General features: G+C 46.4%; 1 protein-coding gene across 2 annotated transcripts; it reads right to left on the bottom strand.

Moving 5' to 3' along the window:
• Positions 1 to 1,337: 1,337 nt before the first annotated feature.
• On the bottom strand, positions 1,338 to 84,348 carry LOC119174516 (protein Wnt-5b). 2 transcript variants are annotated; one of them, XM_075895505.1, is made up of 6 exons: positions 83,456 to 84,348; positions 70,839 to 71,058; positions 30,469 to 30,728; positions 16,857 to 17,149; positions 6,225 to 6,486; positions 1,338 to 5,154 (listed from the first exon to the last, which is right to left on the bottom strand). In XM_075895505.1, the coding sequence occupies exons 1-6, from the start codon at positions 83,463 to 83,465 to the stop codon at positions 4,958 to 4,960; spliced, it is 1,242 nt and encodes a 413-aa protein (XP_075751620.1). In that variant the 5' UTR covers positions 83,466 to 84,348; the 3' UTR covers positions 1,338 to 4,957. The 2 variants fall into 2 exon arrangements, with proteins under 2 accessions (XP_075751620.1, XP_037281352.2); XM_037425455.2 differs by having other exon boundaries at positions 70,839 to 71,040.
• Between the last annotated feature and the right edge of the window lie 37,548 nt (positions 84,349 to 121,896).

Here is a 121,896-nt window from a genome sequence, read left to right as displayed (position 1 = left end):
TCGTATGGCTATTGCCATCGACATCGCGTAGTTTTTGAGACAAGCAAATCGTGGCGAGGTTAAAGAGAGTCCGGGATAAGACTGAACCTTGTGGTGTCCCTCGCAAGCCAAGCTTTACCAGATCCAAAGCAATGTTGCCTATCTTGAAAATAGCCTCTCTGACAGTCGGGAATGATTTTGTGTAGTCGCGGAAGTGCTTGCCAAGCCCAAGGCTCGAGATCTGACTCAGCACGAAGTAATAGAGAACCTTATCGAATGCCCTCTCCAAGTCCAGTGCAGTGTGGATGTTATGTCCCTTGTGTTGGTATCGATAACGGGTACTTTGATGAGCTTCATGGCATCCTGCGTTAAGAGGCTCGCCCTGAAGCCTATCATGTTGGGGGGGGGGGGGGGGGGTAAATGTCGCGTTCCTCCAGGTATCGGGTCACCCTCTTCAGGATCGCGTATTTGGCCACTTTACCTACGCACGAGCTCAACGAAATGGGCCGGAGGTTATCGACGCTGGGAACATGCTCCAAAATAATTTATTCTTGCCGCCAGAAAAACGGCACATAATAGTAAGGTCCCCTATAGAACTGGTTACAATTATAACGCATTTCAGCCCTCTCGATCATCTTGTGCATGCACCTATTTCAAATAAGTTTTTTTTTATTTTCTCGGAACCTATACTTTTCCGGTATCTTTCCACACGCGAACAGTTGTAACTATATACTTTCCCGATAACATTTTTAATAAAACTTGACACACCTCTTTTTAATATTTGTAGGCGTGCAATAAACCTCAATTATAAATATCGTGCTACAAGATTTATTATGGTGGCCAGTTATACTAAAGTGCTCCTTGTGCTAAAGAATACTTTTCTGGCTCTTATATTTTTGTTCTTAAAATTCATTATATCTCATTTGTTTTGGCTCATTGCACAGGTCACAGCATTTTTAAGTGCTTGCAAAAAAATATTTTTAACGGGCGGTACTTGAGTTAGTTTTCACGCAAGGCATACTCTTAATAATTTTTAATTACAAAACTTTAAAAAAACAGACTTCAAATATAATCCTCGAATTGGCTCGAAAAGATGTGCTTTATACTGCGTACTAATAATCTCTCGTGATCATTGCTTTAAAAAGTTCCTTCACTTGGCCCAATATCTTAATATACATTGTTTTATCCAGTTCACATTTTCCCAAATCTAAAGTGTTGTCCTGAACGACCAGTAGAACGAAATCGAAATACTCGACTCTGTAAAGAACTAAAAGAACAATAAATTTCACAGCAGATGCATGCGATCAACAGTGCAGTCTTGTCTGCCTGTTATTGCGAAATGACAAGGATGAGAGGTATACATATCCACGTGAACTTTATTTACAAGATACAATGTAGTGCCACGCGTCGCGTCAGCAATGTACGTAAAATTTTAAAGCAAGAGTATGAGTAAGAACGAGTGTTAAAAGCTTACAATGAGAAGAAACACGCTGAGCTGCTTTTCGGGTGTTAAGCAATTAGCTCTGCAATTATAACTATTGCCTTTCTGCGAAAGGGTCCCGCATTATTTACGAAGCTTCATACATTGTGCTGATCAAGCTCCGTCACGAACACCTTGCATCCGAAGTGTGTACAGCATTCGTAAGAGAGAAAATCAAGAACGCCATGTGTTATGACCAGAGCTATCTTTTCTTAAATATCCGGCGTGTGCTGTGGTAGTGGTTAAAGTCCTGACCATGCTTTCTAGTTCTAGGTCCCTTGCTAAAAAAAGAGGGGGAGAGGGGGGGGTTCGCTTTGAATACGAAGAGCTTGAGCCGTATGCAACCACGATATTATTCTGTACTTTATAATTTTTATGTTTTGCAAATAACATGAACATGAAGTGTTTCTACAAGGGTCCAGTGGCTAAGGTACTTGGCTGCTGACCCGTAGGCCGCGGGCTCAAATCCCGGCTGCGGCGGCTGCATTTCCGATGGAGGCGGAAATGTTGTAGGCCCGTGTGCTATGATTTGGGTGCACGTTAAAGAACCCCTGGTGGTCGAAATTTCCGGATCCCTCCACTACGGCGTCTCTCATAATCATATGTTGATTTTGGGATGTTAGACCCCACATATCAATCATTTCTGCAAGAGTTTTATTAGCTACATTGTAGGTGATCGTGAATGTTAAATACTGGCTTTTCGAAATTTTAGATAAGATATTTATTCGATTATTATATTAGGAAATGAAAGTCTGTTATTTCGGTAGGTTTGTTTTTGTTTACGTGTATTCAAAAATTGTTTCGTCTATTAATGGCGTTGAACATTGTGACCTGATTGTTACTGTGAGCATTGTGACTATTCAAGCTGTCCATCGTTCTGACTTGATGTTATTCAGGTACGATACGAATCACATGGTAGGATGTTCTTTGTATTTTTGACGTTCGCTGTAGTTGAACAATGGTACCTACAGGTGATTTGTGCCACCTTACGCTTACAGACAGAAAAACAAGATAAATTTATTTACAGTGGTTTTTAAATGCCACGTCAGCTACGATTGTGAGCAGTGGATCCCTAGTCTACGGTGAAAGGTCACCGAAATAAATTCTTGGACCAAAAATTTGTGAACGAATAGTCTAGAGGTGTTTTCTCGAAAAATTACTGCTTCCAATTGCGAATATATAATGGAGTTTCAGATCCATCGTTTGCATTAAGAACTTGATTACTCGAGGTCCACCTGTATAGCGGTCGACGCCCGCTGTGTACCGATTCCCCACCCCCTTTTCCAAGGAAATTTCGCCATGGACACTCAGGTCAACCAGAAACAGACCCTTCATTGTCAGAATGACAAGCAGTCTAGAAATGGCTTAGCGACTTTGTCCTGCAAGGTCGCCGGCTGCTGCTGATATCGATGAGCGGCTATGAATGATTGCTGTTTTTGTTTATTATTTTTATTTGTGTTTTTTTACTCACGCTCGTTGAAGTCTTCGTCATTTTTTTGTTCATTCCTCGTTTTCATTTCCTTTTCTTCACTCTAATCTTTGTTTCCTCTGTTCCTTCCCTCTTCCCGAAAGAGTGAGCATGGCGTTGTGCCCCTCCAGGTGGCAGTTTCCACCTTGCTCTCTCCCTCTTTCCTCTGTGTCCTTGTGTATCTGTGTATGCGAATCAAATAACAATAATAATAATCTACACGAGGAAACTGATATGCGAATAGGTCCAGCGTAGTGGTACAGCATGTTGTTAAATTATGGTTGGCTGTTTCCGCTTTGAGGCCAATCAGGTACTCTGATTATCCTTTTTAGTCGCGGTCAAAAAGCTTTCACAGTTTTTCCCAATGTGGCACTGCAATTTGGGAGACGACAAAGAATGGGCTTGTTACACTTGCTGTTACAAATGACGACGTTTTACATGTTCGTGCAGGGCGCTCCCCCTTCAGAATGGCATTTCAGCACTTCGTTAAAGAGTCAGAGACGCACGTATTATGACTGATAGGACTGATACTTATCCGTGTATGGCCCAGTGTTTCTGGATACCGTGAACCGCTGTGTATACAGTGACTGTGTATACAGTTTTTGTGACAGGAGTGCGAGCAAATACGACAATGCATCACCGGTGCCTTCACAAACGCAAGTGATCTCATCAATGAAGAAAGATGATGGCGAAAAACTTGCACCAAGCTCGTCTATCAATACGTCTTCATAGTGGCTGTAAAGAATACCTTGACATCATCCGATGCACATGTGGAACAAAGAACAGTACAGCGTGGCACTTTATAACTACGGAACACTAACGGCGGCACAAACGTGACAAAATAGTATGGTGCATGCTGGAAACACAATAAATAATCTACGTGAATATAGTGAATGAATCGGGGCATATTTTTTTTTCTCATCATTGGTAAACGCAAGTACATTGTCACGAAAAAAGCACATGGACACAACAAAACGAAAACGAAACAATGCACGCAGCTCCTTGATAGACGAATCTTTTACAAGGCAACATTTATGACATGCTGATAGCGATCTGTAGGACACTGGTGAAGAATGAAAATGGGACACAGCAACGTCAGGAAAAGTGCGAGTCTCTGAGAACAATCGATGGTTTTGCTTCATTCGTGAGTCCTACCACGGAAGTTTCACTGGTTGCAATAGCAGCCGTACAAAAGATGCGACTTTCACAGGGACAATTTCATTACCTCAATGTATAAATCTCAAGCCTTCTTCGGTGTCTTTGCAGCACTATTTCCAGCATTCGAGCCAACAGTACGTGATTAGGTCACTGCATCGTTGAAAAGACGTTGTTAGTCGTCGGTGCATGATGCAGGGCCAGAACAGCTAAAAATCTCACCGACACTGTTCATCTCCCCTGCGAAACTATGCGGAGCTTACGACTACTTGGTCATTTTTTCCTCACGCTTCCATAACGTCTCTTCACAGAAGCAGAAGCTTGCAATGGCGGCTTGCCGGCGAACGTTGTGATGGTGATGGCGTCCCTTTTGGTTTGGTTTATCGCCGTGATCTTGACCATGGTCCGCCTGAGCGACGAAAACACCAAGATCAAGTCAATTCGCCAGAATGCATGTCCAGCCATTGGTCCAGCAATCCAACGTTGCGAGAAAAGGTATTTCAGGACACGTCCAGCTGTTCCACTCATAGCTGTTAAAGCAGGCAGCCTTCCGCGAAAAAAAAAAAGTCTTCAGGAAATTTCTCTTCCGTAAAAAGGAGCCCACTACATAGGCTAGAAAATGTCTTTCACACGTAAACCCGCTTTCGTCCGACGTGCACCAGACATATACTGATGTCAGCTACGAACTAAGATACAAGACGTAAGTAGTTTGTGCTGGACTTCCTGGTCTCCGAACCGCGTAAAAATGCATACGTCGACTGACGACTGTTCACTTTTTTTTCACTCAAGGCCGGGGTTGTGCCTCGACGACAATTGTTTGCCGTACTTGATAGGGAACTCCCGAAATTCGTGACAAGATGTCCACAGGTTGTGGCCTATTTGCAGGTCTGCGCATCGATGACGCTTACGCAAGTCTTGCACTCCACGTAGCAGCACCAGTGGAACTTGCACTTGCAACGCTCGCGCAGCTTCAGCTTGTGGCTGTTGTAACCCCGGCCGCAGCACATGAGACCACAGCCATCGGTGGATGATGAGGTCTTGTTGCACCGACGTCCCGTGGTGCCCAGGGAGCCTGCGTGAACATTTTTTTTGTTGTTGTTGAGAATGACAATGCTGCGTTTGGAAAGATTAGATTTCACACTGCTCGCGACAAAGTCATGGCACACAAAGAGATTACTTCGCCGCCACGATAAGATGTCCGATTGGAATGTTCACGCAGCTAGTCAGTCTCAGAACATTACAACAGTAACCAGCACAAAGTTTGCACACACATAAATAAACACAGCAGACAATTGCAAGCGTTCTTACTTGTCGGTCACATGTATTTCTTATATATTTGTAAATATTTGCACTAGTTACAGCAGAAATAAGATAGTCAAAGAACGTAACGGTGGGGCAAAACTGTAACGTTGTAAGCAGCAAATTCCAGGGTTTAGCTACTTATGTGCACAATTACTTGTTGCAGTTATGGATCGGGGACAGTGTACAAACTGAATTTGGAGCAAGAATTTCTACTTGTGGTTACTTATATGAAGGCAAGTCTTCCAGTTCAATCATAGACAGGGTCTTGGTCAGCACTGTTCTTAAACTGGAATAGTTGACACTTACGGTTTTGAGCGGATTAATTATTATTATACATTAAGTGAGGCACACAATACGCACACTTTGTGTCAATCCACTATGTCCACTACAGTATCGAGCATTATGATGGAAAACATTCTATCGTAAGGGTGACTTGTGGCTACGGATAATGGACAGATTTATTAGGGATCAGTGGCGTAGGCAGAAATTTATTTCCATAGGGGGGGGGGGGCAGGTTATTGTTCTTAACTGTTGTGCAGGCAGGCAAATGTGCTCGAGCATAATTTTGTGCTCTCTGAACAGAAAGAAATTTCGTGAAGGGCACGTACTCGATGTGGCACCCCCTGGTACAAGTAGTGGTCTCTCTATTACACCGAAGAAAGGGGGGAGTGATATGAGGACCGGCTGCGGTGGCCTAAAGGAGGTCTAAGCCACCCCTTGGCTACGCCAGTGCTGGGCGTGCATTATATACACAAACCAAAGTCTGAGTAAAGTAATATGACATGGAAAGTTTAGGGTTTCCTCTTCTAGCTGCGTCGTGTGCACCACGACTGAACTCACCGAGCGTCTCGTTGTAGACGCAGTAGTCCGGCGACTCGTGCAGGTACACGAGGTCTTCGAGCGTGGGCACGTTGAACTTGCGGTGGCGCACCTGCAGCTTTCCGCGCCTGTTCAGCTTGACCTCGGTGGCGCTGTCGTACTTGTCCTTCAGGTGGTCGCCCACCTCGCGGAAGGGTGCCAGCTGCTTCCAGCAGGTCACCAGCGAGCACGAGCCGGACACGCCGTGACACTTGCACGTCAGGCGCATCTTCCGGATCACCGCCTGCGTATTTTTCGGGAGTAAGCGGAATGACGATAGGAGGCATAATGTTCCGATAAGCATTTGAGAGTTTACTTAACCCATGACGTGAATGCCATTAAAAAAAAGCTTTCGAGAGAACCAATTTGTCAAAGGGATACTGATCGTTATCAGTAAAAGGACATCTATGGCGGCTGCAAATATGTTTACTCTAATAATGTTAAAGAAAAATATGTGAAGCAAAACAAATTAGCAAAAAAATTCACTCTAATGAATATTTTTCGGACATTTTTTTTTTACTAAACGCGTCTTAGGAGCACAAAAATATGGAGCCCGTTAAAGCATGCGCACTGCTATGCGTTGTGAAAAGAGGAGTGCTCTGGCTTTTTTTTTTCTTTAGAAATGAATGCAACGTTGTTACACTAGTTGGGTTACAATCAAGCTTATAGCAAATAGATGCATATTTAAAACATATGGTAGAACAACCGCAATTATTTCTTTTTGATTATATTCAACAATGCGAAGTGAGTGGACGGCTTTTGAGGTTTATCATGACTTTGGTTGACAAACGCTGTAGATAAGTGTGATTATTGCACCGCTATCTTGGGAACATGATGGCGCAAAAATACATTCACATAGACCGAGAGGCACAGGACGGGTGAAGAAGTGCAAAAGTCTCTTAACTCGTGAGGATGTAGTTCCATCGCCACGCATATATGACGGTGGATTCATTTATGTCACAATTCATATTTGACGAGGCGTATATAATCAAGGGCGATGGAGGCTTGGAGTCGTGAGATGTCACAGAACAAGGAATGTTGCTTGAAAGAACGTTCCTTCGTCAAGGCCCTCAATGAAACAAGTGTCCTTATTGACACGTTGACTCCTGAGACATTAATTTTTCAACGATATCATACTACAATATTGAATGTTTCATTTCTCACTTCAGCTAAGTTCTCAGAGAGCACAATGTGCCTAAAAGCGTTGTGTTTCTTCACGTAATAAGGCTTTTTAGTAACAACTTTTCTGCAAACTCATATTTCAGCCACAGTAGCCTCGATAGGCAGCAGCTCGCGAGTTACGTACTCATTCTGCAGGTCTCGCAGTATTAACGTATGGGATTCACGCAGCCAGCAACAGTCGCGCAAGAACCTTTCATGTAGGAACATTTTATTTAGTCAGAACGGCTTTTTATTTCGCAATGCGAGGGCCCTGCAAAGGAACAAAACGCTGTTACCGTGTTTTCTTTTATTGAGGCGCGTGTTACGTATATTTGTCACGTGCCAGTACTCTAAAGCTTGAAGGGATTGGGCGGTGCCTTCTCTACTTCGAACCCGCAAGGAATGTTAGGCATACCTTAGATGCATAGAAAGTAGCCCAGCGTGCACGGAGCAAATGTTAACGATAGGGTTCCCCGCAAAAGGAGCACCCAGTGCGCATAAACATAACAAAATACATCATAATACATGGCAGTGTGCACGTTGAGTATCTCTTAGACTTCGCACCTCAGTTTCACTAGTCGTGCTTTCCTATGTATCCTGTCTAACGTAAGACACCCCCAATGCTGATGTCTGTCAAGTGTAGGTGCGCAAAAGAGAGGGGTAGATTGATTGATTGATTGATTGATTGATTGATTGATTGATAAATGCAACGTGCTAAGACACCTGTCCCCGTGACGAATCAACAACAAACCCAACAAAACACGCTGTTAGTTTGCCCTGTTGGACCACGCTGTGAACATTAGAGAGCATCGGCAGCGAGCGCCCTCTGGGGCAGGTAGAAGCATGTAATGGCGTGCTCTCGATGCGTCCATTTAAGGCGGTTCGGTCGCCGTTTCTCACGGCTCCCGACGTGGCCGCGGCAGCTTTCCGCGCTCTCTGCCAGCCTCCGCTTGGCGGCGGCACGTGTGATGGATGGCGTAGGAACGCAGACGGGGCAGCCGATTATCAGTCACGAGCATCACAAGCCGCATTCGTTAGCCGCGTGCGCCCAGCGAGTTCCTCCGAAAGGAGCAAACGCGCACGGCATGCAGGTCTAGTTCGTCATACCCGAACGAAGGCTTTGAGAGTAATGTTTCCAAGGGGAGCTCGGAAGTTGTTTGGGGAGACCTTGAGCACTCGGAAATATTGAAGGACCGAGGAGGAAAATTGTGGCATGATTACTGGTTGATAATTGCAGCACAAGAAAAACAAATGAGTGCACCTTGCAGACAAACTTCGTATTTTTGTACGTTGCTGCTACTTTTTGTTTCGGTAGTGCTTGATAAGGAGAATAAGCAGTTTTCTTTTTGTACTTCGCACGCATCAAGTGCGCGTGTGGGCGTGATAAACAAACATAGCCTTTTTGGTTTACCTGGTAATAATATTTCACTGTACTGAGCATGAAATACTGAAGCTAGTGCAGTAAAACAGCACCAGTGAACAACAGGGACCACACAAAGATGAACGATGCATACGCAAGGCATGCTGAAGACTGAAAATTCATATGAATTTTCTGTTCAAGAATGCGTCTAGATTTTGATCAATTCAAAGAATAACAATAAGTGAGCACTGCAGGTGGGCGTATTGATGACAGATCATAAAACTTATTCGCTATGCGCAGAACTTGCCGGACATGCCTACGAAATCAGTATCAAGCTCGAGGGAGACAGTCGCCAATGATCATAGGGAAGATCGCTGAAGGCGGTTCTTCTGGATCTGGTTGTGCTTGCGGACTCAGACATTTGTTGGATGAGACGAGTCATTGCACCGCAAGTTAATAAATCATCAGCATGTTGAGGAAAACATCCAAATCTGATTCTGATACGCCTGTACTAGTATCACAAATATTTAGGACGTTCTGATACTCGTCAGCGTTTTCTTTTACTCTTCAGGCCATCGTACATTGCGAGTAAGCAACCACTCCAGGTTTACTTCGGAGACCATCCTAATGGCGCCCGCACGTAGTCGCGGGCTTGTGTTGATAACATAGCTCGGTTCATAAGTGCATGATGTTCCGTATTGGGGCTTGCTTGCTGGTCTTTCCACTGGCTGGCCGCTTGGTGCTTTGTTTAGAGTCATCTGTTCTATTCTAGCTGTGTGGTGCTGGACATTGGCTCCTGTTCTATAATGTCAGTATGTATAGTATAATATTGATCTATTACTACTGTACCCCTTCGTCGGAATGCGGTGGTAGACTAATCTTGGTGAGATTGCAAACTCCTTGAATAGAAGCATGCATAAGTGTACCTCTGTGTACCGGGACCCAGACGTTGTACGATCCAGGGATATCTTGGTTATTCTTCATTTTGATCGCACAAAGAAAAACATAAAAAATAGCATAGTTTTCTCTGCAAGTGCTATTCTAAAGAAACAGTAACACTAAAGAGGTTGTCTCTTTAGTATAGTGCTTCCAGTGGAGCTGACGGGCACCTCAGTAGTCCTGGCTTTTCCTGTTTTGCTAAAGTTCACTAGTTTTATCTTTTTACCCTTTACTTTCTTTCTTCTCCTGTCTGCTGTCTCTATTTCTTGTTATATATATGTTTCTCCCTCTTTCATTCCCCTCTCTCTATTTCTTGCTTGCTTCCACCTTCTTTTGATCCCTTCCTTTATCTCTCTCGCTTTGTTTCTCTTTGTTTAATTCTCTCTTCCTTTCCCATTCCACATTTCTCTCTTTCTCACGCTTTCTGTAATATGCTCTACTCTCTCCTTTCCACCTCGCCCTCATCTCCATGCCCCCCTCCCCCCCCCCCCTCTTGCTACGCTATATACCATACAACTTACAAGGAGCGTGCCAGTATAACCGAGTGGTTAGGCATATAGAGTGTGCGTGTTGGGATCCCACTTCGTAACAATTTTTTGTGTGTAAATTCGATACTCTCTTCTTTCTCTCTCTCTCTCATGTACTCATTCTCTCACCTATCATCATTATTGAATCTCGTGCCGGACAAATAGGTGCACGTGTTCCGGGGACTAGGCAGAAATGAAGAAGCTGATGCAGGGAGAATGTGCCGGTGTATCATGATGATCATTCCTGTTTCCAACTGACAAATTACGGCAAGCCTAAACAGCCTCGCTGTTAAACAACTAAGCGACTACAATCTGAAGACTGACACGTCGAAGACTTGTTTTTTTTTTTTGTGATGGCTTGGCGGGCTGGTTGCTATTACATCCTAGAGAGGTTACAACACTTACAGACTACAGGGATTATGCGAAGAAACAGTGCTGTACGACGCTGCGTCTTGTTTCAGCCCCTTGTCCCCGCCAGCGTGCGTCGTAACCTTGCCAAGATTGTGGTCCTCCTTTAGCGGTGCCCCATGTCGCCCATACCAACCAACTTGTTCTTAACGCATGCATGCACGAGGCAGCCCTCTCCAGCTCTACCGACGGGTGCTTCGAAGTGACGAGTGATCCCTCTGTTGCATCACGTGGTCTAGGCGCGGCGCGCCCAGACCGACGACATTGCATGCAAGGCCCTCATTTCGCGAAAGAGGGTTAACGCGGTGGAAGCCCCCCCTTTTCCACCTGTGCCACAACGTCCGCCGTCACCGTTCGACCCCGGCGCACTCCTGCAGCCAGCCGTTGCTCCCCGTACGAACCCTGATGCGATGGCCGGCTGACAACGGTTCATTAGCGTGCCAAGCACGGATCGAGGGCCCCGCCCTTTTTTTTTTTTTTCGAACGTGCGCTTGACGCTGCCGCGGCCTCCGACAGGCTGTTTGCCCCCTTTGTTGTTTTGTTTTCTTTTTGAAATCGTCTTCTTCAATTTTTATAAATAAAAAAAACACGAAGGCAGCACAAGAAATAAAGATGCAACGAGTGGCGAGATCCGCATAATGGTAGCCTTGTCGAGTGCCACCTATGCCCCCGCGTTGTTCCAGAGTTCTCGAAACGTTGGACGCGCGCGAGCTACTATATGCAAATGACTCGCCCCTCCCCGGCGAACACGGATGGGAGATCACAGATCGCGTCGGAAGGGGGCCCAGGCGCAGTTGTCATAGTTGGTGGGGCGCTCAAGTATCCCCGGAGGAGGGAAACAAGAGCGCGCGTTTTGTGAGCACGAGGATTCGAGTGGTGGCTTGTCGGAGATTTCCGTGCTCGAGTGGGCGCTGACTGCCGACAAGGACCGCTGAACGGAAGGCTCAAGTGCGAGCCTGCAGCGACTCGCGAATATCTCCGTGAACTTGAAGCCGCTGAAGTGATTTTCCAACCGATGGGAAAGGGGCGTTCTTTCTCAGTCGTGGCACGAACCAGCTGGAGCTACTGATAATCATGATTAGTTCAACGAGAAAAGCTAGTTTCTTTAAATATTTTATAGCTGATTATGCCGAGTGTATAACAAAACTGGGAGGCATCAGGGACGGGGTAATTTATCGACTCGTTGATCAACTGACATTCATTCATTCATTCGTTCGTTCCTTCTGTTGTACGCGCCAAAACAATATGGTCATTGTCTCCCTCGGTAGTACATTGGCTACGGCGATCGGTCACGTGCGATCCCTGTTACGACGGTCGCATTTCGATGATTGGGACATGCTAGAGGCCCGTGTAATGCGCGATATCAGAACCCATCAAAGAGCACCAGATGGTCGAAATTTCCCGGGCTCTGCGCTGCGGCGCGCCTCAATTAATCACATTGTCATTTTAGCCCGTGAGACTCCCAAACACTATTATTGTTATTATTAATGACGTTAAGTTTGGCTGTCTCTAGTTATTCAAATTGCTCCTGAATGTAAGAACGCGAAAATTGTATCTCTAGTCGTACTCAAACTACAACTGTTGGTAGTAGTCGAAAATTAATACCGCAACCTTTTCATCAGCGGCGCAAGGCTTGATTAACCCTTTCAGCCCTGAATTTTTTTTAACAGGCAAATATCTTTGTTTCTCGTTGATTTGGAGTTACTACAACCTCAAGAACACGAAAATATCCAAGTGATGTGGGCAGATTTCTGGACTAGAATAACAAGAAAGCGAGAGCTTTTGCAGGAGCTACACATCTGGTCTAGTCGGCAGGCATTCTGAGGTCTGACAACCACTGAGCCCTGGTGTCCTATATTTAGGACATGAAGATTGTTCACTGCTGTGGGCGAAAGGTCAACTTTTTATCTGGTTGATTGCACGCGCTATGAAAATGGTTTTATTACATTACTTTTTCAGTTAACTTCGACTATCACTTCTGTTTCTTCTTTTTTCGTTCCACTGCATAGGTATATATGCGCGGTTTGGAGAATAAAATTCCTGTTATAAGTCAGCACTCTGTATGTGTCCTCCTTTGTCTGGTTTCTCGTTTTTCGCGCTGTTTATTTCTCACTGAGTCTTGTTCTTGTTCAGACTTTACGTCAGTTGCAAGCAGAAGCCCACAAGAGTGGCAACGATGGTCAGTCATGGTATGATCGCGGTACACCATGGTCATGATATATTTCAATTTGACGTTTCCATTGTCCGGGGGGGGGGGGGGGCACTGTTCATCACTTTTAAGAGTACAACTGTGGCCGTCCTCGTCGCTGGTTTCATGTTGATGTACATAGATCACTGATGTACATAGATCTAGAGTATTTCGTTTCAATAGCGTACTTAAGGGAATCATTGGGCCAACAGAAAATGTTTAGAGATGCTTAGAGGACAGGGGCACCATTTCCGGTTCCGGGTTTTCTTATGGCTCCGACGATCAGATGCGGTCGGCGAGGAAGTGTTAACGAAATTCGTTGTCCCTTTTTCTCTTCCGACACGCGGTGTCCCGTTTGTTAGACGTGCCGTCCCGGGGGGCTAGACGACAAGTTGGAGCCCTTCACAACTCATATCCCCGAATTATGTTTGTTGCGCGTCAGCGCATGCGGCGAGGAAACAAAAAATAACCCCGCAAGCGAGAAGAAAAATGATAACGGAGAGTTCGTACGGGTCGACCCATTACCACAATCGGCGCGTATTCATGAGGCGCGTCCGTATTATACCCACAACAAGGCAGGTCGTCGTATTTCAGTTTTACACACTGTCGTCGACGACGGTGTGAGAGTGCTTACGAAGTGGCAGCGAGATACTCAGAAAAGAGCTGGAAACAAGTCAAGAAAGTACGAAGTGAAAAAAGCCTCTTCGGGGCAGACCTGTGCCTCTCAGGCGGTGTTGTTATGCAGATATGCGGGCCACAAAGTTGTGTATAGACGCGGCGCACTGGCAGTTTGGAAACAGATAAGAAACTAAACTAAAAAAAAGGGAAAGAGCCTGTTCCCAGTAGTGGCGCACTGCCGGCAGTGTTTATATATATCCCCAAAGCAGCAGCATGCCAGTAGCACAGGGCGAGATGCTGGCAGGCAGGCAACTAACGCCGTGCCCTCCCGAACCGTCATTTTTGTCCCACTATGAATCACACCCGCCGCCGTGTGTCCCTTCTCGCAACGCCCCCCCCCCCCTTCTCGCCCTTGTATAACTCGCTCTAGCTTATATAAAGGCTGGCGTGCGGCTAGACGGGGGCCGCTGCTGCAACCAACGCACACAGCGCGCTGCGCGAGTCGTTGAACTCACGGGAGGCATTTGCAGTAAAGAAGAAACGACGCGGCTGTACTACTACTACCTTGCCTGGCCGTGGGGCTGCGCGAAGCCGAAGCCACTGAGCGCTCCTGGACGACCGTGTAAGCCTCGTATACCCTTCGGTGTGTCACCTGCTTCGTGGAGCCGAGAGCGGAAGGCTAGAGACCGCAAGACGTTTCACGCCGGGCTTCTGCAGCGGGCAGCCTGCACGAGCGAATAAAACACACCGTGCCGCGCGCAGAAGGAGCTCGCCGACACGTACATCGCTTCTTTTCTTTCTCTCTCTCTCTCCCCTTCGAAACTCGCGAAGATTCGCGCGCGTCCCGTCTGACCGTGAAACGTTTTAAACGCACCTCTTTGTCGCCTCTAGGTCGACGTTGATTGGCCCATCCGACCGGCTAAGATAGATGGGTCTCCCCGTCTGTTTGCATACGGAACGGCGGCCGAACGTCGTCGTCTGCGGTAGAGGTGTGAATGTTAGCGTGACCGGGTGTGTGAACGGGCCCGTATGTTGAAGTAATATTTGTATGGAGACAGTAGCTCTGGGATCCCTCCTACACCTGCCTAATCCTAATAAACTTTTGTCTTGGCTGACTACGCAGCCAGGTGAAGACAGCAAAGAAGCGCCAAAACGCCGATTCCATCAGCCAATCCGCTAGACAATTATTTCTTATAACTGTTTTGCCGACACCATTCGCGCAGCAGCGTGTGATGTAACATAGCCTACAGTTAGTGGGCAGGTGTGTTCCTATCCCATGCATGAAAGTGTCAATGAGGGCCTATACTTCTGCGACAAGAACAAACGCGCAGATGGAGGAACGCAGTGATGTAATCGGTGATGGAACAGATACACCCTCACCACCGCATTTATGGCACTCGACCGAAAATTGAGCCAATACACCATTTAGGCAGGCGTCAGATAAGCCGTAAACTAAATTTGTAGTTAACTTCAATATATATAAAATTACGACTATTCAGGAGAAATTATATATAGAGTTTTAGTGTTGCCTAGTTTGTCCCTCCTCACCTAGTCGCGCTTCAATCGTCAGTGGGCATTGATGACTGCGGCAAAAGGTTTTCGACGCTTTTCTTTCAAAGTTTCGCGACCTATGAACTGGGGATATGAAAACCGTGCGTGTGAACACGGTCAATTGTGCCTGAAACGACAGTAGTGCAGTGTAACCACAATATCTAAACAGGTGTTGGGAAGAGTTGAGTGGGTGACGTCTGACAGGACGCGAGATCCAAGTTCAGCAGCGAGAAACGTGACACGCCACTGGTTCTCACGTCGAAGTACATCGACGTTGAAGTCTCCAGTGACTAGTCACCGGCACATCCTGTAGGCACACCACATGGAAGTTGCGCAGCAAGAAGTTGATGACATCAGTCCGCGAGGTTCTTTAGAGATGTACACTGTTGCGACAATGAAGTCGTGCGAAGTCTTTACGGCGCAAGCGTCACCACAACTCATCTGGGACAGTGAGTTGAGTTCCGTCTAAAGTGTTAGTGGCGGTGCGCATTTCAATGGGAACCAAATTCACAGGCATGACAGGACCAGCAACGTCCCGAATAGTCCTGGACTTCATGCGTGCAATTTTTCCTGTTCCCTCAGAGTGAAAGTGAAGCCAGAGACATTTCAGAATGCCCCTTTATACCAACGGTATGTGATTCCGTGAACCGACCCCTAAATTGATAAAGCCATCAGACACGTCAATGTTTAGGGAAAACATGTAGGGCTTGTCCAAACAAACCTCATGCTCTGTTCAAGAATATGTGTTTTAAGTCTATTGGCAGTGCGCCAGTAGTAAATGGTGTACATACATAACTCACGTTATTAATGTGGACAGCATGGGCGGTGTCGCCTAGTTGGTTAATGCAACGCGCTGAGAAGCAAGGGGTCACTGGTTTCAATTACTGACGGGTTTCTTGAACTTTTTTTCTTCTCAATTATTTTTCTTTGTGCCCTTTATAAATATATACATATCCGGCACATGGCGGCGATGGCAAAAATTAGCCGAGAGTGTCCATATAATTGCTATCGCAATAAAACCCCGCAGAGTTCCTTATGCATTCACGAAAAATTACTCCAAGGCGAATGCCATCATTTTTTTCCCTCTAAGCTGATGTGTTGATGCTGTCCCGTCATAGAGTTTTCTAAATTCAACTAAAGGGGACCCTGGAGCTGTGATCATTCAGCCACAATGGGAATGATGGGAAATTCGCCAATTTTTCGTGCCTGCGGTTTCGAACACTTTTATGGCTTTATTTCTGTGTTTTTGTTTTGTTTCAAATAGGACAACGGACGGTTGTGGAATTCGTGACTATATTTGAATGGTTGAGCCTAATAAGCTCAAGGTGGTGACGGGTAAGTGCTAAACATTTGCTGAACTTAATCTTGCAGCAACGCGGATTCAGGTCACACAGGGCCAAACCGAGACGAAAGAAAGAAAATTAGACAAATTTCTGTAATACCCATCATGCCCATGCTGGCTGAAGTGGAGTGCGTCGCAGCTCCCATAGACACCAGCGCCAAAGTTCCCTCTCGTGTGCTTCTAGGAAACTCTGTGTGCCCCGCCACCTTTCGAAAGTGTTCTGCACCTGACATAATTTTGCAGTGCCTCAAAGATCAAAGGTACCTCACCTGGTATGTTTTTCCTCTGTGATCGAACCGCCTTCGACCAAGCTACAATATAATGTGATGACGTCATCACTTATGCTACGCTATTTGACGGCACTGTAACGTCATCATGGCGTGATGGTGAACCGACGGCACAGTCACGTCATCATGACGTCACAATGCTGTCCCTTGGCGTCATTTTAAAGTGTTCAGCAGCGCACGTACACAAGCACAAAAGGGAACGAACTCGCCCGACTTTCAGCTATGGTACGTACCCTTCGGCCGGCTTCGTTATTGTGCAGGTTCATGAGCTTCCGTCCCTGGGACAGCGACCCTCGCGGGTGGTTCTGCTCCCGCTCCCTGACGTCGACGAAACCCTCGGTGAAGCGGTAGCCGTAGGCCACGTTGTCGCCGCACCCGCCCCAGATCCAGTCTCGGTGCAGGTTGTCGGGTCGCAGCTCGCTCGAGCAGCCGCAGCTGCCCAGCTGCCCGTCGCGGCAGGCGCGTGACACGGCGTGCACCACGCCGGCAGCCGCCACAGCGTGTGCAAATGCCGCCTCCCGGCTCGCTGCGAAAGCACAGTTAAAGAAAAAGAACGTAACGAAAGTGTGGCAAAATGAGGAACAGGACACCTAATATAGAGTTGATTAGTTGAAAAAACAAGCGCTGCATACGAGAAATGCAAGGATGAATCAACAAAATGATACAACTTTCCAAAAGTTATGTATATAGGACTATGAATACAAGAACAGCACTGCAAAGACAGGATGGTAAACAGGACACAGACTACAGCGCTGTGGTGTCTTTTTTTTTTTTCGTCCTTTCTTTTTATCGCTACTTCTATACTCGTAATCATGGACCTACCTGCCCAAATGCGTACCCTATACTGCCGTATGGACGACATAGTGACAGCACTAGCACAAGCGTGAAAAGTTTGCATACAATGGCAGCTGATCTTATACGGGAGAGAGAGAGAGAGAAAGAAACTAAAGATATTAAGGTTAAGAAGGATGGTTAACGACTTAACTTGGGGCTCAATGATCAGGGAGAATCAGTGAAACAGGGTCCAACTGCCAAAATTTATTGCCGCACTTATACCACCCAAACCTTTTTTTTTTATTTTTGCAATTTCCTTTGATATCTCTGCGGAATACACGCTCATTAAATACCGGTATGCCTCATTCAGCTGAAAGGCAGCGCATTATGGTCGTAATATGTTCACCGAAGCGTATATCACCGCACCTATAGTACCGAATCCACCCTACGTAAATATTATTAAGTCCGCTTTCCTGCGATGCTGTTTCCTAAGCCAAAGGCAACACAATCATGTCTCGCAATCAGCGCCAGCGAGTCCAGTTTATTCATTTCATAACGCGGAAATCGTACAGGTACTCTTTCTCTGATGAAGACACGCACGAGACAAGCCCTACACCATGTGCAAAGAACAATCGGTCTTTCCTCGAACTAATTGGCCGACGTTGCGGTTGTTACATTCCAGGAGACGTGCAATACAGAGAAGTACCACTTCTCTGTATGGATCACCGCAGAATCCAGACCCTTTCTAAAGCCCAGGAATGGATCAGGTTTAGCGTAACTTGCTGCAGTTCCGGCTGGCGCTGTCATGACGTACGCACACGACCGTCGATGTCTAAGCACCCAAGAAGGGGCCCCACCTCCCGGTCGATGTGTGCGCATCTCTTCCCGCCAATTGAGAGAGACAGCGCGTCGTGATGCGTTCGCCGCACGCCGTCCAGGTTCCCAAAAGGCCGCCAGGCGGCGACGGCGGTCGTGCCCTTGGAAGCAAACCGGCGTGGCCAACCGTACGTGACGTCGGATTATGCGCGCCGAATCTCGCGGCGGGCGTGCGGGAAGTCAACCGTGCATGCAGCAGCGTATACGCATACATTGTTTTCTTCCTGTTTTTTTTTTTATTTGCCGGCGAGCGAGTGGCATCGCGAAAGGTGAATGCGTGGCGCTTCGTCTCACGCCGGACGTATATATACCGTCTAATCCCTTTGGCGAGCTCGAAGAAGAATCCGCTCTTTTGTTTAGGTAGCGCCCATCGCAGCAGCACCTGCTGTGTTCATTCGTGGCTGCGGCGTGAGCAGCGTACGTAGTTGCATACGTAGCAAGTAAAGCTGGCCCTAAGCGCTTGAGTTGCAAAAACGTACACGGGCACGCAAGGCTTGACCAGCGCTAGTGTCGTGAACGTATGCGATTTTATGCACGCAGTACATAATCCTCGATAACATGAGCGAGCGCGTAAGGTGTGTTGTGACACGTGAATGTAGTCTGCGACGTTTGCTCGCATGCAAGGTTTGCGTGAAGATCACAGCCTCATTCGAGGTGGGACTGGCTCAACGGTTCTTGCGCAAGAGAAGGGTTGGTTTATTTTAAAGCGAAAGCTCTACTGCGCCACGTGTCTCAAGGTCATTCATAGCACCGCAATGACCATGAGCTGCCGGAGCGCGAGTGTGGCAGGCATGACGTCACGCCACGTGATTCGATGCAGCGCCAGAAGCTGCGCGTGGCTTCAAGCCCCGCCTAAGCTGGGCCACGTGGCCAGTAATCGAACAGCGTGCCCAGCTTTCGCGAAACCGAGCGAAACCTACCTTTCCCTCGTGGTAACTAGGTTCGGATTAGTTATATCTCAACGAACTTGATCTCAGCGCCGAGCCTGTCATAAATTTCTGATCAATGCGTGAGAGAAGTTGGATCAATGTGTGCCGAACGATATATAATCGTTCTCATGCCAAAATTGTGACGGCATTATGTCGTCACAGTGACGTCACATGATGACATCGTAGCTTGGTCGGCATCATGGAGGCAGTGTGAAACCAGTTGGGGTGCCCCTAATCGTAGAGGCAATGCCAAACCCCATTAACTGCAGAATCATTTGGAGGTTTTTGTAGAACAGTGCATCAATTGAGAAGAAAAAAAAAGATGGCTTTCGCCTTCCTGTCATTTCAGGCGAGTGCATAAATGACACTCTGCGTTTTCTTTTTATCCTTGCTTGCTGGTATATAATATTAGTTTCTACGATAGTGGCGTCAATGATCGGCTAAAGACTGCTATAGCACCCGATGAGTTCACTATCTGGATAGCACTCCGGCTAATAAGGCCAGTGGTAGGATGACTATGAGAGTCCTTGAATTTATGAGCCGCGCCAGGCCGCACTGTCTTATCACTTCCTTTTCGAAATCGACTTGCTTCAATATGATTGATTCTGCGGCGGCTGCATTTCCGATGGAGGCGGAAATGTTGTAGGCCCGTGTGCTCAGATTTGGGTGCACGTTAAAGAACCCCAGGTGGTCTAAATTTCCGGAGCCCTCCACTACGGCGTCTCTCATAATCATATGGTGGTCTTGGGACGTTAAACCCCACAAATCAATCAATATGATTGATTGATATGTGAGGTTTAACGTCCCAAAATCACCATATATGATTATGAGCGACGCCGCAGTGGAGGGCTCCGGAAATTTAGACCACCTGGGGTTCTTTAACGTGCACCCAAATCTGAGCACACGGGCCTACAACATTTCCACCTTCATCGGAAATGCAGCTGCCGCAGCCAGGATTCGATCTCGTGGCCTGCGGGTCAGCAGCTGAGTACGTTAGCTATTTGACCACCACGGCAGGGCACTTGCTTTAACAGATTAATAGCGAACACGATATGGAGTCTTACAGTCACGATTGCGCATTTATCTCTAATCAACGCCTTCTTTTAGGCGAGTCGCTTGCATAGAGATTTCCTTGTTATTTTTTTCTGACTCTACAAGTGGTTTCGGGCAGCGAAATGGACAGATCGTTCTCTTTTGGCTGAAGCTGTAACTTTACGTTCCATCTTCGCTATAGATACCGCTTTTCAGGCCACATCGATTCATAATTGAGCCTCTGTTTGCCCGCGAAGCTTTGACACCTAGAGCTAGCAAGACATGATGATATATATTGTGATATCTCATTTCTTCGGTGGTTATTCTTTTAAACACTAACAGTTAGACACCACGGAGAAAATAGCTAGGATCATGAATAGCTTACCGCGCCCTCTATAGTGTGTGTGGGTGAGTGGGGGGGAGGGGTCTTAATATGTTTATGTTAAGCTAAAAATCATATCAAGCATGATCAACGAGCTCACCCTAAATTACCATGCTTATCGGCGAATAACGCCAACCGGGCTTGTCCCGACCCAACGCGACCTCTTTCTTTCTTACTTTCTTTCTTTTTTGTCTCTTGGATTCCTCGACCGATATTTAATAGAGGGCGTAGAGCAGGCGATGCGCTTACAATGGCTTGCCAATGATTAACGTGGGCATTAAGGGTCGAGCATTGCTACGCAGGCGAGGTGGTGTAAATGCTAGAATAGGAGGTGGGCTTGCAGGGTGGACGGGGGGGGGGGGGGGGATGCACATGTGGCGGGCGGCTGCACCGTGATTAAGCGTCGTGTCCGTCGCGCCCTCCGTGGTGGCCAGGCGCCTCCGAAGGCGTGAGTGGTCCAGCCTCGTTGTGGGGGGCATCGATCACGAAGCCTTCAACGAAGAATGGGGAGGAACGGCAGGAGGCGGCGACGGAGGCTTTGACGGTCAACGCGACGCTGCAAAGCGATAGACACGCGTTGCTATTGCCTGATCGAGTCGCCACTATCGCGCCCGACACGACAACCCACGTCTACATTCCGAAACAACAGCTGCAGCAGTATCTACGCGTAGTCGTGAAGATACGTGTATCCCACGCCGGGACGCATGTTAGGAGGAGACACGCGGGCATTCCGAGATGGACAGGCTTGCAGCTATAGTTCGTCGGAGATCGGGTAGGCCGTCGTGGCGTGCACGCTAGCATGGCAACATTCTCTTCGCTTCGTACCGTCCCTTCCTTACCTTCTGCTGTCTTCTTACTTCATAATCTAGTATTGTGAAATCTTCATTCTGAAAGTGGCTCGCGACTCAATTCACTTTTTCTTCATTTTCTTGTATGCCCTCGGTCCTTCTGGTCGGGGCATTTTACGAAAAATGTCCTAATCTATTTCGATTAAAAGCAATGAAGGACTACAGTTGTGAAGGAAGCATTACTTTTACTCTTCTTACCACTCTGTTGATACGTGCCACTTATTCGGTCAAAATGAATATTTAACTTTGGGCCCTTGCGTGCCAAACCAACACTGCGGTTATTGATGACGCCGTATAGTAGACGATTCAGGACCGGTATATCGAGCCCATCATCATATCTAGCTTATCAGCACCACCATCGTGCATACACCTAGGCCACAACCCGCTGCAGTGGTCTGGTGGTTATAGTGTTTACTGTGGTTATAGTGTTTGACCATAGGTCACGGGTTCGAATCCCAGCCGAGACGGCTGCATTTCGAGGGGGGGGGGGGGCAAAATAGTAGAGGACCATTTGCTTAGAATTGGATGTGCGCTAAAGAACACAAGATTGTTGAAACTTCTAGAGTGCTCCATATCCTGCGTGTCTCATAATCATGTCTTGTTGCGAGCACATAAGACCGCAAGTTTTATTAATATTGATTTGCAATGTTATGTAATTCAGTATTACCTAAAGTAAGTAAATTATGTAATTGAATGTTAATCCAATTAGCGAATTACGACCGTTCTTTTTTAAGGCACTCTGTAACGCCGCTTGGACACAATGTTGAGAAGAAACCTCAAAAGTTCGAGCAACCCACCAATCCTTAATCAGGCGACCCTGTCCCGCAGTAGCAGCGCGCAAGTAAGAAATTCTGCCGTAACGAAACGTGTGGCTGCCGTAAAACGAGTCGAGAGAAAACTCCGGGAGTCTCTGGTTCCGCCTAATCAATTTGGAGGAAGCTCGGCAGCCAGCCAAGCCGAGCCAGTCGGAATGTTCTTCCAGCGCCCCGCCACCGGCATGCCGTGTGATGAATTCGTTCCGAGAAGAATTTTGATGGGATTGTTTCAAATAAGAGTGGCTCTCGGCTCAGGCGCGAGATGCGGGCGTGGCAGCGCCTCCGCTTCGCCGCAGCCACGCACAACGCAAAAGAGAGGCGGCTAGCACGGAAACCGGTTTTATTTTTCGGTGCTCTGGCCGGTAATTAGTCAAATCGTCACGAAGCTAAAACGCCGTTGGTATTCCCGCATACCAGGCACCAAGTTCAGGCGTACCTCGCGAAAAGCGTGCAGTGGGTACGCATACCCGCAGCGACCACTGAGCGGGATAGAACGCGTGAACGTGGTCTTTCAATGATGATGTGTATCGGTCGCCAATGTCCGTCACCACCGGAGAATCGTCGGACCCCGATATGGACGAGGTGTGCGACGGCCAATATGACACGTTAACATGTCGTTGCCGATTGACATCCTGATAAGCGAGGGTTCGTGACGTGTTAACATCTCCTCTTAGTACACGGATCACAACGAATGCTGATATCGGGCAGAAAGTGAAAGTACATGAAAGGGGAGAGATGTAGAGCTCGTTTAGTGCCTAATTAAGGGTCTAGGTATGCAGACTTTCAGGTATGCATGCGGTGGTGCAAGCATATCACTGATGAAGGTTCGTATGTCTTGTTTTATTTCAAAAGTGTTACGGTATTTTTTTTTTGTTTGATGACGTGGTGCCGAAAGTCAACGCTGCCCCCTCACCCCTTCGTCACCACCCTGGCCGTCTTTTCGAACCACGTGAGGATGACGTCACGATATAGGGGCTGCAGCACTTCGTCATTTAGCGTATAAGCAAAGAACGGAAACAACTAGCTTTAATGAAGCGATTTTCCTCTTTTTTGTTTTGTTTTGCAGGCAAGAATAATACGCATAAGTTAAGATATAACGAGCCACATGACGATGCTTACGGTTCAGAACAACTATGGGTGAGAAGGCTAAAAGCCCAGACGCAGTTCTTTCTTTTTGCTGCAAAGCACACTCACTGCAATAAGTCTTAAAAAAAAATTGTGAAGCATGTCTCAAGCTGACCTGCAGTGCGGTTGAGGTCGAGTGATCACACCTGCAATGTTGTCACCGGTGATTCGAAGAGGGAAATAAAACTGACCTCTCTCGTAGGACATATTTCTTAAGCTCAATCCTATTTTCAGCCTGCGATGCCCGTTACATTCGCCACCGAAGCGTATGAGCAGCCTTTAAACCTGAGCCCACGAATGGCTTTATTTCGTTTCTAAAGCTGGTTCTTCCTTCGCATCGTATATCGGAGATTTGTCCTTCGTACACGAACTCCAACAACACTGCACGCTTTTGCCGTGTCATGCAGGAACGTATTTAACAGCCAACGCGCACGCGGGCATAGGGCAGTTCGTTTAGGAGGGTTGCCCCCCTTCTCTGTCCTGTTCTGTATAATTTTTTTTTTCTCTCTTGATGCTCGCTTCTGGGTTCGCGTAGAAGCAATCAAATCGGCTTTAGAGGGGAGGCGTTCATGTGTAGGCTTCGTTCGTTGCAAACTGCGGGGAATGCAGCAGCTCACTATTAAGCATGCCAGTAGAAGAGGAGGAGGAGAAGATGTGTTTGTTGCGACATGGCAACGTCGCCAGCCCAGACGTGTTACGTGTCTGCGCTGTTTTTGTTTGCCGCAGTTTCGCGGCGCCGGCGTTAATCGCCCCTAATTTGCGCGAGATTCCTTCTCTCTCGTTCGTTCTTAAGAGTAGTCGTGGTCGTCCCCCTCGAGAAGCCCACTTTAAGCTCTGTGGGGTTCGAAAACTTTGACTCGGTAATAGTATGTGTATAGGTGGTTTGGATGATAATGCTCGCCCAGCTCACGAAAAGTATTTTTGAACAGAAGGTGGCGCTGGAGCCTACTTTTCGACAAAAATCTTGTCGAAACTCAGGCACCAGTGACGCCCCCTGCTTCAAGAGAGAGAGAGAGAGGCGCAAGGATGGGCAGAGAGGTTAACCAGACGCACGTCGTATTTGCTACCCTGCCCTGGGGGAAGGAATAAAGGCGGTGTGGGTGGGGAGATAGAAGAAGGTAGGAGATAAAGATAAACCTAATCACGAGCACATGTGGGGAAGCACATCCAGTCTGCAAGCAGTCACTCAGATCTGTCTAGTTCAGGTCCTTCAGTAGCGCTTTGGTTGCTTTGTGCGCCCATTCCCCCAGCGTAGGGTAGCAAACCGGGCATGTGCCTGGTTAACCTCCCTGCCTTCCCTCTTGTTGTTTATCCCTCCTCCCCCCCCCCCTCCTTTTGAAGCACACGTCCAAGGTCCTAGAATTTTCTGTACAGAAAATGGTGTGGAGCCCAGTTCCAAAATTTCTCAATTACATTGTTTCCTGAACTGCACTGTTTGGATTTTGCATGGTTTATGCCCTCCTGCGAGTCACTTAAGAGAACGTCAAGAAAAAAAATTGCATATCACAAGCTATTGTCAAGGCGTTCCGAGATTTTCACTGAATTTTTTATCACCGTTACAGGTGATATGCCACTACGCTATTCCTTCCTACCTTGCTTGCTCATTGTTCTACCAATCGAACCCGTTCGACGCATTATTTCATCCGGTCAACCGTGAACCCTACTATTCTGCAGCCTAGTGACGCCATGGAAAAGACATATGCATAAAATATAGGACGCATAAATTGTAGTGTAGAATGATTACAGCAGTATTGCTCGATGAACTGCGCATCAGTCGCATATAAGAGTGGCAAAACTATCTAACCAAAATAACCATTCACACCTTTGCAAACACATGAGGTGAATTGAATGGTGCCTATAAGTCAAGTATTAATTAATTTAAGTCGTTTCATTCAATTCATTCTAGCGAAAGTAATCTTCTTTCTCATTTCCTAAGTTGCTCATTGCCTTCCCCCTTTTTTGTTGGATTGTATTTATCACGTACCATCCCCCCCCCCCCCCACTATATAGGCCTTTATATAACCTTCCGGAACCTAACGTGAACTGCGTCCATGCTCGGACACTTTGACGAAACGACGTCGTCATGTGATGACGCAACGTGACGCAACATAGGGACGTCACAATGACATGATGTCCAAGAGAGAGATGAAGATGCAAGGAAAGGCAGGGAGGTTAAGCAGACGCACGTCCGGTTTGCTACCCTGAACTAGGAAAGGGATGAAGGGGAGTAAAGACGTTGGAGAGTGAGAGAAGAAATGTACTCACAATCACGAGCACACTTGGGGGAGCACGCGCAGTCAACAGGTGGTCGCTCAGGTTTGTTGTTTTCAAGTAATGTATCGGAGCGCTTTAGTCGCTTTCTGCGCAATTGAGGCCCACACCCAAGGTCCCAGACTCTTCTGCACAGAGAATGGTCTAAAGTCCAGTTGGTTCAAAACCATCCGGAGCTGGCATCGCTGCGTGTCGTAGCAAGCGCAGCTGCACAGGACGTGTTCGGTGGCTTCTTCAACTTCGCAGGAGCCGCATGTAGAGGTGTCTGCCATACTGATGCGAAAGGAGGACGCCTTTGTGAATGCAACACCCAACCAAAGGCGGCATAACAGTGTCGCATCGAAGTGAGAAAGTTGCGATGGTAGCTGTATCTTGAGCGGAAGGTCCAGATCATATAAGTGACACCTTTGGAAGCTAGTAGACGACCAGAACTTGCATGTAAGATCTCGAGCCAGCAAGTAGAGTTGTTTTGCTGCATCAGTCCTTGATAGAGGAATCGGGACCACACGTGTTCCTTCATGGGCTGAGCGGGTTGCATGCATCATCGGCTAATTGATTTCCAGTAATACCAATATGTAAAGGCGACCATCGATATGTAATATCATGCCCTCGGGCTAGACCTCGATGGTGGCAATGTCTTACTTTATGAACGAATTGCTCATGATTCCTCTTACGCATGGCAAACTACAAACTCCGAAGCGCTGCCTTCGAATCGCATATGACCCATTTTCCTGGACGCTCTTGAACGAGTCATTGTCAAGCGTCTCTTATAGCAGCAAGCTCTGATGCCGTAGACGTAGTCGTATGCGGCAACTTAAATTTGACTGTCAGTGCTGCAGCCGGAATTACAGGGGCACTTGATAAGCTGCTGGACGAGACCGACCCATCAGTGTATATCTGCGTTTGGTCCAAGTACAACTCATATAATAACAACAGTGTTGCTTGCTTCAATGCTACTCTAGAGTGATTGCTTTTCTTTTTCATACCCGGAATTTCTAGGCGTACTTGCGGCTGGTCGGGGCACCACAAGGGACATGCAATTCTCGTAGCTGGCGTATATCCTGACGAAAGGCTGTTTAGGTGCTTGGCTATGACGTCTGAAAACGTAGCACGTGGTTTTTCGGAGGGTAGAAGGGCCAAGTGGAGGTCGGGGACATGGCTGGCATGTCGAATGTGCGCTCTGAGGCAATCCACAACTGTATATGTCCTGACCGAATGGTCCTTGGCAAGCATGACTGTGGCTTAGGTATAAGCGCATCGGTGCAGTCCTAGACACACACGCAGGGCCTGACCCTGCAAACTCTCCAATGAATGAATATTGGATTTGCTAGTGTTCGTCAGTACCGGCAAGCTCTAGCACAATAGACATAGAAATAGGGCCCTGTACAACTGTAGCATGGAGGCCACAGAAGTTCTCCGTGCTTTCCTGCACATGAATTTCATTATATGCACAATACATAACAGTCTCTTCTTCAAGTACGCACAATGCGGGCTCCACGAAAGACTTCTGTCGATTAATATGCCCAGGAAACGATGCGTTCATGCATATTTGACACTCTGCCCACTTATGTAAACAGGGTATGGCGTCATTGTTTTTCGCGCGAACGCAATTAACGTGCACTTCACAGTTGATGTAGTCAGGCCTTGTTTCTGAAGGTAGGCTGTGGTGAGAGTTGCTGCCCGCCGTATTCGCGCACACATCTGAGGGCGAGTAACTGCAGCACTCCAGAGGCAAATATTATCGGCGTATATGAATAGGCACATCTACTTTGGCAGAACCTCTACCAGACCAATGAGGACAACATTGAACAACATTGAAAACATCTCCCTGAGGTACACCGCAGTAGGTGTAATGTTCAGTCGTTTTGACCTTATCTGTTAGCACAAAAAAAGCACTGGCCAGATAGTCTTTCATTCATTGAAACATTCGTCCACCAATGCCCATTGCTTCGAGAGAAGTGAGGATGACATCGTGAGCTACATTATCATATACACCCTCCACGTCAAGAAATAGTGCCGCTGACATGCGCTCGCGATTTTTTTTCTTGCTGAACAAATGTCGATAAGTCAAGAACACAGTCGATAGAGGAGCGGCCCCGACGAAAGCCTGCCATGCAGGAAGGGTAGTTGGGGTATCGTTCCAAGTACCACTCGAGGCGAAATAGAACCATTCTTTACATCACTTTTCTGGGGCAGCTTGCGAGGGCAATAGGGCGATACGCTGTCAAGTCCAATGGGGATTTTCCGGTTTCAGAAGTGGTATTAATCTACTTCTTTTCCATTCTCGGGAAACACTGCCGCTGACCCAGGAGTTATTTAAGCATGTTAAAAATTCTCTTCTGGCTTTTTGTCTACGATGTCCCAACACACTATAAGTACTACCACCAGCAACTGGTGATGACGTGCGCATAGAAGCGACTAACGAACGTTTGTAATTTTTTTAACACTCGTGTTGACGTGAACGGAGACGATTACCATTTGATGAAGCATTTAAAACTTTCGCCCTAACACGTTGGTCTTGCCTAAGTATTTTTTTTTCTATGAGGTGGCCCTGACGAGATAAACTGTGCTATTTCTTCTGCCTTATAAACCATCACAGCTTCTTTAATTGTTAGATTCAGCGCTCGCAGTCACTCTAGCTGGCATCGATCGCAGACCGACGACGGCGGAAACCACTCTGGAATGTCGTCCGGAGAGGTCATCGCGAGTGAAGGCGACGAAGGCGATACTCAACTTCTTGAAGTAATCAGACTTGCACTACCGACGGGGCTATAATGACTGTGAGTTGTGTGACTTTGTTTGTGCATGCTCTCCTCACTCTCTTTCTTTATCTTTAAAACTCCTCTCTCTCCCTAGCCTTTGTTTAGTGTAGCGTGCCAGTCCTTCTAGGCTGCTTAGCTTCCACGCCTTTCCTTTTTTCTTCTCAGTCTCCAGTTATCTTAATCGTTATTTCCTTCCTCATTGTTCGACCATGCAAGATAGTTCGACACGTTCGTTCATGAGTGCAACCACCATCCCCACCGTTTCACAACCCATGGACAGCTCAAGAAAGGAAAGAATCGGGGGGAGTTGTCGGTATTAACGTTCGCCCCTCGTTAGCGGCCGCATAATTAACGCTCCCCCGATGCGAACCGTCAGCGTGCCAACGTGCAGGCTCGGCGAACCGCGAGGGAGCTCATCCTTCCGTGAGCGCATGCGCGCGTGCATGCTCGCGTCAGTAGCGTGAATCGCATAAACCGCGCATTTCGTTCGCCGCCCCATCTGTCGGCCGCAACGAGCTGCGCACGACACGCAACTTATAGTGTGCATATACTGCATAGTAACTCAGCTCCACCCTCGTGGTTCGTCGCACTGCCGGGGAGCTTCGGTGCACCCTGAAGGTTGTGGGCGCGAACAGGAAGAAGAAACAAATGAAAAGGTGCCTCATAGAACGGGCGGGGGTGTCCGCTTAATGCGCGTGATCCACTGTAATGGCCGATGCGGCCGCCTTCCGGTCCGGCAGGCAGGTAATAGCTCTGACCACGTCAGCGGCTCGACCTGTGGGTTTCCCGGCCACCCCGTGGACGGCATACCATTCTCTTATTTTTTCTTTTCTATTCGTTCAGCGACGAGCACGCTATTGCAAATCGCTGAATCGGCAGATTACATTATACTGCGCACCTCGAGGTCTCTCCAGTTCGTTGGCGGTCGCGCGTTTCGCGGTAATCACGAGTGGCGTGGAGTGTGCGAACGACTGCACGCCACGGACGACGTGTTGCACTGCGTGCGGCCTTTAGCCCTCTGCAGGCGCCTTGGGGAGAGTGAACGCAAGGTAGCATTAGCTTAATTTGCTGCGTCTTTTATAGTGTGCTGTTGTTTTGTCTTTTGCAAAGCTACATGCGAAACACGAGACGGTAAGGAAGGAGTGCGAGAGAATGAGAAATAAGATGGAGTCAGCCATAAAAGTTGACCAGAGGATATTTCTAGCAGGCTTCTCTGTAATAGAGTGGTGAGAAATGGTGATAGATATGACTAAAAACTAAAAAAAGAGAACAAATTGAACGCCCAGAAAGCTACTTAACATCTTAGCAGACATTCAGTGAATAATCTACAGGGTCATGATCGATCGTCGCAAGAAGCATAGCGTCACAATATCGCAATATTCCGCACGCTCCGGCTAAGACAGTGGTGTTTTCAAATTTTTTAGAAGCTTGGGAATCAGTGAAATACTGAAGAGCAAGCAATGCGTTTCTGTATGTTTGCACACAGAACTATAAAAGCTAATGAAAGTGGTTTTGTCAGCACCTCACGACTCAATGGGGTCCTCCTTTGTGAGTTCACCTTATTATATATTTCATGGAGAATGTTCACAGGAGGTTGGCCGCCAGGTGTTTCTGTCGACTGCGTCAGCTGAGGAGCCCGCTGCGCTTCGGATAGAAAAACTATGAAAAACCCGAATTTATTGTCACGTGGTTTCACCATTGAGTTTTATTTAACGTTCCCGTTACATTAAATTAATATACGAGTGTACTGGATCTCACCCCGATCAAAATATACACCAACAGTTGCCAGAAATTGAACCCACGCCCTTTTGTATATCGGCACCACACAACCGCCAGGCTACCACGGCGGGTCCACATGCATGCAACGGAATGATATTACTTTCTGATCTTTTCCTTCCAACATTTTTTTTTTCTCGGGAAGGTAATGGATGGAGTGGTCAATTAGCGGGTTTGCTTGCGAACATGCTCCTTGGTCTAATGAATGAATGAATGAATGAATGAATGAATGAATGAATGAATGAATGAGCTTACGTATGTTGAGCACGGGTCCGAACACGCTCGTGTCAGCCACTGTGGAGCAGTTCCAACGGCGGTGCCGGAACTGGTGCTGGCACTCGCCGATGCCCATGCGCGCCCCTCGGCCCACGTGGGGCATGTGGTCCTCGTACAGATGGCACAGCTTGGTCTGGCCTCGGGACAGACCCAGCTGCAGCTGGCCACACAGCAGATGCGCTCCGAGCACGTACATCTGCGGGTTCTGCAGCACGTCGATGCCCTGAAGGCCCATGTTGCTGCACAGGGACAGAGAAGAACTCATATTAGAAGACTAACATGTATACTCTTTCATAGAAAGTAAGGTCTCCTGGACCAGCTCATAGCGTGTTACTTGGACATGACAATGATTATATGTGGAATCACAATTCATACATGCTGCGTGGTTAATCAGTTTTCGGAAACATTTATAGCATACAGAATGTTTATGAAACTGGGGGAAAATGGTACCGAGACGTTTGTACAGGCTGATGAAACAAGGGAAATTAATACTTATTTCTAGAAAAAAAGTGTCAGGCAATGAACTTCAGAAAAGTCCCGGGAGATGACCAAGTGACCGTCAACTAGAAATTTATTTTCGAATTAATCTTTGTTTTTATCTTTTCATTTCTTTAGCTGTGTACTACAAACAGGGCTGAACATTTTCCCCTAACATGTGTAATACATGGGCTAACCGTACACGAGTGCCGTCTGTGGAAGGCTTTTGAAACATTTTATGGGGAGCCTATTCATCACAAATTGTGTACGTATTGCATGAATCTGTTACGAATCATGAAATGCCTGCAGCATGCTAATAAACCTACTTTGAGTCATCACACAAATTGCACGTAGCTGGCATTGGGGATCACGTCTATTGCTGTTTGAAAGCAAGTAGTGGATCTTCCATACGGAGAAGTCTAGTAGAAGATAAGAAAAATACAAAGAGCTGGATCACGCAGGGTCATGGAGATCTATTGAGGGCGTGGTGAACGATCTTCCTGCTACGACTCACGAAGGCTTACATAGCTATCGTATAAGAGTACAGAAGCAGTTCCATGACTTTGTTAAAGCAGCAGAATCAGTATGAAAGTTGCCTACTGAACAGCAGATGATTCGGCAGCATAGCTCTGTTCATGTGGGGTGCTGATCTATCGAACAATCGGGCATTTAGCGCGTCATGACGCCAGGTTAGTGAATAATACATGACAGATCGAAGGGCTCCCTGAGAGTCATTAAAACGAACTGTGAAACCCAGACCTCACTTGAACTGTTTGAAGGCGTGAACAAAATCGCAAGATTTATGTGCCTTGTGAGGTTCTTCGAAGTAATGTATTAGGCCTTGATTCTGACATACGATACCTTGACGGCACCTTAAACTTCTGTGGTATGTGCTGGGTGGACAAAGTTCACCAGTGTACTCTAGGGTCTGCGTGGCAGGGCTGGCGGTGCCAACGAAGCTGAGGTGAAGTGTCGCATCAGCACTTCTCAAGCTTTTCGTCAGTTTTTCTCTATGCATGATAACTGTCTCAAATTGCCCAAAGTCTGTGGGCTTTATGTCCAAATTCATCAACAAACATGAAAACACAGAGTTTTTGCAACACTCGTGCTTCGTGCTAAATAAATAAATAAATAAACATATTACTAAAAGGTAGTATTCAAGCGTTCTAGCTACATGAGCGTGGTATTCATCATAATACATGCATGTAGAAGGTTTTTCTTCAGAATGCAACACTCTTGTCTATAACATTGAGCGGCGCGTTCGGGACAGTTCTGGCGGCTTGCATCGAAAGCATGTCAACTCAGATATAGACCACATTTGAACACGCGCAGTCACCGCTGATGCATGACCAGATGTGTAATATTTCAAACAACGTGTAATTTTTAAACGTCCCCCATGTATAGTCCAGAACTCTGCTATCTATAGCGTTCTAGGCAGGCGCGTTGATTATAGTTGACTGGTGCAGTTCACCGATAGTACCGGAAATAAACAACGTGAAAAAAAGAAACACCCAGGCTAAAAGGCGACACAAAGATACCTGAACGAGAGGTTAAGGAAACATGCCAATATTGTCGGTAATGCCAAGAGAGGCTTTCTGGCACTGCATGTGTACGTGTGTAGAAGTATCCCGCCGTACCAACATACCACAGCGGTAAATACGACAAAGGATGAGCAAGAGCATATAATCATGCAGTGCGTCAGGTCAGATGATTTAGGAGAGTGTAAATGCGTTGGTAAACCGTCAGTCAATCTACTTGGCAGAAGTGTTCCTTGGAATAAGCAGCCGTGAGCCGCAGGCTACTGGAGTACTCAAATTTCTTGCTTTGGTGTTCTTTTGCTGCTTCATTGTCAGTGCAATTGTTTTTTTTTTGCAACTGTTTACACGCATGCATAAGATGCATTCATGTGAAATAAATCATCAGTTGTAAGCAGCACTTGTATACAGTGCCAGTGTAGTCAGAACTGCGTACCACTGTTTTTTAGTGCGTTTTATGTTTAGTGTATTGAGCTCTGTATCTCATATGCGCATAAGTTTCGCAGAACCGGAACCAGTCTGTCGCACGGTATGTCCACTTCCAGCACATACACGCCGAGTGACCCGAGTATATAGCTTCGCATTCTCCGTGCACAGAGTTCAGCGGCGGCTCGCATATCACGCGCGCATAGATACGCGCACTCACACGATCGGAAACAAGGAGACTGCGGAATTCCGCGCGGGACCACGCTTGCGCCTGTGCCGAGGAACTATAAGTAAGCGGGGTCCACCTATACGGCGATGGCTGGCACCTTAGACAAGGTGAGCTAATTAATGAGGCTAGTTGCTCGATCCATTAAGAGCGGGCAATTACGTGCCTCGTACGCCGCTCCCGTGAATATGGGCTTGGCGATAGGAGCTTGACTGTGGCGGCCATGGGCGCTCAGCTCCAGCATCCCACGTATGCGTCCGTCGCGGCGATGTTACGTCCAGCGGGGCTCCTTATCGGAACCAGTCATCGAAATCACTACCTAGGAGAAAGTAACATCAAATCCCGGTCTTTCGCTCACCAGTGCGAACCGTGGGTCAGAGCCCAATTCAAGGCGACGAAGTGTACAATTTTAAACCGTGTTAAAGCGATGATTGGGGCACTTCGCGCGCAATCATCGAGTTCCAACATATCATCTCACGAGCGAAGTAGCTGTTAAAAGCAGGTATTCTTTTAAAAAACTTACCTCATACACGTAGTAATTACGTATGGTACAGACACTTGCGATTGGGCCTATGGCTATTTATTCTACTATTCACACACATAATCACAGTAGGTATTTACGTAGTAAGGACACTTTCGTTTACTTGGCTTTACAAATGTCTTGTGTAATGTGAATTTGTGTATTATTATGACATTCTCGACGGGCCATGCATCGGCAATTCGAACAACATGAACAAAACTGTAACTACATGTGGCACACCTAAAGGGAAAGAAGAAATTGTAAAGAAAAGAGGCTCAAAGAAAACAATGACCAGCTATGCTATACATCGTTCTGCTGATGAGGGAAGGGCAATGTTGGAAGATAAAATAGCAAATGATAAAGATAGAGATAAGACTACTACAAAGCCAATGGAACGTAAACAATGCTTAAGGATAGCAACAACTAAAGTCTACAATGAACATAGGGAGTTTCAGAGGGTGCGATAAACTGAGACTGTGGCAATAGTAGGTTCGTCAGCCAGATAATACAAGCTGCCAGAGCATTCTGTAACTGCAAGGGAAATAATACCTGTTAAAAAGTACAGTAAACTTTTGAACGTGAAATGAATCCAATCATATTCTAAAATCTCCTTTTTTAAGGGAATTTAAAGGTATACTTTCACCATTACGTTATCTAATTAACTCTCTACTGCATTAATTTGTTTTGTTCTCATCATATACATACTTTAACTCGCTTTTGTATGGTTTTCCGACCCCTAGGTGTCAGTAAACCAATTCAAGCGAAAGACGCTTTCTTGGGATACTCGCACCAAGCAACAATGTTGTAGACCACACCAGATTCAGCGCGTAGTATACGGTTGTCGATAATTTCTATAGCACCCAGAACAAAAATTAAATGCAAACAAAGAAAAGTTGAGGATTGTATATGACAGGTATGATATAGAAACATAGGTTTACTTTAGGAAATGATCATTAAACTGCCCGGATAGTTAGTTAATAATCACTGAATGGGCAATAAACGTGCAATGAAACTGCAGAAATGAAGATATTCGTTTGCCCTGAGTTAACATAGGAAATAAGCGTTTACTGGGTGCGTAGAACATAAGCGTATGGGTGCGCAAGACATTCCTAGTAATGAGTTAACACTAGTTGATGACCTAATTATACTATAGAACTTAGGCTGTAGATGGGTGAGCAATAAAGTTGGGAGGAAGGCGTCTGTGGGTCTTGACACATGAACTATTCGCTCATAAGTTAAGTGATAGTTGACTTGTCTGCCGCGGTGGTGTAGCGGTTAGGGTGTCGGCTGCTGCTCCAAAGGTAGCCGGTTAGATCCCGCATGCACCGGTCACATTTCGACGGAGGCGAAATGGATAGAGGCCCGGGTACCGTGCGGTGTCAGCGTATGTTAAAGAACGCCAGATTGTCCGAAATCCACATTTCGGGAGCCCTCCGCTACGGCGTCTCTCATAAACATATCGTGGTTGAGGGACGGGAAACCCCAGATATTATTATTATTATTATTATTATTATTATTATTATTATTATTATTATTATTATTATTATTATTATTATTATTATTATTATTACTATTATTATTATTACAAACATTTTCAATGCACTACCTGACGAATTTTTTTCAGTGAGTTCAAAAAGGCAATTAAAGAAATTACTCGCTTCGCTGTAAAATCACATGCATGGTCTATTTGTTTGCCACGTATACGCTCTGTGTACCTCCTTTGTTCCTCTTTTTTATTTACTGCCTGTAAAAAAGTAATGGTGTTAATCGTTTGTCTGTTCGTTGGTAAGGAAACAATAGTTTTGTTACCTTGTATCCACATCACTGTAACCGGCTCTGCCGGGCCTAGTCGCACAAGTCCTGGCGACTTATACTGGCCCGTTTCTTTGTATATCTTATGGATGTGTACAATAAATTATTATTATTATTATTATTATTATTATTATTATTATTATTATTATTATTATTATTATTATTATTATTATTATTATTATTATTATTATTATTATTATTATTATTGTACGACTTAGTACTAAAGGTTAGGGATAGGTCAACGTGGCTCGCCTAGTGAGCGAATCGTTTCTCGCTCCGTGGCGCTTGCGTCGGGAAGCGACGCAATCTCATTTTTGTGATTCATGTTTTTTTTATTTTTTGTACGACGTGTTGGTTTTTCGGCGCGTGACACTCATATTGAGGCATATGTGGCCTTCGCCTTTGTAAATGGAATGAAGTTAATGTTATGGAAAGCATGAGACGTCTACCACCTGCAACAGTGTTAATTAAACCGGGCAGTAACTAGCCAAACAATGTTCAAAAACAGCGTCAGCAACCAACGACGAGCAAAGTGTAAAGGAGGCACGGGGACATCACCCGTTGGCGCGTCAATCAGCAAAAAAAAAGGAAAAAAAGAAAAGCAGGCAGCCAGCTGGGGCGTGTATGTCACGTTCCCGCGATCGCACCGGTGCAAGTTTTGGGTCGTGTGGCCACTCGTTATTCCGGCAACGAGCGCGGAGCCTCTTGTAAAGCCATTCTCTCGCGAATGCTCGCAGGATGACAACGATGACGGCACACTCTATAAATGAGGAGAGGGGACCCCGGCACTCTCAAGTCAAGCACTTCCCAACCTGAGTGCCTTGTTAGTTTGGGAAGAGCCCTCCGCGTCGAGGGTCGTTCACTGCTCCCGTATAGCTGCATTGTGCTATAAGTAGCGCACTGTTATGCCGAGCAAGCTAATCGTTAACAAAAGAGCGTCTCTTTCGGTATTTTCATCGTTGTTCAAGAACTTCAGCGGGAAACCTAAGGTTAAACTGAAAGACAAAGAAACTGGAGTTTTTAAATGACTGGAAGTGAGCAAGCAAGTTTGTGCTACGTCGAAATGATGCAGTGGAAACGTCTAAATTGATTCGAAGATAAACGCTGGTGCAAAACAAGCTTCGAATATTGAATGTTATCTAACGAATTCGAAATAAAAGATTTCAGGTCGCAGCTGACGTTTAAGCACTATAGCAACAGCCGGTCACGGTGTACAAAATTAGAGGAATACTGTAATCATATTCGATATTGTGTTGGGCAAAACCGAATATGTGCGCATATATGAGAAGAGAGTTATGATTTTTAATATTTTTCTTTTTGTTTTATGGCTACCGCATCGCTAATGAATGCTGAGGAAAGAAACCTAATGAACATGCCGTGAAATAGTTATCCCCGTCAATACGCGTTGAATAGGACACGACTTTCGACGCCATTACCATACGAAAATAAGCGTAAATCTCATCGCAGTAGGAACATAAACGATCACAGACAGCGAGTGTTTGCACAATCCGCCTATTAAACCCGGAAGTGTAGGACGTATGTTGTCTTATCTCGGTGTCTACGGCGCGTATACGCTCCATTGAGCTATTCATGACGACAGTGTCAACACACCACTAAGGCAAGCAAGCCCCCTTTAATCGCCCGATGCCACGCAAGAATAACTCGTCGCTCTCGCAAACACCGTGCCGTGGCCGGACAGGACATCGCTCATAACGCAAAACCGCAGCGACCCCGTCGCAATGTTTGTATTCACTCACCGTCGGAACGCGAAGCTGGCCGCTGCCTGCTGGACAGCGGCCTGCGGTCCATATCTCTTGCAGTGCCTCATTCGCAAGTACACATGCATACGCACGCACGCATGTCTTCAACCAGCCGCCGCTGTAGCCGGTACGACGTTCGCGAGTGTCACGACGAACGACGCGTGCATGCGAGAATCGGTCTCGCATAGAAGGTATACATAGGCAAAGACTATGAGAACAGTTGGTCGCCGTCGCCGCTGCCATAAAGAAAGCCGATGGCGCGCGCCTGTGCAAACAACTTTGACGGCTTCTCATCCATCGTTTGTCGAGGCTTGCGTGCATTGCGCGCTGGATGGGGGTGACGTCCCCTCCCTCCCTCACGAGACACTCCACTTGCGCTGTTCTACCGTAGAGAATGTGCGCTCGACGTCGGCGTACCGGGGCTGTTTGAGATGGCATGTCGCATCGGCATGCCGCGAGTACGTTTGGTCGCCGGTGCAGGAGAAAGAACAAACGATCGGTTCTCCCTTTTTTACTCCGTCGTTCGGGTGCCTCGGCCGAACCTCCCTGACCTCGCCCCGTCTGCAAACACCACGACGGCGAGGACTCACCGTCGTAAGATGTGCGTGAGCGTAGTAAACACACACTCTATATAGCTTGAGCAAAACGTGCATATTACATAATATCGAGAGGAGAAACTGGTACCCACGCAATTAAGGCTTTCGAGGGACACTGTGCGCAACGGTGGTAATCCCCGTCAAATGCGAATACTAAAGGAAAACCTAAATTAAGATACGCGAACGTTCAGGGTTGAATAACTTTACGGGTGCTGCGATAACTACAATATGAGTGCTTGTTCTTTCTGTAGCGGCCACTTAATTATTTCGGTACCACTTACCAGCCATCGATAGCTGGTTCTAATTTTAACACCGGTTGTCTGCGTCATGTTAAAACTGGTATCCAGCGAAGGTTACATAGTTCCAAATTGTCCGAATCAATTATGTGTTACCTTTGCGTTGATAATTAAGGGTTGTGAACCACGCGGAGTAGCTATAGACATTACGAGCCCATGGACCGGTGATGCACAAAATGACAGAAGGAGAAATGAAATGAGCTTTCGCGGCCATGAGTATCCTACAGATGTTTGGTACGTCTGGCATCTAGAGCGAGTCCTGCAGTTCCTTACTAAAACATTTCTTTAGTGTCTCCGGATCTTCGAGCTCTGTTCCCCTGGTAGTAATGTACCCCTTCCTGAGAAACGTGTCAACGCTGTATAGCCAAGCACGTCCTTTGAACAGCTGTCTTCCCATAGAACATGCCCTAAATGCCTAGCCTCATAAAAGAAAATAGGCAAAAAAATCGTTTAAATCATAGACCTTTCGTAGCGATATTATTCGGTACATACAACCAACCGGTTCCCTTTAGAAGATCCTGCTATTTCCAGAGTAAGTCATCCGAATCTCATGTCCCTAACTCATGCGGCACTGTATTGCACCACTTCGTGCATACTGCAGTCGCTATACCCCACGGTTTATAGGTTTTCAACGTGTATTGTGAAGGTGTATACCATCCCCAAGCTTTCCTAGAGGTTCGAATTTACGACGTGTTCGTGTTCGCGCAACAACACCGACAGAAGCTGTCCAACCTCCCTGCCTCCCCATAACATGAGTCAGGAAGAGGGAGGCCTCAAACTCGAGGCGATGACAAGACGGACGACCGGACACAAAAGAAGTTGTTCACGAAGCCCCGTGAATGTCCCACCAAAGGAAGCGCCGCGTGCAACCGATAAATTTGGTTCTTTCTCTCTCTCTCTCTCTATTGCTCTCCCTTCCTCAACCACCACACACAGATCGCGAGAGCTGTGCAGCGTTGTCCGAGCTGGAAGTAGCGTAAGCCAACTGGCAGACGAGATTTCACGAGACCATTCGCACGTGACGGCGGCGCCAAAGAATGGCTCACTTCAATATAAAAAAAAAAAACGTGGGGGCAGACAAAAACTTATTAAACATGTACACCTAACAAAAGATTTCAGGACGCCAAATGTTTGAGAAAACATGTTTCCGCTTTGTCTGCACAGCCTCCAAGTAAATGTTCGGGCCTGTAGTGGGTTTTGTAACCCATACAGTCACCCATACATACAGTCATATACAGTCTGTATGTATATATGACTGTATGTAACCCATACAGTCATATTGGAATCATTACACATTATTATAGCCTCAATAAGCAATCGTTATGGAGTCAACGCCTCGTAAACTTGCTCTTGGGTGTAAATATTTTTTTTCTCTTTGTCTACCAAAAGTCTTCAGAGAGCTTGTGGCCATGGGACGTCGCTCTTTCCCATAATTGTTTCGTCACGGCCTTTGGTGATACCGGAGAAGTAAAGTACAGCGCAAAATAATACGCAAAGCGGATACATACATGCGGGACTTAACGAGGCTTACGTATATAAATGCAAAGATGTAATATATGGGCCTGTTCAAGAGCTTACAGAACAAAGCACACAAAGGAAAATAAGCTCATTGAGTACTGTTTTCTCAACAGTATAGTTTGTGAAGTTTGGATAGGCCAAAAGAACGAGTCTAGAGCATGGCATGGCAGTCTAAGTTAGAAAGAACGGAAGGGAAGAAGATGCTCGTGGTCGTTCGCCAGAAAAAGCGTCTGGTAGGCCAACGTGTACACCAAGGGTGGGGCTGAGTATAAACATTAAATAAGTCTCTCAGACAACCCATAAGCTGCCCAGACCCATTCTTGCCATCTTTGCATGTCTGTCGATAACTACACCAGTCGTGCTTAAACGTGCTCCTGACTCACCATTCATCATAGTTGTAATCTAATCACTACTCCTGAAGCACCACGTTTACTAACAAACCACTCTATCGTCACCCATCTTATTACTCCTTTTGTTAATTTGACTGTCTGGCTGAAACACTGCACAAACTAAACTTGGAATCTTTACAATGCACCCGTCTAAGGTGTGGTAAGTAATTTTAAGGCATCCCTTCACTCTCGGTTTTGAGAGCTAGGCCCCTAAGACTGGTTTAAACCGAAGCCATAGGTGAAAGAGAGCACAAAGGCTTGAAATGGCGAGTATGTCATAGAATGAACAGTGTCATACATAAAGTAACGGTAGGTTGTCTTGAAGCATCCGACGAATAGACATTCCTCGCTCGATGAGCTTCGCAAACACTCGCTGACTCTAGAAGCTTTAACCACTGCAAGGCTTTGGTGAGACAGTGTTAGGCACACTAATATGTCCAAGCTTGTCACCAATCTTAATATACACCTTCACAAATAGATTATTTCTTTCTTTCCTTCCCGCACGTCTTCAACTACGCGTATTCAGAGTTCCCGCGGAGGAACATCGAGAAGAGAAAGGGCCGGTCTGGCCAATATAGAGACGTCCCATGCTTTGTCCGTCCAGAAGAAGAGCAACAGCAGCAGCATCCAAGCGAGAAGCAACAGCCGCAGCGAAGGACAAAAGCCACAAGCGAACCATAGAAGTGGGAGACACGACGCTCTCTAACAACCTTCCCACCCCAGGCTCAAAAAGCGAGCTCTCCAGCAGCGCACGAGAGAAAGAGGAGATTCTCCGTTTATGGGGGCGACCACAGAAGTAGAGACGGCAACGCACAAAAGGGGGCGCCTTGGTGGAACGACGACAACGAAGACGAAGACGGGCCCATTGTGGCAACAAGTTTCTGAAAATCATGACTCCCCTCAATGGAATTGCCGACCAAGGGGGGGTCGGATCCCGCGGTTACGGCCCGTCTCCCTGGGATGTCCCCCTTCGACCCTTGCTCTCTTTTCCGCACTTCCTCCGAGCCGCACTGTTGATGCCGATGCTGCTGCTGCTGTCGTGGTCTCCAGGAGACAAGCGGGGCAAGGATCCAGAACTGATCATTCTTTCCTTCAAAAGAACTGCTGCATTCTACCGCCAGCGTCTATATCGTAGAAAGAGACAGCTATGCTAAGCGAAGCGAGGCAACGAAGAAGAGGAGGTGTTGAAGTTCGCTGCAGCAGACATGACAAATAAACGGGGAGCCGGCCAAAATAGGCTAAGCGTTACGATCTCCAAGTTGGAATTGAAGTCGGGCTCTCTCAAGACATTTGTTAATGAAGGCCATAATGCATGTGTAAAAACGACCGTTTCCATCGTTTGAGATGAACAAAACCTGTTGATAGAGTGGGCTCGTGGCAATGTGGTTGTCAGTTAGAGCGAAAAGAACGGGACTGTGTTTAGCAATTGGAGCCTCTGTCCCAAAACGTACATAGATCACAATGAAACCTAGATTTTTAATAAATTCAGTCTTTTTACAAATTCCGTGTCTCACAAACATGGGTGTCTGGCTGTACACGACCCTCTTCTATACGCGTCTGGTGCACCCCTATAATCGAGAATCGTTTTTGCCGTTGGTTCACTGAGTCGATTTAATAAATACAGCTCCATCGGGAGCACACACAATGTCATTACGCGAAAATGCAATTCCTTTCACAAAGAGAGCACTTACCTTTCCTCGGTGAACAATAGCCGCCGTGCAGATATTTGCATTTCGCATAGCTGCAAAGTTCGCAACAAACACCGTCCAAAGATGACTACGTTTGAGGGGCGTTTCATAAGCAGGATTGAAGTTGTCAGAAGAGTGGCGATACCAAAGCAGTAGTGCACGTAATACGAAGCGAATGCTTTTGTCAAAGGTTTTCCCCATGCAAGAGAGCCAGGAATAAATACTTCAACGTGATCCAAGCGATAAACAAGTGATCCCCTCTTCATAGTGTCGTATTTTCAAAGTGCATGGGATCAATGCCATACCGCATCGATCTGGAAGACTGGCGTTCTGCTATTCAGCGTATATCGTCTGTTAATGTCTTAAAACATCACACAGTCACAGACGATTTACAGTGATACTGTTTATCAGATATTGATGATTCTGTGTGATTGCTTACAGCGTGTAGTCGTTTGAGACAGTGGTGCTTCTGAAAGAATAACTTTTGCTCGTCTGGGGATTTAGTTAAAGACAAGGCCACACAAATCATCTGACCTGCGCACTTTACCAGCCCATACCGGGACTTGGTAGAGTACTAGTGCCAATTCACTTCAGCACGCGTGATGAGCGATTATTGTTCACTTTTATTAACAACGACTGTTGACAATGCTTTCCCTGCAGTGAAATAATTACAGTTGCTAATTGTTGTATTCGAATGGATGTTTTCCAGGAATGGCGGGGATCCAAGAGCAGTCAGCAACGCATTGGTAGTGCATAATTCAGAACAGTAGCTGTTCTGAGTTGTGCACTACCAGCTATCCCATCAGTCTGTACCTTTTGAAGGCATAGTTTATCATAACCTCGTGATTATTTTGGGTCGTAATTGTTGTTCGAATAGCGGGAGCGAGTAGGGACAAATGACGTGGACCTTTCAGGGTTTGTGCCACCTGAGGGCAGCACATGCACTTCCACACCCACTGCCACCAATCCCGTTAGTCACGATGTATTTAAACCCCAAGATCATCAACAGGTCGCTCGCACCTCGCTACTGCACGCAACTAAGTGACGATGATTAGGAGTATTAAAGGCATCGGCCGCGGCCTGCTGCGTGGTTCGCAGGACTCCTCACGCCGTCTCCTGTGGTGCTATAGTAAACCAGAGGGCTTCTTCGCACGCACTGTGACGGTCCATTGTCGCTCGTGATCACAGCCGCTGGATGGAAAGCGGGCGGTAAGGGAGGTAGGGGGGATGTCTGCATTCTGGTGGGTGTTCACGGTTCAGAGGTCACCATCTGCGGTTAGCCCGAGAACATGCCGAAGAATGGAAGAAGACAGCGGCGGGAAAGGGGACCTAATTCGACGGGCCGATCGTCGGCGCGCTTCTTTTATGCCTACTCAGTCGAGGGTGACCAGGGCCGCAGCTCGAACGCGATGCACGACGCCCCCGTCTCCTTACACCCCAACAACGCCCCCTCCCCCGTCTCCTCTGTCCTGAGGGCCGCTTTCCGCCAGGAGGAATACCGGTGCCTGTGAATATCGGGTCCTACGCCGAACGTCGTGTCTTCTTTCACGTAAGCAGAGCCAGCTTATTCGGCAGGGAGAAAAGAAAAAAAAAGAAAAACTGCAGCGATGTTGCTACCTCGTAACGCAGTACGAGAAACAAAGGAACAAGCTCCACGAACTCACGGAAGAAACAAGCGCCGTGTTGTACTGTAGATGTTGGTAGCCGGCCGGCATATGAGGTCGGCGCCTTGAGAGAAGAGTCGATGGCCGCATTTACATGCCTAGCTGCATGCCCTGGACGAGAAATAAAAGCAAGAATAAAGGTGGACCTGGTGCGACGGCCTGTTGTTACCTTTCGTGTTGAGCAGATGTTCGCCTCACGGCTGGACCACGTGACTGCGCCTATTCACGGCAGCGAATTGATGGGCCGAGGATTGAGTGGTATAGGAATAACGTTGGAAAAGCGAGGTTTCTCGTTTTTTTTTCTCTTTCGAGTTTTTTTTTATTGCCGATAAAAGATCCGGTTGCGTGCAAGTTTTGAAAACTTCTATAACGAGAATTTCTGAGGGGCGCCTCAGTATAACGGCAAGCATTTATACTGTCGGTCCTTCGTTTTCTAGAAGGGTGCGTCGTCGTGATTTATTTAATACAGGATGATTCTTTTAGAAATGACCTATTTCATTTGGCTGTACTTTCATTACAAAGTATCCCATTTTAATGCGTTGTGTGGCAAAAAACTCATAAAACAGAAAATTTTAATAGGCTTTCTCGTCTTATGATGAGCAGCGCAAAGAAACGGGAATACTACATAACCAAAAACACAAATCGCTACACAAGGAGGGATGGCTTGCGCCTACAAAGCAATAAAAAGTGAGATCGGCATACGGCATGCTAAACGGGACTAGCTAGGGTTTGCAGAGGTTATGAAAGTCTCTAATTATTATACCTATTACAACACATGATGAAATAGTCACCCGAAACGTCATGCTCTTCTGACTGAAGCCGTATGAGATCCCTCACAAGGAATTCCACGAAGTATAGCGGTTTTTTGTTATTTCTCATGTATGCTTCTTATCCGGCGTATCACTTAAAAAAATTAATAGGACTAGCAAACAAAATCTCGTCTTTTCTGAATCTTCTCATGCAAACTGCATGAAAATCGAGTAACTTTTAAACAAACCCCAGCCCGAAGAAACAGCGGTAAGTTCTAAATGAATCACGCTGTGCTGTAGAATAATGTTGAATATTGCGAAGTTGCAATTTCAACGATGGCCTTCTAGTTGAAACATGGACAAACAGATCCATTATGGTGGTACGACAGTTGCGGTGCTCGACTGCTGATCTGATGGTCACGAGTTAATGATGAAGCGTTAGGAACACTTGTACCGTCTTATGCCAGTGCACGTGGAAGAATACTATTTCATTAGTATATCAGGGTTGACTATGAAGTGGCGTACCCCATAATAATATTGTAGTTTTGACACGTAAAACCCATTATTATTATTATTATTATTATTATTATTATTATTATTATTATTGTTGTTGTTGTTGTTGTTGTTGTTGTTGTTGTTGTTGTTGTTGTTGTTGTTGTTGTTGTTGTTGTTGTTGTTGTTGTTGTTGTTGTTGTTGTACATAGTGGGGCCCTGTCCTGGTGGTCTATTTGCTAAGGTACTGGGCTGCTGACGCGCAGGTCACGGAATCAAATCCCTGCTGCGGCGGCTGAATTTTCGATGGAGGCGAAAATGCTGTAGGCCCGTGTGCTCAGATGTGGGTGCACGTTAAAGAACCCCAGGTGGCCTAAGTTTCCGGAACCCTCCGTTACGGCGTCTTTCATAATCATAGAATGGTTTTGGGACGTTTAACCCCACATATCAATTAGTTATGCATAAAGAGAGACGTGAAGATGCACGAACACGGCCACCTAAGAGAGAGAGAGAGAGAGAGAGAGAATAGTTTAAAGAATGGAGTAGACTGCAAGAAATGTTTCTGCCAATATCGGGCACGCTGAAAACACCAAATGCTCACAAAATGTCTCCCTTTGGTGCTACAGCAGAGCGTGCGTGTTACAACTGAAGTAGCATGACGCCCCATGGGTTATCGGTACAACTTCATGCCGTAACGGTAAAGTAGACAAAATATCGGTCAATAAAAAAGAGCTATGCAGAGGTCACTGTTTTTCGAGGTTGTTCTCACTGAAGTACACATTAGGAATCCCTTCTGAGCCAAAAGTGACAAAAAAAGTTTACAGATGTCTGAAGGGAATGTAAATATGATACACACTTTCGTTTCAGAGCGATCCAGCTCTCACCCGTTTGATCCATTACTGCTGGTGATAAACTCGCTGTACAGGACGCTCAGGGACATGCACATCATACATCATATATTTTTACAAACGAGTATATCTCGCCTATGAACCACGTAATTTGGATCGCGTGTGTTTGCTATTCTTGACACCATCGTCACTCATCTGACTTCTAACAACGCCACTCTTTCCAGCATAGATTGGTTCAATGATCAGGCTGATCTTCCTTATCTTTCTTATGATTAAACTTCCACGTGTGTTTATTAAGCGCTTGATTGTCTCCACATAAGGAAAAAATTATCGGCTCACTTAATCTTCAGCGGCTTCCAGCGTGCGATCGATTCAACAACACAAGACAACTTCCATCGTAATGCGCATTTCATCGCCTTGACAACCCCTTTTGATTTACAGTACCACTACGCACGGACAATTATTGGCTCGAAACCCACAAACTGGACAGAACACGCCAATGCAACGAAGTTCGCCTCACCGCGAACGTCGCAGCCTTAATGCGGCATGTTCGCCTTCGAGTTGAAGCCTAAGTTCACCAGCTGTGCCAGTGTACACAGCTGGCTAACGTTTTTTCTACAAACGGGACCTAATGAGCTGGATTGCTCGGCCATGTCGTTGAAAACGGCAGCATATGACGGCGCTCATCCGGTTTAAGAGTGTCGGGTTTCTATTCTCCGGAGCCATCGCAAACGACCGTAATGACTCTGTAAGGACGCCGCACGGCACTGCGCCCGCCGTGAGCGACGGTCCCAACGAGCAGAACACACAGCGGGAGCGCGAACAACCGTGGACGCGAGCAGGCCAGCCCTTCTGACAATGGCTGGAGCGGTTCTTGCACTCGAGTCCTCCTTAGCGCGCGGTCGGCAGCAGCAGAAGCCGCGGGCTCCGATTGTCCCGCCGGCACCGTCCGCTCTGTGCCGTATAAGTGGCACCCTCGGTAGGAAGCGGCACCAAGGAGATGATCAACGGACCCCGTTACTGCTGCACATGGAGCTGCCACGCCTCCGAAACTCGTACGCCCGGCAGTTCTCACTTGTTTTGTTCGTTTGTTTGTTTGTTTGTTTGTTTGTTTGTTTGTTTGTTCATCAGTTTGCTGCTAACGCGCTATAGTCCTCGCTTGTCCTTGTGGGCGTCGCCGTCTCCTTTCATTGTGTTCCGAGAAAAAGAACATTTATTTCTTTTTTACCAGTTCTGGAACTGCAGAGAGCTCCGATGCAGACGTGGCATCATGAGGGCGGTCCGCACGCCCTGTGCCTTTTTGCCAAGGTCCCGGACAAGGTCGGCCTTGCACGCCAAGTGAGAAGAAAAGGAAGCTGCAAATTTTAGTTATTAAAGTGTGGCTGGGTGAAGCGAGCCTTAGAAGTGTGGCAGCTTGGGCTAGTTGGTATGGCATGACGATAGCGCTCGTGTCTTTCGTGTCCTTCTTGTCTCTGTGTCGTCGTTTTGTTCTCGCGCTTTAACTATCATCGTGAAGCGAGCCACTGCGTTCATTGAGCAGTTGTTTGGACGAACGAAGTTGGGCTTCGACTGATGAATTCCGTAATTGGACGCTGTCGACGCTTTCAAGTTTCCATCTGCGAACGTCCCCTTGATGAAGTGGCTAGAACATTTACAGATGTGGGAGTCCTTTTGCACAGTTTAGCCTAGCCTAGTAAAGAGGTTTTTCTTTTAGGATGGGTACTTCGAATCCGAAAATAGACAGGGTCTACACGTTCACTCGGAATGATTTGCATGGAGCATTCTAAATGTTGTCACTGAATTAACTGCGATTTGCCCACAAAATGAATTCATGGTGGTTACCCATGCTGACTTTTTCAGTCTCCGAAATTGTAACTGTTCACTGTGAAGAAATGCGTGCCAGCGGTGCAGCTTATTTTGATTTCGACACATTATTCAATTCATCTAATCAAATTGGGTTATTAGCAGAACCATGGACCTTTGTAGCCCTTCGATCATGACTAGGACCACAAAAACGCAAGATATATAGCTGTAACAACGAAGCTACGAAGAAAATAAATATTTCTCAAAGCATACGATGACTTCAAGCTGCCAGGAAATTAAACTAAAGGTGTATATGAGGCAATAAATAGTTGTCTTTAATTTGTATTTGTGATGACTCCAATTTAAATAACCGGGATTAAAATGTAGTGTACGATAAAAGCATTCGAAATTCTGAGTTCGGTCCCCAAAAACGGATAAGGTTTTTTGTCCTTTTCACTTCAGTTTATTCTATAAATACAACAACATGATCAAAAACAAGAGGATAAGGTTTCTTATGCATTACTTCATTTAATTGTTTGTTTGCGTTGTCTAACAAAGAAACTAGCACCTCGAATGATCCTCTTTCCAGTCATGCCATGACATAACACATGAAATTAATTTCTGTTTGGATAGTTTGAAGTGTAGCAGTAATTTATATTATGCGACACTGTTTTTACTCGTAAGACCTATTTCACCACAATTTCTCAGCCTCAAACTGCAAAGCCGCGAACATGTGACCATAGTTTCAAAACTTTTACGACGATCAACTAAACGCTATAAAACTCGACCAAGGCACTCACCGTTATAATAAAGAATTGTTCAGGCTGGCGCGGTTCCGACAGCGCGCGTCATTGTCTACGCGTGCGATGAAGTAGCTTTTCGTCGCGAAGGCGTTATCTTTCATCGGTGGACAATCGAAGCGATGAGTGGAGCAACTAACGATGGCGTTTGGAGGTCGTCTTAGCCAGTGCCCCAGGTGAAGTTGGCCCCCATAAAAAAATTTTTTTGCGTAGTATGACAGCTTCATCAATCACTAGAGGCAATTGTTCAGGGTGCACCGGTATAAAAGGACACGCTTGACAGTGAGTTATATTATTCCTGTCATTTCATTTTTATCTATTCATTTTATGGCAAAAAAAAGAGGCAAGGTTCTAGTGCGGTTGCATAGTTATATACGTCAACGCGATGGTGAAAAAGGTAACTTTTACGCGAGCTGTGCGCAACACTGCGAAGTAGTTAAGCCGAAGCATAACGACACGTCTCTACTCATACCAGTTTTTAGTGAGGCAGTATGTCCTAAATCTACATATTCTTTTTTTTTCTCATTGATAAAGCCTTAGACGCATTATGCATAGCGAAAAGGGACCGTCGACTCGAACACGAGGATTCAAAAAAAAAAAACGATCATCATGGATCATCATAAATAAAGTTTTTTCATTCCAAATAAAGTTTTTTCATTCCAAATAAAGTTTTTTCATTCCATTCCATCATGGAGTCACATACCATTCGAATTTGTGACGTATTCCTTACGTCGCAATGACGTCATAATAATGCAATCAAATGAGAAAGGCAAGGCTTTCGCCTTGGAGTCTTCATATTATAATTCGTAAGAGACTTTGTGCTTTTATTACAAGAATTAATTCGGAGGTGGGTGAGAGGAGGTGGCAAAAATCATATACTCCTCCTTGCACAAAAGTTGACGTCTTTAAGTAGCAGACAATTAGTAGAGGTTGTTGCTTATCTTGCAAATTTCTAGCTTATCTTTCTGGCATTTCTGTTACAGTATATGAAGTGGCATCTGCAAGACATATGGTACGAAGAACTTTATTTGAGGACCCGGAGAAGTGCCACCACTTAGAGCTAGCTACACCACTGCCGCTCCCACGTTTGTACTGTTAGACCTATGTAGCTTAACCGCCAGGTCGCAGGCTCTCTAGACAGCCCAAAGTTTATGCTGATATTCCGGGCACTTGAAGGCCGAGCTCCATTTCTGCTCTGGGAAGTCTTTATCCCCATATAACGAGAAGGTTGCATAAAAAAAACCTTATGCAGATCAGAGTTTTATAAAAGACGGTGCTAGCAGTGCCTCTTTAGGCTTACTGCTGCTTGTTGACTGTATAAACCTGACACTGTCGCGCAGATAAGGCAGCTGCACATCTTCCTTGTATACGTGTGTTCACTAGGCTATATCCGTCGTGGTTTCTACAAGCTCGTGATGCTATGCACGCATTGCATACGTTTTGCATCGCTTACATTCACTTGAGGAACTATGTGTCTCAGCAATCCAAGCCAGATGTCATGTGAACATAATTGATTGTGGGGTTGGAAGCCCCGAAACCTGCATGCATGGTTGGTTTGATACTAAAGTGCGGAAGTGTTCTGCTAGACTGTAACTTTCACCGCCTAGTTTTCTATAACGTGCAGCATCTTCTCACGGTACGTCAGTGGCTCTGACATTCCACTTATTCAAATGTGGCAACTCAAGGGCAGGAATTCGTTATCATGAGCGCATGCAGAGGCGCAGAACTTTGCATGTCTCGGCAACCGTTGCTGTGAGTTATATCGAATGTCTGTGTAAAAACTCAAGGCCTCAGTGATCGAAGCTCAACTCGTAAGGGATGCACGATCAGAAGCAGTGGGGAACTTCTGCTGTTCGCTACGGGTAGCGAAACAGCTGCACCCAGTTTTGATGGAGAACTCCGTGGCTCTGGGCTGGCAAAATGTCAGCAGCGTGGCGAAGGTTGTATATGCGTGTTTTGACCTCTTTCTTCGTATAGAGCACTTTATTTTTCTAATACATGGGCTCTTGTATCCTGAATGTGGATAACGGGAACAATTACTGAGCACAATTTTCCGGGGCGTCCTCTTTTTCGTCATAATTTCTGCAACAACAAATAGTAATGAGAGAACAGGCATGCGATTCCTTGAGAGTAGTCTGAGAATGTTGGGTGCTTTTCGCTTCGTACTTTTACGCCTTGCCATTTGTGAAATATCAGCCATCAGATGCAAGGTGTGATGGAAGATTATGCTTTTCTTTGTTTAACGATTACGCCCCGCCGCGGTGGTCTAGTGGCTAAGGTACTCGGCTGCTGACCCGCAGGTCGCGGGATCGAATCCCGGCTGCGGCGGCTGCATTTCCGATGGAGGCGGAAATGTTGTAGGCCCGTGTGCTCAGATTTGGGTGCACGTTAAAGAACCCCAGGTGGTCGAAATCTCCGGAGCCCTCCACTACGGCGTCTCTCATAATCATATGGTGGTTTTGGGACGTTAAACACCACAAATCAATCAATTGTTTAATGATTACCGTTACTTAGAAGTTCGCGCAACTACTGTGGAACTTTCGCATGCTTCACCTGTGTAGCTTAACCGAATTGTTCTGTTTTGCTCTCATGCTTCAAAGCGAGGCACATAAAACAGAACGCTTTGTTTAATTAGTTCTGTGTAGCGGCGACATGGATGCGTTTTTAAAACTCATCCCCATCTTGCTAATTTTCTCAGTCAAAGCACACATGACTCCAGAGAGGAATAGACATGGCCTCACGTAGAATATTCAGAAAAACTGAGGTTATGCAATGCTAATAGGGGTAGCAGCCATTCTTCTTACACAATGTGGATGCAAGTGGAGTTGTCAACATGCTCGACAACATTAACACGTGAAACTGGATTTCCGAAGAATGCGTTGAACTTTCGAAAAGAATGCTAACTATAGGAATGCAAGTATATATAAACTACGACACGGTCATGGTAGCAGAAGCAGAAGAGTGCACTCAACACTCTCCCATTCTACACGGAGGAACACTCAGAAGCCGCTGCATCCACGCACACCCGATCTTCAGACCTCTTAGCCGTCTTAGTGGCCTCTGCCCCACATCTGTCTCCATTCTCCACATAGTCTCGTAGCTTAAAGGAAATGACGAATAACATTTTGAAATAAGAAAAAAAAATACAGCTGTAAGCCCCCAGGTTCGCACCCAGCGTGACACGCCTCCTTCCAGATAGAGGCGTCATAACGTCGTCTGATGGGTCTTGAAGCCGCGGCATGTGCGCCCGAGACAAAAGACGACGTGGGGAGATTCCCGCGAGCCTCTTGTGTGTTTGAAGACGAAAGGTTAAGAGGTCTTCCTGCGTGTGCGCGCTCTGCGGCTCCGTTTGAGGCACGATGTGAGAAGGACGCAGATATAGAGGTCTTCAGGCGCTACACGAGTGTTACACGAGATTGGCTTTTCGCGGAGCGTCCGTTAGGTCAAGTGGGCGGATGTGCGCTTTTCTAAGCGACTCGCGCGGGAACCGTATACGGGCACGTCTAGCGCGTGGTCCGCGCGGTGGGCCTCTCGTTAAGGGGGACAGCGCGGCGCACGTCATTCTGTAATGTGGCCAAGAATGCCGCTGCTTCTCTCGCTGTGGCTTTCTCTTTCTCTCTCTCGTTCTTATCTCCTTTCCGGAGGCTCTCGGACGACTTGATGAGCCTGTCCTCTTAATCATTCACAAGGGTCACATGCGGCGACGTGCGAAGTGAGCAGGCAGTGGCGTAAGCCAATTACGGAGTCCAGAGGAGTTTAGTCACTTGTCGTGACGCTTGCGTTGCGCGTGTGTCAACAGCTTGCTCGCTCGAAGCGAGCTACAGCGCGATATGGCGAAGTTCCGGTGCTCTAAATGCTTCGAAGTATGTCTGTGAAACTTGCCGGAGGCGGACGTGTCGAAGAAACATAGAATCTGTGTGCGCTGCAGTCGGAGCAAGTCGAAGCGATCACTGGCGTTCACTGAAGCCTATACATTGGTACTACACTATTGAACTCATCAATTCACTTGCTTGCTGTCTGGCCCCCACCATGCAGCGTACCCAAGCATGTAAATGAGCCCATTTCATATGTGTGTAATGTACACTGTACGTCTTTGTGCTTATTGCCTATTCAAAAGAATATGCTCTCACTCGTCGCACTGGCTCAAACAGTCAAGGCTGTACTCGTCGTCTAAAAGGCGCTTAGCTATGTCACCGATGTGTGTCACAAACGAGTCCTTTCTGGTTGCCTTTGCTCTTTCGTCCCTCCCCACCTCTTCTTCGCCATTTCTCGGTGGACTGAACATCACGCCAGTACAGTCACAAAAAGAAACGGTGGAGCCGACGGTGTATAACAATACACATTACCCAATATTAAAGCAGAACTATGAACAGGCACCGTTGAAGAGAATCTCCGTTTTGGGCTCGGAAGTCATGTGTTTCTTCGTATTTTCACCCAAGACAGCAATCGATTGGACCCGCGACGACAGTCGTATAATGGCCATCGAAAAAAAAATGTTTTCATACATGATTTCCTGCTGTGAGTGCAAGTATTTAGTTCGTTGCAAGTACTCCTGTTGTGTTCCTCCTCTTTGTATTACAATATTGGCAGCCGACAACGCGTTACGCCAAGTACATACATGGGCTGCAGTTCTCATTCCCAACTGCAATTCACAACTTAGTACACACGGATGATGTATACATAACATCTATGCTATAGTTCTCTCGTTAACGCTAAATTACCGCTTCTACGTCCACCGCCACCACCGCAAAAACATCCGTTAGCAATGAATCCTGAACACACACCGTCGGCAATGTGCGAGAAGCATTCATAATCGTAGAATCGTAGAACGACCTCATTCCCAGAGAACTTTAGTAGATCCTTCCGCTCTATTTCTTTTTCACGTTGTCTTCATATGCGTGGTGTTGCACCGCGTGGTGGCTCGAGCATGCTCGCTCCTGTTACACGATACCGCCTGCGAAAAACGCTGACATATTTGGCCGACTCATAAACATTCCCGTCTACTGTATACACGTACACGGCCCCGCTTCGCAGGATTAATGATTCTTGTCTGGTCACAGTTTACACGACCGCCGAAAACGAAGGGGTGAGACGGGGGAAACAAAACACTGGAGTCTTGGTAGGACTGCAGGCCCGGAGTTCCGAGTGACAGCGTACACGCTCGCGTGTATACCCAGCGTGTAACGCTGCGCCACAACACTGACGACGACGTGGTATACTTTCACTTCCGTGGCGTCGGAGACACTCACAAAGATAGCAATAGGCCGCTTGCATGCGGACGCGATGTCATCGACCCCGTGCTCCTCCGTACCGCATGCAAGCACGACTTTTAGGCGGGCAGGCATCCTATAGCTGAGTGTATAGGAATGTCGCTGGCGTAGGCGCGTGCGACTTGTTGCAGCTATGGTCATGCGCCGTTACGCCCACGCTCTCAGTGTGTGCGTGGATTAATCCCGTGGCTCCGTCCATCAGGACTGTCACGCGGGTTGTGTTGTGTGGCCGCCGCGGGACGGCAACGAGGCGTCGCCGTCGTTTGCGAGCGTTCGTGCTTTTGTTCCGTCTTTCTGCGCCGCCTGCAGACGCTTCCGATGCGGCGAGCGTGTTGTGACGGCCGACGCGAGGAGCAGGACATCTGCGCTGCCGGCAACCGTGCCGCGCTGTCACTCTCTTGCGCGGGCTGCCGCTATAGTCTGCGAACAGATGCTGCACTGTGTTCCACGTAGTAAAACGTCATCGTCTCCTCCCCTCCCCCCTCCCCCCCTGTAGGATGGTGTAAGAGTACAGACATGAAGGGAAATGGGAGAACGTCAGAGTTGGTGAACTACGGAGTGAGAGGTGGTCTATTCTGAGTATGACTTCTCCTCCAAACTGCGTCCATTCCGTGGTCCGTTTTATCGCCTTGGTTTTCTTTCCTGTGTGCGTGGCCCTCACTACTACGCCCGTGAGTTGAAAGAGAGAGAAAATAAGGAGAAAGCGGGGAGGTTAATCAGGCCTGAGCCTCATAGGTTAGCCGACAGAAGAAAAGGGGGGGGGGGAAAGATATAGACGAGGAGGGAAAGGTCACACTCACAAATCAGTCTATCGTAAAAAATAAAGATCCCTTTGGCTACCGTGAAAATGAAAGCCGTTGAAGCCATGCCTGTGGTCGCGGTCTGGTATAACGAATATTGCTATAGTGAGCTTTTAGATTATCATTATAGACATTATTGAGCAAGCAAAGAGAAGTACACTAAGAGCTCATGCTGTTTCTCTTGCTCATGGTTTAAATGGAAATTTATTCAACCAATGTACGCAAACACTAGAAACTTCAAAATCGTGTCAGTATAGTTTATGCAAAGGCTAGACATAATTTAACACAGACTTCAATAATACAATGTGTGCTGCTACGAAACTATCAAAAAAGAAAGCTCATTTTTACGGTTCATAGAACTGAAAAGAAAAAGAAAAAAGAAAAGGAGGGGGAGGGCCGAGCAGCATAGTCAGATGGAGGATGACTTGTTTGTTTTCTTTAACTTCTGGTTTTCTCTGTGTAATACTAAAGAACCGAAGGTGTCAGCGTCTTAAAAAGGCTTCAACACCACTCACACCTATAGCTCGTCAAAAAGGCAACCAAGAACAACTTCATAAATTCGGTGTAAAACCGGAAATGCTGCTTCCTGTGGTTGTCGGCTAGCTTCTGCCTGGCACCGACGTCTCCAGATCAAGTACATTGGGATCACGGACATTTTACTTGGTATACCAACCATCATGCCGTTCTTCCCTTGCGATGGTGATGCAACCTTCACTCCGAAGGTGCACCAAACAAGGTGTCATATACCCATAGTAGCAACACATTCAAATAACGCATACTTATTGGCCTCGGACTGTGCCAAGAAAAAAAATCACAGCCTATCCACGGAGTGAATGATGATGAGTGGGGCCAAGCATCCGTCCGTCCGTGATTTTGTCCGAGATTCCATCCGTCCGCCTGTCTTTCCGTCCATATAGTGAGCACGCCAAGTACCGCCATCTCGCATCTTTTCATCATATATTCATCATACACAAGTACCGTCATCCAGCGGACATTCCAAGGAATAAACAAGAGAGGGCTACCTACTACTACTACGACATCGAGGAGCTTCGCCCCTAAAAGTTTTTAGTGATGCAGAGTACATCGTATTTTACTATGAGAGAGAGGAAAGCCGTCGCACTCACTTGTGTCACGTTTAAAAAAAAATTGCTGGAGTGCAAATTCTTGCCCTCGAGTGAAGCTGTGCCAACCGTAATACGGCTGCTGGGGCAGCCATCTTACTAGGGGCACGATGAGCTGTTGGCGTTCGGTGATTGAGAGGGAGCGTTTTCCTTGCACGCCCAACGAGTTTACCGTGGCCACCTTGTGGGTCCAGATAGTGCTCAAAGCGCGATATTGTGTTACTAGTTTTCTTTAGTAAGCCTCGAATTCAAGGCAAGTTTTTTGAAGATTAAGTCACCGATACTAGTCTCTGTGGAATATTTCTTCGGAAACAACTATCTTTTAATTTAGAGTTAACTTAGCCTTCATATTAAAAAATCAAAGCCACTTGCTATCCAGGTGGGCACCACCAGAAAATATAATGTTTCTGAGATATCTGGAGGGCAAGACCTGGTTTCACTACTGCTAGCAAAACGGTGCGGGAGCTTCCACTCCAGCAATTCTTGGTTGGTTTAGAAAAAATGTTTAACGATTTAGAGTACATCGTACTCTACTGTGGGAGAGCATAATGCCGTCCCGATTACCTAGCGCTGTTGTAGAGCGGAGGTCGTAATAACTCTACCATCTGAACCTAACCTCCTTGGTCTTGACCAGCAAAATGTTATCAACATAAGCCCACGGCAATGAAATACTGTATTGCGCGAAAGACCCCGTTGCTTCGCAAGCGCATTGGTAGGATGACATTTATTTTTTATGCAAGTGGTGTTGTATTGGAAGCAAAGCTGTTCGGGCCAGTTTAACACGTAGGGTGAATCATACCCCTTTATACTTATTTTTACAAAATGTTAGTTTTCTTAGAAGCAAAAGCGCTGGACTGGTTTAGTTAATCGCTTTGCCGAAAATGCTTGTTCCACGTGTCTTTCCCTCGCGGACACGATCCGCCAGAATCTCCAAATTCAGCTTCAGTGTGGTAAAGGTTCGAGAACTATACCCGGCGACAACTTTCTGTGGCAGCACGGCCAAGGCTACGTGGGCGGAGCCTATGCACATGTGCTACTGCGCCAAGTAGTCCGACCGCTTCGATGGCTGTTTCGGTTTCGATTTCACCAGCGCAGTCCGCAGTCCGCGGCTCGCGTTTGCTCGCGTTTCGCTGCAGGAAACGCGAGTCGCATCTTTGGGAACTCGAGAGCAATTTTTAATAATATTGTGACGTGATTTACTGACGCGTGGACCCAGGTTGCTGGGTGAATGATACATTCAATTATGCATGTAATGGTTACACAACTCATCATGCACGTACCGTTTTTGAGCGCGAAGTTGTCGGATGGTACGCAGGTACCGCCGTCGCCACGTGATGATGTCGTCTCTTTCCAAAAGCTCACAGTTTCTCTTCCGTTTGCGAAAGGAAAAGCCGATATCGTTAAGCAGCCTTTGCATCGTTCGCACGCTCATTTTAGGCATGTTCATGTCACTGTCACTGGTTACATCTTGAGCCAGTTTTGCAGCTGTTGGGAGTTCATTCCTCAGAAAGTATTGATGCACTTTTCTTCGTAGAGCTGCGAGGGAGAAGCTGTCGTGAAGCTCCAGTCTTGTCTTCCCGGTTTTCGCACGGTCATCCATGGCGGGGAGGCGCAGGCGCTTGCGCTTCGGTGACTTCAGGGTTCCACTATTAACGTCGAGCTTAATCCGGAAGACACTGCGCTCGCTAACACCAGTGAGCTCGCTGACTTTCCGACATGCGGCTCTCACAGACAGCTGCGGGTCGCTTTTCCTTACTTGCGCGTAAACGTTGTACGCCACCTTCTTGGCCTGTACGGACAGCTTTTGATTTGACAACGCCTGGTACGGCTGCGCAGCTGGTGGACTCGCGGCACGCGGCGGTGTTTCCTCCGTAAGCGACGTTGACGAGCTGTAACCGGCGGACGCCATCTTTGACAGTGAGGAATGCGGTGAGGTAAAAAGGCGACGGAGGCCGAAAAAACCCCAAAAAACCTGAGAGAGCGTGAAACGAAATTTTTTCTACTGCGCAACGTTTTTATTCACTAATTAAAAAATAAATCCGCGAAAAATGTAAGTGACGAATGGTAAAATCTTAGTTACCCAGAACAGTATACAAACGTTTTCGTTGAGGGACTACATGCTGTGGCGCAGTAAGACAAGCGTGCTTCAGCTCCGTAGCCTTGGCTGTGCTGCCACAGAAAGTTGTCGCGGGGTATAGACACTTCAATCAGTGCTACGAAGTCTGACCCTTGTTGCTCAATGTTCTCTATTATTATATATGTTTCTCTGATAATTTCCCACTATATCTGCTCATGTCCAAATATTTTTGTCAAATGAAAGTGGAAACACATGAGCGCATTTAATGTTTCTTCTGGACATATCATATAGACTCGCTCTCTGTGGATTTCGTGCCGACCGGTTGTGCCCCCGCGAACTCTGACGACAGCGCAGCTCTGGCAGACTGGGCTCCCCCTACGCCATCTCCTGACGCTGACGAGAGCTTTTGCCGAGTGGTGCCCCGTCATCGGACTCTTGCGACCGTGTTCATCTTTCCTATCGCCTCCTTACTTCCGTCGTTTTCTGTCGTTAGCTGTCCCTGCGCCTCGCTCCTTCCTTTCTCTCTCTCTCTCTATCTTTACCTTTTAATCCTATCTTTTTAATCCCTCCTTTACCCCCACCCCTAGTGAGCTACTGTTGAGGTGTCCTGCCACTGTGAGACAGTTACGGGGCTCACTTTTCTATTCTTTTCATTTAAAAATCACTCACGCGTAATATGCCGAGTCGGTTGAAACAAGCTGCCCGTTGAAAATAGCACGGGCAGGCAAAACAAAAAGGCCAAACGAAGCATTGGGTTTTTGTTGCAGTTCTTGGCTTGGGCTTGAAAGAATCCGTGATTAATTTTATGACGCTTAAAACAAGTGAAACGTCATCGCACTGCATTAAGTCTCTTCAAGTTCTTTTTTTTTTCAGCTGCGGCAGACACAGCAATCCCCGTGATCGTGGGGTGAGATGTAATTCCGGCAGTGACGTATGACAGTTATCGCTATGGCCATATACGTGTCAAAAGGTTGAACAGTTCGTACTGTATGTCTATCAATTGTTTCTTTTCTCTCCGTCGAAGCTCACGTAATTGTGGCATCGCCATTCAGAAAGAATAAAAAAGGGAAAATAAACAGAAAAAAGTTTATATAACGCACGTGTTTTGGTGAATCTAATTGTTGTTGGAGTCTCAGTTTAACCTCTTCAAACGCGTTTATTGCACGTTGGCGGAAGTGTGACCGGCCAAGTAGCTCAACCACCGGCCGCACACTCGGACTCAGAGAACGGGCGGCGTCTTCACGAGCAATAATAGCTGCGACCGGATCCACAAGATACCGTTTGAAAAAGTGCCCCACTGTATTGTTACTCTACGCCAAAATAGCCTCGAGGACGAAAAGGGGGCCGTGGGGCTACCTATGGCAGCTCGTATTATAAGTGGGTCATAGTACGGCTTGAAACGCTCAATTTTGGAAATGTATAATGTCCATGAGGGTGAATGTCCGAGGATGGTTCAACGGAGTCCATCATATCAACGGAGTCCATCATACCGAGGGATGAAAATTCCACAACAGGATAGGGACCTTCATACTTGGGCATCAACATTGAGTAGAGACCAGACACAGTGGTAAGAAGCGAGAACCACAGAAGCTCTCCTGTCACTTGGCTCAATTAACTGACTCTATCTATAGCACGAGCACCGCCCACGAGTATTTCACGTTGACGACAGAACTACTAGATAGCTCTTGACAGGATGCTCTCGTTGGGCCCCGCCGTGGTGGTCTAATGGTCATTGCACTCGACTGTTAACCCAGAGGTCGCGGGATCGAATCCCGGCAGCGGCGGCTGCACTTTCGATGGAGGGGAAAATACTTGAGTCCCTTGTGTCTAGATTTAAGCTCACGTTAAAGGACCTCAGGTGGTAGAAATTTCAGGAGCCCTCCTTTCCGGTGTGTTTCGAAATCATATCAGGCGGTGGCTGAATTTACGATGGAGGCGGAAATGTTGTAGGCCCGTGTGCTCAGATTTGGGTGCACGTTAAAGAACCCCAGGTGGTAGATATTTCCTGAGCCCTCCACTACGGCGTCTCTCATAATCATATGGTGGTTTTGGGACGTTCGACCCCACATGCCAATCAATATCAATCGAAATCATATCGAGGTTCCGGGATGGTAAATCCCCGATAATATATTAGTATTATTATATCAGTGTTTCCCACTGTAGCGTTACTCTTCGATACACCTATTTCTTGCATGTGCGCCTTTCTTTCGCGTCAAAGCACATGAAATGTCCTGCATCACCAATATCGCCACCAAAAGGCGCAACATGGAGGAGTACATCGACCAGTCTTAAGTAAATGGGTGCATGCGGACTTGCACAAACTTAGCTTACAGCAGTGACACCATCGCACCATTAGTGCCGTACTTGAGGCGAAAGCACAACAAAAGTACGCGAGCTCAACTGCTTACCCCTAGTGATATCTCGTTCCGCGAGCTAGGATTTCAAGTTGGAAGAGAAAGTACACAGCCGGGAATTGGTCTTCACGGGAGGTCCACGTATGTCGCGGGCCACGGCACACGCAATCCGAAACCATCGCCCTCGTTATAGCTATATCGTTTCGATCAAAACAGCCAGTGGCCATGGCCGGCAATAGTCACGCCGGTCACCGATGCGAACCGTTCTTTTTTTAGGCGACATCTCCAGCTGCAGTTCGACCAACGATGCCAGCTTCACAGCCATCTCTCGAACGAGAGCCTTGGGCAACGCAAACCGATAGCTGTGTAGCCACTGACCCTTCTGTGATCATGCGCGATGAAGAAGAGAGATACAAGAGGGACTCACGAGGTGCTCGGAGCGACGATCCTATTGCTGAAAGCCATGCTGACTCGATCGAAAAAGCAATCACGCTCTGACCTCGTTTAGTGAGCGGAGAACAATTATGGCCGGCCGCTCTCTATTAATTACTCTTTTATTTTTACAGTGTGCACGAGGAAACATACACGTGGCACTGCATGAATACGTATTCCATGGGGTCATAACTCATAGTCTTTTGTTCTGAGTTGCACGGACTTCTTTGAAGCTTCCTCTTTCACCTGCTTGCTTCAAGCGGTGCGCCGGTGGTCGCGCGAAACGTGCCTATGCGAGGTTGTTGCCCGGCCGACATTTGAGCAGCGCGTATATATAGAAGATTGCTGCCTGTTACAGATGGACAAATGGCATCAAAGTCAGATACAGTCGAAAGCTTCTGTGTACAACGGACACGTACACACCAAAATACTATGTATATCAAGCGTTCGCAAGTATTCCTGCCATATTTCGAGCGCTATATCATGCGAATCACCTTCTATGTAAAACAAAGATGAGTTCTGGTATCTTCATTGACAAATACATGGTATTACCAAAAGCACGCCTTATTGGGGATCGGGACTCGCTAAGATTGTTCTTGCCTTGTGGTCACAAACTTGCGGACGCAGGTTTGATTCCCAACCGCAGCACTCACATTTAATGCCAAATGTAGGAACACCCAAGTGTATATAGATTCAAAATAACGTTGTAGAAGCACACATGGTCAAAATTAAACCAAATACCACCACTTAACCACTGCGTCGTGTGCCTCAAAATTGTGTCGAGGTTTGGCCACGTAGAAACACGGAAATCGTTTTCTAACCTATCCAAGATGTATAACGTTAGATGTTTCGCCTAACCACCGTTGCTCCTTATTAGGGTAGCAAACCACTGCGTGCCTAGTTAAACGCCTCGTCATTTCACCGAAGAGAATGAACTAGCTCTCCTAGAATACGGTTTGTATCCCCTCTCGCCTATTACGACGGTCGAGTTCGTCGGCATTCAGACAAAACGATCACCCCGCCGCAGAATCTGCTTGGGCCGCTACCTCATTTTATGACTCAAGTCACGGCTTACACGTGTTTGTATATTTGCATTCTCGCGTCGATCTGTGCCATTGAACCCCGCACTGCGTGTCCTCCATCTTTTTTTCGCACCTTTTCCACGAGCCGCGAGCTTGAAAACATCCGTGCGTCCGCGCGACGCAGTCTGCCGAATACAAACAGCAGGCCGATAAGCGCTCTCGCCTCTTCGAAGGCATTAAACGTCCTACGCAGAATTATTGAATTTGCGCCGTTCATCAACCTCAGCGCCGCTACATGTAGTGTATACATAAATTGTACACAACGTCGGTGCAACTCCTGCCACCTCTAAACCATCGAAACACCGGGGGCACGCACTGCCGACGTCTCCGCACCCACCGGCCGCGAGCGAGCGTGCGCGCGTGTATTTAAACGCAGAGAAGAGCGAGGTGGCGAACGAAAGAGAAAGAAGTCGAAGCGAGGTATAGGACCTGTATAAACACACTGTTCGTTACACTCCTCGCCTCGCAAAGGTGCGAGAAGACTGTTAACCCGGGCCGTATACCTTTCCTTTCCCCTCGCCTGCATATATATTCCGCTGCAAACTTCACCTCTCGTTTTTATTTGCCCTGTCGTCTGCTGCGTTTGGCGTGCGTGCAGACGATGACGACGACGCATGCAGTGCCTGGAGAGTCCTGCCGCAGCAGCCAAGACTGAATGGCGTTGTACAGCGGAATGCCGAAGGGGGGCTGAGCAGCCTCGCGAACCCTGGCGGAAGGCAGGTTCTCTTCTAAATGGCCACTCCTCTACCAGGGAGCTTCGCGGACGCGAAGAAACAAACATTCGCTGCTTCTAGTCGTAAATCAAAAAGGTCCGCGGCTCAGTAGAGAGTGCGACCCGTGGACTGGTGGGGAAGGCTCGCGGCGTGTTCACCGGGAAAAGGTGCGAGGCGCCCGCGGGTCTCCAAGATAGGACGACGCGAAAAATTTCTCGCGCGTGCGCGCCGCAGAAAAGTCAAATAAGTAGTTGTGCAGCCAGCCTACCAGCTGGCGAGTCAGTCCGATCAGCTCGGAGTCTGTATACTTTTGGCACAGCGTATGCAGCGACAATGAGTACGGCTATGGTTTGGCCTTTCGGTACGTGCGGCATGACCCGGTCGTCAAACAGAAGCTGGGGGAAGTTGGCAGCGTAATTGTAATCACCGGCCCTGCCTGATGTCAGAAATTATGACCTGAACCCCGTCACGAACAAAACGAGAGTGATCAGTGGAAACGTGTAGCTAAGACGTGATTGATTTAGAGGGGAGGGGGATATCGAGGAGGAGGTAAACTAAAACAAGATTGTGAAAACAAATACGTAGCGGTCTTGTTAGGTCGGTTACGGTTACCTGGTTCGTTGCACGCTGCCAGTTAGAAACGAATATGCACGCCTCCGCAGTGCATATTCGGTATGCCGCGTTCACAATGGATTGCTCTCATATACTAAGGTATATGTCACTCTGTCTTAAGGTTTCAGACTTGGAATGCACGCAGGTCTTCTGGCAATGTGTTTTATAGGGGACTAGAGAACCTGCCTAGATTTGTACAAGAACCTTCACCCCTATCAACTTTATAGATCAACGGAGTCCTCTATGAAGCGTTTTGAATTGGTAGCGGAAAATTAACATTTCCAGTAGACGGTGCATGGGTAAGTTGACGCAAAAATAGGCCTATGTGAAATGCCTTTGTTCAATTCAACGATGGCACAATATGTATTGATTGCGAGAATCCTCAACCTGGGAAGTACATATGATCAAACTATCGAGCAGGATTCCCAAATTTAGTGAGAGAAGCAGTAGGAACTTGACATTGTTTAAATTTTGGACGCAAGTCAATCGTGGTTGAATAAACATCCTTCTGTGGCCTTGGAGCATTGCTTTATATATACGTATGCTTCTTGTTAACTCGTCAAGATCATTTGGGCTAACATATCGTGTACGCACGAAAAATTGCAGCCAGGTTAACTATGTTAGTTAACTAAGTTAGCGCGAAAGTTAGTTTACTGTTGTGTCTTTGCCGCACAACTGAACTCCATCAAAAGCGTTCGCCCTTCTCTTCTCCGTGCTAGTTGCTGCTTCGATGAAGAACTTATAGGTGTTTTCTAAATATATATCCGATAACTTGAGGTTCACTCTTTAGCCAGGTAATCAGTAAACTTGAAAAACCGCGACCTCGCATTCTTGTCACTTGAGCAGCCGCACAGCAACGGGAACGAAAGTGCAAATTTAAAGCTGCACATCAGAGGCACAACTACGCCGTGCGTGCTAAACCGTTCGTGGACCCCAAATGAGTTGGCATAGTGAGCACACAACCCACACCTGGCAAGTCATGCTGGTCACGTAAAACCCAGTCCTTTAGAGACAATGAACAAACAGGAAGAGGAGACAAAAAAGAACCGTGGAAAGGTTAGTTTGAAATGTGGAGGTGGCCTATCCAGCGAAATTACACACTAGAAGAGGACTAAATGGAAGCAAGATAGTTTGTAGGTTCAACCCACCCAAAGCCTTTCTACTCACTCCGGACAAGTAGCTTAGAGAGAGTGAGTGGAGAAGATACAGCGCCGGGGTAGTGAGAATTACGCCCAGTTTTGTCTTCGCCTCGGTTTCGAGTTAAACAAAAGCCAACATTAGCCCCTATAGAAGCCGATGCGGTCGCCTGTACAAAGCATTTCGAGTTCACGAGGGTCAAGCTGCAGTTTGCGAAGTTAGCGAAGGCCTATAGCCCGAATTAGCACTTTTCTCGTCTCGACTCCACCACCTGACCTCGGCGGGACGACGCGATGAAACGTGAGGGCATCTCTGGGGGTAAGACATGGGGACACCAGTCGAGAGAGGGGGGAGGGGGGTTAGCAAGAGAGGTCGATCCTGTCCTAAACCGCCCTGCTGTAATAACGACCAGGTTCTGGGCCACAACGCTGGGGCGTGCTCTACATACGCGTGCAAAAAGTACACGTAAGAAAAATGAAGAAGAGAAAGAAGAAACGGGACGGGAGGAAGAGCGTGAAGACACGATGTGCGAGAAGGTCGTGGGTGAGAGTATTCGCGTGTGGGTGTGCTCATAGGTTAAGAGAGAAGAAGAGGAGCGTGTCTTTACCGCACGGGACACATTCACGCACGCGCTCTGTACTCGCGAAAACCCTTGACCACCACCCCCACCCATCCACCCCGGGTGGACTGATGACCCTTCGAAACAACGGTGGGTCGCCGTGTTCCTCGTGCTCATCGCGTGCCTGGCGCACCGCCCGCCCAGAAGAAGCATCGATTGGGCCCTAATGTTCGTCTATCGGCCGCCGATGGCGTGCAACATGCCACCTGCCCCGCGAGCCCGTCATTTGTCATCGCACCCGCCCCACTTCTCTCGGTGTTGGGCGATGACAGAGGTGCCAGTCTCCTCATGCACGCGCGGCTCTCTGTAGCAGCAACTAGGGGTGTGTGCGTGTGTGCGTTCATATGCGTGTGTCTTTGTTTGCGTGGCTGTGCGATGAGCGAGCATTCTTTCGCTGGAATAGCGTGAACGTACAGGTTCTTTGAAAATCGTGGGCAGAGGGAGATCAACGAGTCACTGATCCATCTTTTCCGTTTGCTGCAGCTTGCTCTTCAATTTTGCATGCTCCCGTGAAGTCCTTTGCAGCGCGAGCTTAAGACGTCACTGTCTCAGTTTTGCCTAAAGTTCTTGTTCTAAGCCTCGAATGGTGCATGCAAGATGAATGGGGTTGTTTTTAAGCGCGTTTGGTCAAGGGAGTGAGGTGTGACGTGGAGATCGGGGAAGAGCACGGATTCTCTGTTTTATGCGCGAAGCTTGTCTAGGCTTGTCCATTGGCGGCGTTGACGTTGGACTTGCAAGATGCTGATGACAATGAAGAACAAGCACATTGGACCACAGGCCATTTAGCATGAAAAAACTTCTGGGCCCGTGGCCAACTGGAGTTTTACAGTCCCATGCTTTAAAAGCATTAACACGTTTTTTACAAGACAGCGGGATTGCTGACAAGTATTAACAAAGAACAAGCTTTCATTTGTAACACATGTACTTATTATATACAGTATCATGTGACACCCATCACGTGTGTGTTGTGAAATGAAAGACGTGTCGACTATTATGTACATACGAGCGAATGCATGTTTATAAGGACCAGACGTGTGCTTTATTGTTTTGTTGTTGTGTTTTGTGTTTGTTGTTTGTGTTTTGTTGTTTCCAGAGACTTCTTACAATGACTTTCAAACATTTACTTACCATTGTGATATGTACGTATAAGTGTGTCTTTGCATATCTGTGCCTGAGTTTTATATTTTCTATGCACTGCTTTGTATGTTTTGCTTCAAGATACGTGTTCAAGTTTCAATTAACGGCTAAGGAGTAGCCGGCGCCATAATGGTGCGCCAACATCTCCTTATATATCATATCAATAAAAAAAAAGAACAAGCACGTTCTAGGCCGCACACTTTAATGACGACGACGCTGATTACGATGAAGATGATTACGATGATGATCCCAGACAACGACTAGCTTGTGCAAAGGATGGCGTCTCGATATGCTTCTACAACGCATTTCATATGACTGGGAATCCAGTCGTATACGAAAACACTGTATAACGTATTATATGAAGCTAGGTCCTACCAAGATCTAGCTTCATATAATACGAATCTAGGATGTAGCCTTCAGAATCAGGCTAGATCCTATATCACAAAGCAGTAATTATGAAGGCGAAAACGAAATTCACAATTCAACACAACACTACCACTTATGACCGATAAACATCGTATATAGTTGTACGCCACTTTGTTACTCATTTTTATGCGTGAGTGGTGAATGTCACAGGTGATTGACGGTAACACCGAATGACCCGACTGCTTCGCCCACTCATCATAGTTTACGTCGTGTTTATGTCTTGATTTTTTTGCGGACGTGTTATACTTGCGAACGAAAAAAACAAGGTCCTTCATGCATTCGCCTAAGATGACTCGAAGGCGAAGGCCATCTTCTTCTAATAATTATAATTGTTAGGCTTTAACGTCCGAAAACCTCGACATGAGTACGAGGGACGCAGTAGTGAAGGGCTCCGCAAACTTCGACCACCCCAAGTTCTCTACTATGCTTCTAAATCTGTGTTTCACACTCTTCTTCTTCTTCTCAGTCAATGTATCTACTTATCCTCCTGCATCTGGTGGCTCTCTTCCCCTAACGAGGTCTTCCACTATATCCAGGATAGGGTGCATTGCAAATTATTCGCTCATCACCTTCTTTTGGACTGTCTCTATGATAGGCCAAGCTTTGATCAAACGAGGATGTCATATGATGACGCCACATAGACGTCATGATGACCTCAGAGATTTTGACAATCTGTGAATTCAGGTATTCACGTCAACAGGAACAGATGACTTTTTTTTTGTCAACACTCTTTTTGACAGCGCCAATGATGGCGGTCAGTTTTTGCGTTTGATAAGGCGACTATGGCTTCTGGTTTAAACTATAAGCATGCATTGCCTAATCCGACTGGTTAGGGAATACACAACATAATATATGGTTGATGTGGGGGTGGAGAAACCAGGAGAATTGAGGTGTTCTTGCTGAAAATGCACACAATATTTTATTACATGTAATAGTGGAGCTCCTTAAAAAGATAAAAAGAAGCCTTCCTCTTGCCTCTAATGTCAGAAAAGTTAGACGCTTAACTCGTAAGACATTTAGATCTAGGCACACGATATGTTCCACTGGCGGACGCAGCTTTGATCTTTCGTAGAGTTCCCAAAGTGACCATAAAACACTGTCACAAGTGACTGAAGCGAATGACCTTTTTCGTCTGGCGAACATGTGGCTTCCGAACGTTTGTTTTGAAGGGCCGGGGCCATCGCGGGGTATCTTTGCAGCACATGGAAGGATGCGAGTCGTTCGGAGACCCGCGTATCCACAAATCGGCTATATTGGGCTCTGCCGAGCACTTTACAGCCTGCAACCACATGGTCTGCCGCGCGCGGGACACCACCCGCGTACAAACTGGACAGGGTACTCCCGTTCCCCGTTCCATAGCGCAAAAACCAGGGTATATTCAAGCAACAAATCTCTTGCTTGGCTCCAGGACTTTTCAATTCAAGTCAACGCTTCATTTGCCTCGCACTGAACAAAGGATGAAAAGAGCAGCAACGAGCGGCTACTGCAATGGGTAGGGGGACTGGTGGACATCCCTTCTTTAGACGACATCAACAGACAGTGCTTAGGATGTGAGTCACTAAAAAATCACACAGGAGAAACGAAATACGCGCAATACAAATCTGTCACGTTGGTGGTAGATTATTTGAGAGTGAATTAAGAGGAAGCGATTGTAGTAAATAGTTTTAGAGAGATATAACGAATCTATATGAAAAAGGGAAGTCACAAATAACGTGACAGTATCTTGCTAAAGACATGTCATGAACAATTGCTATGATTTACTTGATGTGTCAACGCCATGCTCATGTTGGTGACTATGTAGACAATGTCGAAAGTCTTCAAAGCAGCGTATGTGAGATCACGTATGAAATATCGCACTGAGAAGGTTATAATCATCTGACCCCAAATAATTTCTCGAGTCACGGAAATGGACACGTTTCTCACTATACTACCCGCATTGCAGATCCTCGATGTACTGAAAGTTTAAGGGCCTATGATGAATATGAAATTTTATATTTGAAATATTCTTGAGTAGGGAACAAAGCCAACGTCCCAAAAAAAGATCTTGTCTTCTTCTTGCTGCTTTATAGAATACACTGCGGGTTGTCCAAAACAGTAGCTCCATAAGACCCCTGGTAAAACATTTTTTAAAAGTTTTTTTCAAGCATCTGTCTTCTTTTAATCTTGTGCCTCGTTTTCGGTACGTGACAGTCTAGCCGTTTTACGCATGTGACAGTGAGTCAATTGACTTGCAGCTTTTCTCCATACCTACGATGTTTTGAAGGTCTACGCTTATGAGAAACGCCCCAGCTGTATATTTGGTTGAGAGCTGGGAGGCGTCGTGTTGTCGGAGAAGTTAAAGTAACGCCCCCCCCCCCCCCCCCGCAAGCGTAACGTTGAGGGAAGAGAGAAAGGAGTCTGTGAAAGCAGAAGATAAGAACGTTGCTATGAATACAAGGTTTGCCATTTCAAATGGGATACCTCCTATGTTGTCTGCAGCTTCACGCACAAAAGCAATGTCTTTCCCTTTTCGTACGCTTCAGCATAGCCGGTGTTTTTTTCCACGACTGTGCGTGGCACGTCCTCTACTTAATCTACTCTTCAAAAAAATGTTTGGCCGCGTGGTTTGAATGACTGGCTCTCTGTTCCTGTTATCCGGCGCTGGAAACAAACAAGTCACCCAAAAGGAAACAAACTAACTACAAGTGACACAAGCGGTGACTGAAGGTGTTCCGTATACGACCCAGTGAGGAGATCTTCACGTCTTCGGAGCACACGAGCACGTGGAATGATCTAAAGCTCCACGATCTCTTTGAGAAAGAGAGAAACGACTCAGAACGTGAGAGAGAAGGCCCGCGTGTCCGGCGGCGTTCCCCGGACCCTTCATCTTCCACGGCTTTCGATCTTTGCGCGGACACCTTCGTTATGACGCCTGCTGGCCACTTTTCCTTGCCTGACCACTCTCTCGGGTACCACGCTGCACGAGGCTGCCGACGACGAAATCCAGCAGCCTCCCTTTCTTTCTCGGCAACTGGAGTGCCCGCCGGCAAGACGCCGTTTTGTACGCTCCATTCTCGCCTTGCCCTCGCGCCTCTTCATCCTCCGTCTGACTGCTCCCGCGGTGCAACTCTACGCGCGAGGGTTTATACCGGTAGCCGCCCATTTTTTCGCCCTGTGGATTGCCACCCCCCGCCACCTCTTCATGCTGCTGCTTCCGAGCACGCATCCATCTACATACACTGGCATGCGCCGCCAAGTAGTCGTGTTCTCGGCGTATAGTGCGCGTTACATGCAAGGTCGTGTCGGAATGCCTTGCCCCTCCTGTTTAAGGGCCGGGGACATCAAACGAACGGCGCCACTCGGCTTTCGTGTTCGTTTGGCATCCGCCGGGGGGCGCGGCCGCTGCCACCGTCCCAAGCCCGTAATGCTGCTGAGGTGTAGTACACCGGAGGGCACGGCAGGGCGGAAAATAGAAAGGACACGGCTCTCTGTCTCTGTAAAGGAGCTGCCGCCGACGAGGCGTCATCTCCGTTTGGAGCGGCGTATTCCAGGGGTCTTTTGTTGCGTGGAGCCGCTGAGCATCTTTGGCGCGGAAACGACGCCGTGAGAATGATGGCGTTGGTGATGACAGCCACCGTGGTGTCGCTCGGCGCGAATGTATATCTGTCACAGCTATAAGTGCGTGAAAGCGTTCCTTGTACGTATCGTCCCGCCTATGTGTGTGTCCTTCGGTGTTTGCGTTGTGGTACGGACGATCCCGGTACAAGCTGAAATTTTCACGGTGGGAGTAACTGGTTTGTATCGACTGACACACGCGTATTTGTAATCTAGACTTTGTGAACATGAATGATGACTTCTTGAGTGCGACAAGTATATATGTAGCAAATTTTGACGCACACTGCTGGTTACGATGAGAATGGGGTCTCATTCTCATAGACCCCCCCCCCCCCCCCTTTTTTTTTCTTATCACTAGTGTGTGAAACCAACTGACTCAGAAAAAAAAGCGTAGACCAAACCTTCTCTCTCTCTTTTCTACGAAGTGCAGAAAGTTGATGAAAAGACCACATGACGCCGTCAGAAACCAAAACGCATGGTTTAAATACTGAAGCAGTGCTCTACCATCTAAACTGCAGCATGGCGGTGCGCATGTCCGCTCGGCTGCTTTCTTATATATATATATATATATATATATATATATATATATATATATATATATATATATATATATTGTGTGTGGGCGCGTACAAGTACGAAATAAGGATGAGGTCCTAACACTGCCAGCCAATGCCTCTCATTGTGTCTTCTATTCATCGTATGTCGGTAATTACTTGAGGCGGGCATCACATACATTGATCGCCCACCGCTGAGCTTGACGTAACATGACGTAATTTACGGAACCCTTCAATACGGTATCTCTCATAAACGTATCGTGGTTTTGGGACCTTAAACCCAAGATATTATTATTATTATTATTTTATTATTATTATAATTATTATTATTATTATTATTATTATTATTATTATTATTATTATTATTATTATTATTATTATTATTATTATTATTATTATTATTATTATTATTATTATTATTATTATTATTATTATTATTATTATTATTATTATTATCTCTGACGAAGTCTGTTGGGTGTAAGCATAGCGGCTCATTCGAACATTCAGAAATGTTAGCTCACTGCCTGTGGAAGCTGGGGCATGAGCAAAATTAAGCGACGCTCAAGAACAGTGTCATTTACTCTCTTCTGTATTGTTTTAATTGGCTCGATGTGAAAAGTTTGAGGTTTATATTACCTCGATTACTTTGGAGATTATGTGCCAAGTCAGGACTATAACAAAAAGGCAAAGGTCTCTTTTTTTTTCTTGCAGAACAAACGAACATAAAAAGGCTAGGCAGTCTTCTCAGTGCTTGGTTCGTCAAGCAGAAGCCTCGTCTCGCCCGCTAATCGAAGAAATAATTTGAAATGTTGCTGTACTCACATCCACGTGCCCAGGGACATAGCGGTGGGTGGCAGGCCTGCCAGGGCCAGCGCGATCACCAGCAGGCCTGCGCGGGCCATCTTCGAAGCGGGCACAAGCGCCGTGGAGGCGGCGGCGGTGCCCGGCATGACGCGTTGTTTCACATCTTCCACCGCGCCATGCCACCGCCTTCTCGTCGACACGACGTTGCCGTATGGAGATCCTGCGACACGGGGGACAGCTGTGTAAAATATGCGAATATTTTAATTGAAATGAACTAAAAAAACACATGGCTTATTTCTCTATCATAGGAATCGTTATAACACGAAAGTGAAATGTATACCTTCAACGAAGTTCATTGTACATGGTGCACTGGTTTATGAGAGCTTTTCTTGGTGTTTGGCAACCCACGTGGACGCCCACTGGCACATCTCCAGCCCGATAAATAACACCCATCATCCTGGTCTAATCATTGTGGTAGATAATCTTTTTATATATACCTGGAGAGAATATATGGTCCGCCCGCGGCGGCTGCATTTCCGATGGAGGCGGAAATGTTGTAGGCCCGTGTGCTCAGATTTGGGTGCACGTTAAAGAACCCCAGGTGGTCGAAATTTTCGGAGCCCTCCACTACGGCGTCTCTCATAATCATATGGTGCTTTTGGGACGTTAAACTCCACATACTTATATGGTCCACATACTTATATGGTAAGATGCTATGGCATTGACAACCTCATAATAAACACTAGTACTCAATATGCACTCCTTCAAAGTGTCGTCACTTAAGGAGAGAAACGACAAGGTGGGCGCCCTACAGTAATAGGGTTACCTGCTCTTGTGCTCGTGCATACATTATACTACACTTCGCTTCAGCAACACGGGAGGCACAAGTTTGTGGCTTCAACGGCGTGATCGCGTGAATTAGTTCCGCTTGCATGTTTCGCTTACGGTGTATAAAAAAAATTTGGACGATCCCATGTACCTTGTGAATCGATGTTATGCGAAGCATGCATAGGGAAGGTGACCATGTTGTAATTTTGTTTTGAGCGACACGTCATCAAATGACGCTAAATATATGTATAAGTGTTGCACGCACAGACATGTGTTGGAGAGTTGTAAATATAACCAGTTGTTTGCACTTGCGCAAAGATATCAACAAGAATAACAGTATAAGCAACACTGGAAGCGATAAGCTGACATGAAGCGCTGGTGCTTGCGAGGATAGTAGCCCTAGACACTGCTACATAAAGAACTTCAGCAGATGGCACCTAACTACAATTGACGTCAACCCGACATGACGGCTCTATCAAAAGAGCACATATGTAAGCGTTATGTAATCAGAGAGCCAGCACTGCAACCAACACTGACGTTTCACGAACATTAAGGTCTATTTGAAAAGCAGTTTTGAGACTGGGCCCGGATCAGTGGTATAATAGTTGATTGCTACGCAGAATGCTTCGGTTCGATTCCAGCTTGGACCTTGACATTCATCTTTTGCATTCGTCGGGTCAACGCTGCCGATGTCATGTTTTTCTTAAATATCACGTGTTAAAATTGACCATGTGTTTTCTCGTCGTTCCTGGGTAGATAATGACCCCCGTATTCACAAACGCTTCTCGACTCGAATTTAACCCTTCACTTGACAGAGTTGAGCACTGCACCGCTGCTCGGCTGAAATTGACGCTGGACTACTCAAGAATCGCAAGAGATTATCGCTTGTATGCAGTGGCTTGCCTAGAGACAGCACTCCCGTTGGCTCTCTCAAGTGAAGGTGAAGCGTTGAGTGAAGGGACGTTCTAGAATACGGGGGTGTCAATCACCTGTGGCACATACCCGCATACCAGCGGCACACACACACCCACGGTTACGTGCGGCTTTCTGACGGGAGGTGTTTGACGACGTACGCGACGGGATTGGAACATTATTGATGTGTTGGCCTGCGTGTCATATTCGTCAAACCATCTTACCCTCCCATACTAATTTTAGTTTTCGCTAAGGCGGTGAAGGGGGCGATCACCAGACCAATCAGACCTAAGCGGCTATAGAGATATCATAGAAGCTCAGACAGACACCAAAAGTGCTTGCAGTACGCCAAAATGCTTCTCATTTAAGTTTTTTTTTTTTTATACCGTGGTCTTACTCCGCCATGGCGCATTCGCCCGTCGAAATCATTGCCTTGCCGCGGCGCCTACTGTAGCAGTTCCATTAGTCAGTTCTATAGCATACACGAAGCAGCAGGTGGCGAAGAAACTCCGTTGGTGTATGTGGAGGCTGCACTACTTTGACGAGAAGCGGGACACCATAACACGACTTGAAAGGCAACGCACGTAACTGAACTCAAGGGTGCATCCTCGGTGCCAGCGAAGGAACGCTGATCGCACTGGCCCCAAAGAGCCCAAGCTGCGTTGTCGAGGAATCGCTCCCTATCGGTGCTCATTGGCGTCACGAAGTACGGCTTCAGCTCTCACCGACGGCTACACCACCTCGCAAACCAAAAGCACCGTGTGAGAAAAAAAAAATGTGTGAGAGATATTAAGCGCGTTTGTGGAGCCTCGTAAGTGTGCGTCGGTGGCGCAGAGGGTATACAGCACCCAGTATACAACATCGTGGAGCGAGAGGTTGTCGGTCCGATTCCCAGGAAATTTGCGATGAAACTTTTTCCTATTTTTTTTCTTTGTCATCCGTTAGTATACATTTTACCATTGTTATATTCAGGATGAAAGTACGTCAGCTAAGCCATGGCAGGCTCCGGCATTAAACACTTTCTGGCTAAAGTATATATCAAAGAGTTGTTGGCGACGGCTACAATTGTACACTTGCTTGCAAGATTAAAAAAGGATTTAGGAACGAAAAAGGTAACATGTAATATGAGTCTCGCACTTGGCGAGATCAAAATTTCTCGTTTAAACGCTGCCTGCACTAAGACACAATGCCCACTTTCAATGTAGTTCACTTAGCACTCATGGCAAATGCTTATCTTTTTAAATAATTGCTTGAGCAGTTTCAGTGCTTTGCGATTTATCCTTGGTCACAATGGGCCTAGTTTTTTCGCTAATGAAAGAGTCCGCCCTGGGATGAGTGACCCTTCCCGAAAACCCTGTAACACTTTACGCGTAAAATATACTTGTTTGTTTACGTGTGATGCACCTCTTGTGCTGCTTTGAAACCACGCTAAGTCTGAGGGCAGCTTCTGAATAAGCAAATTAAAGAAAGCTGTTAAGCAAACAGAAAACGCTAATAAGCAAAACAAAATAAGCAGATAGTCCCCTTGAGAGGTACCTTTAGCATCGTAGGATTGATGTTGATTTCACTGCACCTAAAGATTTGCCGTTAATTTTTAACCTTACATGACAGCCAAATCAGATAACTGTCGATACTTAACTGTTTGCTTATCGCACTTGAGCAAAATTACCGGTTTCACCCGCAGCTTGTGGTCATTCTATTAAACGTTGCCGTCTGAAAGATTTCAAATCAATGCCATGCACTAAGCTGTGTTAACTCTGAGCATTTAGTTTCTCTACAGCTTTTTGCAACCACTCTACAATGTCTCATTACATGAAATCCCTACAATTTCTATGCCTTTCGCATGCTTCGCATTACATCCATTTCCAAGGTACATGGAATCTGCTGAATTTTAATAAACAACAAAGAGAAAGAAGTTCATAACAGCACTTTCATGCACATCCATCCTTTTTAACCTCTCTCGGAGCCATTGTGGTGTATTTTCATTCTACTACCATGAATCTACAATCACTTTACCACCTGTTCATTGCTATTTTTGTCTGACATCCAATTCATCCGTCAAAGGAGTGAATTCTCGGTTCCACAATTAGGTACGTATGGGGTCGAATATTTGATCAGTGATAAAAGCAACAAACGCAAATGCTGTGACGTGATCACTGACTTTATAATCGAATAACTAACTGGATGATAAAAAAAGCATTTTTTAATTTGAATATAAACGCCGTGTGGTGTGACGTTTATTCATATACAAAACAATAACAACCTCTAAATTTGATGTCATTTATATCGATGTACTTTATTTCGTTCAGTGTAGCTTACCCTTTCTCCACCGCTTTATGTGTAAGGAAGACAAGATTATTTTTTTTTGTAAATTACTAGTTTTTCATTGTTTTTTTTCTCAGCGCACTTGATAACACACAATTATTTGAAAGATGTGTATACGAGAACCTGGTAGAATTAGCAGAAGAAAAAACCACAGTGCAGTTATTAGAGCATATGTCCCAGGCACAAACGTCTTTCGGTATTCGTTTTTAAATGCAAAGCATTTCTTAGCGAACTTCGGCGATTTTGAGCGTCTCTATATCTATCTATCTATCTATCTATCTATCTATCTATCTATCTATCTATCTATCTATCTATCTATCTATCTATCTATCTATCTATCTATCTATCTATCTATCTATCTATCTATCTATCTATCTATCTATCTATCTATCTATCTATCTATCTAGCCGCCTACGACTTTTAGCTTTCCTGGCCGTTTCAATAAAAGTATTGACAGCAAACTTGGTATGGCATAACATGACTGTATTACGAAGATATTTTACTAGTCATAACATGAAAATCATGACATGAATGTCATGAATCTCATGTTTTACATTTCGTAGTCCTGCAGCTCATGCGGTGGTTTCGTTCACATGGCATGTTGAAAAACTGGTATTTTGTGACATGATTGCATGGCGAACACAAGCGAGAGACCCTAACATTAAAATCAAAACATGCGTGTCATGTAACAACATGACTACATGCCACACTCATGATGCGTTCGCGGCTGTTTCGCAAGCGTCACATATACCAAACTTAGTACTACAGTTCGTGAATGGATTACGAAGGTATGCGACTGGTGCTGACATGATAATCATGAGATGCGTGTGTGTCATGTAACAACATGACTACATACCACGCTCATCATGCGCTGGAGGCCGTTTTGCTAGCTTCACTTATACCAAATTTGGTATTACGGGACGTCAATGGAAAACGAAGGTATGATACTGGTGCAAACAATGATAAACATGAGATGCGTGGGATGTAAAAACATGACTACATGCTACGCTCATCATGCACACGCGGCCATTTCGATAGCTTCACATGTACCAAACTCGGTATTACGCAACGTGAACGGACAACATAGGCAAATGACACATTCAAACATGATAATCCTAACATGCGTGTCATGAAATAACATGACCACATGCCACACTGTTGGTACGCTCGTGGCCGTTTTGCTAGCTTCACATATGCCAAATTTGGTATAACGTAACGTCAATGGATGATAGAGCCATGACACTGGTGCAAACATGATAAACATGAAATGCGGGCCATGTAACAACATGACTACATGCTACGCTCATGATGCGCTCGCGGCCATTTCTCTAGCTTCACACGTACCAAACTCGGTATTACGTGAGGCGAACGGACGACATAGGTAAATGACACATCCAAACATGATAATCACGACATGCGTGTCATGTAACAGCATGACTGCATGTCACACGATGTGCTTGCGGCCGTTTCGCTTGATTCACACATGCCAAATTTGGTATTACGGGACGCCAATGGATGACGAAGGTATGTGACTGGTGCAAAAATAATAATCATGAGATGCGTGTCATGTGAGAACATGACTACATGCCACAGTCAAGGTGCTAGTACATTTTGACGTGACGCGCTGCGCGTGCTCGCCGACATTCATTTCGTTGTGTCACGCCGGCGTTGCCACGCCAGACGCCAGTCCTGCCTACTCGCAGGCGCGCTCCACGCTGCGTTGCTTTGACGCATGCGCGTTTCAGCGCGTCCGGCGTCCCTCCGTCACGAAAAGAGGGAGACGCAGTGTTGTCCGGGTAACGCATCGGCATGAAATGCAGCATGTCGCATTACGCACCGGTTGTCATCGTGCCGCGCCGACGGATGCTGGTCGCGCCGGTCTCGCCTGGCGTCAGGCTATTGAGTGCTCACATTTTGCTAACGTAGCGTCGCTGTGCCCAGCATGCGCGCGCGTCAACGCTATACACAGGAGTATAATGGGCCCTTCATGATGCGCTGGCGGCCGTTTTGCTAGCTCCACATTAACCAAATTTGGTGTTGCGTGACGGCGACGGATGATGAAATATGACTGATGCAAACATGATAATCCTGACATGCGTGTCACGTTAGAACGTGACAACATATCACGCTAATAATTTGCTCACGGCCGTTTCACTAGCTCCACATATACTAAATTTGGTGTCACGTGACGTGAATAGATGACGAAGGTAAACGATACATCCAAACATGATAATCATGACACGGAAGTCATGTACGGCATCATTTACCTCCACCTTGTAACGTTGTGCAATTTTAAAGTGACATATCAACCTTTCTCATTCGTGCTTCACATATCGATTCCCACTGTACGTGGGATCTGCCAATTTTTTCCCGATGTCATTGAAAACTGGAATTCACTACCTGCACATACTGCTAAGCGCCCGGGAGCAGAGGCTTTTGAACATTTGCTTGAGAACTATGTTACCTAAAGATCGTTTGATGGTGCGTTGAGGTTCTGCTTTCTTTTTGTCAGGCTGATAGTGATGCTTTTTTGTCTTTTTTGTTGTTATAGTTATCATATGGTGGTTTTGGGACCTTAAACCTCACATATCAATCAATCGTTTTGTTGTTATAGTTGACAGTAGACATTACTTGAGTGTTGTACGTACCAATGATCATTTGTATGTATTCCCTCTCTGTAATGTTCCACAAATGTGGGTTAACAGTATGTTCAAATAAATAAATAAATAAATAAATAAATATTTTTCTTAGCGACCCCGAAGGGGTACTTTGGTACTCGCTCTGCAAATGAATGTGTGCCGGACAATGCCATTCATCACAATCTTATTTTCATCATGTGTTCAGCTTTATGTACTTGCATCTGTATTAAGATGGAGAGACCAGAAAGACGTTGAGAACAATGCAATTTGAAATGCAAAAGAAGACGGGGGGAGGGGGGGGGTAAAAAAGTTTGGGTAACGACTTAGAATACAGGGTACTCTACTATTTGATAGCTTAAAGCTGTCCCGTGGGCCTCAATGTTGCAAGCCTGAGTGAAACTTCTTTCAGTTCTAGCTGTAACAGTTGAGGTTTACTCAATTCCAGGAATGCCATTAACGAATTACTGTAACCAGTTGTGCGCCTGTTTTCACGATTTCGAACTCGTAACAATGTTAGTTCAAAATAAAACTGGTTGTAAATAACTGTTGTAGTTTCTAAAGTTTTCTCTGTAGAAAATAACTTTATACCAGGTATACCAGGTAAACTTTCATCCGGTTTTATCAAACTAAACTAGTACACTTCAGTTTACTTAAACCACAGAAAAATTCAGTTGTTTCTTTAATGCAAATAATTTCTTTGCGTGCTGGAGGCACTTTCAGTATCTATCTATCTATCTATCTATCTATCTATCTATCTATCTATCTATCTATCTATCTATCTATCTATCTATCTATCTATCTATCTATCTATCTATCTATCTATCTATCTATCTATCTGTCTGTCTGTCTGTCTGTCTGTCTGTCTGTCTGTCTGTCTGTCTGTCTGTCTGTCTGTCTGTCTGTCTGTCTGTCTGTCTGTGTGAATGGGTGCTTTTGTTGCCATCCCCTTAAATTGTGGTGAAATAAAATTAGTGTGGGAGGATAAGAGAATTCGACGAATGTGACTCGGTGGTCATGACATGGATGATGCCCCAATCTTGTCAAATTCGTCGTCAGCCGTTTCCCCCAAACGTGTGACACATACTAGCAGCACTTCCCAGCTTATCGCTTCTGATGTTGTTTATACTCATTTTCCTGTTGACATCGTTGCGCAAGTGCAAACGACTGGTTCTGTAGATATTAGCAGCTGTTAAAAATATGTCTGTGCACACGAAATTAGTACACGTATTTAGCGCCATTTCATAGCTTGTCGCTCAATTGAAAAAAAATTATAACACGATCAGCTTCCTTCCGCATGCTTCGCATAACATCGAATCGCAAGGTACTACGGGAGATCTTACGAGTTTGTTTTTTTTTACACATAAAGATAAAGAAATGCATATTTGGGGAGTTCTTCTACAACTGCAACTGTAATCATCGCTTATGACGCTCGTTTTCTGAACATAATATCCGTGGTCTTGCCCACAAATGGTGGGCGCGCTATCAGCGTGACACAGCATTACCGATAGGAAAGCGACCAACCCACAATTTTTTTCCCGACAAAAATGCAATCAAGCGAAGTGCGAGTTGTTGTGGCGCGTAAGAAACGCTCCTCAAGTACGCTATAGTAGGCCCTTCTTAATAGCCAAGCTGCCTAGCAAAACGGTCATCTCTGATTCGATCCAGAAAACTATCATTGCCATTGACGGGTGTGTGCCACATTATTTAGTGAAATCTCCTATTCACCAATGGCCCGCTAAAGGTGCAGGAGGAAACACCCCAACATATGGCTGCGAGGAAGACGTCGAGTGCATAGTAAGTAACAACGAAATAATACTGTAGAAAACGGGGAAGCCAACAAAAGCTTCGAGAAGACGACAAAGCCACGAATGGTATACGTTCAACGACAACGCTCTCGTAAATCTATGGAGGTGTGAACTCTAGCTTCTAGCGCACGTTTAATAGATTTAAATAACTGTGTCATTTCTGTGATTGTGCCTGGTTCAACTCTAATCACTCTGCACTCAGTATAAACGTAGCAGCAACCTAGCTTCACCTATAGCCAGGGCTTAAAGACAGGGGGGCGGGGCGGCTCGGCCCCGTTCTATTTGTTGAGGGGCTTGGCCCCATACTGGCAAGTGAACAGTAGCACTGCAGCACCCATTCGACAAGCACTGGAGTTGACTTCTATGTGTTACCGCTCTATGACGCCCCCACCCCTCACTTTTCAATGGAGGAATAACATTTGACGAGAACCAGCGCATTCAGCATGGTGTGGCCGATGGCGATGGAGCAATTGAAGATGTGCACCTAGCTAAAGCCTAACAACAATATAGAAGCAACCTAAAACCGGCATCGTCCAGCAAAGGCCTATAAAAACAAACCATATTAGTCTTAGGATCGTCCGGTTTCGTTGCTTCAAGCCTTGTGTGGTTCAGTGCAAGGTTCGCCCATTTTCTTTCCTTAAACTGGTCAATTTTTAATATGTTACTATGCACCCAAGTGCAGCAGTTTAGAGAGTATATCTAGATTTGTGGGGTTTAACGTCCCAAAACCACCATATGATTATGAGAGACGCCGTAGTGGAGGGCTCCGGAAATTTTGACCACCTGGGGTTCTTTAACGTGCACCCAAATCTGAGTACACGGGCCTACAACATTTCCGATCGGAAATGCGGCCACCACAGCCGGGATTTGAACCCGCGACCTGCGGGTCAGCAGCCGAGTACCTTAGCCACTAGACCACCGCGGCGGGGCTAGGGAGTATATCTAGGGAAGAAAGTAAGTTCAAGGCGGAAGAATAAACGAGGATATTTAAAACTAACTTACGCATCATATATTCAACGGCATATATCTCTTGCTGAAAATCAGTTTGAATGCATTAAAAGGCATCTCCACACAAACAAAATACCGTCTCACGAAGGATGCATATTGCAGGTATCTTCTATAGCCCAGCTTCTCCCAACGCTAAATCGCATATGCGCAGCACTTTCGGCGAAAAGTAAGACGCGTATAAAACGAGGTTATCACACTTTGTTGTTTTTCCTAGTTCTTTCTATTGCCACAGCGGGAATGAGTGTCGTTAATAACCTCAGATCTTATCTTTCCCACAGAAATAAAATAAAAAGAGAGAAAAAAGAGGTCACTTCTTGCCGACAGCGGTGTCGATTCAACAAAGGGAACGAAGATAAAGTGCAAGGAACTCGGTGAAGGGGTATATACACACGAGCAATTCCAAACCGTCGCGGGCATGTTTTGCGTTCGAAGTAAAGCAAACAAACGTTCCCGCAAGTGTACACGACATAACCACGCGTTGATCAATGGTCATAGCTGCGGGGCTCTCGGATCGAAACGGTGGCCATTTTACCGCGCATATAAGCGATGAGTGCCTCGCGTTCTCCATCAATTTTCGATCGCTTTTCGGCGCCACGTACCTCGGGCTTTTTCGAGACTGTATCCAGAAAATCCAGTTTCATTACGTTGTATGTTATAGCGAGAAAGAAACCGAACCGTGTCCGCTCCGACCCTGTAAGTTTGACAACTCGCATGCGTCTTCGTTGTATGAGTTCGTATAGTTGTACTTGGGCCAAGCTGTGGCTTCGAACTGTTTCGATTGGCCTTCGTTTAAGGAAAAAAAAAAGACAGCCTCGTCCTAGTGGCGCCAAGCCTGCAGGAAGTGCCCAGCTTGGAAGCCGTCTTTGTTTCTCTTCGGTTTTCTCTTTGTCTCCCTCGATTTCTTTCTATCTTTTCCTCTTTTGTTGGTTTCTCTTTTTATGTATGTTTCTCTCGCATTTTTCGTTCTTTCTCCCCTCTCTTTATACTTCTCGCTTGCTTTCTTTTTGAGTTATTAAACATGGTTTGTGCGTCCATGGTTCTCTAACAATAGTAGTAACTTCAGCGCTTAATATCACCATTAGGCCGCTCGAAGTGCAAGAGAAGGACGACTTCTCTTTGGCACTACCACGTGCACGAAATTTCATAACTGGCTATGATATATGTGGCTTTTGCCTGTGTTACGCCAAGCGAAAACGACAGCGTATAAGATCGTCACGTGTGACAAAAGTAAGACAACGGACGAACGCCATGGCCCCCTGAAGCACTTCGCACCCGAACGTATAGCGTGATGCCCATTTCACAGCGTCGTTTGCCCAAAAACAAGAATGGTGGAATGGTTGGAGTAGGTCGCGCGGTGCTATTTCATAGTGAATACATCGTTGGTGACGAACAATGATTACGACTTAAAACACACAGAGAACGTTTCGAAGCCAACAACCAGTTACACCAAGGAAATCGCCAACATTATTTGTTGTTTTAACTGTTTTGATGATTATCACGTATACATTGAAAGGTACACCCGTGGACAAAAAAAAAAGCGCCCTTCTGTGACGGTGGCATCGAAAGCCATACCTTCGAAGTACAGCTGTCCTGCTTTTAAATCGACAATGATTCCTTTCAGTTGAGGTCAGTCATAACACTGAGGCTAAAGCAAGGAGTAATGGCCATTCTGCTTCCCTTGGCGTAAATTTGTTAGTTTCGCTTGTTGTGTCTAACAATGAAATAAGCCCCTTGCGATTCCTATTTTGTGCAAAAAATTTTTTGTAGCTGGTCAAAAAAAGGTGGAATTGCGGGGGAAGATGGAAGCATCAGAAGACAAAAAATGTGTTACCATGGGGTGTCGCTGAAGCCAACGTTTCGGCAAGCGGACTCACTTTCAAACCTTCAACCACTGCAAAACCCAGTGTTCACGAACTTTTCATTTTGTAGCCTGTGTGACATTGCGTAGCCAATGACTGCGTCTTGAACAATGGCTTATACGGTGAGCATACGGAAGTTGTGTGAATAAAAAATCATGACATTCATGACATACATATCATAATTTTCATGTTATGAACAGTCAAATATGTTCTTCATACAGTCATGTTATGCCATAGCAAGTTTGCTATCGATACCATTATCAAGACGGCCAGGAGAGCTAAAAGTCGTAGGCGGATAGATAGATAGATAGATAGATAGATAGATAGATAGATAGATAGATAGGTAGATAGATAGATAGATAGATAGATAGATAGATAGATAGATAGATAGATAGATAGATAGATAGATAGATAGATAGATAGATAGATAGATAGATAGATAGATAGATAGATAGATAGATAGATAGATAGATAGATAGATAGATAGATAGATAGATAGATAGATAGATAGATAGATAGATAGATAGATAGATAGATAGATAGATAGATAGATAGATAGATAGATAGATAGATAGATAGATAGATAGATAGATAGATAGATAGATAGATAGATAGATAGATAGATAGATAGATAGATAGATAGATAGATAGATAGATAGATAGATAGATAGATAGATAGATAGATAGATAGATAGATAGATAGATAGATAGATAGATACGCTCAAAGTCGCCGAAGTTCGCTAAAAAAAGGTTCGCATTTAAAAGTGATAAAAACTACTTGAGTCAACCGTAACGTCTTGCAAATTAATTTTATGATGTCAAATATGCCTGCAGTTTCTGGTACTGTGGTAAACGGCTTATTTGTTGGCACAATAACCACAGCCAGTTATTTCGTGAGTTCCTCTATTGCTGCTTGCTTTGCTGTCATTGGGAGAAAAAATTATGTCATGGCTAATTTAGTTGCAGCCACTCTTTGATCAGATGAAAGGCTGCGACCAACGGTCGACGCAGCACCACGATAACTTTCAAAACAGCTTCGAGAAATTTACACCATTCATAAGGGTTGCCTCCTCCTTGCACCCTGCATCGAAAAAACTTGCAAACATTAAAAAAAACAGATGAAAAGGCAGATTCTTTTTCTCCGCTTCCTGTAGTCTTCTGCAAGCTTTGCACAATCGGACATTTCGTTCAAGGACGCCAGCCATGCAGGAAGCATTCATAGACCGCAACCGGCTGTGACACAATCTGTATAGACTTACCCCAAACCATGAAGTACGACTCTCCTTTTTTGGCTGAGTCTATTCCCTCTTGCGTCCGGTGTGCGTGAATGTCGACAGAGAGCCGATGAAATGATGTGGTGTGAATGTCAGCGATCGACACTGCCACAGAGTGGTTGCCACAAGCGCGCGAAAAAGAAATCAGCAACTGTCAGTCGAAAGGTACTCGAACCGACGGCGCCCGTCGACGATGTGAAGTCGTGCAGATGTCCGTCACGTCATCCTCCGGTGCGACGCGCGAAGGAAAAGAAAAACAAGCCACTTCGACAGCTGCGCGGCACCGCACACACACACACACGCACGTGCACTTTCAAAAGCAGGCCACACTAAGGAATGAAATAAAAACAAAACGAGCGCACCAAAACTCGTCGTCAATTCCGGAACGTCGAAGTCAGGGACAGTGCCGCCAACACCGCTGCAGTCGTCGGCGTTCCGCGAATTCCGGGTAGACGGGTAACCTGGACCTTGGACGGGTCACTTTTCGCTTCATCGCGCAAGTCGCCGTGGATCAGAGCCTTCGGTGGTGATATTTAAAATAAAGAAATGAGTGGTGTTGACGTTCCTTGAATGTCGTTGGCCTCGGCTTCACAGAAGGAGCTGCTCAGCGAAGATGTCCTATGTCCCGAGCGCTGTTCAGTCGATCTCACCTGCTGAGACAGCCGACAAGGATGGACGGGGTGCCAAGAAGGACCGCTCTGAGCACGGTTCGCTCGGTGAGGCTCACGACAACGAGTTAGTTTAGTCGCCAATGCCGAACCATCTCGACACACCACCACGCAGCCAGTCAGGCTGGCTGTGTGCCTCGAGGAAACAAAATAAACGCTCTGAGAGACCGGTGCTGGTGTGCAGCGAGCGCCGGGCCACGGCGGCTGTGGTGGTAGTGGTGGTGGTGTTGGCGGCGGCGGTCGGACCCCCCCAGCCTACCTCCCTCATTCATAGCGGGCCGCCCTCTCTCTCCGCGCGCGACGCGGCTGATCAATCAGCGCCCGCGCGACCGCTGACGTCGCACCTCGCGCACCCTCTCATTGGTCCCCGCGGGGTCGCCAAAGGTGCGCGCGGCGTACTTTTCGGACGCACCGTTCTTTCTTTCTTTCTTTTTCCTTTGCTCGGTCGTTACCGGAAAGTTTTCATTTTCGCACCCAAAAAGTTTTGACACTGTAGCGCTCGCCTGCGTCTTACGTTCTTTCGGAAAGACAGGCCTCGGCTTCGTGTGACCCGTTTCATCATCCATAGTAGTTACACTGAATATTTCATAGAAACTGCCGACTAGTAATTTCCTAATGAAGAGAATTTTTTTGAAAGTTTGTATTTTTAAAGGTTAAAGTTAGATGTCAATCATATGTTAGACTGAAAACTATGTTTTGTAGGGTTCTTCCTGAAGAAAAAAAAATTTTCAACTGCAAAGCAAGGAGTGGTGGCACCGTGAAAAACATAAACACGATACTATTGGGTAAAGTTTACTGGAATACAATTGTAAGAGAGTTTTAGTCGTAGAGGGAGCATTTAAAACACACATGCACTAAAATGCTCGAATCAATGGTTCGTCGCGTCTCAGGGCATCTAGAATTATTGCGTTTCAGAACGTCGTCGCTAAAGCGTGTTATCAGTGTTGTCCTACCACAGAACAAATGCCTGTACATACGCAGAACGCGAATGGCCCTCTTGGTGAGCATAATGTATGGTTACGCTTTCAGGTTCTCTCCCACGGCTATTTTATGCTTACCAGGTTGCGCAGTGAGTTTTATGTGCTTTCTGGTGTTCTGCACTCATGGTCTTATGCTTGAAAGCTCGAATGCATGCAGGTTAATCACAGAATGAGGAATCATTCAAGGAAACGTTAACGGAAATCGTATTGGCCCTCTTGTTGCTTCAGGTGGTGGATATGTAAAATTAAAAAAAAAAATATTCAACCAGCTTCACTTCACGGACAGCGGTGAAACAGTGACACTGGTAGTGTTCCCTCGTTGACGCTAACGCATCTCTGTTTTACAGCGAAAGCTGTCACGAGATCATAACTCAGGTCACGCGCAGTTGTCCGCCGCCACCGGTGTCCGTAACCACATCTCGCAAAATCAAAAAAAAAAAACCTAGCACAAAAGACACAGTCGGGCTCGACCCCGGGTCCGCTGGGTGCCAGCCCAGTATTCTACCAGTGAACTACGCCGGTGCTTGTCACTTGCTAGCAAACTTGCCTTAGGCAGGCTTGTTGTCGGGAAAGCAATCGCATTAATACGACTTATAAAGTGCTTTACAACAGCGAAAGAACAACCAGTCGTCGCACAATGCGAATAGCATAACAAGTGGGCCGTCCAATGCTCCAACACATTACAAAAGCTTGTTTCTGTTCCCCAATAACTTTCGCGCTTAGCCACTTCAGCCATAATTTCTCATCGTCGTCAGCCACTGCATGAACAATTGGCATGAAATTCCTTGCAAGCGTCTAGCGGATACCACGCTTCTCAGAAGAATGACGAAAAATAGCAAAGCGAATGGCGGTCTACTACCCAAAAGTTAATTACTAATGCCCTAGTGGGTATCAAGCAAATGTGCTTGCAGTAGTCACACAACGAGTGTTTTGGAAAGGCTCTGAAAGGCCGCTCTTATAGCTTAGGCTGTGACTGTGGTGCGCCTTCCTCCAGGCCTGGTGTTTTTTCAATTCTTTCAGATATGTTGTGTCACTATTTTATTATTTATTTATTTATTTATTTATTTATTTATTTATTTATTTATTTATTTACATGGTTTCTGCTGACTTCAAAATAAAGCCATAATCAGTAGTGGGTAACATATAAATATAGCACAGCCCCGCCGCGTTGGTCTAGTGGCTAAGGTACTCGGCTGCTGACCCGCAGGTCACGGGATCCAATCCCAGCTGCGGCGACTGCATTCACAATGGAGGCGGAAATGTTGTAGACCCGTGTGCTCAGATTTGGGTGCATGGTAAAGAACCTCAGGTGGTCGAAATTTCCGGAGCCCTCCACTACGGCGTCTCTCAAAATCGTATGGTGGTTTCAGGACGTCAGACCCCACATATCAATCATCAATTAGAAATATAGCACACTGAACATTTTTACAGTATATTACGCACAGAAAATCCCGTGAACACACAGTGTCGAACGTCATAAAAAAAAGAAAAATATACAGAGCATGGCATGCAATTACACATAGCATATTACCTATATATGCGTACTATGTGTGCTAACGACGCATAAAAGCAAGCAAATAAAAAACAAAAAAGCGTGACAATTTCACAAAACGGAGTATGAATATGGCAGGTACACATGCTATAAGTTCTTTGGCTCCGATGATAATGACTGTCGCCACCTCCACAACCCCACCAGGAAGGTGATTCCACTCGCGTACAGTTTGTGGTAATAAAGAGCCCATGTACGAGTTGGTTCCGCAAGATAATTTCTGTAATTTTTTAATGATCCACCCACGTGAGTCGTCGCATGATTTTTTCAATGTACGCACTTGAATTGATGCCAAGCTTATCGTGATAGAGCAGGTTCATATATTTTAATATTTTGTGATATCGCCGTCAATCTAAGGCTTCCAAGTTCGCTGTCTGAAGCAAATCACTGACTGACGTAAGGCGATTGTACGAGCGAAAGATAAATCGAGCAAACTTTTTCGTAGATTTTTCAGTTTATCAACATTTTTTTATAGGTCCCAGACCACGCAGGCATCTTCCAAAAAAAGGACGAATGTAGGTTTTATATGCTAATCGTTTTTTACTTGCGTTGACTGTCATAACGACCTCCTAAGATATCCAAGCTTTTTCATGGTTGTGTTTTCTATAAATGGGATACGTTCACTCCAACGGAGGTCTGAAGTGTTTATTAAACCCAAGTATTTATAACAATTTACATAACAAAGACAGTGACCATTGGTTGAATACTGGAAGGTAAGTGGTGCCTTATTTTAAAGTAAATGCTCCCTGTTAATCTTTGATGTGGTCGTATACTTTTATTGCATCTTGACTATATACCACTCTAATACCCAGGTTTACTAAGAAGCATTCGCTTGAGAACCTTCCACATGTTCTATCACTGCTCGTTATCAAAACTGGTCATGCGTCTGGCTAACCACCCTGTCTTTCCTTGCATCTCTCTCTCTCTCTCTCTCTCTCTCTCTCTCTCTCTCTCTCTCTCTCTATCTATCTCTCTCTCTCACTCTCTCTCTCTCTCTCTCTCTCTCTCTCTCTCTCTGTTAAGCTTTGAGGCAGTTGTAGTCGTATAGCCTACGCCTTTTATAACCACAACGTATCATGTCACAGTGGTGTGAATATGATAAGTAAGGATCACTCCACTTGTTGGGCTAGCTCTTGGATTCTTTGCAAGTTGTGCGGCGATTCACCCGAGCGCGCTAGCGCGTGACAGCGCGTGCCAGCGCGTTCTAACTATAGGATACAACACGTTGGTTCACCGCACGTCCACACGATTTTGTGTCCCGATGCCATCACATGATTGCTTAGTGTGTAAGGGGGACGGGCCGCCCCGTCTCACCCAGCCCCTTACACATGCCGGAACGCGCTATCGCGTGAGCCCGTTCTGGCAGTGCTTGGGCTAGCTGTTGCGCATGTGCAGTAAGGTTATTCACGCCATACAACAGCTGGCTCAAGCACTGCCAGAACACGCTGGCAGTGCTTGGGCCAGCTGTTGTGTATGTGCAGTAAGGGTGTTCACGCCACACACCACCGGATTGAACTTCGCCAGCTGCTTCGCACCCAAAATTCAAGACGAAGGTAAACGCTTGAAATTGTTTATTGATTTATATGTGGGGTTTAACGTCCCAAAACCACCATGCTTATGAGAGACGCCGTAGTGGAAGAGTTTGGAAACTTCGACCACCCGGGGTTCTCTAACATGCACCCAAATCTGAGCACACGGGCCTACAGCATTTTCGTCTCCATCGAAAATGCTGCCGCCGCAGCTGGGATTAGATCCCGCGACCTGCGGGTCAGCAGCCGAGTACCTTATCCACTAGACCACAGCGTTGGGCAACGCTTGAAATCATGTGATGATACCTTGGCGATGACGAGTGATCTCTATAAAGAGCGGTAGCTTCATACAGTGACGCATATTGTTCAACGACTAGACATCATTGTATTTTGGAAGTACACTATTTATTTGAATATGTAGGTGATACCCAATCGAACAAAGAGACGACCTTGCTCGAGTTACTTGGCTGAGTCAGGAAGTGTCAGGAAGTGTGGAAAGTCGGTAAGGATAATTTTAATACTGTATTTGTGAAAAGGGTTTAACGATATCGAGTACTAACTACTTAACTATGGGAGAGCAGTGGGCCGTCCCTAAGAAAAGGGAGATTCCATAATAGCACGCCTGATTAAGTAACAGACAAATCAACCTAAAGTTAGAAAGTGTAACGTAGAAACATTCAAAAGCCACTGCGGCATTGTTTTTGATGATGACCTATAGGCTTGCACTTGGGAAAGGTACCGAGAACGTCCAACACATGGAGCCTCTTTTGCATCACCCGAACATGTGGGCCACCCCATGCATACCCGGGCCTAATTTCAGTTATGTCAAAACAATCTTCTTTAAATCAAATATCGTGACCAAGTTCGTTTATTCAGGTTCAGGACAGGACTGAGCCGGTGATTACGATTTCTTTGTTAGTACATATGAACTTCGTAAGATCGCGTTTTGTTACATAAACTTTTAACTGCACGCAAGGCAGCTAAGTTAATTTTCCTTTACCGATAGTGTGTATGTCTATAACTAAAGAGCAGGCCTCACTTTAATTATCAATTACACAGTCGAACATATTTTGGCACAGCGCCCGACTACGTGGACGCAAGAGTGACAAACCGCAGTGCTTCTTCTCTGTGTCCACGTAGTCGTGCGCTGTGTTAAAATATGTTCGAGTGCTACCACCAACTCGCCCAGATTTCAGTCCTTCCTTTTGTAAGATAGTCGAGGCTACAGGACCAGCTTCGCCTCATAAAACAGCAGTATTCGAAGCGTATTCGCCACAATTCGCCCAATCCTGCAGACGTTCATCCGAAGTTACCCGTTGATTACGCTCTAAGCCAAACGGACGCTAAGCCTAGCTTCCTGTGCGGGTGTCGTTGCGCAACAGAATTCTCTAACGCCAACCGAAAGAATGCTTGCGTACATATTCTTACACGGCTTGTACGAGCTTCGCCGCGCAGACTCGTCCTTCGTGTACGTTTTGCGTAGTTTGTTTACAGAGACCGTTTCCGCTACGGACGCGGCAGAGAAGGCGTTACACAGGCCTGTGGCTGCTCTCGGATGATTTAGGCCCGCTTCGTGCGTGCGCTTCGTCCGACACAACTCGCCGGCGTTATCTTATTGGCCCGCCGAAGGCGTGCTCAAAGCGAAGCCGCCGCGCACCTCACCGGCACTGCGCGTCATGTCCCGACTTGGTCTCCCTCCCTCCTTCATCTCGCCCTCTCACTCTCTTTCCAGTTCACGACCAAATTAGTGTACGCTCGCCTCCCGCGCGCGACAGTGCATTCGCAAAAGTTCACCGCGTCTGCATGCCCGGGAGACTGTTTTCTTTTCTGCATGTTGATTCCTTCATTTTTGTCCTCTCTCTTCTATCTCTTTCAATAATTTTGCTACTGAGAGCTTTGTCTTGAAGTTCGTGACTCGCCTCTAGACGGAGGTGTGCGTTCGGCCGTGCAGAGGCTTGGTGGGAACCTTCTTTTTAATGAAGCGCATGCGGGGTAGCGATCACTCCTGATCGCGTTTTTATCGCGTATACGCCTAAGGTGCATACGAAACCTACTTTTGTACCTTGACTTCAGATCCCTTCCTAAATGGGGCGATATTTTTGCGGCGCCACTTGAGGAATATGTGACAGACGGTGCATTTGGGGACGCACCGTGAAATAGTCCACGTACTATGGTGCATAAACTATATTTTATTTCAGAAGTACTGCCAGCCTCACACATGAGGCCTTAGGCAGGGGTGGGTGATACAAAAGAGGAAACATATGAAGATACAACAGGAAACACGTCACGTAGAGCTACATCATCAAGAACTAGTGCATCAAAGTATACCGCTAGTACTTACACAATTGTAGTGGTTTACGCGTACACGTACAAAAAAAAACTATGATGACAAACATCTGTACACTCAGAACAAAGAAACAAACATCATATAACAGTTCAAAAATCGGCAACATTTCAAAAATACAACGCATTGATATAAAAAAAGTGATAGAAAGTGGAACATAAATGGAAGCCTGTTCAGGATGCGCGGTGGAATAATAGAGGGCGAAGCGCAAAGAAAGATCAAAGTCAAGTGGGCTGCTGGTGTTTAAGTTTTTCCACGAACGACTGAACGATATAATATAGTATAGTATAATATAGTATATTACAGAAATATACATACGTTGTGCGCGCATCCTCCTTTCCTTTATCGAATAGGCAAGCACTTTTCGTAAAATCACGTGGCAACCAATATCGGTTGCCGGCGAATAATAATATAAACGGACAGGCCGCATCTATAAGCACTGCACATATCCCCCCTCCTCTAATACCTATTTAATCTTGGTTCGGTCGTGACGGCCTAAGCAGGAGGGGGTCGTGAAGAGTGTGTGGGGGGGGGGGGGGACGCTGCCTTAAAACTTTGCCCCCACCCACCTTCTCAATGGGAACCCTGCGTATGGCAGCCGGCAATCTGCCAACACCTTTCAGAAATAATTAAAAAAAAAGTAGAATGCACACTTTGCGACCTCACAGAAACGAATGCATGTAACCACTTACCATATGTACGAGCATATGGAAGACGAACAAACTGTTAATGTTCGTGCAAGTAGAGCAGCAAGCTCACTACAACATGCACGTTGTGCTCTCTGTGGCGGCTGCATTTCCGATGGAGGCGGAAATGTTGTAGGCCCATGTACTCAGATTTGGGTGCACGTTAAAGAACCCCAGGCGGTCAAAATTTCCGGAGCCCTCCACTACGGCGTCTCTCATAATCAAATAGTGGTTTTGGGACGTTAAACCCCACAAATCAATCAACGTGCTCTGTGCATCGTAATGAGTTCAGCGTGGTAATTGATTTTCACTTCACGCTTGTTATTATTTTTTTTTGCAGACTTCATCCATGTTCTCCTTGCAAAATCTGACGACCGCGTTCCTCAACCCCAACGCTTGAAGGTAATGTTCCTGAAATTTGTGGTAGTACTTGAAAGAGAATGATTGCACATCGGAAAGGGCCAGATGTGAATCAAATGCCGAGTACCATTCACATATTGTATAATCTTTGTCACTGATAATATCGGATAATCCTCGCTTACTCGCACCCAACACACCATAAAAATTTTCTAGCTGATATTCGCGTGGTACATCATAAAGCATGTTTTATCGAAAGAATTATTCGAACAGTTATAATACAAAGAACTACAGAGTTCGCGAGATAATGCGCTTAAGAGAGTACTTAAACTTATTGGCCACATAATGCGTGCACAGTCGTGCACACCATTGATAGGATCGAAGCCAATTTTCACAGTGGCACTAGAAGATCCTCCCATTTCGGAAGAGCTCCAATTGGAACAAGCTTTGCACTACACGCAGAACTGAAAATGAAGCAATGCCAGGCTGATCACGAAGGTATGTCTTTAGTGCCCGACTGTTCAGAGTAATCGTGGGAATTAAAGCTTTTGGCAAATGAAATACATTATTGGGTGTTCTTGACCACCGCTATCACCCAAAAGAAAAAAAAAACGTGCGCTTCCAGAACTCTGCACACTCAAACACTGACGGAAGATGTCGGGTTCCCATTGGTGATTAGCACGGCAAGGGGACCACCACACCTTTCAGCCCTCACCCTCCTATGTTCGTTCCTATCTATGAATTACTACGAACGTGTGCGCTTTCACGACCGAATCAAAAATGCGTGTCGCATGTGGTTGTTTGTATATAAATGGTCGTACGGCGGAAGTTGGTGCTACCAGTATTACGAAAACATGCTGTGATGTGACATTGTTACATCTAATTCGATGGGAAGTTGTTATGTATTCGTCAGTACTGCCTTTTAATGTCCATCGTCGAATAGGTGAAATATCCTACAACAGCGCTGTCACTGAACTCCAAAGACGTCTCTTGTTCAAAGATTTTGATCTATTCAAGCTCCCATCTTAGCCTTTATCAGCTTCTACTTTGTTTCGATTACTCTCCAATAGTTTTGGACAACTTACGTCTTTCTTTATCACCACTGTTTGCGTTTTTTGTGAACAAAAAATAATAAGTCTCGCTGAATTATTGAACGTGCTGACGACACCGTGTTCATGCACTCCATCGCTAGCATGAAACTCATCTCTTGTTTTACCGTCAGTTTTATGTTTGATCGTGTATTCAGGCCTTACTGAATGTTTTAAGGTCTTCAATAACCATACGCCAACATTATCGTAATTACTCAATCGAAGAATCATATTGGATGGCACGTTATGCGACCCCTTGTTTGAATCATTCTACTATTAATGCACTATAATGGAGGTGATACCTGTAGATACGCCTGCATTTGGAAGAAGGATTTTTCTAAGGCTACGAGATTAACCCATTGCTGGCTTGCCATCAACAAATACTCTTCCAGACTAAGCCTCAAGCTATATATTCAAGGTGATTAAGCCCAGAAATCCTGGTTTCTTGGCAGGTAACACCCGGGAGTTTCCTCTGAGCAAACTTATATGCCTCCTCTAGCAATATACCTGGTGATTATAAACTGAACAATTGGATTTTCAAGCATCGTAACATGCCTTTCGCTAATAATAATCGACTCGGGAGGTGATTACATTGCCTCTGATCTGTCTTTGTATGAATGGAGTATGCTCAGGTGCGTGTCAGCTGGCTAGAAAGGGATGCTATTAACGCCCTACGACACTAAACAAGTGTTGTCTCAAGTCTGTATATCCTGTTTGGGCTGCACCTGAGGACAGAAAGGCTGTTATATATACTCCGTCTCTTGTGGGCCGTAAGCCGAACGGTAAAGTCTCGTCTACGTCGTCTGCGCGTATAGCCTTTCTCTAAGGTGGCGTGCATCCCTCGATCAGTGGCGCGGCACTTGCGCAGTCCGTCATTAGGCCTATTAGGAACCCGCCGAGATAACTGAGTTTGTTGCCCGCTCGCTCCGTGCCGAAGCAGCGCCCGCCTTCGAATGTATACAACGCACCCAAACAGAAGGACACACGCACACGAGTAGGAGCGCACAATGGAAGACACAGGCCGATGAGCGGAGGCCCGCATTCAGCCGTCCACTGTCTGCGTCACCCTCGCCACAATTACACTCTCTCCCTCTCATTCTCCACGAAACACCTCTTCATTGGGAGCGTATGCAACGCGGGTCCTTAATTCTGTGCAGTACCGCGCAACCTGTATAAACGCCTGTATAAACGGTGAATCAGGGGTGACCGTTCGCGATCAGTAACGGTTCGTGCTTGACTGTATGTGCTTCCTGAAAGTAATTTCGATGGTTGTAGACCATGAGGGTAAACGAAAACTGTCTATTTCCTATGGTGATTGTATACAGATATCTCGTGGTTGTGGCAGTTATTTGCGAGCTCGTTGAAATCCGCTCGTAAGCGAGCAAGTATACTGCCTTAAGTGTCTCAGTATTGATCTCTCCATGCCATTCGGTCGTTTTTTGTGCCTTTTTCATATATAAGACATGTTGATATGAAGGCGTCACGTAGCTTTGGGGCCTGATGGCGCGACTTTCAACTAAACGCAGGTGGCGAGTCGACTTGTTTACCTGTGTTCTTCTGATCCTTTTTACGCGCATACTGTCGACGAGCCTTTAGGAAAACTTAAGTTTGCCTTAATATCAACCTCACAAACCATATATTAATTAAGGTCTCTTGGTCAATATCTTCAAAGGACCCGGTAAGAAGTGATATATATCTATGGTGGAAATGAAAAATAGGTTCCTCGGGAACTTTTTCGTGAATTATACGGCGTGATCCGGTGACTCCTCCGGTTCTTCTACACAGCATCGGCAGCGCTGTACGGTTGTTAGCGCGTCAGCGTACAAGACCGCGGCACACGGGCCGCTAATGGAAGTCCCTTCCAACACCTGCGGCGGCACGCCGCGGACTCCCTTCTTCGCTCAGCTGTGCTGCGTATGCCTCGGCGCTGCCTTTTCCAAAAAGGCGGCGCCAATTGGGCCACAGGTGAAGCACAAAGGCCGCCATTGTGGGGGGCAAGTTCTTCGCACCAGACTCGAAGAGGGGCCTATACGCAAGAGAGACGAGGACAGCCTTTTTGCGCACGCACACACGCATACAGAGCGGTCGAGTCTTTACAGCGCCAAGCCTCGGTGTGCCGCTCGTTTTTGTGAAGTGCGCAACACTCGAAGAGGCAACAGCCGCTCCCTTCTTCTTTGCTTCAGACGTTCGCACTATAAAGCCGTAGCTGTCTACGCATGCCGCCGCCACTAGAGGAGAGGTCTTATCTCATAGCGGGTCCACTCTGCAAAGCCTTAACGCATTTGCGCGGGCGCGAAGTGGAGATAATAGAAGACCATATTTCCGTTCCCGGCTGGGCACTATATATGCGTACTGCGCCTCCTTCGCGTTTTGTTAGCGTTGGAGCTTGCGAGAGCTATGCCATTAGTCTGGCTCTCGGAGCCATGTCGGTTCGTTACGTAGCTTAGGCTTAGCTGCACGTGGACTGAACTAGCGAGCTCCATCTCCGTAGTGTCTCGATAAATCCGTGTATGCACGACACCTTGCAAAACAAACTTCGTATTCTGAATCGTCATGGCTTTTTTTTTATTTTTCGACCGTCCTTCATAGATGAATTTACCAATGTTTATTGCCGGTGTTCTTTTGTAATTGCTAATTGTAGGACAATAATGTGGCTCAAATATTGGTTGGAGGCATGTACTCGGGAGGCACAACTAAAGTGTCCTCAGGTATGGCTCAATAACGAAACTTCGGTTTGGCGAGATAGGATGGTAACTGCGTCGAATAAGCCATGTTTTCATTCATTCATTCTTTATTTAATTGTAAAAATTATTATAAAATGGCAGGGGCCAAGAAAAAAGCTGCTCTGGGCAGCTTGAACAGCTCTTGGCCCCCGTGATACAGGCACCGATATCACTAGGAAGGCTTATCCAATTTTAGAAGGCATGAATATCTTGCGAAAAACTTCAATTTGAACACATCGTGAAATCCAGCTTACAGGTATCCGTCTTGCGTACAATTTCAAGCAACTTTGTCTTTGTTTCTTTTAAGTTATTGTACTGCATAATTGTTTTTGTTTGTCTGTTCATTTATTAGTTAACCTTCAAAGTTATAGACAAAAATTGACCCAGTATCTGCATGTTTCACTACAATAGTAATGGAATGATGATAGTCTTGCCTCTGGAGAGTGTGAATAAAGCATTTATTTGATGTATTGCACGAGCGAATTTGGGAATGGGATTTTGGAGGCGCTGCGTTAAAGGGCCTTGATACGCGCGGCGAGTAGGTGCAAACAACCGTATCGTGTTAGCAAAGCGCAGGAAACACCGGCCTTTTCGTGCAAAGCATTACATTGTCAGCTTAGCTAAGCTGACAATGTAATGACAATTTTCGGAAGGGCCAGCGTAGTAAACGCCACAGCCACATTCCTTAGAAATACCTGTGTATGACTTTTATAGTATAAGGAAACGTGCCACAGTGTTTTGACGTGTTATTGTTCTGCCTCATGTATACGCCACATTTGCTTTTTAATAGAAACTACACACAACTATAAACGCAAAATCCAGAGACTTTTTGGCGGGCGCTGCAGATATGTCTGGATTTTAAAATTAATGTTGAACGGTATAACAACCAAACAAGCCGTTTTGGGTCACGAAAGGGCAAGTCGCTGGGCGTAACCTCTTTGGTTTTCGCAAGGTTCCCTGGTCATGAAAACATTCTTTAAGCGGGACGGCTCATTGCCGTCCCATAGTTGAGTACGAAGTACTCGAAATCGTTACACGTTTTTTTTTTCTAAAAAGGTAACTCGACAGACAAACAGACCAACCAAAATTTTGGCGTTAAAGTATTTCAACAGATAAAGAAGTATTTTAAGGTGACAAAGTGCCTCGAGAAAGATTATCGTCTTTCTTGAGCTACTTCGTCACCATGTCACGTTGTCACCCTGCAGCACAGGTGACAATGGTAGAAGGTGTGCTTGTTTAGCCGAATATATGCGCTCGCTGAGGGTGCTTTCATCATATCTACTTCATAAGATGAAGCGCGTTTTGACTGATATCACACGCCTCCGTAAACAGCGCACCCTTTGCGGCCGTCTAGAATCATTTTTTTGACGCACCTGTTGGCATTATCATATCTTCGTATGATCGCAAGCTTGAAAAAAATGGCAGCATATCCACGGGGTGAATGATGGATAGTGGGGCGAAGCATCCGTCCGTCCATTCGTTCTTGCTTCCGTCCATCCATGCGTCCGTCTGTGGAACCATCCGTGCGTCTATCCGCCCAGCTGTGCGTGCGTCTGTTCGTGCGTCCACACGTCCATCCGTGCATCCGTCCCTGCGTTCGTCCATGCATCGACCTCTGCGTCCGGCCATGCGTCCATCCGTCTGCGTAGCCATCCGTGCGTCCGTCCATGCATCTGTCTGTGTTTCCATTCGTCCATATAGTCAACACTCCAAGTACCACCATCTCGCATCTTTTCATCATACATTCCGCATATAGAAGCACCGCCATGCAGCGTACATTCCAAGGACTAACCGAAAGGTGGCACACGCACACCTTCTTACGGCTTGCGCTTCGTGTCCACTTCCCACCTTTAACCACCTCGAATTCATGATGTATAATAGTTCACTGTGTACTCATGGCCCTGCGGCCCAACGTTCGCTAAACCTTTCTGAAACCAAGGAGGTTACACCCAGCGAGTATAACGTAGCAACCCTTTTTTGTCAGATAGTGCTCAATGTACATGCTAATGGCTGCTAATTGGGAATGAGAAACAGGAGAATTTGGCTTTTAGTTAACACGCACGCTGCGAATTTTTTATTGTTCAAGAACGCAGAGGAGAAATCTCCCACTGGCACCACCTTGCAGGTCAAAACGTAAGACTGGTTATGCACTACGACGAGGGACGAACGGGTGCCGCTTTAAGGAGCTTCACCCCTAAAGATATGGTAGATCTACGTACAGCGGGTATCGATGACATGCGAAGCACAAATGAGGTAGGCTGAATTGTCTGATTAAAATCAGCACAACGTTGCGGGAAAGACATACATTGTGCCTTACATTACTTTCATTTCATGATTATCATGTTTGCGCCTGGCATTTCGGCTCGTCGTCCATTCACGTCACGTACTACCAATTTTGGTATATGCATGTGAAGCTAGCGAGACGGTTGCGAGTGCGCTATTGGCGTAGCATGTAGTCATGTTTCACCTGACACGCATGTCATGATTATTATGTTTGAACATGCCATTTATCTTCATCGTCCATTCACGTCAAATGATATTGCTACATGCATGTTTCCACTCGACCAGGGCACCATGCAAACACCTCCGGCGGTGTCAGTTGTTCAGGCAGTCATACGGCAAGAAATTGTTAACCTTGGATTTCCTGTCGCCTGCTCCGTGTCCCTATCGGACTACATACCGATGCCAATAAATGCGCCACGCCATGACCCATACTCCCTGCCCAGATCGGGCAATCCGACGGAATGGGCAACAGCAGAGGACAAGCCAATCTGCTTCCGCTGTCACCGAGTTGGCCATGTTACACGCTACACAGGTCCTTATCGAGTCCTTCGCGAGGTTACTCCTGTGACATACGAAATTGCCCTTCTGCCTCACCGCCTTCAGCTGCCCCACAGACCAGCGACATCGTACATGTGGCACGCTTGAAGCCTTACCACTCTCCCGCTGACGTTGACGTCTAGATGCGCCGAGACGGTGCTTCTGCCGCCGGGGATTATGCTACATATACATGTTGACATTTTGTGGGACGGTGCGCATGTGTGCCTGACGAAGAGGACGAAGAGTGGGCTCCGCTTGGTGTCTGGTGAATCGGTCACGCCGCTGCTGCTGGTTCAAAATATATTTCATCCACAGCCTCGTCGATAAGGCGTCTCTCTTCTTCCGTAACAATATCAACTTTGGCATATGTGAAGCTCGCGAAACGGCCGCGAGTGCATAATGAGCGTGGTATACACGTAGTCATGTTCTCACATGACACGCATGTCATGATTATCTTGTTTCGACGTGTCATTCACCTTCGTCGTCCGTTCGCGTCATGTTATACCAAATTTGGTGTATATAAAACTAGCGGAATGACCACGAGTGCATCATGAGCGTGGCATGTAGCCGCTCGCATCATGAGCGGGCGGGCTCAAAGTCGCCGGAGTTCGCTAAGAAATGCTTCGCATTCAAAAAGCAAGAGACAAGTGCGTGAGCCAGCCTTCAATCACTCTCACATGCAGATGCTGAGATTTCGTATCTACAGCATACTTGATTACGCGGTTGGTGGGGGTTGTCAAAATTTTTATGCCATTGTGTTTGTAATATACGACACGTTTCTTCCGTTAAACTTTCAGTGTTTAGACAGCGCTTGTGTTGGGACCTTCGTGTGTTGTTTTTGCGTTTTTTTTTGTGCGCTGATCACAATGTGATAGTTGCAACTTGCCCGATTTGCTGCTTTACTTCAGTATAAATGTGTCGACAGTACTTTCTTTGCTCCTCCAGCCCGTATAGTGACCCCGTAGAAAAACGCTCAAAATGTGGCCTGGAGTTAACCTGCCATTTAGGCACCTTAGCAAGGTGATAACACCCTTTTGTGATGGCGTACGTTTGTGATGGAAAGACGAAGTGCCAGTTCAAAGACCGCGCGAGCTCAAGTGACTGGGCTTTTCTTTCGTTTCGTTTATGTCGTAAAGGTGGCGAACGCGACTGCACATGGGAGAAGCGTGGGAAGAACGAGGGTGCGATGCTTTTTATCAAGTTGCACCTTCGTAGAGTAAAAAGTGCGAAATGTAGGAGGGTCTCGACCGACACAGCGCGGCACGCTTTGACCCGCAACGCTAACGACATCTTCCCCTGTGTGAAGAAAAAAATAAACAGAAGGAATACATAAGAACGAAATAGAGACCGAGAGGTGGAGGAAATAAAGCAGGGCGTTGTTTCTGCTTCACTGAGCCTTTCTGTTTTTCAGCCGTCATCACTCGAAGCCATTAAACGACCCAGCTCGCCAAAACGCGTACCTGCTCGCGATGTTCGAGACGCGAAGCAAAGCTCGTTCCGTGTATAGACGGCTTGAGAATCTGCACGCGCGTGCGTTTCGCCCACGCGTCCCAGCGGTCGCGTGGGAGTGCGAATGCGCGAATTGAGCCAATACTCAGCGGGCTGCAGGTAGCGCCAGCCCGACACCTGACACCAAGAACGTGCTTAGACTGCAACGCGCAGAAAAAAAAAAATGTCTTACTCGAAATGGGTGTATAAGAAATGAGGTTGCCCCTCGCGATTTCTGTTCTCTTTAATTTTGTGTTTCGTAGTTGTAGACTTAAAAAAGCTCTCCTTCCTCTAATACGGACGCCCCATACACACTTTCTGATTTACGATTTGCACTCACGAAAATGCGACGGGGCACGGCCCCTGGACGCGACGGAATCACAGTATCGCTCCTGGCAAATCTTCCCGACCAAGCACACCTCTCGCTACTCCACCTTATAAATTCGATATGGGACGGTTCTCCGCTTCCAACGGAATGGACCACATCGGTCGTGACATTCATTCCCAAATCGGCAAAGTCCATTAGTATTGAGGCACTGAGACCCATCTCACTTACGTCTTGCGCAGGCAAACTCATGGAAACCATGGATCGCGAACGCCTTTCCGCCTACTTGGAGGCCAGGAGGACCTTTGCCGACACGATGTTTGGCTTTCGCCCACATCTGTCGGCGCAGGACGTCCTGCTCCAGCTTCAACACGATATCATAGAGCCGACTACTATGCGCCATAATGATAAAGCCGTGCTCGCTCTCGATCTCCGCGGGGCGTTCGACAACGTCAAACACAGCACTATACTCACTAACCTGTCTACCACAAACTGCGGGCAGAAGACTTTCAACTACATTCGCGCCTTTCTATCACATCGCACCGCCTTCATTCGCCTTAATTCTACCGAACACGGCCCTTACTTATTAGGCACGCGGGGTACACCTCAAGGGGCAGTCCTGTCTCCTCTGCTTTTTAACCTGGCGATGATGAACCTCCCCTCTCTTCTAAGCGAGGTCGAGGGAATACAACACGCACTATATGCGGACGATATCACAATCTGGACCAACACCGGCTCCTTAGCGCAAATCGAAGAACGCCTGCAAAAGGCTGCCCTTCTGGTGGACACCTACGCAGGTTCATGCGGCCTGGAGTGCTCTCCAGCTAAATCGGCTCTTCTTTCAGTCTCTCCGCTACCGCCGCCTCAAATTTTTCTTCCGTCCGGGCCCGTCCCGTCAGTGCAAAATATTCGGGTTCTTGGCCTTCACCTCACATCGTCTTTGGATCCAAAGGGCACAATAGCAGGCCTCAGACGCACCAGCGAACAGGTGAGCCGCATGATACGGCGAGTGTCTACCAAGCGCGGCGGCCTCCGCGGGTCTCAGTCCCTCCGATTGGCCCACGCGTTTGTGACCAGTCGCGTCCTCTACGCCTTGCCTTACCTTCGCCTGCGTCGTCGACACGAGCACCAGCTGGACGTCCTTCTTCGTTCAGTATACAAACGCGCTCTGGACCTACCTATTGCAACTTCCAACAGCCGATTCACGGCTCTGGGGGTACACAACACCTTTGCAGAGATGCGCGAAGCTCATCGCGTTAACCAAATCAATCGACTGTCGCAGACGCCTTCAGGGCGCCGTCTTCTACACAGACTTGGCCTTAACGCGATATCTGACCAAGACCCTCTGGAGCCGGTACCAGAGCTCTGGCGTCAAAAGCTATGGGTGGAACCTCTACCCCGTAATATGAACCCCGACCTCCATCCTGGCCGTAGACCAGCACGCGCCGCGGCCCTTCATACGCGACACTCCGATCGTCCTGGTGTTTTCTACGTGGACGTCTCGGGTCCCTCCCCCTCGGGTCACTTCACGGCTGCCGTGATTACAGAGGGCAAACACGTAAATGGCCTCTCCTTTCGAGCAGACACAGTAACGCACGCTGAAGAGGTTGCCATAGCTTTGGCCGCCTCTCACCCTGCTTCACGCACCATCCTGACGGACTCGCGCTCGGCCTGTTCTCAGTACCTTCAGGGTTCCATTGCCCCGCTGGCGGCTAGCCTACTACAGGCAGCCTCTTGGCGCTTTAACCCTCATCTCATTCGTATAGTCTGGACCCCAGGCCACTCGGGCCTGTCCGGCAACGAGGCGGCAAATGCCGCTGCCCGCGCTTCTCCTGTCCGGGCCGTTGCCCCTCTATGTCCCGAGACGGAATCTGGCAATACCAACCTGACGCGCTTTCGCGAAATTTTGGCTTATTACCGGGCTTCGCGCCGCCTCTACCCGGACCCCGCACGCGGTTTGGAGAAAGCGGACGAACGACTGCTACGCCGCCTGCAGACGAACACCTTTATCAGTCCGGTGGTCGCCAGGCACTTTTTGCCGGAAATCAATGGCACCTGCTCGACCTGTCATGTCCTCGCCGACACATATCACGTCGTAGCATCGTGCCCAGTTAATCCCGTCCCTTTCTCATCCCCTTTTCCTATCCCAACTAGAGAGGCTTGGGAGGAGCACCTGCTCGGCTGCTCTACCTTGGCTGCACAACGCTCTTTGGTGAAGCGCGCGCGGGCAGCTTCCAGCTCCACTGGCGTCCCGGAATAGGGTCTTGCCACTCTAGCACGCCGATGGGCCACGTCGGCACTCTCTAGTAGACTTTTTCTGAAATAAATGTTTTTTACCACCACCACCTCTAATACGTGCTCTTGCATTTGTTGTCGTGCCTATTTGCAACTTTTGTTTTTTGCAAAACTTGGAATTTTGCTGCAAGGGCGTTCAACTGGTTTTCGCACACCTGTTTTTGCTTCCCGAGACTTCACAAGATGTACCGGTGGCATTGTACGGCTCTGTTTCTTTGTTTTTTTTTAGACTTTACATATAAGTGTCTGCTGATGTTGGAACAGTCCAGCTGTCACATTCGCAGTAGGCTGCACGTTTTATTATAAAAAAAATTCGGGTGGCAACGCACTATAGTGGGATTTGATTTGGGGGCTTTTAACGTCCCAAAACCACCATATGATTATGAGGGACGCCGTAGTGGAGGGCTCCAGAAATTTCGAACACCTGGGGTTCTTTAACGTGCTCACAAATATGAGTACACGGGCCTACAACTTTTCCGCCTCCATCGAAAATGCAGCCGCCGCAGCCGGGATTTGATCCCGCGACCTGCGGGTCAGCAACCGAGTACCTTAGCCACTATACCACCGTGGCGGGGCGCACTATAGTGGGACGTGAACTGAGAAAAGAGCGTATTAGCATGGTGGCGTTGCCTTTCTTTTTTCCCTCCTCCTAACCCTCTATCAGTCCTCACCCTAACTTCCCTTTCCCACTCCTCGCTATAGAGGGCAATGCTTACCCCTCTCTCCTCATCTGCGATTCCTCCTCAGCCTCACCATCAATTCCCCTTTCCAACATCTGGCTGTACTACGCTATACCAGGGAATTCTATGGTTTACCCTCCCCCTCTATCTTTTCTCATCCACACCCACACTTCTCTTCCAGACCTCTTACTATTGGACTCGAGGACATAGCGTGGCGTCACTCATAGGATACTGGGGTATATCGCCTGCTAGAACAGTGCATTTCCTGCGCTTTTGCCACCACATCTTTTTGTTTGCGCACCTCACGTGCTTCCCCCTTGCTCATTTTTTTTTAAAGAACGCGTATGTAGCAAACTACGAGGCGAGGCACCCACGTGTAGCCACACCTCAAGCTGACACCACAGATGACGACTCAAGTTATGTCGCGAAAGCTAAGCTCCTAAAACGTTAATAGATACTTTAATCGTCTCCGACTTTGTATAAAACGAGCGAGCGCGAACGAGGGAAACGTACCGCTGAACACCCGCTGCGGTGCACAACTCTCAACGAACGTGTGGGAGCGGAGTGAATCTCCACACATACATGCTTACAAGTATAGTGCTGGAATACGCAAAACTAAGGGCCATATTTCCCATCCACTGCTCGTTTTCGTTGTGCTCCGATTTGATAGACGATCATCACTGTTTTATTCGATCTTTATTTTTTCCACTACTGATAAATTTACTTTTCGCCTTGGCTGACACTTATCGGCAGCGTATCGATGTTAGATTTCAGCGCTTTTGATGAGACCGTAAGCGTGACAAAATGTTTGTTTCGTAAGAATCTCCCATGCATGAGGTATATTTGAGTGCTATTCTTTTTTACGTATTTTGTTAATTTAGTTAGCCTGTACTACTCTATAACCTGTTAAATCGACAAATATACGCGACGAGCTGCAGGGAGCACTCGTGAACATACATCACCCGTTAACGAACATTATGAGCTGCGGAGACGTACAAGAAATTATGCTCGTCACGAAAATGCTTTCTGCCGACCCACGAGTCAACGTTGGCGTCTTCCCCCCCCCCCCCCTTTTTTTTTTTGCTTTACCAGCCAAGTGTCACAGATTTCTGTCGGGTAGTGATGAAAACTTACAGCGGGATCTGTCGCGCACGTCTCGCGCTGAGGCATCTAACAGTACACCAACAAGCTGAAGCTGCCTGCAGCCGCCACGGTGGTGTATACCTGATACGGTACTCGGCTGATGATCCGGAGGTCGCAGGTTAGATCCCCTGGCGGTGGCGTTCTTATTTAATGAGATGAAATGGTCGATACCTGTGTACTGTCCGACGTCAGTGCACGTTAAAGAACAGCAGATTGTCGAAATTTCTGGAGCCCTTCTCTACGGCGTACGCAATCATATCCTAATTTCGGGACGTAAGACATCTGATAACATATCGGAAGCTACTTCAACGCAACCCAGCACTGATTGTACAACGATTATATCTCCTGGCGAAATTGAGTTTCGCACGCTAATAACAGAATACTAGGCACCACAATTACACCCATACGTCGCGTTCCGCAACAACTACGCGGTAAGGCAAGCGGGGGCGTCCTATATCTGTCGCGTCAAAACGATCGTAGCGCCGGCCTCTCCAGTGGAGGCTCGCGTGGCAAATACTATCGCATACTTCAATTGAGGCCCCGTGGATCTAACAATGGCGTGCGGCAGACTCGCAGGCTTCCACTTTACAGGTCTGCGACGCCTGGAAGGCTTCGAAGTCATACTTTTCATATTTTTTGTAGAGTGGTACGTCGACCCGCGTGGTGTTGCACGCGTAGTTTTGTTCGGGTCTGACAGACAGACTCGCAGAGCAGACACTGATATTTCGTTAAAGACAAACAAGCGTTTAAATAAAACAAGGGGGATTGCAAGAGAAAACAGACGTGCTCCTCGGTGGCTCAGTGCTTAATGCAAGAGAAAACAAAACAATCCATTAAGAGTAACACCAAAAGTTCACCTGATTAAAAGAACAACTACAAAACCAACTATGCTCGAAAGGAACTGATTTAAGTAGAAATATGCACAAAGCGGAATATTAATAAAATAACTGCACCTGATGAAAACTAAAAGAGACACAAAGAAAAGTTATAAAAATGTCGCAGCTTTGCAGCAAAGGTGAAGCAATGCAGGTGATAACAACAAATTGAAAGGTCACGCGCAGAATGATGAGCAGATCAAAACGTGCCCCATATTTTTCACGCACAAATGACGCATGAAACGTACTCACGGGTAAAGATGGACGCGAAGAATCCTCTCAGCTGTTACTTCGCTTTGTCCTAAAAACGCACCCTTTTCGCAACCAGAGAGTGCGCAACGATTGCAGTTTCCTTTGTGTGCCCGGTAACTACAACAGAATCGTTCCGATGAAAGCCCAAGGCCACTCAAGTCGCATAATTGTCCCCACCAACGTTACTAGAATAAACTAGTAACGTTGGTCCACACCACGAGATAAGCGTGTGGGTTAGCGTCCACCCTGCTCCCTCTCCCCTAGTGCAAAATACGTGTGGATAATGAGTGCGCGCCGCGGCGTCGTGACGATGTGGTGACGCGTGCTCAGTGCGCCATTTTGCTGGTAGCGCTGAAAACGCGATAGTTCTCCCCAAGATGCCCGTCACCAGCGGTAAGTTGCAAATATAAATTTCTTGCCGTTAGAACGTTGAATGAGGTGCTCCTTTTTGGCTTTAACGCCTCGCACTCACAATTCAGAGGTCCCCACGTTCGACACCGCACACTGAAGTGTTTTCCTCAATTATATTTTCTTTCTTGCGTTTATATATATATATATATAGTGACGGTGACGCTAACGCGAGCGGCAAAGATTCAGCCGAGAGTGTGCATATAATTGCTATCGCAATAAATATATTGTATCCGACTTCTGAACTTTTTTTTGCGATGCAGCACAAAATAAAACAACAGTTACAGTTGGGTAAATAAAATACCATAACGACCATTTACGATTACAAAATACTTGGACCATGGCCACATTCCGATAATCAAAGGCGCGCAATGAGCGCGCTCCGCGATTTTTTAATGAACACAAATGTAATGAACTCTCTTTAGTACCCTGCCATTATTTGTGTGGATTCCATCCGCAATGTGATCCTGATATATTAACTCTGCTATGACCATACATACTGTGGTCATTCATGCATTATAATGTATATAATGTATATAGTATGTACATAGTGCCCCCGTTTAGTTTTTACTGCAAGTCATTCTAATTCTTCTTGCTTGTGTGTTTATCTTGTGCATTACTGTCATGATGTTGGGATATAGCCGGCTCTAACGTAGCCTAACTTGCCATATTTTGACAAATATAGATAAAAAATCGCAATGAAAAATTTTATATGGTCCATGCCAGCTCGGGGTGCGCAGGGAAGTCAGCGGGGTGTCACTGAAGGTCTCGCCAACTTCGGTAGACATGGGTGCCCGGTATTGTGGCCGACTCAATTCGTTGCGCGGAACATTCGGTACTCGCCGCCTATACGGGAGACTCGCGGAACCGATGACCGTGCTCCTCGCTGCTTCGACGTCTATACTAACTGCCGAAGCAGTCAAAATCTTTCCGGGGCATACGCATCCCCCCCTGGAAGTCATTTTACCCGAACACATACGTCCCCTTTCACGGCAGGTGCTACAGCAAGACTCGGTGGCGCCGTTACCGAATATCGTTTGTTGCTGGAAGTTTCTTTCCGCAATACAGAGACTCCCTTTCTTGGACTAAGGGGTGCGCGGGCGAGAATGCCAGATGTTTGTGACAAATACATATGCTATACTGTACTCTATTATACTATACTATATACACTGCTGTGCCATGTCTCTCCATTTATCACTGATATTTCTTCCTCGTCACCGTGACTTCCCTTTCGCAGCAGCAACACATTTTTGTGGTTCCGATAAATGATTGTACTCTGTAGGGGCACATTGTCCAACTCCTATCACGCATGCCAGCCCATTGTCTTTTTTTTTTTCATTCCACAGATTACATCTCACGCTCGGCTCCACAGAGCGCAAACGGTAGGAATGAAACCAGTATTCTATAGTCCTTAGCGAATAGGACCAGCTTTCACCATTTTTCGGCCTTTGCCCGAAGGTTGATGAACACTGGTATGGAAATATTGGTGATCTCTGGTGTCGGGTGTTCAGCCCGAATGCACTAGTAATGAGTGCGTCAGTGAGGTCTATCCACATATCCGCGTTTTACCCGCCACATAATAATCGCCAAAACTCGCGTGAGTTCGATAATACTGCGATTACAATATTGACTTCTGTAAGCTTCGCTCTTTTCAAATAGCAAATTTATCTTCATTCAGCCTCAGTCCTGTGATGCTCACTGCTGTACATGGACAAAAACATGAGTTGGTCATACGTGAATCCCCATTATTACTTTTTTTTTTGTTCTGTCATTACTCAAAGTGGTGGGTTTTGCGCTTTCCCTAGCAGAAAGAGTGACAACGAGAGAGAGAAACGCGCAGGGAAAGTACATTTCTCGTGATGCGTCCAAGAGAGGTGCCAGACATAAATAAGACATTCGTTGATTGCTTGCTGCCGCATACAAAGTGCACTGCGCCAAGTCAACGTTGACGCGACTGCTCACGCCATTGCATAGACGTGCGTGACGCTTGGTCATTTCTTTTCAAGACATTTGCGCGGCCCGCGCCACTTGCATTCTCTTCAATCGAACAGAAGCTGCCAACAAGCGCGCACTGTAGTGAATGCATGGGTGAAAAAGCCAGCGTGCCTACACGCAATCTACTTAAGTGCATGCGCGCTTTCAAGTTGACTGCAGCTATAGAAAAAAAAAATTCGTTTCCACCCGCCATCTTTCATGACCTTATACACTTCGCACACAACTTTCGTCGACGAGTCAGTTCATCCTGGCTGTGGAAGATGGCACGTGCGAAAATTTGCGATATTTTTTTACGATGCCTTGGAGAAGGCTTTGCGTGATCATGTGACGTAAAGCCTCACCTACCCTTTCCGATTTTTTTTTCAGCCTCATCAATAAGCGTATGAACCAATCGCGTTTTCGGGTTCCCTGAACGCATTTCTGCACGCTCCACCGGTATTGGACGGTGGGAGGGTCTGCCGAAAAATCCGCTACCCTTCTACTACTATTGATAATAGAAGCTATAGCGAAGCCTGTGGCAGCACGATGTGCACGCGGTCGAGGCTTTACATTTTTTTCACGCCGATTCGCGCTTCTGAGCGCGTTGGCGCTCTTCTTTCTCCTAGCGAACGACACTCGTCAGTCCCATAGCGAGCCCAAGGGGAGCCGCTGATAAGTGCGCTAGCGCGATCTCTACGCCGGGAGACAAAGAGGCAGAAGAAGTGAATCGAAGTGCCACTGCCGATTTTGACGACCTTCGTGAAAGATGCATCGGTGGTTGTTAGGGGCACGTGGGGCGAGGGGATGAGTGGACGCAAAAAATTGTTGTACGACGCGTCGCTTTGTCCGCCGACGCGATCCGCCGGAACCTACCTCATACAGGTTCTCCACGAAACGAAGGTCAGTTCGTGTCGAAAAGGTCGGCGTCCCGAAATATTTCGGCAAGCGTCGAGCGTGTTTGCTCCAGAAAAATAGTATTCAGCTGCACTAAGCTGCCAGCAGCTGTTGAAAGGCGTTCACACTAAAATCTAAGACTAACTGCGGTCACCTTCGAGAAGTTATTTGTGCCATGTGTTAAACTATAGGCTCACTACCCATTATTGCTCGACGTCGTCGTTTGGGGGCGCTTCCATCGCTTCGGCGAGAGATGTGGCATCGACTGGGGCTCGTAAAAGAGTACGAAGGCGCGACGACGTTTATGAACGATAAATTTCTTTTGCCTATCTTTGCTCCCTTCACCCGCGGTCCCTCGCAGAGTGCACGTGTGACTTCGGGTCACGAGAGCAGAGTTCTAAAAGCCTCGCATTAAACCAGCGGGTGGGGGGCAATTTAGCGGGAATGGCGCTTCGCGCCCATTTTGGCGACGCAGGGAAAGCAGCGGGACTCTCACTTGGCCTTTAGATGCCGCGGTGTCCTCTTCGGTTCAAGTCACGTGGTGTCGCACGTGCGAACGTGTATATGAATAATACTGGGCCACATGGACAGCGAATGGGGACGCGCATCTCTGAGGAAAAAAAAAAGAACACGAAAACAGCAGACCGCTTTCAAGCGACACAGTAACGCCTCCACGCGGTATCATGCTGGTGGTGACCCGCACAATTAACCAAGCTAGCCCCTGCGATAAAAACCAGAAAAGGGGCCCCTCCAGGACCTATACGATGTCTCGGCCCGCATAATAACGCCGAAGGGTGTGGATGCACGGTTCGCGTCGCAATAAACGCTCTTCTCACAATCCATCGCGCCCCTAGCGACACCACTGGGACAGGCCGGGACGCTGTCCCACGAACAGCTGCGGCCTCTTTGAGCCGAACACCAGCACACAACCACTTGGTGTACTTCGTACTTTGCCCGGGTAATAATAATACCACGAGGGTGCGCGAGTCGCGCGGTGCATGGGTGCGCGCCGCGCCGTAGTCGTCGAATATCCTTCGCCAACGTCGTTCTTTTTTTTTTCTTTCCCGAAGGCAAGGATCGCTCGACATCGCGACGCGCCTGGAAGAGCCAGAGCCGCTGTCTCTTCATACCCACTGCCTAGAGGGCGGAGGTGCCCTACTTTGCCTCAATTTCTTTCTTTGTAAAGGTATATACATCTCTGGCGGTAACGAGAGCGTATACACGCTTTCAAAAAGAAGACGAAGAAGAACCCTTTTCGTTCGCCTTAGTTGCCCAGCCGCAGGGCGATTAAAGCCCGGATCGTAAACATTTTTACGGTTCCGCTGCGAGCATGGTCACAGAAGAGTAAGATGGGGAGGGGTGTTTTGCGGGGTCTGGTTCGTATACTAGCAAGAAGTGCCGCAACGGGGGACCACCGCCGTTGTAGCGGGTTTTATATATACGGGCTGCTGCGGCCATCTTGGAAGAAATGTTACCACCACTCGCCCCCTGCCGGCTCGTCCTCCCCAGACCACGCATCTGCTGCTGGTAACGTCTTCCTTGCTCGCTGTTTGCTTGCGCGCGTCTCCTGGTGCTGATTTATGCCGGTGCCACTTATCAGCCTTACGGGGCCGTTTGTAAGGCTCGCCATTAACGAACCGACAGGCTCCGAAGCTGCGGCTGCTGTATCCGGATCTGTATATATAACGAAACGGGCCGCCGGTGCGTTATAATACCGCGATGGATGGCAAAGCTGCTCGGAAAAAGGTGTCCCAAGCGGATAATCTGAAGCGGACGAGTGTAGTACTGGAGCACGCGTTGTTGTAGAGTGATATTAAGAGGGCAAGGCCTGCACGAAACTGTCCTCTTGACCCGCGACATTCCTGTTCCCGTACAAAGAGGCCTTATATCGCGCTTTCTGCCGGGAAGTGACGTTAACTGTGTCACTTAAGGGCAGCGTAAGAGGGGATAGAAAGAGCTTAATAAGTGAACTGCCGTATCAGTCGATAGCTGTATCATTTTCTCGTTTCTATCTTGTCACTTCGTTGCGTTCTGAAAAAAGCGCGTGTTATTGATAGTGTGTTCTAATAACGATAATCCTCAGGTTTTTTTATTTATATTTGGCAGAATATGGGAAGGTAGGCTACGTTAGAGCCGGCTGTCCCAACATCATGACAGTGGTGTACAAAATAAACACACAAACAAGGAAGGTTAAGATTAAAAGAAGAAAAAACTGATCAGAGGAACTATATACGTATAAAATCAGATTATTGCTCTATTCTAAGAATAAATTCGTTTATGTAAATATTTGCATGCATTACATTAAGCAATACACTTTCCTAGGCTATCGGTAACCTTTCTGTTAAACCTCTATCATTCAAAATCTGAACAGTAAATTTTGAAACCACTCGATTCTTGGCCAATCCCCCACAGTGGGTATGCGCCACTTACAATAGGAGAACAACAACAACAACAACACTATGTTCATACTATACACATTATAAGACTTATGTCCCAAAACCACGCTACGATTATGAGTGACGTCGTAGTGGAGGGCTCCGAAAACTGTCAACCACCTGGAGTCCTTTAACGCGCACTTATATCGGAACACATGGGCGCCGAGCATTCTGCTACCATCTCAATGTGGCAGGTATTCGATTCCGCGACCTTCACTTTAGCAGTCAAGCTTTATAACTCCTAGTCTCGTAACCATTTTGGGGCAGGGGTGTTCCACTCTTGTGGTTTAGAGCGATGGCGACAAAGTCAACCGTGAAAATTTAAGTGCTTCCGCTGTCATCTTCCTTTGACGATGCTAAGAAAGAAAAAGAAAACGTTATAGCGTATATACTATTTGACATTGATAAGAGCCGCGGTGTTTGTGTTAGGTAAAGTGAAACTATTGCTGGCCTGTAGTGTCTCATTCCACGCCGCACAATAATGGAGTTGAGATCCGCAGTTGCGATCCGCAAGTCCTCAGCGAGAGCAAAGTTTCTTCTTAAGTGTTCCCTCTTTCGTAGTAAAGATAACGGGTGGGTGAAACAGTCGTATCTCGACCGTCATTACCGGCACTTGTCGACATACTGGCATGCTGTAATGAATGGCACGTTTAAGTGAAGTCAGCGCACGGCACGATACAATACGCAGAATGATGGCACGGCTGTGGTAGCACGTTTATCTGAAATTGTAAACATTGATGACCCGGCATTATCAGTGGTGCTAGAGATAAATCAGCGAGAAATGAAGGCTGGTAAACGTGAGCGACATATCAAAATCTCGTGAGTGGCTGAGAATGCATGGGAGTCTGTCTAAATCGCCGAACATCAAAAACAGCACCACCCACGTAGGGGCGTAATGAACGAAGAACACACAGAACAGGTTCTAGCTATGCACAGTCATTTAAAGCAAGGAAATTGTCTCCTGGACATACAGAGGGCCTAACAATCTCCCAGCGACTGCCGTACTTAATAGTGACCCCGGAAGATCATCCTGTTAGGTAGCACGTTCTGTACAGCGGAATGGTAAATTGGGGCATATGGTAATGATTTTAATGGTGGTTGTAAGTTATGATAAGAAAGAGTCAGCTCGAGACTTGACAAATTGCACAAATTCACAAAAGTCTCGTGAAAAATTGCACAAATAGCACAGGTTTTGCACAAATTAGTTGTTGTTGTTGTTGTTGTTGTTGTTGTTGTTGTTGTTGTTGTTGTTGTTGTTGTTGTCGTTGTTGTTGTTGTTGTTGTTTGTTGTTTGTTGTTTGTTGTTGTCGTCGTCGTCGTCGTCGTCGTCGTTCCAGCTGAACAATCTACAGCGTAGCGAATACGGTGCGCTGCAGTGTGGGCAACGAAACTTTCGCAGACTTCCACATTGCCACACCAACCTTCGCACACGTTACGTGGCACCAAGGCCATTCAAAAAAAGCCAGATGACAGATACGAATGGTACACAAATCCGACAACGAGCACGCACCACAGCTGCCGGAACGTAATGGATACAACCAGGAATCGAGTTACATCCGTCAGACTGCATTCAAGCGTAGACATGAGAATCGAAAGCCAGCTCGAGACTTGTCACTAGATGAGGTAAGCAATTATAAAAGAGTGTGTACACTTACCCCGTCCCACACACCAAATTATTTTCTGCAGTATGCAGCCTCTACAATTAGAAGTCTTGCAAAAATTAGTTGATCAGTGTAACGAACGACTCGTCTATTTCCCCGGCTGCAGCGCGAACTCTTCGTTATGACGTCCTTTCACTGTGTTGTCGAATCGCTGCTAATGTAGAATGAGAAAACATTAGCAATAGATTCAGAGAGAGACTCTGGCCACTGTCCACAGGAGCAGCCCAATACTTTCTTGCCTCAAGACGGCAAGTGCATGAAGAGTGCTTTACAGAAAGACTGTGCGATAATCGAAAACAATGGGCAAAAAAAGAGTACAATATTGCGCCACCGACAAGTCCCACATGGGACTTGTATTGATTGATATGTGGGGTTTAACGTCCCAAAACCACCATTTGATTATGAGAGACGCCGTAGTGGAGGGCTCCGGAAATTTTGACCACCTGGGGTTCTTTAACGTGCCCCAAATCTGAGCACACGGGCCTACAACATTTCCGCCTCCATCGGAAATGCAGCACATGGGACTTGTAACGTATGGGGAGCATGAACGCGCCTGTGGTAGTTTAACGGTCGCAGTGTTCTTAGACATCAAAAGGGCATTTGACGCAGTCAGTCGCACTCATGTTCTGTTGAGTGTGTTGTAACTCGGACTGTCCGGCAGGTCTTTGCGGTGGATATCTAAATTTTTATCAGGTCGCAAGATATTCATTCAGACGAGTGAAGGGAAAAGGGCGGAACACGACGTCAGACAGGGAGTGCCACAAGGAAGCGTACTCAGCCCTTTTCTTTTCAATTGTGTTATGGCTGATTTAGCTAAAAGACTGCCTTCTAGGTCGAAATACTCTTTATATGCAGGTGATGTGTGCATTTGGGCATCTGGCACGGACGTACGGTTAATTCAGATTGCATTGCAAGACGGCATAAATATTATTAACAACCTTTTAAAAGAAAGAGGAATGGTCCTGTCACACGCAAAGACAGCTGTATTGCTCTTCACCCGTAAGAAGTTAAAAATCTTCAATTTCAATTTAGAAGGCGAACCAGAAATGATTGTGACACAGCATCGGTTTCTCGGAGTAATATTTGCTAGGCAGCTATCATGGGCACCTCACACAAAGAAACTCGAAAACGAGGTGAATATGCTAGTGAATATACTCCGCAGAATTACTGGGACATCATGGGGCGTGTCTGTATCATCCATGCTCGCTGTTCACAATGCTTTAATACGACAAAAAAAATCGCATATTCTGCAACAGTCTTACATGGCCTTTCCCGCACTTCAGAGGAGCGAATTCAAAGACTGTTAGCTAGGGGACGGCGTGTCTGCCTAGGTGTTCCACGAGTGACTTCAAGCAGCCTTGTCATAGCAGAGACTCCACAACCACCCTTTCCAGTTATGGGAACAATCGAATAATGCCGACATTTTTTTCGCTTACACTCGCAACACAAGGACCGCCCATTGGCACTGGAGATTTTACGAAGGGATAAAAGCAATGCTCATGAAGAAATACAGAGTTATGTACATATATTACCAAGAAATTAATTTGGAGCTCTGAACTGGACTGTCCTCCTTGACTGCTTGCAATACCAAGCATTGAATTCTCAGTGGATGGCATTATCAGAAAGAGAGACATGTTCATCCAAGCTGCTCAACAACTAGCGCTTTATCAGATAGACATGCGGTATTCAAGGTACATACACATTCACACAGATGGCTCAAGTATTGCAACGTCTTCAACATCGGCATTTATGATTCCACAGCTCAATATGCAGGAGGCATTTAAATTATGTCGCATGACGTCATCTACTACAGCTAAGCTTTTCGTTATTCTGTACGCTATAAAGTTTATAAACTTAGCAGCAGACGTGAGAAAGTAGGTACTTTTCAGTGACTCACAGGCCGCATTAAGATCACTCTCTAGTACAAACAGGACAATAATAAGTGATAGTATGACATACGAAACGCTGAAAGAGCTCACCAAAGCAAACAAGGCGCAACATGAGATCAAATTGCAGTGGATGCCTGGCCATTGCAACATTCCTGGAAACACAGCTGCCGATGAAGCAGCCCGACAAGCACATTGCAAAGACGCTACTGTTTCTTTCCCAATTTCGAAAAATGAATTGCGCAGTATTATAAAGACTACAGCTTCAGAATGAGCAAAACTGCTTGGCTTGACCAAAGTACAAAGAGCTGTGATTTATATCGCATCAATTTATTTATTGAATTCAAAATTACGCTGGCATTAGATAGTAGTATGGAAACTCTAATTCACCAATTGAGGCTAGGCACCGCATACACAAAATTCTGTACGCTTCACCGTTGCACAAAATTGGCAGAGCTGAAACTCCCGAACGTGAATGTGGATTTATAGATGAAGACGTATGTCACCTTCTTATAGACTGTCCACATCATGACACGCCGAGGCACCATCTTAAATCAGAACTGTTGGAATTGGACCGCAGACCCTTCAGCATGAAGAAACTTCTGGGCCCGTGGCCAACTGGAATTTTACAGTCGCACGCTTTAGAAGCTATAACACGTTTCTTACAAGACAGCGGAATTGTTAAAAAGTACTAACAAATAACAAACTTTCATTTGTGCAACACATGTAATTATTATGTACAGTACTACAGACACCCATCATGTGTGTACAGAAGTGAATGACGTGTCTGCTATTATGTACACACGAGTGAATACATCTTCAATGCGACCAGGCGTGTGCTCTGCTGTTTTGTGCTGGTTGGACCGAATATTAACGAGGGATATCATCAGAGACTTAACTTTGAACATTTTCTTAACATTTTGTTGTGATATGGGCGTATAAGTGTATCTTTGCATATCTGTGCCCCAGTGTTCTATTTTCCATGCACTGCTTTGGCTGTTTTACTTTAAGATACGTATTCAAGTTTCACCCAAGGGCTAAGGAGTAGCCGGCACCGTAATTGTGCGCCAACATCTCCTTATATATCATATCAATAAAAAACACTAACCATGGGGGCGGAGGGGGGGTGCAAATGCAGTAACTGAGATCTACCCCATTAAAACCCTGGCACGTTCATCGGCAGACGCAGTGATATGCGAAAAGATTGAAATTCTCAAATGAGCACAAAAATGTTTAGTTTTGTCTTTTTAAACATAAAGCAAAATGAGCTGTTGTAATAGCACAGTGATCAATTTCTTTCAGGGGTTTTGTCTGATGCTGCGTTTACGCAGTCGGTTGTGAGTTACGTTGTCATTTATACAAGACCCTATACTCTCATTCAGCCTAAAAGCTCGTTAAGATAACTTTCTTCTTAACGTCACTGGAAGGCAAGGTATTTGTTGTTTATTTGTGTTTATGTGCTACTCTAACTATTTTTCTTTTGCAAATAAGCTCAATTAATGGGCTTGAAACACTCTGTGTGCGAATGTATTCTGTGGCTCCTCCTTCGTGAACCTGCGATCCACCAAATATTTCGTCGAGGTTTGCTTCCCCACTATTGTGGTCTTTGTGAGGAGAAGCCAGCTTTCTGCAATAAAGTCTAGTTTTAGTAGTGTTAATTTAATACGGCCCATTTATAAGTGTCAGCTGCACCACTTATAGAATAAGTCTTCTTTTTTCTCTCAAAAGGTGATTTCTTGTCTGCACTTGCTAACTGGGGTCTCCCATTTGTGACGCGCTCATGTGAAATACCCGGTGTTTCATTTTATTGCAATAGCAATTATATAGACGCTCTTTGCGGAGTTTTACTATCCCCGTTACGTGTTCCGGATATGTATATGTATGTATATAAAAATACAGTACTTCAAGAAAAATAAATCAGGCGAAAAAAGTCCAAAAGGGCGCCACTGAGATTCCAAAATTGCAATCCCTCGCTGTTCGAGTGTCAAACTCTGGCACAGTTGCTGGCTTACGCTCGTCCTGGGCGTCTTCCTTTCGTGCGTCCTTGGCACTTCAGCGGCGTGCTGCAATTGTCACACTGCTTGAGAGAGAAATTTTTTTATTTATATGTGGGTTTCAACTTCCCAAAATCACCATATGATTATGAGAGACGCCGTAGTGGAGGGCTCCGGAAATTTTGACCACTGGGGTTCTCTAACGTGCACCTAAATCTGAGCACACGGTCCTACAACATTTCCACCTCCATCGGAAATGCAGCCGCCGCAGCCGGGATTCAATCCCGCGACCTGCGGGTCAGCAGACGAGCACCTTGGCCACTGGACCACCACGGTGGGGCTTGAGCGAGAAAGGGAGAGCTTTACCGGAAGAGAAAAGCAGAGAGGTTGGCTTGAATTAATTTTCTGACCTGCTACTCGACGTTAGGTAAGAAAAGAGGGAGGCAAAAGAAAGTATAAAGACGGTGTTGATGATGATGAGAATGAAGGTGATGATTAGACTGCGTGACGTTCTTTGCGTAATAATATAATTCGTTGCAATCGGATTCATTTTTTCCCTCCTGTGGTGAAACTGTTCCTTTATTATTAATAAATCTTTATAGATGGTGCGCTTTGAAATAGCAAAATTAGCTGCAGAAAGAAAATATTCATCTACACTGAAAATTATTATGCATTATTGAAAAACCACCGAAGTTCACAGTGCTACGTTGCGACTAATTGTTCTAATGCACATACGACTTCGATATGCATGAAACCAGTGATAGCGCAAAGGGCATTTTACCAGGACCAACGTATGAGCTCGTGATGAATCAGTCTTCTGTGACGTATTCATGAGTAAGCACAAGCCGTTCAAAGTACGAGCATACGACTCGAATGAAAAGGCAAGCTTCCTAAACTATAGGCATTGTAATTAGCATTCAGCGCGTGCCGGGCGCTGGAATGTGACGTCAGTGCGCGAGACCCCAATGGTGCGCCACGAGTCACGTACGAGATTGGACACAGAGGCACGCGACCCGAGCCGTGAAGGACAACTTCGGCAGATGGCTAGCATTCGGTACAGATGGCTAACAGGAAGTGTGGCAGCTTGGGCTAGTTGGTATGGCATGACGATAGTTATAGCGCGAGAACAAAACGACGACACAGAGACGACACATAGCGCTCGTGTCTTTCGTGTCCTTCTTGTCTCTGTGTCGTCGTTTTGTTCTCGCGCTATAACTATCGTCAGGCTAACAGGAGAAGCGGAAACGTCCTGCCTCTAATCAGTGTTTGTTGCTCACGGGTTCTTTAAACAACAACAAAAAACATTTTCTTCTTCAATTTCAATGCCTTATGCGTTATCTTCGTCAGTATTGGTTGTTTTTGCTCTTCTTATATTCTCGCAGCAAGGGTTTTTGTTTTCTTGCACCCATCGAACGGTCGAACCTCCGGTTAAATTAAACGACTCCGTAGATTAAAAAAAAAAGACATGTGTACCAGCCCTTGTCCTCGTTCACGCTTAGAATTAGTGTAGACATTAACCACCCGGTGGGTGGTTAATCTCCACCCGACGGCCACCCAAGGCGGTAGTCGGGTGGACATTAAAAGTAGCCCCAACTGCGGCTAAAAGTAGCTAAAATAGCCGTGTCACTTAATCCCCAATTTCAAGCCACTCCGATTAAAAGTGCTATAATGAGTAGGCATTTATTATTGAGCAGGGAATAATACCATTTTGGACAAGGAAGATTATAGAAATAGGAGCACAGCCTTGCCCACTTCGTTGCGTCTTCAAGTCGCATGTAAGTTGCAATTGAAATTAAAGTATATTAAATTCAGTAACAGTAATATATTAATTCAGTAATATATTAATTCAGTAATATTGTAACAGACAGAGTTGTTGCCTGACACATCGTAACTTTTGAAACATATTGCAGCCAAGTCACTGCGAATAATTAACGTTGAAGCAGTTTTCCTTCAAGCCACAGTCTAACTTGGTTAATATATTTTGCATAGCCCCAGTTCAGTTTAAGATAGCCAAATATGGTTAAATTTAACAGCGTATAGCTTCACTTTGGCATGTATCTCTATTTGTCAATGCACATAGGTACATGTGCTACGCATCAGGTATACCAATATTCGTATAGATGGCGGGTAGGGTGAACAGGTTGCTACTTGCAGGTTTACCAACAAGCATGTAACTACGCCGGCTTCATATTGGCAGGCGCACTAGTATTGGGCTGCGGTGCTCCGTTGCTCACAAGACCAACGTTCACAAGCCTGTGGGGAAAGGAGGAGGGGGGGGACGCGTGCACGTGTCAGCTGATATGACAGAACAGCTTTGAAAATCATTCGGTCCTCAAATAAGAAGAAAGATGGCTACTTAATAAGTCATAACAGAAGCTTAAACTTAGCCTGAACGTAGGTAGCCACAGAGTCAACATGAAAATTAGGTCGCCATACGGGCCCACAAAGCGGCTGAAAGGCTCTCGGTGCGGACGTGGGAGCGGCCCGCTTCGGGCCAGGGCACTAGCGCGACCTATCGGACAGTAATAAAGTTTCTTCATTCATTCATTCATACGGGGTCACTGAGTAGCCGATTGGGCGCATAGAAGCCACCCGCGGCAACCGTGTTCTTATCTCTGAAGGAGAGTAAAAAAATACTCGGGAGATGTCCGAAAAACAGATGCTCGGCATCAGTGATGATCAAACGACTATATTAAGGCCATACCCGTGAGTCCGTCATAATCGGATGTTGCCGCTGTATTTTCCCAAGTTTAACACGCGTACTCTACTGTTTTTTTCATATATAAATCATTATTATTTATCTTGTATAGACGCGATTACTGTACCTACCAGTGATTATCCAATTCGCTTCGTGAATGGATTTGTCACTGTTTGGAAGTTCAAACGTTGATAGTTTCACAAGGCCAAATAACGAAAACTCAGCTTAAACGGCAAATTGGGGAAATAACGTTCACATCCCTTTTACAGCCAATGTAGAGATTCCGCGTCATGCCTTTCTGAGATGTTCATGGAAGAGAGTGGCAAAATGTTAGCGTTGTTTCTTTTCTTCTGACATTCGAGAAGTTAGCGAAAGGATGTTTCAAAAGTGAAACCAGTTTGTCTGTGTTTTTTTTTTTTTTTCAGAAAGGTTTGGAACACTCGATTATGTCCAGCCCCTCTTGTGAACTCGTATTCAACGGTGCTTCAGCCGCCACAATAGTCTAGTGTTTATATATGGTGCCCGACTGCTGACTTGTAGGTCGCGTGATCGAATACCGGCAGCGTCGGGCGCGTTTTCAGTAGAGGCCAGAATGCTTGCGGCCCGTGTGTCTAGATTTAGGTGCGCGTTAAAGAACTCCAAATTCTCGAAGCTTCCGAATCCCTCAACTAAGGCGTCTCTCAGAATAATATCTTGGTTTTGGGACAACAAATCCCAACAATTATTCCAATAACCTTTCTGAACTTCTTTTGTCCCATCCACGCACGTCCGCTCCGCGTGGGTAACGTCACAAAACAAGCAGTTGTTCAGTTTATGCTTTTTATCACAGATGGCGCCACCATGCCTTAAAGCTTCCAGAAAACCACGTTGCAAACGTACGTTCAGTTCAGTTCACGCTTTCCGTCACAGACGGCGCCACCGTGCGATAAGGCTTCCAGAAAATCGCAATGCAACGGGTGGCGTGCGAACAGGTCTCGGAAGCCTCGTTTTAGTGCTTGAAGAAATCACCTGCCGATGGCGCCACAAGAAACACTTGAGCTTCTTGCGCGGGAGATTCGGTTTCACAGCTGCCTCATGAAATTAAACTGTGCTCACATTTTTTGATAACCACTCCACAGCGTTGTCGCAACGAAACGTGGTGTCATATCTCTGAAACGTCTCCCATTTTTCAAATCATGAAATTTTCGATGAATTCATTTCAATCAAACGATTTGATATTTAACACCGAGGGCTACGGAAGGTACATCAGGTCATTGGAAGGCAATTTTGGCAGACTGCGGAGTCGAATCCCGGCTGTGGCGGCTGCATTTTTCGGTGGAGGCGAAAATGCTGTAAGTCCGCGTGCTCAGATTCGAGTACGCGTTAAAAAACACCAGGTGGTCGGAATTTCCGGAGCCCTACTCTACGGCGTTTCTTATGATCATGATGGTGGTTTTTGGACGCTAATCCGCACATACCAATCAATCACTCTACCAAGGCTACTTCGGCTTATAGTGGCGGATTATGTAATGAAAATTGTTAATAACTGCCGTGTTTCAGCTGACGCGAAGCTGACGGGTTCAAATCCGGGCTGCGGCGGCCACATTTTGATGGATGCAAAGGGCTAAAGATTCGTGTACTTAGTTTAAAGTCGCCGTCCTTTGACCTGCAGCTGCCAGAGCGGCTAAACACTTAAGCGGTGGCATTTAGCTTTAGAACTAACGCAATTTTGTTTCCTTGTTCAAGAGAGTTTTTCAAAAGTAACACCTTCCTCCTTTGGACTGTCACGTATATCTACCCGATTTTCTGAATCTAGTACGACCACTGAGACATAAACTTTATCAAATAAAGTTCAAAGCCCCTTCCACTACTGTGAATATAGAAACCAGCGAAGCTGTGACTATGGCGAGTCTGATAGAGCGAATGTTTCAACGGTGAAATTATTATACTACTTGGCCCTAACACAGGCTACATGCTGCTTGAATTCTAATGTACTGTCCCTCCCCCCTACCAGTAGCTCAGCCAGATTTTGGGGGGGGGGGAGGGGGAGACAGGTTCAACTAATGTTTGTGTGTTCGTGCACGCGTTAGTATGCGCGCATGCAAATATACACATGCAAAACTAAAATATTTAGGGAGGTTTGAAGACCCCCCTTCACTTTGGCTAGGCCACTACTCCATAGATAATGTTTCAATAGGAACTTCTGATCTACTTAAAGAAAAATAAGACGCATATTCGAAGGTCGACGTGTTTTCCTTGCGCATGCATCAGTGTTTAATTTAATCAAAACTTTAACGCAGTCCCTCAAGAGGAAGGTATACGAAAACTGCGTATTACCATTAGTAACGTATACGGAGCAGAAACCTGGAAGTGTACTAAGAGGGTTGAACTTAAATTTAGGACGAGGCAGCGATCAATGAAAAAGGAAATGATGGCTGTAACCTTAACAGACAGGAAACGAGCAGAGTGGGTTGGGGAAGAAACGGGCGCTAAGGACAGCTCAGTGAAAAATTGAGAAGTTGAAATGGGCATTGGTATAGGTTATGTAGCGCGTAGGCAAGATAGTCACAGGTCAATAAGAGTAACAGACGGCACTGCAGGCGCAGGCAAACGTGCGAGGGGGAGGCAGAAAGTTAGGTGGGTACATGAAATTAAGAAGTTCGCGGTACATGAAATTAAGATGTTCACGGTACAT

The sequence above is a fragment of the Rhipicephalus microplus genome, chromosome 5 (genome assembly GCF_043290135.1).
Source record: "Rhipicephalus microplus isolate Deutch F79 chromosome 5, USDA_Rmic, whole genome shotgun sequence".
Lineage (NCBI taxonomy): Eukaryota > Metazoa > Arthropoda > Arachnida > Ixodida > Ixodidae > Rhipicephalus > Rhipicephalus microplus.
The sequence above is the reverse complement of the archived record's forward strand: the minus strand, read 5'-3'. Positions and strand labels throughout refer to the sequence as shown.

Coding starts and splice junctions, on each gene's coding strand:
- LOC119174516 (XM_075895505.1), bottom strand. Junction 30,729..70,838: donor ATGTCCCTGGGCACGTGGAT/GTGAGTACAGCA, acceptor GTCCCTGTGCAG/CAACATGGGCCTTCAGGGCA. Junction 5,155..6,224: donor CGTCTACAACGAGACGCTCG/GTGAGTTCAGTC, acceptor ATGTTCACGCAG/GCTCCCTGGGCACCACGGGA.